This window comes from Musca domestica, unplaced genomic scaffold, assembly GCF_030504385.1.
Source record: "Musca domestica strain aabys unplaced genomic scaffold, Musca_domestica.polishedcontigs.V.1.1 24, whole genome shotgun sequence".
NCBI lineage: Eukaryota > Metazoa > Arthropoda > Insecta > Diptera > Muscidae > Musca > Musca domestica.
The window spans coordinates 5765677-5909261 of record NW_026712272.1 but is presented as its reverse complement, the minus strand read 5'-3'; the positions used below and the strand labels follow the sequence as shown (position 1 = coordinate 5909261).

Genomic DNA, 143585 nt, shown 5'->3' with positions numbered 1-143585 from the left:
GAAAACGAAAATCGAAAGAAAAAACAATAACAAATAAAAGACAACTTTGACAGAGAACAGCAATAGTTTGATACTGGAATATCAAACAACACAAACACACAGATATGTTTCTGTTAATTTGTTTTTTTTTTTTTTTTTCGCAAAACATTCTCCACCGGCCACATTAAAATGCCATTAATAAAAGTAGTGTTCCAGTCCACAAACTATTGTTTCTTTTTGGTTTTAATTTTGCAAATTAAAACAAATAATAAAAATTCTAAATAAATTTGCATAGCAATTTTTTTGAATGTTGTCAAACGGCTTAGATTTCTTGAAAATTCCAGATATCAACAAGTAGCGAAAACACACAAAAAAATTAGAAATTTATGGGCGTTGACTTTTGGACTTGTCGAAAACAAGAACTATAGCGATCTTTAAGTTATGGAAATTGTTAGAAATTCGAAATTTAAATAAGGAAGCACCAACTACCAATGAGTACCTGTTGTATTTCGACGTCTATTTGGGAGTAGATGTTGTATTTCGACATCTACTTAGGAGCATATGTTGTTATTAGACATCTTCTAAGGAATAGATGTTGATTTGTGGCATCTACCACAGAGTAGATGTTGTATTTCAACATCTACTGCCGAGTAGATGTTGTATTTCAACATCTACTGCCGAGTAGATGTTGTATTTCAACATCTACTGCCGAGTAGATGTTGTATTTCAACATCTACTACCGAGTAGATGTTGTATTTCAACATCTACTACCGAGTAGATGTTGTATTTCAACATCTACTACCGAGTAGATGTTGTATTTCAACATCTACAGTAGAGTAGATGTTGTAATTCGACATCTACCAATGAGTAGAAGTTGTTTTTCGACATCTACTAAGGAGTAGATGTTGTATTTCAACATCTACTGCCGAGTAGATGTCGTTATTCAACTTCTACTAAGGAGTAGATTTTCCATTTCAACATCTACTGCCAAGTAGAAGTCGTTATTCAACATCTACTAAGGAGTAGATTTTCTATTTCAACATCTACTAAGGAGTAGATTTTCTATTTCAACATCTACTAGGGAGTAGATGTTGTATTTCAACATCTACTGCTAAGTAGATGTCGTATTTCCACATCTACTATAGGGTAGATGTCGCTTTTCTACATCTACTAAAGAGAAGATGTCGCTTTTCTACATCTACCACGGAGTAGATGTCGTATTATGACATCTACTAGATAGTAGATGTCATATTTTAACATCTACTAGAGAGTAGATGTCGTATTACAACACAAACTACAGAGTATATATCGTATATCAGCATCCACTTAGAATAGATGGCGTAATTCGGCATCTACCAGAGAGCAGAAGTCGTATTTCCACATATTTCGACATCTACTATTGAGTAGATGTTGTATATCGACATCTACAAATGAGTAGGTGTGGTATATCGACTTCGAATTCTGTTGAGGAGGCTACCACTCTCTAAGCGTGGTCTCTCTGGGTAATTCTAAAAGGGCGCTGGCCGGTGCATCGTATCGCGACCACGGTGCAATGGTTGGAGACGTCAAGGCGAGAATTATGTAAAATCTCCTCGAATTTATGTCTCTTTGTTTGTCTTAAGTATTTACAATCTCCTCCTAAATACCTGAACTTCCTGTCTTAAATTTACTTGGCCATCTTGACTTGTCTAAGTCATTTATCTTCTAGTCTAATGTAGCAAATTCCACAGTTCACAATCGTTAAGAAAAACCCCATTCATTTGAGTAAAGGTTCATAACACAAATGACCTCACTGGTCATTTATGTACTGTGGAGTACATAAATTCTCTTTCATATTATTAATTTAGCTTAATTATCTACCAAATGATCAGGCAAAATTCAATGTGTGGCCGCCGGCGTGGAAGAGCTAATCCCTTTTTGAGAATAACCCCCCCCCCACCAAATGAATGCTTTGTTTTTGTTTTCATTGGCTCACAGAGTGCCTGCCTCCCTTTCTATCTATGCATGCAACTACTCAGTGGTTACTACTGTTACAAAATGTAAACAATAACAGAGACATCGATAGAGCGAGAGAGAGAGAGAGCGCACACCAGGTAGCAGTAGTAAAAACAAAACACGTACTCAAAAACACGTGCATGCGTGGAGACCATGTTAAGAAATTCTCGCCCCACACACACACACACAATGAGGGGGGAGGTTGCGAGTGTGAGAGAGAAATAACAGAGCACTAAATAATAGAAATGTGGTGTCCAACCACAACTGCTGTTTTACTCTTGAAACTCATTCAGGGTTAAGTAGTGGGGGCATTTTTTTTAATTGTTGTTTTTTTTTTGCTGCTGTTATTAATGTGACTGCTGTTGATTGTTTAGTTTCATTTTTTTTTTTGTTGAATTCTTGATATAGTATGTAAATTAATTATGTAAATTTTTGTGTTATATGAGATGTGTAGTATTGGTTGTGCTCTTTGTTGTTGTTGTTACTGTTTTTCTTCATACAGAAAGATAATTGTTATAGTTGTTAATTTAATATGGGTATTTGATGATGTTGATTTTTTGTTGTTGTTGTCTCTCTTTTGTGTTTTGGCTTGAATTATTTTTATTTGTTTTGTTTTTTGGTTAAACTTTTTATTAATTTTTATAGGGTACATGTGAGAGTGTGTGTGTAAACTGGTTCATTTGTTAACACAAAAATTTAACAACTCACACAAACGAAGAGGCTTGCTTGCAGTCAGTTCGCCCATGTGGGGGAAGAGTGAGGGAGAGAGAGAAAATAACAAAGTTATAATAAATAAAACCTGATTTTTTCGTGTTTTAGGTATTATTTTTATGTAAATTAATTTTGTTGCTGTTTTCTTGTCAGAGGGCAGGTTTTTCTATTCAAATTTTCTAATGTTTTTAATTTCGATCGACTCAAAGACTTTCGTTTTATTTTTTATGGGTTTCGAAAAAAAATATATATATTTTCTCGATCGAGAAATAAATATTTTTCTTAATTTCTATATTTTGGCCTTATTTGGTGTATAAAAAATTATCAAAAATGTTATTTATTATTTTGTATAACACCCATATAACAGTACCTCCCGATATTCGGTATTTTGATGATTTTAGCGACATTATTCACCGGAATTATTTCAAATTTGGTATTTGAAGTTCATAATGGATAATACAGCCTAAGACAGAAAATTGTCTGTGCAGGTCCACGTCTTCGTATAACCCCCATATAACGGTATAACGGTTTTGCTACATTCACCGATTTTTTTCAAGTTTCGTATTTGAATATTGTAATGGCTTATGATAAAAGTTGCCTATGCAGGTCCACGTCGCCGTATAGACCCTAATATAAGGGCTACGTTCGGTAGTTTCAAGATTTTAACAGAATTTTTAATGGATTTTATTTTTTTAAAAAATTGCCAAATTCGTTCCAAATGGTGGAGGGTATTCAAAGATCGGCCCGGCCGAACTTACAGCTTTTTTACTTGTTTTTGCGAAAATTTAAAATTTTTGAAATTTTCTCTCTCACCTTCTCTTTACTAATCTATCATTTTTTGTTTTAGTTTTTAGTTTTTATATTTTTATTATTTGCAGAGGTCTAAAATAATTCCAATATATTTTTATATAGATTTTTACAAGAAAAAATAATGAAAGTTTGGCACACAAAAAATTGAGTTTCTACATTTTTTGTTAAAAATTTGTCTATTTTTTTCAAAAAAAAAAAAAATCGTACTTATTTTTAAAAAAAAACTATTATTTGAAGATGTTTAAAATAATTCTCCTATATTTTTATATAGATTTATAACAAGGAATGTAATTATAGAAAGTCTGACACAAAAAAAATAAATAATTTTAGTTTCCATTTTTTTTTTTTTTGTTAAATTTGTTTCAGAATTTTTTTTAAATCATATTAATTTTTAAAAAATTCAAATTTTTTTCATTATATATTGCCAGTCTCTTTTGGATTTTTATAATTGTTTTAATTTTTTTTTAGAAATTTTCGGATTATATTTTATAAACTTCTTGGGTTTTTTTTTAATTAAAAACGGTTTTTAAATTTGCTTTTAATTTTTTTACATTTATTATTTATTATTATTATTTTTTTTTTTTAATTTGTCTATTTTTTTCAAAAAATAAAATAATCGTATTTATTTTTAAAAAAACTATTATTTGTAAAGGTTTAAAATAATTCTCCTATATTTTTATATAGATTTATAACAAGGAATGTAATTATAGAAAGTCTGACACCAAAAAAGAAATAATTTTAGTCTCAATTTTTTTTTTTTTTTTTTTTTTTTGTTAAATTTGTTTCAGAGTTTTTTTAAATCATATTAATTTAAAAAAATAGATTTTTTTTCATTATAAATTGCCTGTCTCTTTTGGATTTTCATATTTTTTTTAATTTTTTTTTTTTAAATTCTAATTGTATTTTATAAATTTCTTGTTTTTTTTTTTTTTAATTTAAATAGTTTTTTAATTTTCTTTTAATTTTTTATATATATTATTTATAAATTATTTAATTTTATTTTAATTTTCCACATATTTCCATTATTTTTACATACATTATTCTTAATTTAATTCCATATTTTTCTCACTCTATTGACAAAACATATGTTTCAATAATTATTATTATTATTTTGCTTCGTCGTCTTCTTCTACTTCGCTTCTATCAACTTTGTATTACTTTTTTAAGAATTTCGTTGCGAAATACTTGTTTGCGAAAAAATGTGATTTTGTTTTCTTCTTTTCTTTGTTGCTTTTGTTGTTGTTGTGGTTGTTGTTTTTATTATTATTCTTGTTTTGTAAACTTTTTATTAAGAATAAAGAACGAAAGGCCTTTGATTGGCTGGTTGGTTGGCTGGTGTGTATTTTTTTATTAATTAAACTTTGTTGTTGTCTGTTTTTTTATTATTATTATTATTGTTGTTGTTCAAATTATTTGAAATAATTTCCATTTAGTTAAATTATTCTTCATTATTCTTCTTCCGTTTATTGTATTATTTGTTGTTGTTTTTTTTTTTTTTTTGTTCTTTTCTCACACACAACGGTTATACTATGTATTTGGATTATTTTGTGTTTTTATTTTTGTGTATAAATCGCTTTTGTGTGACTAAAGCTTTCCGCGTTAACGCTTTGGACGTTCTTGACCGTTTGATAAAAACTTTTACAATAATCATACGTACCATGAGGACGTTTGACTATGGGGGCCACCAGCCATACAAATTTCAACGAAGAATACGAAACAAAACACACGCCACGAAGAAGAAGAGCTTGCGCTCTCATCTGGTGGATGGCTCTCTGTATTGGTCTCTCACAAAATGTTGGTCAGAAATGTTGCCAATTCAACGTTTTTTTTTTTTTTTTGATATTAACATAGACAGAGAAGGCGTTTTTGCAACATTCATAAAACGATCAGTAAAATCGAATTTTACAATTTAACTTTAAATTCTCTAGTTAATGTAAATAATAATAATATGTTAAAAAAATGTAAAATTTATCAAAAATAACAGATTAACCTACAATTAGATTGGTTTGAGAGTTGGATAAAAATTTGAAAATGCGTAAAATTAAATCATACCGTAAGGAACATTTTCTTTAAAAGACTGACAGGGAAGTTTAAAGGAGAGAAGGGATTTGAGGAAATTAGATAAATTACACCTTGGTACTAAACACATAGTTTTCACTCGTAGTATTTAAATTTCGAATGCAATTTTCTTAGAAACTATTAAACTTAGATAAATCCTTTATTACGAGATTTATAGTAAAAATTTGTGTAGAATATTTCCACTTTTGACAATTTGTGCTTAAAACGAAATTATATGTTCCTTCCATGCATCACCTCGAAAAAAGACATTTAAGCCTTTATTCGTAAGATATCGGCTAAAATGTTAGAAAGAGTATGTACAATTTTATGGAGAACAATTGCAGAAGATCAGGCCTATACCCACCGGGATTCCGTGATGCCATACAAAGAGAAGTTTCCAACACAAAAATCCTCTAAAAGACTAAATTCCAAAAATTATTTTAATAGACTCAAAGTTAAAAACGCTGACAGGTCTTTCTGAAACTAAGCAGATGGAATTCGTTATTGAAGAACATAAGATTTTCTTTAATAACCCAAAAAAGACTTTTTGGAAAATTCAAGAAATGTTTCTTCTGGTAGTAGGTCCCGATATGGACGTGGAACTTTAGGTCTTCTTTATATAAAATTAAAAAAGGAGATTTCATTGAATTGAAGAATTTGGCTGAGGCCATTAAAAAAAAATCATTTTCATTTTAACTTCTTTTTAAAGGTCAAGTGGCATTCTTAATGAAAACCCGAGGTTAGAAAACACTTTCTGTAACTTTCTGTAACTGAGGAGATGATATTCGTTATTGAAGAACTGAAGTTTTTCTTATATAACCCTTGAAACCCCTTTTAGAAGATTCAAGAAGTGTTTCTTCTAGTCATATGGAAGTAGAGTTTTGGATCTGCAAGTACAGTTATATGGGGGGACATCTACAGCCAATTTTTTGCCAGAGAAGGTGCCGCCTATTGCAAATACCAAGTTTGAGATAATTCTGTTGAAAAATATGCCGAATATTGAAACGTACCTTTATATGGAGGCTATACAAAACAATTCTGGTGAAAAGCTTGTATAGAGTAGTCATGTACAGAAGTTTTTGGAACCTTCTATGGCCCTATGGGGTAGGTAACTGTATTAATTGAAAATAAATAAAAAATGAACAAATAAATAAAAAAATGCCGAATATCTGGAGGTTCCTTGGATCAATACAAAAAACTTTTCGTTTTGAAATTTTGACCAAAACACCAAAAGTCTTGCAGACCTAAAACACATCTAAGTAAAATTTTATCAATCTACTTCGTTTCATTCGGAGGATAGAGTGCTTTCCACAGACCGACGGACATCGCTAAATCGACATAGAATTTTATGCTGATCAAGAATATATATACTTTGTGGGATCCAAAATGTATACTTCGAGGTGTTACAAACGGTGCTATGGGTGCAAAGATTCTCGAGAAACGTTGAGGGGTCCATATCTTGGGGAGAATTAAAAAAAAACTATATTTACTATGTATAACATTTATTGCCAACATTTATTGTTTAAGGCAGAAATTCATTTCTATGATATTGTGTCGAAACGAATATTCATTCATTCCTCCTTCCGATGACAAATTTAAAAAAAAAAAAATTAGGAAAAGGGTCGTATTTTTAGGGAATTTGAGTTGTATTGTTTTGTAAATTTGCCACCTGGTCGACCTTTGAATAGAATTATCAAAAAAATATATATAAATATAAAGAACAGCTTCGTAAAACAAAAGAAATACAGCCCAAAGGTTACGCCTGCCTCCTGTCACAATTTTTTAAAATTATATGCAACAAGTTCTTTTAATTTATTTTGTATTTTCCTATATTTTTTAAATTAATAAAATAGCGCGAAAAATTAATGAAATGCCTGGATTTTCTTTCGAAAATATCATCCAAACTGTTCAATTTTTCAATTCCATGGCAAAACTGGTTGAGATTTGTAATGCACGCCCTGCAAGGTACGTCTCTTAAAATAATTGATTATGAAAATATTTTTATTTTTGTTTTTCAAGACAATAAATACATACTCAAAAAAGGCAGAAGTCGGTCGCACTTAAAATAATTGTGAACAGCTGGTAGCTTTACCTTACCTTTTTTATTGTACCATGTAAAGTATAAAAAACGTTATATCTCCACGAAGTTGACTACATTACATCTCTTCACTAAAATCATTTATTTTTTAGATATTTCAAAATTAGATTAATTGTGTAAAATAGATAACACATGTGGCTCCTTTCAAAAACCTGCTATTAATAATTTCTAAATTATTTAGTTATGAAACAGAATATAATTAATTTTCGCGTTTTTTATTCCCGCAAAGTTGGCAACATTGCAACACCTCACAAAAAGCTTTTATTTTATTCTTGATTTGCCCCCCATTTAGCACAAAAGAATTTATCTCCCTCTCTCTCTCTCTGTTCATTCAACGACTCTCTGTTTATTTTTATTTAACTTCTTCAATTCTTACATTCTCCACATTCTCTTCAAAGTCACTGCTGTGGTGTTTGTTTATCAAAAAACACGCTATACACATCGCCAAGAAATGGAAGACAGTCAGAAGGGGGGAAAATAGCAAAGCTCAGCTGTTTTGGTACATGCGCCTAATACTCTTCCCTTTTCACCATCTCCCACACACATACACACACATTGGTTCTCATTGGGACAATTTTTGCTTGGGGCTTTTCATTATTTACAATCTCATGACTGTAATACAAATGTTTCACTATTTTGTTTTGTTAACGAAATTCGTTGTAAACACAGCAATAGATGGAATATAATTCACCACCACGCCGCTAAACCCACATATACACACACACATTCTCTTGCGCTGGCAAGAAGGGAAGAAAAGAAGACTATACAATATTCAACACATGTTTTGTTTTTTTTTCCTCTTCTTCTACTCTTCGGCCTTTTCTTCTTCTTCTACTTCAATGTCGTCATCATCATCATGGCCCAGCGTGTAGTGGTCACAAAAAAAAAAAAATAAATAAAAACACTTACACATAAACATTGCTGTTGTTGATGTTTTTGTTATTATTTTTTCTCTATATTATTAATAAAAAAAAAATATTCTTTCTTTGTTAAGTCTGTTTTGGTATGTCAGGCGAGCGGACGTCTGTCTGATTCTGCTGATTGTTTGGCTTGTTACAAATGTATGAAAAGGGGAGAGGGTGGATGGTTGGTTGGTTTGTGGAATCAAGGCAGAGGGGTGTAAACAAAGAAAAACTGGCAAAATTTTTGGGCTGTGAAGAGAGAGGGGGTGCTGCTGGGTGGATGAATGGCAGCAGGATGGGTGCATGGATTGAGTGCATATACCTATGTGTGTGTTTGGGTACATTTTGGTGGGCGTTAAATACATTACACCACCCTCTCCACCGCTCTCTCAATCACTCTCTTTGGGAAATTTATAAGTTGTTGAAATGTAAACAAAGCACAAATTTTCTTTCTTTATGTTTGTGTTGTTGTTGCTGCTATTGTTTTGATATTATTGCCAGTCAGGCCAGTCAGTCATTCAGTCAGTTGGTCGTTGAGGGTGGAATATCCATCCACACAACAATTTGATCACTTTCGTAGGCTTTTCCATACCCCCCAACCCCCGGGACATTTCTCGTTCTTGCTCCTGTTCTACAAGACATTTTCTCTGAGACATTTTCATTTATGGCTGTAATGACTAGAGTACAGTTCCGCTGGTTAATGGTTTGTTGTTGTTATTATTGTTTTTGTTGTTATAATTTAAATGATTTTTAAATAGGCCTTTGTGTGATATATTAAATATTAATAAAAGAAAAGGCCACACGCTGTCCTACAGGGGTCCAGAATGGCAAAATTTTTTTTAAGAATTCTTATTTTTTTGAAAAAAGTTAAAAAGTATCAGTCGGTATTGCCTACATCTGTCGGCCAATGTTCGATTATTTAAATATATTTTGACTTCTGTTACGATTATTCAAATTGCTGACCCTCTAGGATAGAAGTTCCGAAGAAATGGGCCATATTGCCCATTTCGTGTCGGACCTAATTAAAGATGATAAAAATATTGTGACGTGCCAGGTTTGGACTAAAACGACTATTTCCTGCACTTTACATGAGAGATATGTGATAATTTGTAGAAAATATCAAAATGTGGGTGATGTCTACCAGATATAGTCGACCGAAGTATTCCATTTTTATACCCTCCATCATAGATAGTTTTGATAGTATATTAATTTCATCATTCCGTTTGTAACTCATCGAAATAATAATTTTAGACATATCAAAGTTTATATATTCTTGGTCGGCGTAAAATTCTAAGACGATTTAGACCTGTCCGTCCGTCCGTCCGTCTGACCGTCTGTTGTAATCACGCTAGAGTCAAAACGAATAGAAATACAAAGCTAAAATTTTCCACAGATCAGTCTTTTGCCTGCAGGCATGTCAAGTTCGAAGATGGGCTATATCGATCCACGATATCGTAAACTCCCCACATAACGGTACCCCCCGATATTCGGTATTTTGATGATTGTAGCCAAATTTTTCAATGAAATTGTCTGAAAATCCACAAAAGGAGTTCGTTCTGAGTACTTTACCCCCTGGCAGAGATATGTCTATATAGGTCCACGATATCGTATACCCTCCATATAACGGTATCCCCTATATTTTCGATTTCAGGGACATTATTCACGGAAGTTGTTTCAAATTTCGTATTTAGAATTCGTAATGGGTACTACGACCTATGACCAAAAAAATTGTATGCAGGCCCGAGTCTTGGTATTCCCCATATATCAGTACCTCCCTATATTCAATATTTTGACGATTTTAGGGACATTATTCATCGGAGTTGTTTCAAATTTCGTATTTAGAAATCGTAATGGGTACTAAAACCTATGACCAAAAATTTTGTATGCAGGCCCGAGTCTTCGTATAGGCACCATATATCAGTACCTCCCTATATTCGATATTTTAATGATTTTGGCGACATTATTGACCGGAGTTGTTTGAAATTTCGTATTTAGTGTTCGTAATGGGAACAACAGTCTATGACCGAAAATTGCGTATGCAGGTCCACGTCATCGTATAGCCTCCATATAACCGTACCTCCCAATATTCGGTATTTTGACGATTTCAGGTACAATATTCATCAAAATTGTTTGAAATGAAGTTCCTAATAGGTACTACAGCCTGTGACAGAAAATTGTCTATGCTGGTCCAGGTCTTCGTATAGCCCCGATATAACCTCCATATATTCGGTATTTTGATGTTTTAGCTACATTATTCACCGGGCATTTTTTTTAAGTTTCGTATTTGAATATTGTAATGGCTTATGGCAAAAGTTACCTATGCAGGTCCACGTCGTCGTATAGACCCCAAATATAACAGCAATATTCGGCATTTTTATGATTTTAACAGAATTTTTTAATGATTTTATAGAACAATGTGGCTTGTTTGTTCGGGATACCGTAGTATTTTGTTGTTGCAAAATGGTAATTTTTATTTTTTTTTTTATAATTCGTTCCAAGTGGTGGAGGGTATTCAAAGTTCGAAAGTTCGCCGAACTTACTGATTTTTTACTTGTTATAATTAGGATAAGAATTTGAATACCATTTTCGAGTAATGCGGATAAGTTTTCAGGGAATTTGGATGACTTTGAATAATTATTTTGGAATTCTGGTAATAAATATAAGCGATAAACACTTAAGGAAATGCGGAAAATGTGGATAAGCGTTTTTCATAATTCTGAAAATATGGATAATCACTTCTGAGTGACTGGATAAAACGGATAAATCTTTTTTTAATCTTTTGGACAATGCGGATAAACATTTAAGGTAATATAAATAAGGTGTATAACTATTTTTTTTAATTCAAATGATAAGGATACGGATTTTGGAACGTTCGGATAACGTGGTTAAAACATTTTGTAATTTTGGATAATGCGGATAAACATTTTGCGAATAACATGTTGGGGCATTTGTAAAATTCTGATTATATTGTTATGCATTTGTGAGTGTTTGGATAGCGTGGATAATTTTCAAGAATCGTCGATAACATTTTTAGACTAATTGTATAATGCGGATAAATCCTAAAGCTCATTCGGATAGCATCGATAACACCTTCAGATAATTTCAATAACGAATCTAAACTTATTTTCTCACAATACACTATTATATGCTCCCATTTATCAGCTGCATCAAACGGTTACTTTCATCTTCTCCGCCCGATGCTCTATTTGGCATCGGGCAAAAAATCCGAACAACAAAATTTCAGTGCTCATTTGTTTCGACATTAGACGGGATATAAAAATGGACATTAAAAATGTTGCATTGCATCGCTCAGCAGCAGACAAGCTGTATGTCGTAAAAAATCAAATGTGTGTTGTTGTTAGTTTTTATGAGTTTTTCAGAGAGACACCTCAATAATTTTTACATTGTCCGGTAACCGGGTTGACAGATAGTTTCATTGAAAAGATCATAAAAAGTTGAAATGGTTTTTTGTGATGTAACGACACGACTGAACTGGTAGTTGAATATGGAACTGTTCTTGAATATGGAATTGTTCTTGAATTTGGAATAGTTAAATATGAAATTGTTCTGGCATGAAAACATTATCCGCATTATACGAATGTCAGGAGGCATTATCCACATTATCCTGGGAACATATAAGCATTATCGGCGATATTCAAAGACATATAAATTTTATCCACGTTATCCAAATGACATATAAGTATTATTCGTATTATCCGAAAACATAAAAGCATTATCCGCGTTATGCGAATGACATATAATTATTATCCACATAATTCAAAAGATGTAAATGCATTATCCGTGTTATCCAAATGGCATATAAGCATTATCCACGTTATCCAAAAGCATATAATCATTATTCAGTTTATCCAAATGATAAATAAACGTTATCCGCATTATCCAAATGGCATATAAGCATTATCCATGTTATCCATATCATATACAATCATTATTCACGTTATCTAAAAGATTTAAATGCATTATCCGCGATATCCAAATGATGTAGCAGCATTATCCAGGTTATCCAAATGATATATAAGCATTATCCACGTTATCCAAAATATGTAAGTACATTATCCGTGCTATACAAATGATATATAAGCATTATCCATGTTATCCAAAAGATGTAAATGCATTATCCACGTTATCCAAAATACATATAATCATTATCCGCGATATCCAAATGATATATAAGCATTATCCATGTTATCCAAAATATGTAAATGCATTATACACGTTATCCAAAATACATATAATCATTATCCGTGTTATCCAAATGATATATAAGCATTATCCACCTTATCCAAATAATATATAAGCATTATCCACGTTATCCAAAATATGTAAATACATTATCCGTGCTATACAAATGATATATAAGCATTATCCATGTTATCCAAAAAATGTAAATGCATTATCCACGTTATCCAAAATACATATAATCATTATCCGTGTTATCCAAATGATATATAAGCATTATCCACCTTATCCAAATAATATATAAGCATTATCCACGTTATCCAAAATATGTAAATACATTATCCGTGCTATCCAAATGATATATAAGCATTATCCGCGTTATCCAAATGATATATAAGCATTATCCACGTTATCCAAAATATGTAAGAACATTATCCGTGCTATACAAATGATATATAAGCATTATCCATGTTATCCAAAATATGTAAATGCATTATCCACGTTATCCAAAATACATATAATCATTATCCGTGTTATCCAAATGATATATAAGCATTATCCACCTTATCCAAATAATATATAAGCATTATCCACGTTATCCAAAATCCGTGCTATTCAAATGATATGTAAGCATTATCCATGTTATCCAAAAGATGTAAATGCATTATCCACGTTATCCAAAATACATATAATCATTATCCGTGTTATCCAAATTATATATAAGCATTATCCACCTTATCCAAATAATATATAAGCATTATCCACGTTATCCAAAATATGTAAGTACATTATCCGTGCTATACAAATGATATATAAGCATTATCCATGTTATCCAAAAGATGTAAATGCATTATCCACGTTATCCAAATTACATATAATCATTATCCGTGTTATCCAAATGATATATATATGCATTATCAACGTTATCCAAATGATGAATGAGCATTATCCACGATATCCAAAATATGAAAATGCATTATCCGAGCTATCCAAATGACATATAAGTATTATCCACGTTATCCAAAAGGCATATACACATTATCCACGTTATCCAATGATGGATAATCATTATTCGTGTTATCGAAATGTCTAATTATCATAATCCATTGACGTAAAACCATTATGCATCTTATTCAAGGGTTGAAAATAACCGTATCCGTCTTATCCGAATGATGAAAAAACCTTATCCACACTATGAACATTTAAAAAATAGATTATCCATGTTATCCGAAAGACATGAATTTTTTATCCCCCTTAAGTTTACATCATAAATGCTATATTTCGGTTAGGAAAATGTTCCAAAAATCATTTTCCCAACATTTAAAAATTAGATTATCCATGTTATCCGAACGACATGAATTTTTTATCCTACTTAAATTTAGATCATAAATGCTATATTTCGGTTATGAAAATTTTCCAAAAATCATTTTCCCCGTTCCCCAAATATCTCAACAATATAAAAAAAGTTCCATCCATGTTATCGACACAGTGCAAATGTCATGGCCAATTACACGAAAATATTGATGATTTTCTTGTTATTTTTATAATTGTCCTAAGTACCTATGCCCCCACCTCCCCTCCTCTCACAAAACTTCCGGTCTTGTGCGTATCCAAATTACCTGGAATTTTTTAATGAAAAACATGAGAACCCTTGTTCAAGTTCTCTCCCCAAAAAAAGACGAAACGAAACGAAATTGAAAAATATTTTGCGTCGCAATAACGACGACGGCTCTATTTTTATAATAACTTTTTCTAGGATACGCCACCGATTGTTTGGTTTCCCTGTAATCCTTAAAACACCCACGTTCCAGTGATGCGACGACGACGACGACGACTTTGGGCCACAGTTGTGTCGAGTTTCTAATGCTTCTTCATGTTTTCAGTTCAATGCCAGTCGGAAGGAAGAACAGAAATTTACCATTTTTCTTACTTTTTTTCTCCTCGCAGGAGTAAAAAAAGTTATTTGAGAGAGTGGGTGGCTTTTGATGATGGAGTCTCTGCAACCCCCCATTCTATACATTATCACACCCACATACAACGCATGTCCTTCATCATTGGCGTGTTTTATTTATTTTTTGATGTTGTTGCCGTTTTTGTTTTTGTTTTCGTTGTTGTTTATTTATGTTGTAGTATTTCATTCGAATTCCCTACTACCTCAAATCCACTCCTACAGGATGATTTTCTGCTTTTCAGTTTGTTTTTTTTTCCAATTTTTGTTTTTGTTCGAATTTTGTTTATATTCCACAATTTCACAACAGAGAACCGAAACGAAGGTTAGTTGGGGAAAGGAAAATCATCCAGCCACCTTGTTGTGTGGGGGTGTAGTAGTATTAGTAGTATTTCTTGTTACATTCATAAATATGGCCTTGGCGCCATATTAATTTCTTTGACGTGCCTCGGCATTCGATATGTATAACCATTATTGGTCTCCACCTCATCGCACCATCTGATACCATAATTTTTGACAATTTTACACACATTTTTTGAACTCCCATGGAGGATGAGACATAGTTTTGTTGTTGTTGTTTTTTCGTGGAATTCACCAATTGTCTGGCCGCCACTATAATGAATGTATTTGTCTAGTGTTCGACATAGTGGAGAGATGGATGGTGCGCAGGTAAGTGGCATCAGTTTTGGGAAACTGTGAGAGGATTCCATCTTGTTGGACATCTCGATGATTAGAAGGAAAAAAGGTCATTATCCACGTTATCCAAATGGCATATAAAGATTATCCGCGTTATCCAAATCACGTACATGCATTATCCACTTTATCCAAATGATGAATAAGTATAATCCACTTTATCCAAATGACGCACTATCATTATCCACGTTATCCAAATGACTTATACATTTTATCCACATTATCCCAATAACGAATAATCATTATCCACGTTATCCAAATTACATATAAGCATTATCCACCTTATCCGTTTTATGAATAAGCATTATCCACGTTATCCAAATGGTGAATAAGCATTATCCACGATATCCAAATGACGACTTATCATTATCCACGTTATCCAAAGTTCATTTATGCATTATCCACGTTATCCAACTGACATATATGCATTATCCACGGTATCCAAACGATGAATAACCATTATCCACGTTACCCAAATGAAAACTTATCATTATCCACGTTATCCAAATTACAAATACGCATTATCCACGTTATCCAAATTACATGTATGCATTATCCACGTTATTCTAATGATAATAATCATTATCCGCAATATCCAAATGATGAATAACCATTATCCATTTTATCCAAATGATATATAAGCATTATCCACGTTATCCCAAAAATGTAAATACATTATCCGCGTTATCCAAATTATATATAAGCATTATCCACATTATCCAATTTATGAATAAGCATTATCCACGTTATCCAAATGGAGAATAAGCATTATCCACGATATCCAAATGACAACTTATCATTATCCACGATATCCAAATGCATTATCCACGTTATCCACATTACATATACGTATTATGCACGTTATCCAAACGATGAATAACCATTATCCACGTTATCCAAGTGACGACTTATAATTATCCATGTTGTCCAAATTACATGTATGCATTATCCACGTTATCCTAATGATAAAAATCATTATCCACAATATCCAAATGATGAATAACCATTATCCACTTTATCCAAATTATAATAATCATTATCCGCAATATCCAAATGATATATAAGCATTATCCACTTTATCCAAATGATATATAAGCATTATCCACTCTATCCAAATGACATATAATCATTATCCGCGTTATCCAAATGACTTTAAACATTATCCTCGTTATTCAAATAACTTATAAACATTATCCACGTTATCCAATTTATTAATTAATATTATCCACGTTATTCGAATACCGATTTTTTATACACTTAATCATATGGCTAGAGAGGGTAATACGGCCAAAACGTGCCTCATCTAAATAACAGTTTTAGACCCTATGTCTCTTTAGACCAAATCCGTTTCAGGACATTTCGAGTCGATCTAGCGATGTCTTTTTGTCTGGCTGGCTGGTGCGCACTATATCTCTCGAAGGAAGTATCCGATTTGGTCCAACTTTGGTACATCGCAATAGTATTGGCAAACTTAGATCAAGTTCGGAAATGGGAATTTCGGTCCACTTCTTTTGTACCTCCCCACAAAAGATTGAACATTTAAAAAAAATATTTTACTGCCCAGAAAGAGAAAGAGTAATCCGTTTTTGCTCCAAATTTGCAAATCCCAATATTTGAATCAGTGCTAGGTCAGGTGCGAAAATGGACAATATCTGTCCACTCCATCAAGTACCACCGCCACAAAGGGTCAGCGTTTTTAATAATCATAACTTTTATAAAATATTATGTAACAGTTCGATTGACTTCAAATTACACACATCAGAATATTTTTTATTAACCCAAGGTCTGGTGTGAAGATGGTATATATCGGTCTACTGCTTCTGGTACCTCATCCACAAAGCCTCAAAAATTTGGCCCGTCGCAATATTTATATCATATTTATTTAGGTTCGGACAATATTAACCCAAGGTCTGGTGTGAAGGTGGAATATATAGGCGAACTCCGGCTGGTACCTCACCCACAAAGGCTCAAAAATTCATATTTATATATTTAAATAATCTCATATTAGCTGAGGGTATACATGTGTGGGCAAAATCGACTGATACTTTATAACTTTTTTTTTATTCGCAAGTTCATTAAAAAATATATTTTTTAAAAAAATCTTAAGTACCCTTAGAAAAATATTTATAAAAATCCTACAAATCTTCTACACCTTTTAAAGCTTTCCAATTTTTCCATCTCGCCATACCACCCTCTACCATTGACTATGTTGCTGTTTACTTTTACTTTGCATTACCAATGGCATTTGTTTTCATTACCATCCTCTAGTTATGCTGCTGTCGTGGCTACTACTTCGCAATTTTGTTACGGCATTGACGTAAGCAATGCTGCTCCTCCATCATCACCGAAGTGGGTTCCCCTCGCCCCTCTGTCTCTCCAACAACATTGTTTCAAAACAACATAAAAATATTGTGGAAATGTGTTTTCATGGAAATGCATAGCTGTTGAATGTCACCCGCGCTTTAACCTTGTAAATAAAACATTGTTTACATTTGATTTCCGGTTCCATAAAAGAAAATCACAGCTTGTGGACTCCTACCTCTCACTCCCTTCCACCACGAAGTATAGGTGGCGCAATTGCAGTGCCCTTTTGGCAAGCTGTTGATTGTGGATAATTTACAGGGAACAGAGTGTAGTAAAAAAAACAAGAGAAATGGGATTTGCGATTCAAGGGCAAGTGCCAAGATAAATGAATGGCATTTAAGTGGGAGCGAGTGAGAGAAACCAAAATAATTGTAAGGTGGGTGTAGGGATCATTTTATTTACCCTTCAAACTAAATTCTCAATGTCTCCCCTAATATTTTTGCGTTGTTCCCCAAAATTTTAAAGATTTTTTTTTCGTAATTTTCATGGGAAAATCTTTACCCGAAGATCCTTGAAATTAAGCTAATTTCATATACAAAATGCCAAGGCAAAACCACAACAGCCAATGGCAAATCAAAGAGCATCGTTTTACTCTCTCACTTTCTGATGTCATGCTTCTTAGCCTTTGAAGTTTGGTAATGAGTTGGAAATTTTTTACTTTTGTTTTTGTGGTACAAGACAGCTTGACAGCGTTTTGTGGAAAGTGATATTCTCATGAAGAGTACTCCACCCATTTTTCATGTGAATTTTGGAAATTATTATAAACTTTATTAAATTCAAAGAAAATATATTAAAGAAATTTGTTGAGTTTTTTTTGTTGTGGAAAAATATGTCATTGTATGGGATATTTGTTTATTTTCTATTTGAAAATATTAGATGTTGAAGCATTCTGCTGTTGTTTACCGTTTGTCAGCCTAAATGTATGCAGCACACACTGAAAATGACACGATTTTTGCTATATTTTTTTACCCTCCACCATTCTATGGAGGGTATATTAACTTTGTCATTCCGTTTGTAACTTCTCATAACTCGGACATTATTGACCGGAATTATTTCAAATTTCACATTTAAAGTTCGTAACGGGTACTACAATCTACGACAAAAATTTGTGCATGCAAGTCGGTACCTCCCAATAGTCGGTATTTTGACGTTTTCAGCAACACTATTCACCGAAATCGTTTCAAATTTCGTATTAGAAGATCTTAGTGGGTAATACAACCGATGACAAAAAATTTCGTGTGCAGGTCCACGTCTTCGTATAGTCCCCATATAACGGTTTTCCTTTAAGTGGTAGTTTTCGGATTTTTTTGAAATGGTGGAGGGTATTAGAAGTTCGGCCCGGCCGAGCTTAGCTGCTTTTTTACTTGCTTATGATTGGGAAATCCGAATAAGATTATATATAAATAAATCAAAAACCCCTGCAATTATGAATATCTCTAGGTAAAGAAACAGGCCAATACTCCACCAAAAAAGTTATTACATATTGTCTGATATTGAAGCAGACAGTTTTCATTCTCATACGTTTTTTCTGATCCATAGCAAAACATGTGTATGTTCGGAAAATTTTATATAGGAGAAGTTTGATCACAACAAGATGTAATTTATAAAACTTACCTCTTATTTTGGCAATGAACCTTATCTATTCAACATTTCGCCAGCAATAGGGGAAATTATCGAGATTCTGGAAATAAAATAAATTTAAAACCATAAGTAACTTTAAAGAAACATATAAAAGAAGTACAGGGTGAGATAAACTGAACTGAAACCGATTTCAGACTGCTGTCATTTCTAAGCCACTCGTCCGACGAGATGTTAAAATTACTCCAGTGACCGCTCATTATATTGTTTACAAGCGTACAAAAGCATTTTGGTGAGAAATTTTCAGAATAAGTAATTCATGATGGATTTCAAGCGTGCTAGTGTGATTTCTTTATATTTGGCAGGAAAACCACAAGTGGCTATAGTTAGAGCACCCCACCATTTAAATGTGAATAAATCTCTTGTTCTCGTTACCGTGATACTGGTAGCGTAGCCCGACGTCAAGGAAGTGGACGGAAGAAAACAGCAACATCAGCAGAAATGATTCGAAAAGTGAAGAAGCGACTGGATCGAAACCTGCGTCGCAGTGGCCGAAAAATGGCTCGTGAGCTGAACATATCACAATATGTCGGCATTCGGCAAATATTGAAAAATGAGCTCGGGGTAAAGTCATTGAAATTCCAAAAAGTTCAAGAACTTACCCCGCAACTGAAAAAATAGACTCAAAAGAGCTAAAAAGTTTCTTCGCTCGGCCGAAAGTGATGAACTGCCGAATTTGGTTTTCTCCGATGAGAAAACATTCGTTGTCCAGCAGTTTGTAAACAAACAAAATGCAACCATCTTGGCGGCAGACGTTGGACATTCTAACAGGATTCAACACCATCGCACTCAGTACGCGCCAACCAAGAATGGCTAAAAAAGTGAGGATCCTCGCTTCATTTCCAGCGCACAATGTCCACCAAAATCTCCGGATACCAATCCGTTGGACTATTGTGTCTGGAGTATTTTGGAAAGCAAGGTTGGCACTAAAAATAGCAAAGTGGCGATTCGCCAGAAATTGGCAAAAATACCGAAAAGCAACATTCGTGCAGCGTGTGACGATTTCATTGGCCGTTTTAAGGCCATAATTCGTGTCAAATGTGACCAATTTAAACAAATCTAAGCTTATTTTAAAAGTTTGATGCTATTTCCGACATTTTTGCTTTCATTCAACAAAGTTTAATAAATGTAAAAATTATGGCGTTTGACTTTTTTGCCGTTTTTATCTCACCCTGTATTTAAAAAAGATGAAAAGTACCAGAAGATTTCTTTCTTGACGTCCAGTGAGTGAGCCTTCCAAATATTTGTAACCATAATAATAATAATAATAATAAAAATAATAATAATAATAATAATAATAATAATAATAATAATAATAATAATAATAATAATAATAATAATAATAATAATAATAATAATAATAATAATAATAATAATAATAATAATAATAATAATAATAATAATAATAATAATAATAATAATAATAATAATAATAATAATAATAATAATAATAATAATAATAATAATAATAAAAATAATAATAATAATAACAATAATAATAATAATAACAAGTAAAAAAGCTTCATGGATATTCGAAATGTTAACCCTTTGTGGGGGAGGTACCAGAAGGAGTGGACCGATATACTCAATCTACACACCAGACATCGAGTTTATAAAAATATTACGATGTCTTTAATTTGAAGACTATCGGACTCTTACATCATATTTTATAAGAGTTAAAATTATTCAAAATATTCACCCTTTGTGGGGGAGGTACTTGATGGAGTGGGCAGATATTGTCCATTTTAGTACCTGGCAAAAATATTGGGATATCCAAAGTTTACACAAAATCGAATGATCCTTCCTCCTTCTATGAGTTAAATTATTTTCTTTGAAAATGTTGGCCTTTTTTTTGGGGGGGGGAGGTATCAGAAGTTTTAAGTATTTTTTATTGATACTAAAATGAGGTACATTTTAATAATTTTTATAAAACCCCTACCCAAAAGTTTTCATTCTTCATTTATTATATTTCTTTTTTTTTAAGTTTGTATTATCCTCTGCATTTGAAAAATTAAAAAAAAAGTCAGACGAAAAATGCCACTTAAATGAAAACCCTTATTTGGAGCCTATTCGAAGACGTGGTCCATCATAAGTAATTGTTTATCATTGTCTGTAGTACCGATTCCGAACTTCAAAGACGAAATTTGAAACAATTCCGATTAAAAATGTCGCTAACATCATAAAAATAACGAATATAGGAAATCATCGTTATATTGGGGCTATACGATAGCGTGGACCTGTACACGAACTTCAAATACGAAATTTGAGACAATTCCCGTCTATAATGTCTCTAGAATCATTAAAACACCAAATATTGGGAGTTACCCTTATATGGGGGCTGTACGAAGTCGTAAACGGACTCAAAACTTTTAGCCTTCTATCTTATTTCGTTTGAGGGACCATCAGATCGCCTATGGAGACTTGTTTGGAAATCATTTGGCTCTTATTGAAGTCGGTTCTTAAAATATAATCATCAATAAGGGTTTTTTCCAAATCGGCATTTTTAATAGCATTTTTTCCGAAAATTAGAAAAGCTGTGCATTTGGACTCCGATTTACGGAAAATCGAAGTATCTGAAATTATTTTGGATTATAAGACATATATATGTTTCGAGATTTTTTTTTTTTTCGAAAATTGGAGCATTTTGAGTTTCCGAAATTACTTTTCAAATTTAATGCATATATATTTAAGGCATATAAATTCATAAGATAAATCCTCGTCAGCTTTCATTTGTATCGGATCTCTCTACCGCTGTCATAAAATAATGTTATTGTTCCTCATAAGGGTTTTCTGTTCTTTATAACAGATTTTCCTACAAAACAATTTTTCTTTGATGACTTCAACTAAAACCACACCGAAATAAAAACATTTGAAAATTTACCTGTCCTTTTTTCCTTTCTTTGCCACTACACCACACAATTTGCGCTTTGAAAGCGAATCACAAGAGAGTTCCAAATAATAATGTTAGAATAATTTCAAAATTATGTTTTATCACGAAGTTGCGAAACGGATATAACGCATAAAATTTGCCAAGTTTATTTAACAACTTCCTTCTTTGCGATTAACAAAAACAAAGTCGGAAAATGTGGTACGAAACGAAAACAACGAGAAAATGAAGAAAAACTTAACTACCCGAAAACACGAAAACGATGAAGTAATACGCGCGCGATATGCTGTTTCTAACAAAGACGAACGAACGAGCGAGCGAGCGACTAAACGACCGACTTCCCTGAATTGCACCAGAAAACTGTGTCAAAGAGTCGCTTTCGCTGAGATAATAAAGCAACAAAAATGAGAAAAGGACAAGAAAAAAAAACGGGAATACTACTACCACACAAAGGAAGCAGGAATACGCAACAACAACAACAACAATAGATGTCAAGAAAAAGGAGCAAAAGGAAGAGAGTGTCAAACATGCAGGATAATAAAAAAGGAATAACGCGAATTCAATGGTGGAAAGCCTTCACTCACACACACACACACTTACACACTCTCTCACTCGAGAGCACAGGAGCAACAACAACCACCCCAAGTGTATGGTGTTTTCATCCTGGTACAGGTTTCACCCCAACAAAAGTAACTGCCACATGAAGGGGAGTTTCTCTTCAAATCCCGTCGAGCTTGTTGTAACACACCATACAACCGCGTGCTGCCTCTCCCTCTCTCTCTCTCTCTTTCTGGGAGAACAAGAACCCCTTTTTTTGCACAAACCTTAAATTCCTGCATTAGGAAAAGCAAATCATTTCAGACACAGATAACTGACGCCGCTTAGTCTTGGTATTCCACTCCTCTCCCCACCGGCTTTGGGGGAATGACAAAAACAACCCTTGTTTTGTTCGCGGAGTTAGGGTAACTTCTTGGCTAAATTTATGTTTTTTTTTTGCTTCTTCTGTTCTTCGGGATAGGATTGTTGCTCCTTAACCATCCATTGCCATTTGCAGGCCTAATGACTAAGCCTCCGCTTTTTTTTTTTTTTTGGTTTTACTTGTTTTTGCTTTGGTAGGAAGGAAGCTCTGTGTCTGTGCGTCTCGTAAAAAAGTACAGCAGCAACAGGATAAAAATGAGTTAAGTGCTTTGGGTGCTGGTTCACGAAAAAGGGAACCATTACTCTAAATGATAAGCGGAATTTGAAGGGGGGAAGAAGAAGGATGTTGTCAATAAGATTGCTTCTTGGAAAGTATCATCATCCGAATCACCACCAGCACCACCATCATTTCACATTTTTAACATAAAGGAAAGGGTTCAATTTTGGCGAAATGAGTAACAGGGATTTTCATCTGACTTTCCAAGAAATCTTCAAATTCAATTATTGTTTAATAATTTGCGATTTGAAGTTTTTCAATAATTGAAAAAGTTTTGGAAGGAATCGAACATCCTTAGGAGGGCATCAATGACTGGAAACTATTCTAGAGTTGTTCAAAACATAAAATATATCCCATACATGGACTTGGCCATCTTATGAGAAGACTATAATTTTTCTATGGAGAATATGTACGCGTCTGCTAAGGAAAAGACATCTACTAGGTCTTTTTAGGTAAAGATTTTAGTTTTTCTAACTAGATAACCCTAAATAAATACCAGGTATTCTTTGGCGAGAACCTCTGCATCATCTAAGAAGAGAAACTCAACATCAGTAGATGGCTAGGCGTCTTCCAAAGAGAAGATGTCCTTATCTTCTGTGGAGAAGAGTTTAAGTTCTTCTGTGGGGAGGACCTGAACGTGTTCTGTGGAGGTAGTTACATTAAAATATATAAGGAGAAGGACTCGATATATTTAATCTTTACAGGACCTGGTGGTCTTTTTCATAGAAGACCTGGACGTCTTCTCTATATAAGATCTGGAGATCATATCCCTAGAAAAGCTGATAGGCTTCTCCTCAGAAGATTTCATGGCCTTTGGGTGCTGGTTCACGAAAAAGGGAACCATTACTCTAAATGATAAGCGGAATTTGAAGGGGGGAAGAAGAAGGATGTTGTCAATAAGATTGCTTCTTGGAAAGTATCATCATCCGAATCACCACCAGCACCACCATCATTTCACATTTTTAACATAAAGGAAAGGGTTCAATTTTGGCGAAATGAGTAACAGGGATTTTCATCTGACTTTCCAAGAAATCTTCAAATTCAATTATTGTTTAATAATTTGCGATTTGAAGTTTTTCAATAATTGAAAAAGTTTTGGAAGGAATCGAACATCCTTAGGAGGGCATCAATGACTGGAAACTATTCTAGAGTTGTTCAAAACATAAAATATATCCCATACATGGTCTTGGCCATCTTATGAGAAGACTATAATTTTTCTATGGAGAATATGTACGCGTCTGCTAAGGAAAAGACATCTACTAGGTCTTTTTAGGTAAAGATTTTAGTTTTTCTAACTAGATAACCCTAAATAAATACCAGGTATTCTTTGGCGAGAACCTCTGCATCATCTAAGAAGAGAAACTCAACATCAGTAGATGGCTAGGCGTCTTCCAAAGAGAAGATGTCCTTATCTTCTGTGGAGAAGAGTTTAAGTTCTTCTGTGGGGAGGACCTGAACGTGTTCTGTGGAGGTAGTTACATTAAAATATATAAGGAGAAGGACTCGATATATTTAATCTTTACAGGACCTGGTGGTCTTTTTCATAGAAGACCTGGACGTCTTCTCTATATAAGATCTGGAGATCATATCCCTAGAAAAGCTGATAGGCTTCTCCTCAGAAGATTTCATGGCCTTTACCATAGGTCTATAAGTCATATCGACAGAAGACTTGGTAGCCATAACCTTAGAACTCGAAAAGGTTTTCTTCATATAATACCAGGTTCTCACACCTAGATCTAGCAGACCTTTTCAACATGAAAGGCCCGGTCTTTGCCTTGAGTTCTTGCCCCTAGAAAATCTGATCTTCTTCCAGGAACTAATTTTTTTTTTAAGAGACTTAGAGGTCTTCTCATGAGAAACCTAAAAAACCTCTTATTAGAGGACAAGACCCTCTGAGCTTTCTGAGCATCAGGTCGTCCATATAGACTTTCTGAGCATCAGGTCGTCCATATAGACTCCCTGAGTATCAGGTCGTCCATATAGACTCCCTGAGTATCAGGTCGTCCATGCAGACCCCCTGAGCATCAGGTCGTCCATATAGACTCCCTGAGGATCAGGACGTCCATATAGACTCTCTGAGCGTCAGGTCGTCCATATAGACTCCCTGAGCATCAGGTCGTCCATATAAACTCCCTGAGCATCAGCTCGTCTATGAAGACTCCCGGAGCATCAGCTCGTCTATGAAGACTCCCTGAGCATCAGCTCGTCTATGAAGACTCCCTGAGCATCAGCTCGTCTGTGGAGACTCCCTGAGCATCAGCTCGTATGTAGAGATTTTCTGAGCATCAGCTTGTCTATGAAGACTCCCTGAGCATCAGCTCGTCTATGAAGACTCCCTGAGCATCAGCTCGTCTATGAAGACACCCTGAGTATCAGCTCGTCTATGAAGACTCCCTGAGCATCAGCTCGTCTATGAAGACTGCCTGAGCATCAGCTCGTCTATGAAGACTCCCTGAGCATCAGCTCGTCCATGAAGACTCCCTGAGCATCAGCTCATCTATGAAGATTCCCTGAGCATCAGTTCATCTATGAAGACTCCCAGACCAGCAGCTCGTCCATGCAGACTCCCAGATTAGCAGCTCGTACATGCAGACTCCCAGACCAGAAGCTCGTCTATGAAGACTCCCTGAACTAAATCTTGTCTATGGAGACTCTCTGAGCATCCGGACGTCTATGGAGACTCCCTGACGTCTATGGCGACACCCTGAGCATCAGCTCGCCAATGGAGACTCCCTGAGCATCAGCTCGCCTATGAAGACTCCCTGAACTAAATCTTGTCTATGAAGACTCCCTGAGCATCATCTCGACTATGGAGACTCAGCTCGTCTACGGATACTCCCTGAGCATCAGCTGGACTATGGAGACTTCCTCATCGTCAGCTCGTCTATAAAGACTGCCAGAGCATACAGACTCCCTGATCGGCAGCTTATCTATAGAGACTCCCCGATTGTCAGCTCGTCTATGAAGACTCCCTGATCGTCAACTCGTCTTTCTGATGACAAGATTTGTGTTCCTAGGTTCATTCAGCCTTTTTTTAACTTACATAACGAATTAAATATGATTTCGATTTCTCTGTAAATTAATACCATAAGAAAAATAGTAATAAATCAAAGCATAAAATAAAATTTAAATAAATCACTATGAATTACAAAATCCCGACTTTGATTTCAAAATCAATAATGGGATAGCAAAGCATCGAGGAATGTATGGATATATGGCTCTCTATCGGGGGTAAGAAGTTCAAAAGACAAAGACCTAGTCTGGTGGGCCATAGAAGAAAACCCCATAAAAAGAAGTTCTTTTGTTTCCGAAAGGAAGGCGATAGTAAAATGGATGTTTAAGTAATAACCATAAGAATGGGAATAGGAATATAAAAGATCCTATTCAAAACTATGCCAATGGAACGAAACAATATGAATGAGAAAAGCAGACGAAGAAAGGGGGAATTCCCAATAAATCTGGGGAACAAGGACATATTCATAAATGTAAAGCCTGGGCATGTTAGGAGCGGTTATTTGTTGTAAGGATTCTTTGAAAGTTTTATTACAAGAAAGGAAATCTTCCTTGGAAACTATGCTAAAGCATCGTTAACTGTTGTCCTGTGCCTGGCGCAGAGCTTCGGTTTCGAACTATGTGTATCAGCACAAAGTAATTAAAAATACTCAATTTCAATAGCTTAACTGTCTGCAAGCCGTGTGGTGTGTAAAGACTGCTTAAGGATTTATGACAACTTGAAAGACAATGTCGGCTATTGAAAAATCACAGCTATAAACTGCAATCAGGACATTTGAATGGCATCACCTCACTTCACCACCAGCACCACCACTACCTGGTTGGGTTGTAAAAAGCATTTGGAATTATTAAAAAGAAATTCTTCATGCTTTTCATTGTGTACACAGTAAAAAGGACTCCCAAGAAAGGATACAATAAAGGGGATGATCTCAAAAAGAGGCCCCTTTCTTACAAATCATAAAACTTTATGCATTTTTAATTTTTATGAATTGTTATGGCCAAATAAAAATAATACACCCGGTGAGCCAAATTGAATTTCCTGCGCTCTCTCTCTGTCTCTCTCTCTCTACATTTAAAAGACTACAAAGGGGGAAAAAGATCCTCAGTGCAAAACAAATTTTCCCTCCTCCTTGTGATCGGTTTTCCTTCCGCTCAACCCAGCGAAAAACAATTCACAGCAATTGAAATGCAAAATAGTTGTGTAAATAAAAATTTAAATATTTTTAATTTACCACCCTGTCGGGCGGCAAAGCAATTTACATACCAGCTTCCCAAGGAGTTTAAAGTGTTTGCTTGCTGATTCTAAGGACAGCAACCTCAATTTGTGTTAGATGCCAAGGAGGGGGACCACAATTGTTAAATTTAAATTACTTTGCAAATTACAACTGCTCGGAAGTCATCTGGAAAGTTAAGTGTTTTCCAATAAATAGTTTTCAAGAGGTCCCAAGGGCTAGAGGCGTAGTTTGTTCGGGTTCCTGTAACTCGTATGGAAAATATGTAATTATTTCTAATGAATGGCAGAAAATCTTTTGGAAATCAAGTATCCTTGAAAATTGTTTCAAAATAAATTTTTGCAAAAAATGGAAGTTGGTAAAAGGAGGAAAACATTAAAAAAGAAAACATTCAGGAGAATCTTTCTATGAAGATGAATTTGGGGTCATCATTGGAAATATGATGATTAAGTCCTCAAGAAGAAGACCTCTAGTTATTCTATAGATCCGTAGAGATCTGACGATCTTGGAAACTGTATAGACCAGTAGACTAGCTAGCCAACAGGGAATCCTTATGGATTAGCTGGCGATCAGGAAGTCTTTATATCTGACGATCAAAGAGTCTCTATAGACGAGCTGACGATCAGAGAGTCTCTATAGACAACCTAACGATAATCTTTATAGAGGAGCTAACAATCATGTAGTCTCTATAGACGATCTGACAGATCAGTGAGTCTATATAGACGAGCTGACTATCAGGGAGTCTATACAGATGCTATGACGATAAAGGGGGCCCAATAGACGCGTTGGAGACTCCATAAACGAGTTGGAGACTCTATAGACGAGCTTAAGATAAGGAAGTCCTTCGAGACGATCTGACGATCAGGTAGTCTTCATAGACGAGCTGACGTTCAGGGAGTCTTCATAGACGAGCTGACGTTCAGGGAGTCTTCATAGACAAGCTGACGTTCAGGGAGTCTTCATAGACAAGCTGACGTTCAGGGAGTCTCTATAGACGAGCTGAAGGGCAGGGAGTCTCTATAAACGAGCTGAAGGGCAGGGAGTCTCTATAGACCAGCTGAAGGGCAGGGAGTCTCTATAGACGAGCTGATGGGCAGGGAGTCTTTATAGACGAGCTGAAGGGCAGGGAGTCTCTATAGACGAGCTGAAGGGCAGGGAGTCTCTATAGACGAGCTGAAGGGCAGGGAGTCTCTATAGACGAGCTGAAGGGCAGGGAGTCTTTATAGACGAGCTGAAGGGCAGGGAGTCTTTATAGACGAGCTGAAGGGCAGGGAGTCTTTATAGACGAGCTGAAGGGCAGGGAGTCTTTATAGACGAGCTGAAGGGCAGGGAGTCTTTATAGACGAGCTGAAGCCCAGGGAGCCTCCATAGACGAGCTGACGATCAGGGAGTCTCTTTAGACGAGCTGACGATCAAGGAGTCTCTTTGGACGAGCTGAAGGTCAGAGAGCCTTTATAGACGAGCTGAAGGTCAGGGAGCCTTTATAGACGAGCTGAAGGTCAGGGAGCCTTTATAGACGAGCTGATGGTCAGGGAGCGTCTATAGACAAGCTGAAGGTCAGGGAGTCTGTATAGACGAGCGCACGGGCCAGGGTGTCTCTACAGATGAGCTGGTGCCTAGGGAGTCTCTTTAGACAAGTTGACGATCAGGGAGTCTCTTTAGACGAGCTGAAGAGCAGGGAGTCTTTATAGAAGAACTAACGATCACGAGCTGAAGCCTAGGGAGCCTCTATAGACGAACTGAAGGCCAGGAGGTCTCTATAGACGGGCTGAAGGGCAGAGTGTCTCTATAGTCAAGTTGACGATCAGAGAGTCTCCTTAGACGAACTGATGTTCAAGGAGTCTTCATAGACGATCAGAAGGCCATGGAGTGCTGGGGATGCTCAGGGATTTTTCATAGACGAGCTGGCGATCAGGGAGTCTTCGTAGACAAGCTTATGCTCAGAGAGTCTCCATAGACAAGATGATGCTTTGGGAGTCTTCATAGACCAGGTGATACTCAGGGAGTCAGTATAGACGAGCTGAATGAAAAGATCTATGTATCTATAGACGAGACCTGACGGTTTTGTATGGAGAAGATCTATATTGGAAGGAGCTTCTATGAAAAAAAAACTTTTGGGCATATTATAGGGAAGACTTGGAAGACCTTACTGTATTTTTCGGAGGAAACATGAAGGAAATAACTGCAGACCTCTTTGTCTCTAATTAAAGAGATCTGGGTCTGGGTAAGCCTTGTCTTTCTTCGGTGGCTAGATAATGTATTGTATACATGGTCCTTCAGAAAATGTCAAGATTTGAATGCATCACAAAAATCATTTTATCCCAGTGGCATTTTGAAATTTCACATTACAAGAGTCGGAAATAGAAAACGCCCATTGCTGGTGTACAGCTAGCAATTAAAAACCCCGGGGGTCATTACCAAATCCAAAGCTTTTGTCTTTGTCAAAAATAGAGAAAAATAAAGGGCTTTTCTTCCTCAAAAAACTTAGAAGAAAACCTCTTCTATTGTTGAAAATGTAACCCTCATTAAAGTTCAAACTGACATGTAATACAATAGAAACTAGTTCCCAGATGGATGGATGGATGGAGGAATGTTGGCAAACTTGTTTTTGTATTCAAGCTTCCCATTCTACATTGCTTTACACGTGTGTTCCTCGGCCATATGACCAGAAGGATGTCAAAGAATTTCCCTCAAAGGATTTCATAATGCGATCCTCTTTTTGAATAGATGACCACCATTCTATTCCGACATTTTTCAAGTGGGATGGGAAGATGTACGTACAGCTTACAAGGAAACAGCCCTGAACAGGGAAACGAATGCCAATACAAGGATCTAAGAAGAAACGGCGAAACTAGTTTTTGTTTTTTTTTTGGTTTTAAGTTTAGAGGTGGTGGATGAGTCATCCTTCAAATTCATCTCCTAGGGGAAGATCTCTAGTTTCAATTGTTATTGTTGTTCAGCTCTGCATGCTGTTTCTTCTTGCCCGGCTTTTCTATGCCTTCCACCAATTACCACTAATTTAAGAATCGTTTTTCATTTTAATAATGTCAATTTCTCACTGTTCTCTCCTGTTCATCCGTTCGGTTCCTGCCAAACGATGTTCTCTTCATCATTTATGACAAGTCCTCATCATAAAGATGTGAACTCAGAGTCATGTGTCATTTTGCTGTTTTCCACTCCGTTTTACCATTAATCATTTGTAATTAGCCTTTGTTTTGATTTTTGCCCAGAGGCCAAATTTGATTCTCCTTTTTTCCAGAGGATTTTCCCTTGAAATGTTTAACATGCCTTGCTGTATATTACAAACGAGGTTATGATTTATGGAAGTTATCGACACCAATGTCAAATATTTGAGGGGGAAATCTTCTTGAGTTTAATCATTCTTCAAATTTAAAGTCAGAAAAAAAGGAAGGTAAAAAAGTGGCTCCATAGACCAGCTGAGGATCAAGGAAACAGGGGAAAACGAGCTGAAGGTCAGGTAGTCTCCATAGATGATCAGGGCGTCACCATAGACGACCTTATGCTCCGAAAGTCGACATAGAAGAGCTTAAGGCCAGGGAGTCTCTATAGTCTCTATAGACAAGCTGAAGTCCAGGGAGTCTCTATAGACGAGCTGAAGGCCAGAGAGTCTCTATAGACGAGCTGAAGGCAAGGGAGTCTCTATTGACGAGCTGAAGGCCAGGGAGTCTCTATAGACGAGCTGAAGGCCAGGGAGTCTCTATAGACGAGCTGAAGGCAAGGGAGTCTCGATAGACGAGCTGAAGTCCAGGGATTCTCTATAGACGAGCTGAAGGACAGGGAGTCTCTATAGACGAGCTGAAGGCCAGGGAGTCTCTATAGACGAGCTGAAGGCCAGGGAGTCTCTATAGACGAGCTGAAGGCCAGGGAGTCTCTATAGACGAGCTGAAGGCCAGGAAGTCTCTATAGACGAGCTGAAGGCCAGGGAGTCTCTATAGACGAGCTGAAGGCCAGGGAGTCTCTATAGACGAGCTGAAGGCCTGGGAGTCTCTATAGACGAGCTGAAGGCCAGGGAGTCTCTATAGACGAGCTGAAGGCCAGGGAGTCTCTATAAACGAAATGAAGGTCAGGGAGTCCCCATAGAATCTCTATAGATGAGCTGAAGGCCAGGAAGTCGCCATAGACGAGCTGATGCTTAGGAAGTCGCCATAGTCGAGCTGATGCTTAGGAAGTCTCCATGGACAAGCTGATGCTTAGGAAGTCTACACAGACAAGCTGATGCTCTGGGAGTGTCCATAGACGAGCTGATACTCAGGGAGTCGCCATAAAAGAGCTGAGGTTCAGGGAGTCGCCATAGAAGAGCTGAGGTTCAGGGACGTCCACATAGACGACCTTATGCTCAGAGAGTCGACATGGACGAGCTGATGCTCAAGAAGTCACCATAACCCAGCTGAGGCTCAGGGAGTCGTCATAGTCACCATAGACGAGGTGATGTTCAGGAAGTTCAGGCAGTCTCCCACAGGCGAGTAGGTTCTCAGTTGTTCTCCATAAGACAAGCTAGTCTTTTCCCTCATATTAAATGTGTTGTCATTTTAAGATCTTATTTTTCCAGCAAATCATCCACTCCTTAGTTAAGCTCCGACTAAAATAATAAAAATTTTTGTTTATTGTACGGCAGCCGATAGAATTCCAGGCTAAAATTTTATGGAAATTCCAACCAAACAAAATTATTCAGAAAAAAACTAATCCTTACAAAAAAGTAAATCATAAAACAAAAACAATGATATCAGGAGCGAAATCTTTAAAAACAATAAATAAAAGATTTAAATATCAAAGCCAAAGACAAAATGCAGAGATCAGAACAATAGGGGGATTTAATTACAAACACAGGCACACAAAAACAAAAAATACTTACACACACACATACATACATAAAAACATCAGACAGAACATGATGTAAAGTTATTTCACAAGCAGTTTTACAATTAAAAGCGTACACAACAATAACAGCAACATCAAATCGAAAACCTTGGAAGGAGGATATTCACAACTACAGGGAACAATGAAAAAAAAAAAAAAAGAACCAACCCAAAGGAATTTCCAACTTTTTTTCTTTCCAATTTCAATCGTAACTCGGCAAATGGGATGTGCCCAGAATGTGGGTACCCTAAGCGAACAAATAAATACTGCAAAGCAGTGTTCCAAAGTAATGCCAATGAATTGTTCCAAGGGAATGGGAGACAACAACAAGAAATCAACCCTCTTCGTTTGCTTGAGGAAAATGCATTTTCACCCCATTTCCAAAACCAAAGAAGGAACAACTAGATTTCTCAACTAAAAAATCCCCCTTGTTGGGCTTTGCTTAGCTGGTCTTCTTAACTGCCCTCCTTAGCATTGATATGACATGGTGTTTGATTCGGTTTTTATGGATTGTCTTTAATCTTCACAGGGGGTAGAAATATTAGATAGATGGGCGAGCATATGTGCGCGTGTGTGTGTGTGTGTGTTAAGGAGCAATATATGTAAAGGAATAAGTTCTATACAGAGAAGAACTTAAATGGCAATAGCCTTGAAATTAGGGAATCCTTTTAGAAATTTTTAAGAGCACCGGGTCCACAGTAATGAGCCTCTCCATAGACGATCTGATCTGAGACAACCAGGGAGTCTTCAAAGAACCTTTTTATAACATACTTTGAGACCATCTATTTTGAGAGACTACCTGAAGACCAATTAGTTCTAAGAATCGAGCTGAAGATCAGCGAGCTGCCATAGACGAGCTGATGCTAATGGAGTCGCCATAGACGAATTGAGGCTCAGGGAATTGTCATACTCACTCTGATGCTCAGGGAGTCTCCATAGTCAAGCTGATGCTTAGGAAATCTTCACAGTTTTCACAGATGAGCTGATGCTTAGGCAGTCGCCATAGACTAACTGATGGTCAGGCAGTCGCCTTAGACTAGCTGATGTTCAGGGAGTCTCAATAGTCAAGCTGATGCTTAGGAAATCTTCACAGTTTTCACAGATGAGCTGATGCTTAGGCAGTCGCCATAGACTAACTGATGGTCAGGCAGTCGCCTTAGACTAGCTGATGTTCAGGGAGTCTCAATAGTCAAGCTGATGCTTAGGGAATCTTCACAGTTTTCATAGACGAGCTGATGCTTGAGTCGCCATAGAAGAGCTAAGGGTCAGGGAGTTGCCATAGACGAGCTCATGCTCAAGGAATCATTATAGCCCAGCTGAAGGCCAGGCAGTCGGCATAGACGAGCAGAGGCTCAGGGAGTCACCATAGACGAGCTGATGCTCAGGCAATCGCCAGAGACCACCTGATGGTCAGGGAGTCGCCATAGATTAGCTGATGGTCAGGGAGTCGCCATAGTCTAGCTGATGGTCATGCAGTTGTTATAGACGAGCTGATGATCAGGGTGTCGCCATAGACGAGCTGATGCTCAGGTAGTCGTCATAGACCAGCTGATGCTCAAAGAGTCGCCATACTAACTGATGCTCAAAGAGTCAGGATGCTCAGGGAGTCGCCATGGACCAGCTGAAGGTCAGGGATTCGCCATAGACTAGCTGATGGGTCAGGGAGTTGCCATAGCTCAGGCTCAGGGAGTCGTTATAGCCTAGCTGATGTCCAGGGAGTCGTTATAGACTTGCTGATGGCCAGGGAGTCGTTATATACTCGCTGAAGGCCATGGAGTCGTTATAGACTCGCTGAAGGCCAGGGATTCGTTATAGACTAGATGAGGGTAAGGAGCAGTTATAGACTAACTGATAGTCAGCGAGTCGTTATATATTCGCTGATGGCCAGGAAGTTGTCCACCAGCGTGTCTATAAATACTCCCTGGCCTTCAGCGATTCTATAACGACTCCCTGGCCTTCAGCGAGTCTATAACGACTCCCTGGCCATCAGCAAGTCTATAACGACTCCCTGGACATCAGCTAGGCTATAACGGTCAGGGTGGAATAATAGACTCGCCGATGGCCAGGAAGGCATTATAGACTAGCTGATGGTCAGGAAGTTGTTATTGAATAACTGATGGACAGCGAGCCGTTTTTGACTGGTCCCTGACGTTCAAGTGTTTGGGGGTATCAGTAGAAACCCCGTCATTAGATCGTCCATTAAGAATTCCCACAATTTTTCTTTGGGTCCTTCCTTAAGACTCCTCCTTCGTATTCACATCATCCTTAAAGACTTCTGGTCTTTGGACTGCATTGAACCAAAACCCCTGTTTCAACTCTTACACGACATTGATTTCATTACTTTACACAACGGGCCCCCCTCCCAGTACCTGATCACAAAAGGAAGACATCATAGTTTCCCTTAATATGTCTAACCTCTTTACTTCTTACAATACCGTTGGGTGACACTGTCACATAAACAACAACGAAAACAAGAAAGATTTTCCCCTTTTTTAGTTTCTTTCAAAAGGAAAAACCAAAAAGAATCAAAGAATAAAGGACATACTTCTATGCTGTTGCTAACTGGCAACGATTCTCAAGTCGGTGCTTTGTAAAACTCCCCGAGTTACGCGTGATGCTTGAATTGATGCCAATCCACTTACGGTGGTAACAGTTGCAGTTATTGTAAGCAAAGAAGTTGTTGTAGATTTTCTTCTTCAACACAAGAGCATATTGGTGGTGGTGGTTGTAGCGAATTGTGTGTGGAACACGTGCTACAATGTCAATATTTTACATGGACTCTTGCAAAAATGTTATGGAGTACTGCAAGGAGTTGGTAATGGGACAAAAGGAATGTCATTGTGATGGGGAAAATGAGATATGGAAAATATCCGCATGGCAACAGCAGTAGTTGAAAATAGCAAAATGTTATCTAAATCAGCAGTTTGAACTGTACAACTGGGGTTTTAAAGGATACCGAATGAAAATTATCAACGATGGCAGAGCAAACTGACTGCTGCAGAACGAAGTGACAACTTTGCTTGACAAATGAGGATTCCTCAACGAATCAAGAATCATACCACCCCATAATCGTCTCCATTAACTGATCGATCGTCCGATTTCATAAGCCCAGAGGGTTGCACTCCAATTAACCACGTCGCTCGCTATATAGTCAATGAACTGGAATTTGAAGTCCAGAGGTCTCCACAAAGTCAACTGCTAACTGTCATAAGGAGGCGAAGATCTTTCCGGTGTTACAGCAGTATAAAATGCTATCAGTTCAATACCTGCTTGGGTGTTATAGACAGAGCCATCCGAGTCACCATCTGGTGGGGTGGACAACCTTCGCAACCATGCACCTAAGGAAAGACCTTCATGATCTAGAGATGGAGGTATAAGGGAGAGTCTCTAGATCAACAGGCCTATCAAGCAGAACTGAATAGAATTCACTCTAACGCGGTCTCAGGAAACGCGGTACTAGGAAATCATAACCTCCCATTGTAGCTGAGGAGCGAGAGCTGCCCCTACATGACACGCTGCAAATATTTCGCTGCCCAACCACATCTACTCGCTGCCCAGCCACACCTACACCCTGACTAGCAGCTAGTCTATTTAGGTTCCCTGTCCCTAAGACCGTATATTTAGAATTCCTGGTCCTTTTCCGGTCCATTCAGACTCCCTGGCCCTCAGCTCGTCTATTCAGACTTCCTGAACTTTAGCTGGTCCGTTTGGATTACCTGGCCCATCGGCTCGTCTATTCAGACTCCCTGATTCTCAGATCTTCTGATGTTGCTCCCTAACCCTAAGATCTTCTCTTGTGATTCCCTGTCCAGTTCTTCTATTGAAACACCGTCTCCCTCAGCTTGTTTATTGAGAGTCCTTGACCCTCAGTTTGTCTATTGAGAATCCCTTACCCTCAGTTCGTCCATTCAGACTTCCTGGCCTTCAGCTTGTCTATTCAGACTCCCTGGCCTTCAAATCGTCTATTAAGACTCACTGACCCTCAAATCGCTTATTGAGACTCCCCGACTCTAAAATCGCTTCAGACTCACTAACCCTCAAATTGTTTATTGAGATTTTCTGATCCTCAAATCGCCTATTGAAACTCCCTGACCCTAAAATCGTGTATTGAGACTCCTAGGCTCTCAAATCGCCTATTGAGACTCACTGGGCTTCAGCTAGTTCCTAAGACTCCCTGGTCCTCAGCTGATACATTCAGACTCCCTGAACCCAGTTCACCTATTCAGACTCCCTGAGACCCAGCTTGTCTATTCGAGCATCCTGACCCTCGCTTCGCCTTTTAAAACATCCCCATATTCTATTCTATTGAAACTTCATGACCTCAGCTCGTATATGGACCTCAGCTCTTTCATTCAGTCGTCTAAAGAGATACCTTGGTGTCTAACATATCCACCGGGACTCCCTAACCATAATATCGCGTAACTCCCTGATTTTCATTACCTCTTCGAAGACTTTGCATTTTCAGTCCGTCTACCGGGACTACTTAACTTTTAGTTCGATTATATTGGCTTCCTGGCATTCAGCACAGTTTCTGTATGAAGACCCCATTAGTCTCCAGATACTAAGTAACCTTCAGCTCGGCTAGACTCCATTCAATATTTTTATTAATTTAGTTATTCCTTCTGGAACTAAAACTCTTAACTTTCCTTTAAATGTTGCTGCACCTTTAAATTTGCTACAGTATTTCCATTTGAAATAGCATTCACAGCTGTCACCATGGCATGACATTGAAATTCTCAATGCAAATTCAACCTTGAATGTGTACACAATAACCTTAATTTTTTTCTGCTCTACAATTTACAAATCCTTTGCCAGCAGCATAAAAGCTCAAAAACAACCATCCAAACTCATGCTACGAGTTCGCGCCAAAAATGCAATAATTTCATTCCAAGCTTTTAGCATAACTTGCCAGTAAGCCTGTGGCCTACACATTGTTTATATGTGTTTGAGAGCCAACCAAAACTGGTTTATTCAACACATTTCAAGTTGCTCCAAAACTGCACAAGATCCAAGTAATGTGAGTGCATGAATATGCCTGCCAGAATGCATTGTGGCAACGATGCTTTGCATAAATTATGAAAACCAAACGAGGGGAATGAGAACACAAAACTGAACAATCAAAATATAGAACAAACACGTTTGTAAGTCGTGCGTTTTTCTTTGGTTTTGTTGGAGCTGCTTTGAAAATATTTGTTGCCACTGGTGTGGTGTGGTGGCGGCATTGGCTGCTAGTAATGGTGTTGGTGATATGATGGCAAAGCAATGGCGTTCAGTAAGACAACAGAATTTATTTTTCTCCCATTGTTTTTATTTTTGTTGTGTTGTCTCTTCCCACCATAACGCTACGCTTGCTGCTTCCTCTTCCAACACAATGGCAAATAATCATAACAACAAAATGCCAGATGTTCACGTTTTCAGTTTTCAATGGATAAATACCATCCATACCATAAGAAAGCAACAACAAAAATACACGATCAAGAGCAAGTTCAACAATAAGAACCCGAAAAAGAATAACAAAACTTATATACTTACTTTATGGCATATTATTTCAAAATTGTTTTGCAGGGAACACCAAATTTGTTTAATCCATTTTGTTATTAACCATTTATTATTGAAGATTATGATGATGACTAAGCACTGTTTTTGTTTCTATCGAATCAACAATTGGATTTAACACTCTTGGGAAATGGTCTGTCTTTTGTTTTATTTCTGAATTTTATTATTTCCACATTTTTGTTCTAAAATAATCATTTAATTTGCAAGCATTCTTTGTTTTTGGTATATTCTTCGGTAAAAAGGCACAAATATTTTCAATTTTTACACTTTTAACACTTGTTTTTAGTTTATTGTTTTTTGTTGTTTATAGAAGTCAATCATTGGGTGTCTTATAGACAACGAAGACAACAATTTTTGAACGGCGGCGGGTAATCTTGTGTAGACCAATCGACGGCGGCGACGAGTTGTGCTTTCTGTGCCCTCACAACACATACACATTAACAACACAGCTGTTTTTATAAATAACAAACAGGGATACCTAAGTCGATTAGGCTCTACGCGACATTGATAGAGTTACCATCTTAGTAAATACAAGAAGCTGCATCAACACTTGTAAACCATGAAAATATTAATATTCCTCAAAACATAAATCAATTTTTAATGTTATGGTATGTTTTTTCAACAACTTTAACTAATTTGAGTAATTTTTCATTCAACATTTTTCATTTTAAAAAAGCTTTGGCGGTTCATTGTACCACCAGCTGTAACAGTATTCTTCCACTATTAAGGTGGTGGGGATGACGCATTTTAGTAAAAAACAAGTTGAATATCATCTCACGGTTGCGCTTTCCATTCACAGTTACCTAATGATGCCATCAGCCCCTAATCTGCACCAAACTTTTTCTTGATTCATTTGTAGCTTTTGAAACGCTTCTAGCCGTTCTTCACTCCAAAATCGAATATTCTGGCAAATCACGGATAATAAAATTCAATTCATTCTGATAATAAAACTCAAAGATTTCGTTTGTAGGATCGTTCATGGTTATATTATAGTCCAAATTTAAGATATTTCACAGCAAAACAAAACACGAAACGTGTGCGAGTTTTTTATGCGAATTTTCCAAAAGATAAAAGCGAAAAATTCACTTTATTTATTGTGACCTAGTTTAAATTTGGTTAAAAATTTTAATTAGAAAGCCAGTCCATTGTACAATGTTGGGCCGTGGTAGAATTAAGAGAGTAAAGTCATTTCAAATTAACATTCCCAGTTCTACTTGAATAAAATATTTTTTTACAGTGGACGTGTGTTGTGGAAACATATATACAGTTTTAGTGTGAGTATGAAGGGTTTTCAATAATGTTTATATTTTCAAATTCTATTGAAATATAAATTCATATATGGTCTGTTCCAGAACCTGCAAGAATATTCAAATTTTGCAATTTTCTCCGATATCATAAAGGGAAATCGGTTATCGTAGTGAAAACCTTTACTTTCAGACCAGACAGCTTTTGGGAAATACAAAAAAAAACGTTATTATGTTAGGAAATCGATATCCGTGAATTTCCATCTATGTTTTGCGATTTTTGTCAAATAAACAAAAGAACTTATTGAATTTTATATTAGTAAACTTGTGCTTACAATACTCTGGCTCCAATGTTGCATTTTTGTGAATTTAAACAATCTGTCCTACCTTGTAATCATTTCTTCAGCGCAATTCGACATTTCAGTTCTATTTGTCGCCATGACTATTCTCATGTTGAGCGGTCTAAATCGATCTATAGACCCCTGATGTTTCACGTGTTAATGTTTTGATTGGAACAACTGTTGCGGTGTATTGCCTCTTCCTTCATTCGCATCTTTCCCAACTCTCTGTGTTGGTGTAAACGTGTATATAGTTGTTAATGTGTGTGTGTGCAGAGTACACTGTACCTTCCCATGATAAGTCGCCGCCGTGAAAAAGTCGCTTCGCTTCGTTGTCTGATTGAAACACGCGGTGGTGGGCAGTCAAACATTTTGTTTTCATTTGAAATTTAACTGGGTATATTTTGAATTAAAAGTTACTTAATAAACACAAAGAATGGGCAAATCCAAGAAGAAACATCCCAAGAAGCGTACTGCCGCATTTAAGGAAGGCGAACCGAGTGAATTGGCCGAGGCACCTCATTCCTTCATTATACATCGTGGTCTGTCCTGTCCATTCATTACCGACTTGACATTGGATTTTCGTCGAATTATGGAACCATTTACGGCCAGTGAATTGAAGGAGAAGAAAATCAATCGTATAAAAGATTTTGTTGCTGTTAGTAGTTTCTTTCATGTCTCGCATATGGGTATCTTCAATAAGGCGGCTACCCAGCTGTCGTTCAAGGTGGCTCGTTTACCCCGTGGTCCCACTCTAACATTTAAGGTACATCAATTTACGCTAGCCCGCGATGTGATATCACAGAATAAGAAGCAATTTATCGATGAGGGCATGTTCAAACACTCACCGTTGGTGGTGATGAATAACTTTACGGGTGATGGTAAACATTTGAAGCTGATGGCCCATACCTTCCAAAATATGTTTCCTGCTATTAATTTGGCGGAGGTGAGTTGAAATGAGTTTGTGTGTTTTCGAAAGGAATTACAGATTTTTTTTTCATTTATGGTCCAGGTTAATATTGCAACAATAAGGCGCTGTGTTTTATTCTCATATAATCCCGAAACAAACTTGGTCGAGATGAGACACTATTCCATACAAGTTGTACCTGTTGGCCTTAACAAAGGTGTCAAAAAACTGGTTATGGGGAAAATTCCCAATCTAGCGAAATGTGAAGATATTGCCGAGTTCATAATGCAGTAAGTTTTGACGATTCGAGATATTGGAATTTTCTATAATTGGACAGCGACTTTATGATGGATGTGTCAATACAAAGGCATATAAAATAGAGGCTATGTAAATATGTGGGTCTTTTTCTATTCAAAAAGTTCCCCCATGGACCATTTTGTGCGGATGTATTCTAAAGAGGGCAGGACAATTTCAAATATAAGCATAGCGAAATAGATTTATATCGGGACTTAATAGGTACATGACCCATGGACAGTAAACAAAAAATGTTTTTCTCATAGAAAAGGAAGCCCACTGTTTTTCTTCGAATATTCGGAGTAATGTACAATAGGCGAATATTTTCCAAGCTAAACAAATGTGAACAGACATGGTTTTTGGCCAAATATGGGTTCACGATTTAAGCATAGTTTGTTATTATTGATGGGATATGCGTAAAGCAGCTCTTTTGCTGTTGATCTTTTTTGAGAACGATATTTTAAAATAGTCATATGTAGTCTCTATGCACAAGCTCCCGCATTGACGTTTTTTGTAGGAATTTGATGTATTCGTTAAACTAAAAACCTTTTAATTAACATTGACTTTTTTTTATTTTTCAGGGATGGAAACGCCTCCGAGTCCGAAGCTGAAGACGATGAGAATACCCAAGTAGTTCTACCACAAACGCTCAAACGTAAAGGCAATCTGGAAAATAATAAATCAGCAATTAGACTCCAAGAGATTGGACCTCGTATGACAATGCAACTGATGAAAATCGAAGAAGGCCTGTTGACCGGTGAAGTTCTCTACCACGATCACATTGTTAAGACAGAAGAAGAAAAGGAAGAACTTAGAAAAATGGTGGAAAAGAAACAAAAACTAAAGGAACAACGTAAAAAGCAGCAAGCCGAAAATAGGGCACGGAAACTCAAAGAACAACAAAAGAAATCCAAAACCCCTGGTCAAGGCACTGAAGAGGTTGACTACGAAGAGGTGGCTGCGGCCAGTGATTTAGACGACGATGCCGTCTATTACAAAGAAGAAGTGGGCGAAGAACCCGATGAGGAACTTTTCAAATCCACAGAACCCGAATCGAGAAAAAGAACCAAATTGCCACCTAGTTTTAAAAACAAAAAACCCAAATTGGAAAACAACAAGGACGGTGGCAGTAAAAAAGACTTCAATAAAAACGGTTTCAAAAACGGCAAATCCTTTGGTGACAAGAAAAAGGGATGTTTCAAGGATAAGGGCGACAAAAAGAAAGGCGGTTTCAAGGATAAGAAATCGTTTAAATTTAATAAGAAAAAATAACACTGTAAATAATTTATTAGGGAACTTTTTACAATCAACTATTCGTTTCTTTTTTTAAGTTTATGTTAACTTAAAGTAAATAAAATATATTTTTAATAACTAACTTACATAGAGCCACACACTTATTTAACCAACTAACCAAACATTTTCTTAACCATGCCCTTGTAATTGGCATTGCTGGTCCTGCGGCACTCCACCACTTTGTGATACAGATTATTAAACTCCTTTTTCTCTTCATAATTCGGGATCTTCTCTATAGTCTTTTGGGCCAGATCAAATTCCGACAAATGATAATAGGCCATGGCACGACGGTAGACACTCTTTTCGGATGGCGAATTTTGTTTGTCCACAAAATTGGTTTGATAAATGACATCTTCATAACGTTTGGCATTCAGCAAACATGCCGCCAAATTAGTTTGTATTTGCACAAAAAGCTCATATAAATCTTTTCCAGCCATGCCATCACGTTTCTTGGTCAGACCCTCAAATTCCTTAAAGGAAATCAAACACTTGGCTGCCCTGGCAAAGTATTCATGGGCAAACACCGGATAAGTTTTGAACATTTTCACACCATTCTCTTTGTATTTCAAAGCTAGATGATACATTTCCGGCACACTTAACTTGTGTATGGGTTTGGATTCCTGAATTTCTTTAAGGCTCATTGTTATGCGTATCTCATTGCCGGCCTCTTTTGTTTTTATCGTACACAATGCCTTTTCACCGATGACCATTTGTTGTACAAGCATTTCCAAATAATAATCCACCGGACTTAAGGCACTACCCATTTCCATGCTTTGTGATTTATTTAATTTGTCCTCACTTAGATAAATCGATTCACGTCCATTGAGATTTTCCACCTTCTCCACACAAATAACTACCTTGGCCACGGCATGAGGCTTTTCCAATTTAGTAAAGTCATGAGCAAGAACTTTTTTGTGCAATCCTTTGCGTTCCAATTGCCATTCAGTGCCAATATACCATTCCATTTTGTGCACCATTGTGGAGGTTTTTGATTTTCAAATGAAGAGTTTTCTTCTGAGCGAGAATCTTCGAGATTCCTTGCTGTGGCGCTCGGAAACAAAAATAAAAGGCGTCCCACTGAAACAAATGAAAAGACAAAAAGGTAATGCCCGATAAAAACCAACAGAAAGCAAAATAACCGACAACTATGTTGTTTACGAATGAGGCATGAGAAAAATGCAAATGTAGTTATACATAAAAGCGATCCAAACTGAAGAAGACAACAAGGTCGGACCGGTGATAATTCGAAGAAACGCCGATATTTCTGCTAATCACTGTAAAATGATAGCATGATTTCTGCATAAAAGCGGAGATCTCATCAGAATTGAATTTGTTCTTTGAATTTTATTATTGGTCTCTTAAATATCGCTCTGTTCCAGAACTTGCAAAATTAGTTTTGCAATTTTTTTCGATATAATAAGGGGAAAATCAGTTATCGAAAAAATGCAAAACACATGGCAGAAGAATAATTCTCTTACCATGGCAAAGCTGGCAGATTCTTGCAGGTTCTGTATCAGACAATCTATGTTATATCGATTATATCATTTATGTATTGCATTTATTCTTTTCGTGACAATTTAATTATTATTAGTCATTGGAGTAGTTGCATTATAACTTTTTTGCCGGTGTAATTAAGACAATGTAGGGTCAATTCGCTTCGATCATTTCGGTTAAATATCATTTAACGTTAGGTGTGTAAGATAACTATTTTTATATCCTCCACTATATTGTGGAGGGTACATTAAGTTTGTCATTCCGTTTGTAACACCTCGAAATACACATTTTAAACCCCACAGAGTATATATATTATTGATCAGCATAAAATTCTATGTCGATTTAGCGATGTCCGTCCGTCTGTCAGTCTGTGGAAATCACTCTAGCTTCCGAAAAATTGAAGTAGATTGATAAATGTTTACTCAAATGTATCATATGTCTGCAGGACTTTTGGTATTGAAAATGGGCCATATAGGTCCAGGTTTTGGTATAGCCCCCATATAACGGTACCTCCCGATATTCGGTATTTTGATGATTTTAGCGAATTTATTCACCGGAATTGTTTCAAATTTGGTATTTGAAGTTCGTAATGGATAATACAGCCTAAGACAGAAAGGTGTTTGCTCAGATCAACGTCTTCGTATATTCCCGATATTCGGTATTTTGATGATTTTACCTACCTTATTACCAATTTTTTTAAGTTTCGCATTTGAATATTGTATTGGCTCATAACAAATGTTACCCATGCAGGTCCATGTCATCGTATAGACACTAATATAACAGCTAAATTCGGTATTTTTAAGATTTTATTGTTTTTGAAAATTGAAAATTCGTTCCAAATGGTGGAGGGTATTCAATGTTCGGCCCGGCCGAACTTACATTTATTTAATAAAAATAAGATAAGCAGAGTACATCGGCTGTCATTGTTTATGCTTCTTCTTATTGGGAGATAAATAAAGCTTTTAGACTAAGAATGATACAAACCTATTATTATTTGCCCTCAATTTAGGAAAACAGCTGCTTTTTGAATGAATTCGCCCAAACGGTCTTTCTATTGCGAATATTCCGACGCCATGGCCGGCCGGTTTATATTTCTTTTTTATTCCCCTGCACAACATGTCGCAGATAAAACGTGGAGCATTTATTGTCTTGGAAGGATGTGATCGCTGTGGAAAATCTACCCAATCACGGAAATTGGTAGAATACTTGGAGAGCTGTTCGATACCAGTCAAATATATGGCATTTCCGGAACGTACATCCGACATTGGACAGGTCATCAATGCGTATATAAAAAACAAGCAGGAATTGAATGATGAAACCATTCATCTACTCTTCACAGCCAATCGCTGGGAACATAAAAATCATATCTTGAATTTATTAAATTCTGGCACAACCCTGGTGGTAGATCGTTATGCATATAGCGGTTTGGCCTATAGTGTGGCCAAAGGAATGTCCAAGCAATGGTGCATGTCACCAGAAAGTGGACTACCGCGACCAGATGTGGTTTTCTATTTAAAAACGAACGTTGCCACTCTGCAGAATCGTGGGCAATTCGGTGAGGAGCGTTATGAAACGGAAGATTTTCAAACTAAAGTTGCCCGCTGCTTTGAAGATATCTATGAAATGGAAAAGAGCTATTGGCAATTAATAGATGCCAGTCAATCGCAGGATACCATACATGATTCGCTGCGTCAGAAAGTCCTTGAGGTTTTAAAAGAAGTGGAAAATACGGAAGTAAATGTATTAGATTGGCTGAAGGACTGATTATGGGTTATCGGTTGCCGGCCGTTGTACATTCCCGCCATCAATGGTGGCATGCATATGCTGATTAAAGTCAATTACAGAAAGCAAAATATTGTTGATACATATGTAGACTTTTAATTATTGGGTATTGGGGTACTATGGATAGAAATAAGGAATGGCTTTCATTGTTTTCCTCAGCTCTCCTTGTCCATAGGTTTGCAGGGGACGAATCCTTTGATCTATTAGTGTATCGAGGACCAATATTAATTTTACAGGGTTATGAATAAAATTTCAATAAAACCCAAAGAGAATTGTATGTGTCTTCCCCCATTGAGGTCATAATTTCTTCTCATTGACGGTCAGTAGAATATTTCCTCACTCAGTATTCTACTGACCACCAATGAGAAGATATTCGTCTTCTGTAGGATGACACATGAATTGTTGCTTCAGAAAGCCCTTGAGGTTTTAAAAGAAGTGGAAAATACTAAAGTAGATTCATTAGATTGGCTTAGGAATTGCCATCCGCTGTACATTCCCGCAAATTCAATTGCAGAAAGCAAAAAATTGTTACCAAGTGGCGTTTTTATTATTGGATAGGGGTAGTATGGATAGAGATGCCTATTATTGTTTCCTCAACTCTCCAAGTCTATAGGTTTGCAGAGGGGCGAATTCTTTGGTCTATGAGTGGATCAAGGGTCATTAATAAATTTACAGGATTATGAATATAATTTCAATAAAAGTCTAAAGAAAATTGCGTGTGTCTTCCCCATACAGGGTGAGATGAAAAAAACTGCAACCAACTTCAGACAGAATTTTCCTCAAAAAAGTGATTCGTAATGGAATTCAAGCGTGTTAGTGTGATTTCTGTATATTTGTCTGGAAAACCACAAGTGGCTATCGTTAGAGCACTCCAGCATTTAAATGTGAATAAATCGTTTGTGTCTCGTACCATCGCTCGTTACCGTGAAGAAAGTGGACGGAAAAAACAGCAACATCAGCCGAAATGATTCGAAAAGTAAAGAAGCGACTTAATCGAAACCAGTGGCGGAAAAATTGCTCGTGAGCAGAACATATCGCAATATTTCATTCGGCAAATATGGAAAAATGAGCTCGGGGTAAAGCCATTGGTTTTCTCCGTTGAGAAAACATTCCTTGTCCAGCAGTTTGTAAACAAACAAAAGACTGTGTATACTTGCCAAAGAAGTTAGCTGAAAATGTGCACCTTCGGTTGGCCACCAGAACTCAAGCGCCAGCCATGGTGATGGTGTGGGCCGCCATAAGTGCCGATGATCGTTCTCCGCTCGTATTAATCTACCGTGGCATCAGAATAAATGCCGAATATTATCGTGAAAATATTGTGGAGGGTGTATTATAGCCTTGGGCACGCAAACATTTTGGCCGCAGTCCTTGGACATTCCAACATGTCCTTGAACATTCCAATCCGTAGGACTATTGTGTCTGGAGTATTTTGGAAAGCAAAGTTGGCACTAAAAAATACCATCATCCGATCATACCGATCATCTCAAGCAAGCGCTTCGCCGGAACGGCCAAAATAACGCAGAGCAAAATTCGGGCATTCTAACATTTGATGCTATTTCAGATATTTTTTTCTTTCATTCAATGGAATTTAAAAAAAATGTAAAAACTATGGCCTTTGACTTTGTTACAGTTTTTTTATTTCACCCTGTCGAGGTCAAAAGTTCTTCTTATTGTACAGTGTTTTACTGACCGCCAATGAGAAGACAACGTTCTTCTGATCTATGGGGATGACATCCACATTATTCTTTTGGAAGGTAGGAAGATTCCAACGATTTTTTGCTAGCATATAATGGGAAGAAGTTATTTTCAGAAAGACCATAGTTCTAACAGCAAGCAAAGATCTGTCCCCTATTAGGGATGAATGCAAATTATAAAACATATGTTTTAAGAAATCGAGAAGAAAGTGTTCTTATAAAAAATGCAAAAAGATTTGAGCAAGGCTACCTAGTCGAAAATTGATAAACGAAGGTCGTAGGGTATCAGCGTTCTTTTCTCATGCAAGAAGATTACTAGCTTCAGTAAATTTTTTCACAAAAAAGTGGAAGAAGATGTACTCATTTTGCTTATTAAACACCCGCCACCTAAATGTTAAAATTAAGGCATTAGAGATATCCTTACATATTTGAACCGAGGCTATTTTAATAGAAGAAGGACATAAGGTATCAGTGCTCTTTTCTCGTGCAAGAAGAGCACAAGAAGATGTACTCATTTTGCTCATTAAATGCCCACCAACGAAATTTCCAAACTAAAAATAAAACTCTTTGAAAATTTTTTGTTAATAATCTTTATGTTTTTATTTCAAGGTTTTTAATTTGCTTCTTATAACCTTATCTTTGAATACTGATGTTTTAAATTTTCTTCTTCTAAATTACTTAAAATATATACTTAATTGTTGTTTGTTTATTTTTTATTTGTTTATTTAATAGCCTACATTTTGAATATAAGCCTGTGGTTCTTAGAAAATAGTGACGGTTTTCATTGCATTGCGTTTTGTTTAGGATTCAAACGTTGTTTACCTACAAATATGTATGTAAATATATTTATAAACGTTATTTATACAAAAATATACATAGTAGCATTTTGTTGTTTTTGTTTATTACAATCAATTTTTAAAACTGTGCTCTTGATGATATTTCAAATATCTTATAAAGTAAAATATGATCATTGTTGGGAAGGCAGTAAATGCACATAGCCGTATTACTATGTACCACGCAATGACATGCTGTGTGGCATATATTTCTATATTTATATTTGATTTGTTTTGATTAGATAAAAATAATATTGCGTATGAGGGAGAAAAAATTAAAAATTTTGTTTTTCACCAACTTAGGGGCTATAACAATGCAATGGCATCTGTCATTTTTATTAAGGAACTTGTCTGACCACGGCATAAATCCATGCAATCAATTATAAATTCTCAAATAGATTGTATGGAAAAGGAAATAAAACAAGTTTTTTTTATGAAAGACTTGTCGAGCTTCTGAGAGTAGACATCATTTAATAGAAGTCTAAAATATATTTTCTGGTTTTTTTTAAAATAATTAAAAGTTTTCTCAAAGATGACTTCCCAAAGAAAGGTCATATTTCATGGTCATTTTTTAGGAGACGATGTGCTCTGAAGTTAAAAAAAAAAAAAAACAAGTAAAAAAACATTAAGTTCGGCCGGGCCGAACTTTTAATGCCCTCCACCTTAGGGTAATGGAAACATTAGAACCAATTATGACCCAATCAACCAATTAATTCCCTCCACTTTAGGGTAATGGAAACATTAGAACCAATAATGACCAACAAATTCCAATTTTTAGACAAATCCGTGTAAAAATGTGACAAAAACCATCAAAATACCGAATATCGGGAGGTACCGTTATATGGGGGCTATACCAAAACGTGGACCTATATATGCAATACCAATTTTAGACAAATCCATGAACAATGTGGCAAAAATCATAAAAGCACCGAATATGTATCGGGAGGTGCCGTTATATGGGGGTTATACCTATACATGCAATGTTTTGCCACACGAACTAGACCTACAAACACCATTTTCAGACAAATCCGTGAAAAAATGTGGCAAAAATCATAAAAATACCGAATATCGGAAGGTACCGTTATATGGGGGCTATACAAAAAAGTGGACCGATATATCTCATTTTCAATATCAATCATCCTAGACACAATACAAATTGTTCTGCTAAATTTTGACGCTCTACGTCAGAAAATGTGGCCTGTATCGTGAATTCAACAGACAGACAGACGGACATCGTTAATTCGACTTAGAATTGTATGCTGACTAAGAATATATACACTTTATGGGGTCTACGATGAATACTTAGGGATGTTACAAACGGAATGACAAAGTTAATATACTCTACTTTCCAAGGTGGAAGGTATAAAGACGTCAGAAAACCAAATAGACCAAGTTTTTCATTTAACAGAACACAAAGACCCATTCTTGCTTATTATTGCTCTGTTCCAGAGCCTGCAAGAGTTTACTATTTTCGGAATTTTTTTTTGATACCATAAAGGAAAAATCGGTTATCGTGGTAAACACTTTTACATGGAACACAGCATATGAAAGACTCCACGGGTTTTCCAAAGAAGAAGACAAGATGGCATCCTTAAGGAAGGCTATTTTAAAATTTTAATTTTTTTAAGGAAAGGTTGTCTATGGATAGTAGCAAATTGCGGTTGGATATGTACAAATGAATTTTAAAATAACCAAAATCTGGCGGTAGAGTTATACGAGAGTAATGGCTTAACGTTGCTCAAGCCAAAAAGCCAGACTGCAACCTATTTGTTTGAAAAACAAACCAGGTTTTTCTATTTCTAGGAAGTAAAATATTTTCTTTGAAAATATTGACCTTTTGTGCAGCAGGTACCGGAAGTAATGGGCCGATACTGCCCATTACTTCCTCATCTCGATCAATAAGATTGGCCGTGTAGAACTTTTTCTATCTCCGTCATGCAAAAACTTTTCTTATGGCCAAATCGAGTATCCTCTATATTTGAATGTTCCGCTATATGGGGCCTTTGTGTATATTGTATATTTTTTGAAATATCAAACTATAACAGATTTGGTTGATAATTGAGGCAAAAGAGATTCAACTTAACGAACTTACCGCCGCATGGGGCCCATATAAAAAAGTGGAACTTTATTGAATATTTTTGCGAGGAAATAAACTACCAACTGACAACACAAAATGTTAACTTTCAATGGAGGTAGAAATCTACGAAACATCGAAAAACAGCAGGAACTGCTATATGGGGGCAATGCCAGAACGTGGACCGGAGATATATATTCTTCTCAATCCACAACATTCTAGGAGTAATAGCAGATTCTGTACAAATTTAAAAGCCTTATCTAGACCGAGGATGTAAAAATGTGAAAAAATTAAAACACTTCAAATCAAGCGGTGAGTCAAATTGCCTTGGTGAAGAGACACTTTTTCAGAGAGCGGGTTAAAAATGAAGAAAGCATCAATTTCAGGAAGTAGAATTAATAATTAAACTTAGAAGAAATTTTTGGACTGGAAGGAACATCTGGGATTCCTTAATAAATATTCGATAGTAAAATATCCCGCAAGGCACAAGTAGTGCGCTGGTGGATGGTGCTTTTCACGTTTTGGTCGTGCATAAATCCTGGACATACTAATTAGTTGGAATATGTTAGGTAAAGGTAATAGGATTAGTGATTACATGTCCTCTTTTTCTGACTCCAATTACATTGAAATTACTATTCCTGATAGGGAGCCTGGACTGGTGGTTTGGATTTTCCCATATATTTTCTATTAAATTTAGTCATCAAAATAATAAACACAAATAAAAATGTCATAATTTTTGTCTTTTGTATGAAAATAGTTTAGAGTTCGTTTTTTATTTGATTTTTCATTTTGCTTTTCCATATTTTTATATATATATATTTATGCATTTATATATATATATAAAGTAAAGTAGTTATTGTAAGACGTGACTAGAAATAAAATACAATACAAAGAATAAGTCATAAAAAATAATAATAATTAAATTTAAGACATAATCTCATAATTAAAAATAATAATAAATGAATAAAAAATAAACATTACAGACTTATTGTGTTGTGTGTTTAAATATAATTGGTGTGATTTTGTTTCATCATTATTATTATTATCATAAAAAAAATAAACTAAAAAATAAAATTATGAAAAAATAATTATTATTATTATTTTGTGTGTGTAAATGTGCAGGCTGTGTGATGATGATATTGTGGTAATAATATTAATCAATAAATATGTTTATGTAATAAATTATTTGTAATTGATTTGGGTTAATCTTTGATTAAAAATAATCATTGAGCATTATTTGATGTGATATTGTTTTTATTTGGGATGTAATTAATTGGTGTCATGATTTGATTTTTGTATTTTTCATTTGTTGGATGTAAGGATTTTTTTACTGAGACTCAACTACTTAATAAAGAAATTTAAAAATAATTCATTTTAAAAACAAAAGTAGTTGAGCTATGAAAATCATAGTTATAAAGGCAGGCTTTAATTGAGACAGCAGTGCTTAGATGTGGAAAGTCGTTCGTTTTGTTTGTGTGGAAGGTTGATTTATTTCATAAATAATTTCCCTTAAAATATATAATAAAATTAATTTTTTAGTTTCTTTTTAATTAATTTTATTACAATTTTATTACATTAATAAACAAAGTGGGAATTACGGTATCTTCTCTACCCCTTTATTACAAAGAGAGGGAGAGAGAGATCATAACCTGGACAATGAAAGTAAATCAACCGTACACTTAAATGCAAAATAATAAAGTCACCAGGCCACATATCAAATTAGGCATAAAAGAAATCTTGTCAATCATGAGTTTTAACATTTCATTGCATTAATAAACAAATTATTTGAGAAATTTATTTTAAAATATTATTATAGCCAATAGTGAAGAAACTATGTTGTCGCAAGAGATAAAACCTTTAATTAAAATAGAAAAAAGTGTTCCGAAAATGAAAAGAAAAGTAAACATCGAAATTGCAACATCCACAATTGGCATTGATTTTGATTTGAAATATTAGAAATCCAACAAATACTTTGGTTTTATGTGAGTTAAAGAAGAAAAAAATTTATAAAAAACTTAAAATTTAAAAAACAAAATTTGGATTTAGCTTTGTTTGTATAAAATTGTTAAAAAAAAATTAATCATAATTGAGCCATTTATGTTTACAATTGCTTGCGGATTTCTTGTTGTATACAATAAATTAAAAAATAGGCAACTTATTATCAAAAAAGGAAAACCTAACCTGAAAATATCATAATTTTACAATTTCTTTTTTTCTGTTTTTAATTAATTCAACCAAATAACTTCTAAAAGGCATTTCTTTAGCATTCAACTTTTTGCTTTTTTGTTGTTCTAATTTTATAAAATAGCATAATTGTTTTTTTTTGACAATATATTGGCATTTTCTTGTTTTTATTGTTTAAATTCTATAATACAATTATCATTATATAAAAAATAAATCACATAATACTTAGTATAAAGAGAAACCTAAAACTCATATATATAATTAATACCATAATTTTTTTTTTTTTTAATTTTTTAAAATCCATTACATTTTGTCTTTTGTTTACCATCATATTCAAGTTTTTGCAGCAATAACAATTCGTTTTACTTTTTTTATAATTCTATTCTAACTTAAACAACATTTGTTTTTTTGTTTCATTTTTTTAAAAATTCCATTATATTTGCGAGTTTTTCATTTTTTATGTTCATGTTTTTTTTTTTATTTAATGTCAGGGGGTTCCATAGGATCTACATAGTATTATAATAGTGGGATTTGTTGTTGTTGCATTTTCGCAAGAAATGATTTTTGCTTTTCTTTGCATTCATAAGCTTTATCCAGAATAGTTAATTTCTTTTATCTATCCAAACTTCTTATTTTATGTAGTATAAGTACGTATAACATCACGTATAACAGCCCGACACAATGGACATTGGCCACCGCCAACTCCACGCCATTGTTCGATGGCACAGTCATAGCACATGCACATGTGGCCACAACTATAGAGTACCGAATCAATTTGATTTTCATAGCAGATTGTACATTCAGCACCAGCTGAATCTGAGTTGTCCACGGTATCCTTGGACCATTTGTTGTTTGTGGCAGCAGCCACATTTAGTGAAGAGGCAGTGTTAGTCTAGAAATTAGAAGGAAAGAGAAGTACATAAATATCAGCCGAACAAGATCACGACCTTGCCAATTGAACAATTCTCAATTAGCAGCAGAATAAATGAATTGATTTAAATTTTTTCATTCAAATACTAACCTCAATAAATTGTCCATTATTGATATTTCCCACAAGTGTATTTACATTTGAATTACTGCTTGCCCCACTTGAACAAGTGGCTGAATTATTCGCACCACCACCACCATTATTTGTTGTGGCTGCTAACCTTGCCTGCGACGTCGCCAGACCATTCAAATCCAAAGCTGATGTGGCAGGGGGCAAATTCACAACCAGTACAGTACCACCACCATTGGTGGGTTGAATTTGTATCATTTCACCATTTGAGGGCATGCTAATCATACGTCCCGTCGTTGCACTGGGTGGCGAACAGGTGCCATTCAATATACCTGAGGTTTGACCACCGCCGGCCAAATTATTTGTCGATTGCATGGAGGCCAGTGTTGAGGTTGAAGCACTGATTGTGCCATGTGTTACATTTAGCTGGGAGGGATGAATAATTTTGCGATTTTCCGATATTTGACTATTCAGACTATTCATTGATTCCGATACGGGTATATTGACTATGCGTTGCGAGGAACCCGCTATTGCATTTGGTGGATAATTCACCATATTTGGCAGCTGTTGGCGGAACATACGCACCGACTGGGTTGAGCCATAGACATCGAGGAAGGCCCACAATTGCAGCGATTGATCGACATGCATCACCACCACAGCTGGGCCATTGTTTTTGCTAATGGTAACCTCACCATTGGGCGCAACAAAGAATGCAATCTCATCTCCCCGCTGTGGGGCAGCTGCAATATCCTTGCTCACCACCCAATATTCTGGACGATCCAAAAGGAAATCGGAATCATTGGGTAAATCGCCTGGTTGCAATGCGGCAGGATTGCACGATGTCAAACCCAAAGCCAAGGCACCCACATACATTTGTTCGGTCTTCAAGATCTGTACAATTATCTTTTCTCCTATTCTGATGGGACGGGCAGTGAAAACATATCCTTGACAGAAATCATTTTCTGTCCGTGAGGCAATAAAACGATCATGTGACAAACGTACATTACGGCCTTTGGTGATGTGGAAGGGTACAGGGATAAGGCGACCAGAGCCATTATAACGTAGCGGTGGCAAACCATTGGCCAAATCCGAGGCAATGGCCACCTGGTCACCGGTTATATTTAACGATTGCATTGAGGGCATAAGGCTACGTTCCAGTTCATGGTCATAGCCAGTTGTAGAGGGTAGAGATCTTCTTGATTGCTGATTGGGATGATGGGGATTTAGGCCGCTCATTTGGGAGCCAGCCGGCAAGGTACCTGTCATACCGGCCGCCAAAACAGACGGAGGTAAGCCCACACCGCCACTTTGTTGATACATATAAACACGGGCATCCAAAAACTCAATGCCCGTACAATTGCCATAGATATCGATGAGAGTCCACAAACAACCACGTGTATCAATGCCCGACAAGATGACACCCTTCTCCTCGTTATTAATACCATAGATAACATCACCGGCAGAATTGACATAGTAATAGAGGACATTATCCTTTTCACAGTATTGTTCATGTAAAGCTTTGGCCCAGAAGCCAGGACGATTCGTTAGATCAGGGCAGGCATATTTGGGCAATGTACCCTCCAATGTGGCCGGATCATTGCTGGTGAAACCAAAACGGATACCACCATTCCAATTATTTGAGATTTCACAGAACTTCACGCAAATCCTTTCGTTGATGCGCACTGGTCGGGCCGAAAATGTAATGGCCCGACAGAAACTTTCAAAACGACGTGCAATTGTGCCATCTCGTGATATTCTAATGTTATCACCATGTACATGATGAAACTGCAGTGGTGGCAAGTTGTTTGGTCCAGGGCAAGATGAGGGCGAGCGACGAACTGCAAAGAAAAGGAAACATATTAATATATAATATTATTTATAATTAATTATAATAATCTTTGGATTATTTTTAACTTGATTTTTTTTAATTTCCTTTGTGTTTAGCGGCGTTTGTGTCTGTGCGTGGGAAGACCTTGAGAGGGATGGGCAACGAGAGTGTTTTAGAAACACATTTATTTGTTTCATTTTATTTCTTTCCAATAATTTTGTAAAAACATTAATTTTTAACTTTATATTAGTAATTATTTATATTATATATTTATATTATATATTAGTAATTATTTCTGTCTTGCATAAAGTTTTTATTTATTTTAAAAAGAGTTCGTTAATTTCTTTCATTTAACGGCGATAATAGATATAAGCTGTCTCTGAGTTGTGAGGGTACGGCGTGAGAGTGACTTAGGAAAGTAAACATTTAAGTTACCTCCACTAGACTCTTTTTAAAAAAGAAAAACAATGCAAACATTTAGCAAAAGAGTTAAGTAATTTATTTTTATTAAATTCCCTCTGAATAACACATTCATATGTTTTAACGGCGTTAGTTGGTATCAATCGGCCGTGTGTTGTGTCATGGGAGAGAAGAGTACAGTAATGCATTGGGAGTATTTCAAACAAACTGGTAGTTACAAAATGCGTTCATTTACAAAGGATTATGAAAAAAATAATACATTTTAAATTTATTTTGCTATCATTCCTATATTTTAAATGATAAATAAATAATATCATATTTTAAAAACGTACTTTGGTATCAATTATCTGTGAGTTGTTTCGAGTGCGTAATACGGTAATTTGTGTAAACTGTCATTTCTCTCCCATAACAGATGATCTGAATAATAGAACGCAACCAACTTTTGTTTAATATTAATGGATATCTCAATATTAAAACGAAAAAATACAATAAATTATAAGATGTACCACAGCAGTGAATGAAAAACACCATATGGGGGCAGGCAACAATGAAACAAGTGCAAACTAAATGTGCCATGTATGTAACTAGGCTTCATCAAAGCTTGGTCTGCCTCCGCAACTTCATCAGACTCTTTGAGTTATATTTATGTGTATTTTATTTTTAGCTTTTTTATTTCAAGCTTACATTTATCAAGTTCAAAGGACAATCCCCGAAGACAACATAAGTTTGATACCTCTTATGGCGGCGCGTGCCAAAAACTTCAAGACAACAACAACGACTTGAATACAATACATTTGAGGGGCGACGATCGGTAATGCATATGCTGTATTGGATCCCCACCACAACAACAAGAAGAACTTTCCAGATGACAAACAACAATTTTTATACGCATTTATCAAGAAGAAAAAAAAACAAAAAAACCGACAATAAGGGCATGCGCCAGCTGCCTTTTCAATGTTGTGGTTGTAGACAGCGTTTTTTTTTTCTTTACATAAGGAACCAAAGACTAAACCTGCTTTTGGGACATGTAAGGGTTCGTAAAACAAGAAGATCTTTAAGATTGTGTCTAAAAAAGGGGAACAGCATTTAAAGAGAGAAAACAAAGACAACATAAAAATAGAAGCAGGTATAATTTGTAGTGCAACAGAGGGTTGTTTTTAAGAGTTCAAAAAGAAAATAAGGGATGATCGAATCGACAAACAAATCTAAAATGCAAGCAACAACATAAAAGCGTTACAAATTTCATGCATATTGCAAGTAAATTTAGGGGTTGTTTTCTTTTGGAAAACGACAGATGTTCTTTAGAAAGAAGAAAATAATTACGGACCCAGACATAATGGGCTGTTGCTAGGTAACAAAAGACAAGACAAAAAGTAGAGAAAAAAGTATCCCCGAAAAGACATTGCCCCGTTTAAAGATGATGTACTACAGATTTTTGAAGATATTCAGGTAATATGATATTTTATTTCTAAAAGAGAACAAAAAATCTCAAGAGTTCAATGATTTCTTTTCTTAAGATGTGTTTTCCCAAAGATGTGTTGAGAATGATGCTCCTGGAAGCAGAAATATGAATATTAGCTTTACTTCCGTTTCTTGGGAATAAAAGCAGCTCAGCCATTCTTGTAAAACAAAGACCTGCCTTTAGTTAATGTGTATGTATTTACAAGCTGCAGTTCGTCTGCCTGGCTGTCAAAAGCAAAAAGGAAGTCTCAAAAACACGTTTTACAGAGCAATAAGAGCAAAAACATGACGCTATGCTGGCATTCTATGAAGCAGACAACATGATCCAATTGAATTTACTTCCGTTCTAAAGAAAGAAAGAAAAGAAGACTACTACGGCCTTAAATGTAAGGCGTCTTTTGAAAGAAAAATACAGAGCCTTGTCAACACAAATTAACTACGTTTTGGAATAAATTATGTTTTTCTTCATGAAATGGCTAAGCTTTCATGTGTACAACCAGCAAACATTGAGTGGCGTTTTATAGGCCATCAATGTTGTTGTGGCCTTTAAAATATTCTTGTCATGGCCCCAAAGAAAATTCCATGGTTTTGTATCAATTACCAACAACAGCAACAGTAATATCTGATTGATACGACTGCTACCAAACGGGCTGGAAAGGAAATCACGTTCATCTTACATGTATTTTTTATGTGAAATGTTCGCCTCGCCTCGCCCGCCTTGCCTTGTCGCCCCGACCACAGACGACTTAATGCCAAACAATTTGTTCACTAAACACTGATTTATGTTTAAATCGAAAAGTTTTCATATTTTAACAGTTTTTTTTTGTTTTGTTAGAAGGAACAATTTTTTCTATTCATTTCATTTCTCCACATGTTTTTTTTCTTGACTTCTAGCAATGAATCAAGGAAGTCATTAGTATACATGGCGGCATTTTATATGGGAATATCTCCATCTATTGCCATTAGTGTATGACTAAATAATTGAATTTAAAATATGCTTACCTATTTTCTTATATTACTTTGAATATCAAAGGGAATTTTAATAGTATTTCGAAAAAAAAAAAAAAAAATAAAATAAAATAGAAAAATGTACGGTATTTCCATAATATTTAAAAATAGTATCATCTTAAAATGTTTCTTCTTGGAAAATATCGATACTTCATATCTCAATTACTAATCTCTGGCTGATTAGTAAATATAATCCTATTTGTGGTATTGCAAATTACACCAAAAATATTAAGCCTGTACACGTTATAAATCCTTCAGGGAAACCCAACAATATTTCCCTTACTTAAAATCCCAAAAATGACCACAAAGTCCCGAAGTAATTGCAAAATTTGTTAAGCTGTAATGGCTACCGTCTGTCACATACAAATCGTTGCCATAGAATACACAAAATTTTGTTGGCATCATAACAAGCAAACAAGTGCACACTTGTTCCATTACAAATCCCCGGCAATGACTTGGCAAGGATATAATCTGAACATGTGTTCATGATATTTCAAAATTACCATTGGGATTCGGCTAAAATAACATTGAATTATCATCGTCCTGCCCCCATCCTCTTTAAGAATATTGTCGAGGATTTCAAAGAATAAACTTCCCTTTGCCACTCACAAATGCTTGGTTGTGGGAGTTTACCAAGGGTTTAAGCATATGACATTTACACCATCCCCCTTGTTCGGCAAAAATGTGCATTGGAAATGTTATTTTGGCACTTGAACAAAAATATGTTGGAGTGGGAGTGACGGGTTTCTAGAAAAAGAACTAAAGGAAATTATTATCCGCAGGCAAAAATAGTAATAAATAATACCACATTTTCAATTGAAATCTTGTTGAATATTCGATTTCTTTTTGGGTTTGATAAAAACAAAATTTTCTTTTGGTTGTAATAATAACCAAAGCGATTTCAAGCTGCTGCTTTTCATCTCTTATAAAAATGGTGTTTTTTGTTTTAATTTTGATTACAATTTAATTTAATTAAATTTCACAATTTGGTCCGCCCTTTGGCAAAAAAAGAAAAATAGAACAGCCGAATGCTTTCTTGCACTCATACTGTGCTTTATAGGGAAGTTATGGGGTCATTCTTCTTATTTCTCGATGAAAATTCATATTTTAATAACAAATCTAAAAAACGGCAATTTTCCATTTAATTTGCAAAGTGTAAAAGAGAAAGCAGCTGACTTCCCTTTCAGCTCTCTCACACATCAAAAACCAAAACAAACATGATGTCTCTCTGAGAATACTCTTGGAAAAACAGATTCCTATTTTCCTATTTTGATAAAAAGAAGCAATTAATAGTGACTAAATCATGTCATAATTATTATTAATTTAGTAATTTCTTTTTAAAGTTTTTTGTTAATATAATTTTTCACATAATTTAACAATTAATTAAACTAATATAAATCAGAAGTTGTCTCACTGAAAAAAAAACCATTTCTCTCTCTTTTTCTTTGTCGATCTCCCTCCTATTATCCTTTATGCTGCATTTTTATCTGCCGCAATTCAAGAGGGTTACCTTACTGTCATAATTACACGGCCTACCAAAATGAAAAACGTTAGATTTTCTTTTGAAATAATCATTGCATGACTAGCATAAGCAAAATTTCTCTTTGTTTCTTTCTTGCTCATTAAATAGTTAACAACTTTCCATTCTAACTGGCTAGAGAAATTATTAGGAATCTATAATTTGTTGCTGTTGTAATTATCATGAAATGTTATAGGTATTTCAAGCAAAACGCTTCATGGATTTCTATTTGATTACAGGTGGTGGTGTTGGGTAAAAACCAACTCTTTTTTTAAAACGCTTGACTGCCTACAATGCTGATTAAATTAGCAATAATGCCTAATGTATATCTTCTCCCTGCCTCAGAATGGCTTAATACAAGAAATATTAATAATAACACACAAATGTAAAATACAATGCTTGGATGAACACACCACAAATACTGTTTAATGCAACTGATGAACTGAATAGTCTAGAAAATGTTTTAGATAAAAAGCAAAACGGAAGAAGAAACCTCTCATTAAAGGCGAATAAACTTTATGCCATTTACAAATTGTGAGTAAAAATAGTATCTCGCAACAGAAGTACAGATGATATTATTGGTCTGGCGTGGTGGCGGCGATTTGGTTGGGTGACACCATAGTATGTATCTACTTCAAAAATAAATAAAAAAGGGGGAAGAAAAATAAATAAAAATAAACTTGTCATCTGTATGCATGAATGATATGGCACATAGTTTCTGTTTTTGTTTTCCATAGATAGACGACATGCATATCCGATTCTTAGAAGGGGTCCATGCACACAAAACCACATTTCATGTGATGAATGCATGGCTGTTTTTAAAATAAAAGATTTAATTTTCTTCACAACTGAGCTAATCTTTAGAGTTACAAGAAAATAAGAATGCCTTCGTTTTCTTTTTGAAAAAAAAAAAAAAAAATAAAGAAATAAAATCGTTGATATTTATTTATATATTTATGTTTAAATTATAGTGTTTGGGTGTAACCTAAGGCACGCTACCATTTGAACATACGTTAGATGCCAATTTTGTGTAGGTTGACTGGTTAGCTGGCTGATTGTTAAGCTAAGTGACTGCTGTGGGTAGTAGGTCACGTGTCACAACGGGTGAGTGTCGCCTTTACTACTTAACTGGAGTGAAAATTATTCCATGTTATGACTCCTTTTGCGGCATATTCTAAATCAAAGCTGAATTCGTAACGTGAACGGCCTTTAAATCCATGTCGGCGGCGGCATGTGTCATCAATTAATTTGTTACATGTAATGTCAAAACCATTAACTTTTCAAACCAAAAACGGAAATGGGGAAGCGTCATTCAACAATTACACCTAACAATGTAATGACCAAAAAAATTAAACAAAACGGAAATAACATGGCATAATTTGAATATTAAAAGTGAAATGTGACCTTACAAAGGCCGTTTAGAAGAAAAACAATCAACTAACAATGTTTCTAGAGTTATGTAATTGATACAGCAATAACAACGAAATTAAAAAAAAATACTCTTTTTACACCTACTTCTTGCTTTGAAATAAAAGACAAAATTTACATATGAGTATTTTGGTTTGATCAATGAATGAGTATTCCAAAAAAAAAAAATGCGTGGTTCCACCTGCACAATCATTGTTTGGCAATTTATAATCTAATATGTGGAGCGGTATCGGCCCACATATTAAGGCATACGTAATCCAAAAGCAATTTTAAGCGTGGTAGGAAGGTTTTTATTTACAAAGTTGCGATGTGTAAGCTTGCTGGCCCACAAACAAACTGTTGTTTTCTTTTTTTTGTTAAGATAAAAATAATTAAAAGCTAATAATAGTAATTATCAGTTAATATGGGTATGGGGGTTTGAATCATTTGCTTCGACATTATGGAGGCTTAATTAGTGTTAACATAAAAATTGTTGTATTTTTTCTAAAGAATTTTTGTTAAAATTAGCAAAATGTTAATGAAAATCACCCACATTGGTGCTAAATTTTTGGTGATATTTTATATTTTTGCATTTTTATGGTCGAGATAAAGCTAATTTGAGGTTAAACCTTGAGATCACATAATTTTTGTATTTCTATATTGTATATTTTGCTTAAGTAGTGGCAACTCTTACCTGCCGCAGTTAAAACTAAATAATATTTACCGTTAAGTCTAATAAAGTTTGGTTAACTTTGGTATTTAAAAGAAAAAATACAATTTTCTAATGTAATAGTCTATTTTTTTGCTAATTCCTCAATAATTTTCTTAATAATTTTTTCATTTGTTTTGAATGTCCAAAAATCCAAAATCTCAATGACATCTTATTCATGTACGGGCAACCCTTTAACCTTCCGCTGTCAAACACATCAAACGTCACTTCTCCTCGGTCATTGTTCTCAATGGGTAAAATGGCCACTTGTGCGAGAGAGAACAGCTGATAACTCTATCATAAAACTTTAATATACACTTTTTTACATTTTAATAATTTACAAATTACTTTAACAGACCACAAACACTTACAGCCTGTTCCACGATATCGAAAGAACACGTTCGCGCAACTTTTACACGACAAACAGCTGATTTCCGTTCCACTAAAATCCATCAGAACGAAAATTTGCACGAAAATCAAAGCGAACGTAAACGTAAGCATTTCAGTGTAATTTTGCGTTCCACTATCTTTTTTCTTTCGTTCGCATGCGAACACAAATGTCAAAATCAGTCACTTGTGTCTTTGCTGTCGTATGATAACAATTAAGGAAAATTGTTTTAACATAAGCATTGCTTGATTGAAAATGGAAACAAAAATGTAAGTAAAAATAATAAATGCAATTTAAAATGTGAACAACAAATATATTTTTTTTATTTCCTAAATGCCAGCACGAAAAAATCAACTACACAGCTGCGGGCACTAGTTGAGTATATGTAGGAGAATCCTGAGTTCGCCAGAGGAGTGCCAATTTTTGGAAGCTGCATCATATCCATCATATCCAAAAGAGCCCGAAAAACTTCCTTCGACACACGAAAATTGGCCACAAACCTAGTAAAAATCATTGGTTATTATTTCAAAAATGTAAAAATACAATCATACTTACTGGTTGTTAGGTACTTCAAATAAATTCGAAGAATCTCTTAAATGCCTCCGTGGCACATTTTGAACCTCCTCCTCATCATCCATAAAAAATAGGGCTACAGAAATATTCATTTTTTTCTTTTTTAAGAACACAAATAATTTGAACACAATCACTAAAAATTTTGTTTTGTTTGTTTATTTACAATTTGTTTGAACTGTCAGTTGAGACACAGCCACTGCTGCTTTTTCGCGTTTAAATTAGACATTTGGCGCTTTTTTTTGCTTTATTTTGCGATTAATTTTGCCAAAAAATATTTAGCAACACTGAATCACGTAAGGCTATGCGAAAGAAAGAACGAAAGTTAGTGGAACGCATTCTTATACGAAAGTGAGTGAGTAGCCTTCGTTCGCACAAATTTTCTTTCGAGATCGTGGAACAGGCTGTTAATAAACCACGGCAGCTGCTGCCTATGGCGATAATGATGTGTGCCTACAACAATAAACCCTATTACAAACTTAAATTGTTCAAAAATTAAGTCTCACTCAATTACACAAATTTATCTTTCATTTCTATGTTAGGGGGGAGCATAAAGTATGCTTATGGTATAAAGTGGGGAGAGGTGAAGAGGAGAATGCTGAGTGGAGTTTAATGGAAATTGCTACACATAATGATGTGTCATACATTCAGATGTGGAAAGCGAAATAGACTTAATGACACTAATTATAAGAGGAAATGGAGTTTTTGATTTGGAGCCCAAGTGTTTTCTGTTTTTTTTTTTTTTTATCCATAAAAGAAAGTGTATTAGAATTTATGTTTTTGTGTTTTTTTTCATTTTCCATTAAAATGAAATGTTATGCATTGGGTCATTTAAAAGTGTGATTGGGGTGTGATCTCTCAAACATATGGAGATTTTTCTAGAGAAACAAATATAATGCTTTATTTATTAGCTTATTTGAAAGTTTTGAGGTGAACATGTTTAATAAATGTTTTATAGCAATAAAAATAAAAAATATGGCCCCTAAACTGTTCTCGTTTAAATGTGTAAAAGGAGCGCTTTTCATTTTGTTGGGTAGTTCAGTTGCCAATAACAGTGATTAACACAAAGAGGTGGCGAAAATAACAAGGGCTTACTCTCTCTCTCTCTCCCTCTTTCTCACATACTGATACAGATACCCACGAATTTTTAAGGAAACGAAGAAGAGTCATTAAAATGGAGCCAAAGTGCTTTGCCTGATTTATGTTTACAGAAAAGTGTTTATTTTAATATTGTAAATAAAAATATTACCTCATGTGACCCTTATACATGTCTTGTGGTGGCAAACTTAATTGTGGCAAACAAGCTTACAAAAGAAACAACAAAGACCCCCACCCTTGTGTTACTCTCCATTAAGTTAAGCTCGGCCATGATCTAAGTCGCAAAGTTCTCGTTTTTTATCTTCATTTTTTTTTTGCATTGTGTGGGTTATCAAATTACCCTTGTTTTGCTGTTGCTTTATTGTGTGGTTCTTATTGTGGATGACTATGGTATACTTAAAGTTTAATAAACTTTTGCAACACAGTCGATTGACCCATACATTGCTGGTAGTTGGGTTGGCCAACATGTCTAATGAATAAAAAATATGACAATAATTTTGTTGCTGTTGTTACAGTTCTGTTGCAAGCGACAAAAAAGTCATTGATGTGTAAACGTTACAAATGAGCTGCCTGGCGTTTTACCGCAAACGGAAGTAGTTGCCTTGTTTCTCTTTGGTTCTTTTCTTCGTCGTTTCCTTAAGAAGTTTTTTCTTGTCTGGTTACTGATATGAAGTTATATTAAATTGCCAATGTTTTACTCTCTTTAGTTGGTGTATTAAAGGAAGTTGTGGTTTTTTGCAAGACTTGTTTTTTTGTTCACGTAAGGCTTCTTTTGTGAGTGCTGAAATTGTTTTTGTTGTTGCATAGGAAATGCTTTTCAGAGAAGCATTTATTTAAGAGGCTTAACAGGTAGGTATTATGTGCATTTGGTTGCAAATTTCCTAAGGACTGTTAATGCTTTTTAATTCTGTCCGTCTACTTTTTATGCTATTGGAAAATAATAACTGCAACTAAAGAGAGGGATTAAGAATACTTCATTTTCACCCTTTCACATTGTTGTTATTTGCATAATAATACTTTAAATATGGCAAGGAAATATAATAAGTAATACTCAGTCCAATATTTGATTTGTTGTTCCTTCAAATGGCTTGTCAATATTGCCCCATAAACACTCTCCTGAGATTTGCCGCCAAATAACAGGAAATGCAGAACAAGGAGAGTTAGCCTCTTGACACGAAAGGTAAAAACAAGGGCGGCTCACATCATGGGTTACTAAGATAAATCATAAATATTTCTTCGAAAGATATAAAGAATGCAAACTTTATGGGAGAGAAATAAAGACGAAATACAAAAATATTGTTATTCCTCATCTCACTTTTTGATAAATTCCGCTCTTAAGCTTCTAGTACTTGTTAGAGAAGTATATAAGGGAAATGGTGCCAAATTAAGCAGGGTTCGCATGTTTGCAGTGAATAATAACTTATCTAAAGTGGCCTGGCCACACATTAAACTAGAGCGGTAAATGGCAAAATAGTCCCATTTTTTCGTTGCAAAAGTGATTTAATGATGATTTAGAAGATTTAAAGAAAGTTTTAAGGATTTCTAGTTTAAAATGAATTTAAAAAATTAATCAAATTAACAAGAAATTACATCAATTGTTGTCAATTGAAGATCTTACATTTTCCCAGCTTCTTTCCATCACGTAAATGAACATCTTCATTTTTTTTTGCACGATAAAAAAAAGAGCGTGAGAAAATTTCCTTTCCATCTTTCTGCACTTTATAAATGACAAAAACAACAATCTTTTTTCTTTCATTGCTTGTCCAACATTGCAGAAGCAGGCAAACTATTTTTTCCTTTACTTTTGCAATTTGCAATTGTTGTTGAGATCGCGTTTGTACATTTATCGTCATCGTTGTCATGGCGTATGTATGAATGGATGTTAAAGTCGTCGTCGTTGTCGTCATCATCGCATTGCCGCCAATGTTGTTAGGTTTTTTCATCGTTTACTTGGTTTCGTTATGCGCAAAAAAGTGGTATATTTCAATTTCAAACTAACAACTGATTCACGATATTGGGCTTCAAATGTTCACTGTAAAGTATGCATGGTTTTTTTTCTCCTTTATTTTGGGGTTTGAGCGTGGGAATTTTGTTCGGTTACAAGTCACTCACTCAAACTAAACGGTAAATCAGGTTTTTTGGAATATTAGTTGTTTTTTTGCTATGCTAAATTTACATGAAATCATTAAACTTCATATAAAAAAATAAACTCAAATGTGCGGCATTGGAAAAAAAGTTCAGAAAGAAGTTTATATATTGAAATATGTAGTAGGGGAAGTTATTGAATTGAAAAATGTCACAAATGATTTGGGAAATATTGAAATTGTTGAGATGGCGATAAAAGATTGTCAGTGTTGTGAAAAGTGTTTGGAGATCACATTGGGCGCCATTTGAAATCATTTGGGGAAACAGGGAAAATATACTTCGTAGTGATTTAATGTGAGAAAAAATTGTGTTGGGCAAAATTGCAACAAAAGTCATTCGAGTATTAGGAGGTTTTTAAGAGGAGGTTTTCTCCCAAAGCCTTTGGATTATTAAAATGGTATAGCTTTGACTTTTTATTTGGTAGTTTTTTTTTTAGAATACGGAGAATTTTGTTAAAAGGGTGATGCCAGATGTTGGGCGCCATTTGAAATCTATTTGGTTTTGATTAGTTTTTTTTTGTTATGTTTTCCGCAATCTGTTACATTTTCATGTTGTTTACATAATGCCTAGCTTCTTTTTTTCTTTTTATCTGTGTACATACTTATCTGTGTAACCACAAAAAAAAATACTTTTATCTATGATAATGTTCAAAACCCATAAATAACAATTGCAAAATATCGTGTAAAATGCCAAGATATTAAAATTTAAAAACTACAGTGTGGCTGTAGGCTTTACATCCACATAATAACAACAAATGTAACAAGTCATTTATTTTGTTTTGTGAGCCATTGAAATGTGGAATTCTTTACGAAAAATTAAGGGGTAGTAATTTTTGTTGTTGAAAACAGCTGCAATGTTAATGTTCGGATACCTGTTCGCTGGCAGAATGCAGGTGAGAAATACGCAGAGAAATACACAAAAGTTATTTACAAGTATAGACACAAAAAAGAGAAGAAAGGAAAAAACACCAGGCCTACTACTTCAAGGCATGATAATATGCGGGCAGGCGGCGGCGTACGGTGTCAGGTTTTCACAATTGATTCCTTGCAGGAATTCCAGTAATTTTTGTCGGAAATTTTAAAACAAAACGTGTGCGTAAAATAGCCTACAACATTGGCCATACACATTAATGGAGATCGTCAGGCAGGCAGAAAAGAAAATCAACATGTGTCTAGTTTTGGAATTTCTTAAGGATCATGACATCGTCTATGCACCAAAATTATAGCAAATAGCAGCTGTATGCATGATCGGTAAATTATAATACATGTTTTTCATGCCTTACACCAGCTGCCATTCTTAAGAATGTATCTTGCAAGATTAAGAAGACTTGCTTGTGATAAAGAAAAAATCCAGAAAATGAAAAGAAAACCATCCTATATCTTAAAATATCTAATCTCATGATTAGCAATGACCTTGGCTTGTCTTGGTTGTTAGTTAGCACACAAGCCAGCTTATGCTAGCCGGCTTAATTGCCAAAGTCCAAAAACATTACCTTTGCCGTTATACCTTTTTTAATTAGAGGTACAAAACAATACAGGTTTTTTCTATGAGGCTATGTAATACAATTATTAAAAAAAATCTAAGCAACTAATTTAATTCGTTTCGAAAGCGAAAAAGAAACCAGCCTCATACTCTGAAATCATGGGTCAAATGGTAAAATATGCAAATATGACAAGACGATCATTAGATCCCTTGATGAAAGAAAAGGTGGTAAAAATAATAGTGAAAGAATGTTTACCGCTTTATAACGAGAAATTTCATAATTTAAATTGTTGAATAACTCTTTTATTTTCTTCATATTTGTTGGATTGTGTTTTGCCTCAATTTACAAAGAAATATTACCAAGAAAATAAATGAAAGCAAGGCTTGCATGGTAAAATAAGCAAACATGAAAAGTCGATCATTAGATCTCTTGATGAGAGAAAAGAGGTGGTATAATGAAATAGAGAAAAAAAGGGTTGTCCGCTTTATGACAAGTAAATTATTCAATAGTTCCTTTTCCCTTTCATATTTTTTGTTTGGATTTTATTAGGCCTTAAATTGCAAAGAAATATTATCAAGAAAAAAAAAATGACTTGAAAATACAACAAACTTCGCTCAGAGAATAATAAGGAAAGGGATGATCGCACTCTACGATTCATCAAAATCGATTAAAGGGAAATAAATGTAAATAAAGGTCGATAATCACTATTGCTGCAAAAAGGTGCAATTTTCTCAGAGAAAAATAAGAAAAGGGTTGATCACATTCTACGATTCATAAAAATCGAGTAGAGGGAAAAAAAGGAATGTAAATAGAGGCCCATACTCACGATTGATCCTAAAAGGGGCAATATTTTAAAGGTACCTGACCACTACTCAAATTTCCTTGGAAATTTGCAAAAAAATTAAAAATGACAAAAAAAGCAGGTGTTTATGAATATTAACTAATATAAAAAACAAATTTAAAATAATTTATTATTAGGATACTATGAATACTCTTCTAATTACCTATTTATACAGATGTTTATATTTATTTATATATTTTTTTTTTGCATTTTTGCGTTCTTTAGAAATGTTTTTATTTCTTAACTTCTCCCATTTTCTTAGCCACAAAAACATAATACAATAGTTTTTTTTTTGCAACTGATAAGAAATTGTATAAATTTTTACGGCTGATAAATGTAATAATTAAAAAACCAACAACACATAGATTCCTACTAATAACTTGAGTATTGGTAATGCCTTCCAACACAAAAACATAATGCGGGGGTGGGAGAGAGAGAGAGCCCATATCGACATTTGTTTATTATGTGTGTATGTTTTCTTTACGCTGAGATTATGAATTGTTATCTTTATTTCTTTTCATAACCAAATCGAAAATTAACAAAAAGATATAAGGAGGACAAAGATGAAGCAGAAACTCAACTATGCAGTGCAAATAAGCAAACAAATTAAAAAATATAAAAAAACCTTTAAAACGCCACACGTACAAACCATCTCGACGAACGACAACCACAACAACAAATGGGTTAAAAGTAAACCGTGAGAAGTTAAAACAATTTATGACTAACAATATAACAAAAAAAGCTAACAACAACAACAACAACATGAAGGAAATAATGGAGAACTAAGTCAAACAGGCCACAACCACACGTAACAACGATTTGTGAACTTCTTCCCCCAGCGAGATTGGGGATTGATCAATGCAAAAACAAAATAAAAAACTAAACAAAACCACAACAAAGAGAAAGACTAAAGTTCAATGAGAGATGGGCCGCCGCAATAACATTTTGTAGAAATCCAATGTAATAGATAATAAAGAGAACTTGGGTAATTTTCATATTTCATGTTTCATAGAAAAATCACGTTGGGCGCCATTTTCGCAAGCAAATAAAAAACAATTGAGAAATGTGTTTGGCAATCCAACACAAATTCCAATGATTGTGAAATCGCAAAAATTAACTCATTGGAAATTAATATGGGCTATATTATTTTACTTAGGCAAACGTTGGGCGCCACTTGCAACTTGAGACGTTGGTAAAATTTCTCGAATAATAAATAATATATATCTATCTTTCAAATTATTAAGTTTTCTTATTTATAACATAAAAAACGTTTTATTAGGGAGGAATCCGTAGGGCGCCTTTTAAAGAAATTGAGATTTAAAGAGTTTTTCCGAGAAAAAATCTATAAAATATTCAAAATTTTAGCTCGAAAAATATGGAATAATGGAAGAAGAATTGAAAAAAATGTGTACTTTATGCAAAAAGAGGACCATTTCGGATGCCAATTGAAAAACGCCTTAAAAACATAACTTAGTTTTTCTACTCATTGGACGCCACTTCTAAAAACGACGAAATTTGCTACCCTCACCCCTCAAAAATATGAAGTATATAATATGACCTACTTGTTTATTTCAGAAATTATTCCAAAATGATTTTAGTTTAAATACGCTGGGCGCCACTTGATAAAAACAACGAAAACAAGCATGTTTTTAATAAATAGATAGTCAAAAATTATTCCAAAATGATTCTACGTTGGGCGCCACTTCATAAAAACTGCGAAAACAAGCACGTTTTTGACAAATAGAGGAAGCTTTTCGTTTCGAATAAATCTAAACTATTTAATTTCGCCGGCAAACAGCTCACTAACATGACGTTTGCTTTAACGCGTTGGGCGCCACTTCTAAAAAATGACAAAATTTGCAAGCCACACTCGAAAAATAGGAAGTTTATGCTAAGACCGACTTGTTTTTTTAAACGTTTATGATAAAATGTTTTTTTGAAGCGTTTTTGGTAGTCAAAAGATTCGACAGCAATAAAATACTAAACTTTATTTTATTCAATGGAGATTAGGCGGAATCTATATCTGAATGAAACGATATTTCTTGTTAATTTTAGATTAATTGGATCTCTAAAGCATTATTTATTGTTTCAATACAAAAATCCAGCCTGTCTGTTTTAAATAACAAATGGTAACAATGTGAACAATATAATTAAATCTGTAGATTTATAATACTCAGAGCTTCCATTGAAAAATTAGCATTTTTATTAAATCAAACGAAAAAAAAAAACTAATGGAAATAGAGCACGCGATTGTAATAAAATGTTTTCTGAAAAAAAAAAAGAAAAACAATACCCACAATTTGCAAATATAATTATATGGCATGGAAAAATTGGTATGAAAACTTAATGAATTTTTATTGTAAACCGTTAAAAACACAGAAATTTTAAACCGTTAATTTTGTTAAAGAGCTTTTTTCATTTTATTTTTAAATTCAAATCAATGGAAACCTTTGATTATCATGCAATAATCTACTCTTAACATGGAATGCAGGAGGCTTCTCTCTGAGTGTGTATGTGTGAATATATGTAAACATCTCTTGTATGGTATGAGAAGAAAAACAAAACAGAAAACTTGGCTCACATAATAATGGTAGATTTGAACCTTGATTTCATGACAAGAACAAGAGAAACAGCAACAACAACAATAGGTTGGCCGCCACACATAATGGGGGCGCTGGGAAAATATTTATCCCCTTCAACATAATCATCGTCATAGTGGCTTAATCTCTTTCATACTCTCAACTCAACTCTCATCAACAAAGGGAATCAACAACATAAATGCAAGGCAAGGCACAATGATCCATTGATTCAAGAGAGTGGCTCTCAATGTGTTTTCTTGCAATTACCGTTTGAAGGTGGGCAAATATTCATGGATGTGTGAGAGAGAGATACAACAGTACATCCTCTCAATGTGTCATACAACAGCAAATACTTTGAAATTATTACAGTTTTCTTAGGGGATCAACAATTGAGAGTAAGCGAGCTCTCTCCACGAAAATAGACAGAGCTTAATCTTACATGAGGCAAGGAAGCCTTACTATTGTAATAAACAAAACCAGTCCATTGTTTAATGGAGTTTATGCTATTTTTGTTGTTGTTATTTTGTGTTGCTGCCTTTATCTTGTGTCTAGTAGTCGAAGCTTACTACGTCTTAAACCTTTAAGCAGAAAAATAAGAAACGCCGCCATCCATACACGATTGCCTGTTGTTCCCATATCATCCATCCATGTCTTTTTTTTGTTGTTGTTAGAGTTATTATTTGTTGTTTTTGTATTTTTTTTTTCATTCAACAATTTCTCGTGGTCTTCCCTAATGAGATTTTCTTCTGTTTTATAATTTGATTCACCTCTTTTTCGAGTTTGATGTGCTTGCTTGCCTGTTCGCCAGCTTGCACCATTCATCGTAGGGGGGATCAACGTTGGGCTTGTTTGTTGGCAATGGTCGTGAGTAATTTTAATGATTTTTGAACGTATGTCTTTTTTCTCTTTACCTCCCCACCTCCCCCGAGACACATTGTTTTGATAATAATTGGGTGGCTGGCTCCCTCTCCACTCATTCTGTTTTGGTTTTATCTTAACCCATTTGGAAAAAGGGGGTAAGCCATGGCAATTCTAATAGATTTTAGAAGACGAACAAGAAATCAAGATAATATCAATGAATTAGGTAGGGTAAGACAAGGGAATTGTGCCCGTGTTATAAATTAAAAAAAATACAAAAACAAAATCAAGATCACCCACAATTGAGTGTTAGGAAAGTACGTCTTAACAAAGTCTATATAAGAGGCGAGGGGGCATCTATGTGTTTCAAAATAGCGGAAAATATTTAAATAACTGGTCCCTTGCTTGGGTTTCTAAATGAAGCGAAATCGAAATTAAGTAAAATTCTAACTGTTTAAATCCTTTGCCTATTTTCAGTGGAAACTGGCGCCCAACGTGGGGACATATGTGACATTATGTAGCCCATATTCAAGTACTTCTCTTCGGAAAGAGTTCTAACAAAGCTGGTTTTACGAAGCAAAATTCTCGAAATACGATTGGGCGCCACTTTTAGATTTCTTTACTCAATTATGAAAACAGATGAAAAGAAGTAATGACAAAAGGTAAGTAAAGTGAAGCCGAAATAGATTATATTCTCTTTTAGATACTATTGGGCGCCAATTTTTTTTACTCAAGCCTTGGCTTTTACATATTTGATGTCATTGGGTGCCACTATTTTATTTCTTCACTAAATTATGAAAAAGGATGAAGATTTTTGACTTAAGCCCTGGTTTTCACATATTTGATGCGCTTGGGCGCCACTTTCTGATTTCTTCACCTAATTATGAAAACAGATTAAGGTGAAGTTAAGCTGAAATAAATTATATCCTCTTTTTGACACTATTGAGCGCCACGTTTATATTTTTGACTCAAGTTGGGGGTTTTACATATTTGATACGCTTGGGCGCCACTTTCTGATTTCTTCACCCAATTATGAAAACAGATTGACAGAAGATAAGTATAGTGATGTTGAAATAAATTATATCCTCTTTTAACACTATCGGACGCCACATTTATATTTTTTGACTCAAGCCTTGGTTTTTTCATATTTGATACGATTGGGCGCCACTATTTCATTTCTGCACTCAATTTTGAAAAAAGGGAGGAAAATTATTAAAGAAGGTAAGAAAATAGAAACTGATATAAATAACGAAATTCTTTGACACGATTGGGCGCCATTTCTTAAATTTGTTGAATCAAGTCAATTTCGATTTGTAAGATACTTAGACATCTGTAATTTGTCAGCCAAAATTAAAACAGAATTTGAAAGCAAGGCACAACTTCTAAAATCTAGAGTTAAACAAGAAGCTAAACCAGCAAGTCATATCTCCTCTGGAAAAATTTCTTGGCTTACATTTTCGCGGTGGCACATTTGGGCGCCACTTTTGAAATTTTTTCCGCTCAAATATGAAAAAGAATTTTGTTATTTGAAATATTTGAAAAAAAATTATTTTTTCTTTAAAAAAATCAAATCGAAAATCAATGCGTCTTGAACGCCTTTTTGAAGTGAAGGAAAATAAAAAGATTTTATGTTTTTTGGCGCTTATAACGGAGAAAAGACAAAAAACGGAAAAATGAGCTGTCCCGGAAATCAATGCATCTTGGGCGCCATTTTGAAGTCGAGATAAATAAAATGATTTTGTTTTTTGCTCCTTATAATAAGGAAGAGACAAAAAAGGGCATTATTCTTAATAACTCCATTTCAGCTTAAAAGCTAAGGTTTTGGGTATTAATATTCATAGCTTTGAATTATCACATTGGGCGCCACTTTTCTCTTTGTTCCCGAATTCTTCGTGAAATCATATATTTATCACAAAATAATTTTTTTAATATACCTTTCAAAGACCTTTTTAATTCCTGCTGTCTCATTTGACACCACAAAACTGAATCTGTTCCCAAATTTAAAAAAAAAAAACTATCCATAAAAAAATCAAAGAAACACATTCAAATACTAACCTAATCCGAAGCGTTTTTTGATTTTCTTCAGCAAATGCATTTTCTTTTTACTATTCATTTTATCCTTTTCGAGCTGAAGATGATGCTGCTGCTGATGTTGGTGGACAGCATCCAGATGCTGTTGGGTTGGTATGTGCTGCTGGTGTAGCTGTTGCAAATGATGCTGGGAATGGTGATGAGGATGATGGGTATGATGTTCCATGACCATAACACCATGATGACCACCACCAGCACTGCTGCTGACGCTGACAGTGTTTTGTGTCATATAACCAGCTGGCATTTCGGTGAGACCCATTTTGTTGTTGTTAGTGTTGTAGAATAATTAAGATGAGACTTTAAGTTGAACTGGGTGATGTGTTGTTCTCCGGAAGAGATATTTTTTTTTTATTTGTTGTTAATTTTTGCAACACACTCTTTTTCTCTTACTAACAACAAATTATAGTTATAAAATAACTATTTTTTTTTAAAATTTTTAAATAATTTAAAACACAGTTTGTTAATACATTTTTAGTGTTTAATGGTGTTTGTTTGGTGTTCTTTGGATTGTTTTATTTAAAATATTTTTATCCAAAAATAAATTATTGAAATTTGGCGCGATTTTATTTTTTGGTAATCCTTAAAGGTGTGATTTTCTTTGCTTCTTCTTCTTTTCTTCTAGCTGTGGATTAAATCCGTTTGTTGTTGCTTTGGAAATGTTGAAATAAATATATTGTTTAACCCCTAACACACACAGTTTTTGAAAGAACAAAAAACAATCCCCTTTTGCGTTTGTTCGGAGCTTCTCCTTCCATTAAAAATTTTACCCGACCGAAAATTTTGTTGTTAAGATAGCTCGCGCAAAAAAGCCACGACCCGACGATCTTTACGCTATGATGTGAAAATTGTAACTGAACATAAAATTCTACACCCAGCGACCTCAAGCGAATCGCACAATTTGCTCGCAGCAACATAAGTCAGTCGAGCAGCAAGCAGGCAGGCAGGCAAGACTTGCACACACAACACACACTCACTCACTTACCCCAAGTGGGTGCAAATGTATGCGTTTGTACTTTAGGCCAGAAAACAATGAACATAACAAACGTAGGAAATTCACACACACACACACACCGGGCAGAGAGACGAAGGAGCAGTTGTTCCACCAAAAACATTTGTTGTTGTTTGGTTTGTTGTCGTCATCATCATAGGTAGTCGTCGCATTGTTGATGACAGACAGACAGACAGGACAGTTTTATACACACACACACAATGGGATAATACCAAAAACAACGACCATCGACCCTATTCCACAGTCAGGTCAGGCCAGGCAAGGCAGCCAGCCTGTCTATGTAGTTGTATTTATTTTTGACTTGCATTGACTGTCGCTGTGTGCATGTGTGTGTTTGCTTAGAAAAGCAGCTGTTTGAAGTTATTTTGTTTGACACTCCATTAAATGCGGCTCTCAGCGGGTCACACTCTCTCACCAAAGTAGGGTTACCAACTGGTTTATTTTAGTAAGCATTAATAATACAATTTTAAATTAGTTTTAGTTGTGAATTTAGCTGAGTAGAACTTGTAAGGATCTAGGCAAGCATTAAATTTGGTTAAAAAGTTAATAAAAAGGAACTAAAGAAGAACGAAACCCTACACCCATGCTACAATTACGAAGGTAAGCTCATATGATTATATTTTTTTAGTTGACGTCCCTTGATGTTTTGTAGTTCCTCCTTAGATATGGGCACATAATTTGTCCTTTTTAACCCCTTTATGACCTTTGTCAAGGAAGAATATAATCTAAAACTACAAACTAAATTATTAGCCTCAAAAGTCATATAAATACGACTTAATTATGGTGTGGTTAAATTTTGCTTCAAGGTATCATTTTGCTGCAGCTATGACAGGTATTATGATCGGCAGTATTGCGCCTTGTTTTGCTATTATATGTTTGTCATCCCACATTTTCAGTCGAATTGACGTTAAATTCACTACCGGATGTTGACGAAATTTTCAGCTGGTTACTCTTGGGTTATAATTTTCAAAGACTGGCTTAAGATAAAACCCCAACCAAGGACTACAAAAACAGCCTCGAGAAAATTTCCATAAGATTATCTCTATTTTTAGATGTTTAAGCCAAGAAATTATATAAACAAATAAAATTCGTCTTTCTAAGATATAGAACAATATTTTAAAGAGTCAAGGAAAGTCGACCATAAAAGATCACTCCGTCCCACTCGTCATACGCAAACATTTTTATTTTAAGATTTTTAAGCCCACCATAACATGAAGGATATATTACGGCCCGTTTTTCTATATTTTCTTTATAGTTCAGTATTGTTATCCCTCACTTTAGGAAAGTTAAAGGATAAAGTTCACATTATCGGTTTTTCATTATTACATCTTTCTGTTGGAATAAATTATTTTTTTTACAGAGATATGGCAAGCTTTTTGTAAAAGTATCTGGAAGTCACTGCATTTCTTCACAATAGCATCTTCAGTAATTAATTTCGTGAAATAGGTCTATAATTCAGTTCTTCAATATTAAATAAACGTTTTGCGCTATCCATTTGTTTATTTAAATAATTTTGCTGTTATTGCCATATCATCCATAAAAAATACAGAGTGAGATGAAAAACTGCAACCAACTTCAGACTGCTGTCATTTCTAAGCCACTCGTCCGACAGCTGTTAAAATTATTCCAGTGACAGCTCATTATATTGATTACAAGCGTGCAAAAGCATTTTGGTGAGAATTTTCCAGAAAAAAAGTCATTCGTGATGGAATTCAAGCGTGATAGTGTGATTTCTTTATATTCGGTTGGAAAACTACAAGTGTTATCGTTAAATGTTTAAATGTGAATAAATCTTTTGTGTCTCGTACCATCGCTCGTTACATTGATACTGATAGCGTAGCCCGACGTCAAGAAAGTGGACGGAAAAAAACAGCAACAACAGCAGAAATGGTTCGAAAAATAAAAAAGTGACTTAATCGAAACCCAAGTCGCAGTGGGCGAAAAATGGCTCGTGAGCTGAACATATCGCAATATTAAATTCGGCAAATATTGGAAAATAAGCTCGGGTTGAAGACATTGAAATTCCAAAAAGTCCAAGAACTTACACCGCAACAGAAAGAAAATAGACTCAAAAGAGCTAAAGAGTGGTCAAAGGAGAGAAAGTGATGAGCTGCCAAATTTGGTTTTCTCCGATGAGAAAACATTCGTTGTCCAGCAGTTTGTAAACAAACAAAATGATCGTCCGGCCATGGTGATGGTGTGAGCCGCCATAACAGCCGATTGTCGATCTCCGCTCCTATTAATCGACCGCGGCATCAGAATAAATGCCGAATATTATCGCGAAACTATTCTGGAGGGTATATTAAAGCCTTGGGCACGCAAACATTTTGGCCACAAATCTTGGAAATTCCAACAGGACTCAGCACGCGCCACCCAAGAATAAGGTTTCCAGCGCAAAATGGCCACCATAATCTCCGGATACCGATCCGCTGGACTATTAAAAATCTGAAAACTAGGCGCAACGTATAAAATTTAGTATCAAGCATGATGCTAAAATATCAAGTCATTTCGCCTCTGAAGCAATTTATTGGCTTACATTTTCTCGGTGGCACATTTGGGCGCCACTTTTGAAATTATTTCCTCTCAAATATGAAAAAAAATTTTTATTTATTTATTTATTTTTTTTAATGTTTGAAAACATTGTATTTTGCTTTAAAAACAGGATGAGCTGTGAAGAAGTTAATGTGTCTTGGGCACCATTTTAAAGTCAAGGTAAATACAAATATGTTATGTTTTTGGTCCTTATGATATAGAAGAGACAAAAAAACGGGAGAATGAATTATTCATAAGTTTTTGGGTATTACTAAACACATCTATGTATTTTCTCGTTGGGCTCCACGTTTCCCTTTCTTCCCAAATTCTTCATAAATTCGAATCTTGAACAAAAAAATATTTTAAAAATACCTTTCAAAGGTCTTTTTTATCCTTGTAGTCTTATTTGACACCACAAAAATGAGACAGTTCCCAAATTTAGAAAACCATCCATAAGAAATATCAAAAAAACACAACGCACCATTACGCTCAACACGCGCCACCCAAGAATGAGGTTTCCAGCACACAATGGCCACCAAAATCTCCGGATACCAATCCATTGGACTATTATGTCGGGAGTATTTTGAAGAGCATGGTTGGCACTAAAAAATACCAAAGTGTCAATCACCTCAAGCAAGCGCTTCGCCGGGAATGGGCCAAAATAGCGCAGAGCAACATTCGGGCAGCGTGTGACGGTTTCATTGGTCGTTTGAAGGCCATAATTCGTGCCAAAGACGACCAATTCGAACAAATCTAAACTTATTCTAACATTTGATGCTATTTCCGACATTTTTTAGTTTCAATAAAATTTAAAAAAAAAATGTTAAAATTATTGCGTTTGACTTTGTTGCCGTTTTTATACCCTCCACCTTGGAAAGGAGGGTATATTAACTTTGTCATTCCGTTTGTAACATCCTTAAATATTCGTTGTAGGCCCCATAAAGTATATATATTCATAATCAGCATAAAATTCTAAGTCTCTTTAACGATGTCCGTCTGTCTGTCTGTTGAAATCATGATACAGCCCATATTATTTGACGTAGAGCGCCAAAATTTAGCAGAGTAATTTGTATTGTGTCTAGGGCGGTACCTCCCGATATTCGGTATTTTGATGATTTATGGCACATTTTTTCACGGATTTGTCTGAAAATTGGTATTTGTAGGTGATAACGGGTCCCTATACGTGTGGCAAAATATTGCATGTATGGGTTCACGTTTTGGTATAGCCCCTATATAAAGGTACCTCCCGATATTCGATATTTTATTTTTTTTTTGCCACATTTTTTCACTGATTTGTTTAAAAATTGGTATTTGTGGGTCATAATGGGTCCTAGTTCGTATGGCGAAACATTGTATGTTTAGGTCCACGTTTTGATATAGTCCCCATATAACGGTACCTCCCAACATTCGGTATTTTGATGATTTTTGACACATTTTTTCAAGAATTTCTCTGAAAATTGGTAGTTGTAGATCATAATGGGTCCTGGTTTGTGTGGCGAGTCATTGTAATTATAGGTCCACGTTTTGGTATAGCCCCCATATAACGGTACCTCCCGATATTCGGTATGTTGATGATTTTTGCCACATTTTTTTAACGGATTTGTCTGAAAATTGGTATTTGTAGGTCATAATGGGTTCTAGCTCCTTTGGCGAAACATTGTATGTGTAGGTCCACGATTTGTTATAGCCCCAATATAACGGTACCTGCCGATATTCGGCATTTTAATGGTTTTTGCCAACTTTCTTCTAATGTTTACTTTACCCTAAGATGGAGGGTATTAAAAGTTTGGCCCGGCCGAACTTAATGTTTTTTTACTTGTTTTTATCTCAAGACATTACATTATCAATTATATCATGGACATATCTAAAATTTTATTTGACATTTTTCTCCTATACGAATCTATTCCATTCATACATCAAGAAATGATTTCCCATTCTGATTTTTGTTTCCCAACATAATTATGTTGGTTAGGGTAACCCTATTGCAGTTGTGAATGTTCTCTCTTTTACTCTTTGCATTTGCTCTTAACAAAAATAAAATGCACCGTAGATTAGTCGGTGTGAGTATGCATGTGTATGATGTTTGCTTCCCTTATGTTGTTGTTGCTATTTATGTTTATGCTGCTGGAACTGAAGCTGAAGGCTGCAGCAACAGCATTGAATCGAATTGAAGGTGTTTCACAGTTATGTTATTGTTGTTTTTGTAGGAATTTTTGCAGATGTCAGGTCACATTTTTAGATCAACATCTCCCTTCTTCGTTGAGACGATGATGATGATCATCGTAATGGGTCGCTGCTAGTAGTGGTGCATAAATGTTGCAAATAAAAGACAAGACGGCCAAGACATGGCAAAAAACTCATACACTGGACAGAAAAATGTATTATTTGTTTTACACTATCTGTGTATGAGGCAGCCTGGAGTCCGGACTGCCTGTGAATTTCCTCCTGCATGGAAATGCATACTGTTTTTCTTTGACCAAGTGCAAATGTGATTATATTTTTAGTTGTTGGTTTTTTTTTCTTAAAGGATGGATGGATTGTCTTGTAATTTCCTTGAACATATCATCATCTTTGGATATGGATGATGATTTTCTTTTTGCTGTTGTTAATGATTTCTTTCTGCTCGGTTGTTGGTGGTTGATGAACTTCTTGTGTCGTTTTCTATATCGTCACCGTCTTCGCTGTGAAAATTTTCTTCTCGGTAGGTACCTACCCAATTCTATTTTGAGAAACAGCAAATGTGCTGCAATGTTGTTGTTCTTGCTTTTGCATCATCTGTCGTTCACTGCAGTTATTCGGGTTCATCAAGTCAAATATAATAAACTTGGCTTTGGTCCCTCAAAATAGTTCCTGATTATTATTGAAGTTGTGGTATTCAGCCTCGATGGTCTTCTATTCTAACGAAGGAATTACATTTACTTTCTATAAGACTTTTAAAATATCTCTATTTTCTGAAAGAACTAAGAAATGTGTAATTTTCTCTGAAGCTAGTTTTATCATCGATTTTCTAAAATACCTTAAGAAACACTTCTATTCTAAGAGTGCACTTCTCTGAAACGAATATGTTTTCACGGATCCTGAAAACAATGTAAGGACTGTTTTCCAATTCAATAAATAGCATGTCCTCTATTTTTAAAAAAACTTGTATGAGATCCCAATTCTCTTGAAGACCTTACTGAGGTGTTATTTTGTGTAGAAGATCTTCAGTGGAAATAGAGATATTTAAAAGGCCTTCCATACTTGGAGAGACATATGTAAGCATCATTTAGAAAGTATTCTATTAGAGATTTTAAAAATCTTTCTTTCTGGAGAAGAACCAAAAAAAAAAAAAATCGAAAGAATACTCTTCTTCTAGTCTATAAGAAAACTGGTATTCTCTTCTATACAAACCTGTTTTAGGGTGATCAGAAGTCCTTCGAATTTTTTTATATTCTTTAGAAGATCTCCAAAATCATATCTATTCTGTGGAAAATCTTAAAAATTGCTCCTGTGTTATCTAAGACCTTTAAGAGCTCGTATATCCCATCGAAAACTATGTATATCAACTTCAGACTGTTGTCATTTCTAAGCCACTCGTCCGACAGTTGTTAAAATTATTCCACTGACAGCTCGTTATATTGTTTACAAGCGTACAAGAGCATTTTGGTGAGAATTTTGAGCGTCGCAGTGGCCGTAAAATGAAAAAACGTGAGCTAAACATATCGCAATATTCCATTCGGCGAATATTGAAAAATGAGCTCGGGGTAAAGCCATTGAAATTCCAAAAAGTCCAAGAACTTACATCGCAATAGAAAGAAAATAGACTCAAAAGAGCTAAAAAGTTGCTTCGCTTAGCCGAAAGTGGTGAACTGACGAATTTGGTTTTCGTTGTCCAGTAGTTTGTAAACAAACAAAATCATCGTGTTTACTTGTCAAAGAGGTCAGCTGAAAATGGTCACCTTCGGTTGGCCACCAGAACTCAAGCGCCCGCCATTGTGATAGTGTGGGCCGCCATAACAGCCGATGGTGGCTCTCTGCTCGTATTAATCGACGGTGGCATTGGAATAAATGCCGTGTATCAAAGCCTTGAGTACGCAAACATTTTGGCCGCAGACCTTGGACATTCCAACAGAACTCAGCACCATCGCACTCAGCATACCAGGAATGGTAACAAAATGAGGTTCCTCGCTTCATTTCAAGCGCACAATGGCCACCAAAATCTCCGGATACCAATCCGTTGGACTGTTGTGTCTGGAGTATTTTAAAAAGCAAGGTTGGCACTAAAAAATACCAAAGTGTCGATCACCTCAAGCATGCGCTTCGCCGGGAATAGGCCAAAATACCGCAGAGCAACATTCGAGCAGCGGCGTGATGGTTTCATAGGCCTTTTGAAGGCCATAATACGTGTCAAAGATGACCAATTCGAACAAATCTAATATTCTTGATCAGCGTGAAATTTTAGCGATGCCCATAACTTCGTCCGTATGTCTGTCTGTTGGAATCATGATATAGTCCACCCTATTTAATCGAGAGCTTTTAAATTTGGCACAAAGGTTTATGTTATATACAGGTTGATTGGTATTGAAAATGAGTCCATATTTAGGTATAGCTCCCATAGAACAGAACCTCCACATTTTAGGTATTTTGAAGGGTTCTGCCACAATTTCCAACCAAATCAGCTGAAACTTGATAATTGGGGTTATAGGTAGGTCAGTTCTGACCTTACAAAAAATTATCGATATGAAATGGATATGAACCATTAATTGGTATACCCCCCAAGTAACGGTCCCGATTTTCGGTATTTTGAAGGTTTCTCCCACAATTCTCAACCGAATCAGCTGGAACTTTACATTTACAAATTTTCATAGTGTTTTTTTGGTCTTAGTTAGTAGAGATTTGTGAAGATTTTTTTAACAACTTATCTGTAGAGATTTTTACTTCGGAGCAGTTGACATCCTTGCTGTTAACCTTAAACATTTATGGAAATTTGGTCGCATACGACTCATTGTTTTCGGTTCTCATTTTTTTTAGAAATGAATGTCATTAAGATAGGGTATAGCTTTTTCCAGTGGCAAGGACTTGGCCACGCAAACTGATAATATTTGAGACATCTACGTTTCAACGAAGTCCCACTAGAATACGGTCAATATATTGACTACAACTTTGAGAGAATTTGGACACATAACGGCCGGGGCTCTAGTCCAGGTAGCACTTGTATGTTCTCCCAATTTTTGTTACTCTCTAATTACATTGCTTCTCAATGGTTCTGATTTTGATTTTAGAGATAATTACGCTCATTGAAGGCACGCGTGCCTGCTTCTCTCTGACCCCGGTCTAGTCCATCCAAAGATTTCTGATAATCTTTGCGTTATCCGAGAATGGAAACTTGGTTGCGAAACACAACAGAGTGTTAATTTAGGACTGCCAAACATTGCCTCACCGATCCAGAGATTTATGGCGTTCAGACATTTTATCCATTAGAAAGTCCTATAGAATAGGAGACCATCAATAAAGTCACATGTGCCGTAAAAGTCCTTTGGATAATTTATCTTATACTCCACACAATACTTTCTGGCAGAATTAATGAGATCTTCTGTCTATAGAGGACTTTCCTGCGGTCTTCTACCAAAAAAAGCCTTTCATGTGGTATCTGTGTGACATCTTTCAACCTCTCCGTAGAAGACCTTTAAAATCCCTCCTAGATATGAAAATCCTTCTATGGAGTCTTTTTACATTGGTAAGCTTCCAGAGGTAAGCTTCCTTTGGAAATTCTGCATTAGTAGATTTCCAAAGTATTTTCATTCATTCCCCATACATTTACATAGCAGTAACACATCCCGGGACTTCTGTGCATCTTCTTCGACCATTATCCCTATTGGCAAATCCACTCAAAAAAACTGTTATCATCTTTATTAAAATTTTACTTCCGTTTTCCGTTTCCTTTCTGTCCTGTCTGTGCTTCCCTTGGTTAGCAATTTTTGGTAAATGCATATTCAAATATTTGCACATACTCACATTACAATACATCCATCATCATCATCATGACTATTGTACACAGTTGTTTTTGTTGTGGCAGTCAATATACATTTTTTCCTGGTCCCAAAAACAACATCTTTGTGTTCCGTTGGTTTTTAGTCCTTTCGTTGAACTGCTGCTATGCGTGCATGTGTGTGTTGGTTTTTGGCACACTTATCGTTGTCTTGGCATTGCACCTTTTCTTCACCGAGTCTTCATTGTTTTTGTATGCCTTGATCCCCACAAATCTTAAGGTCGGTGGATGTGTGTGTGTGTGCATTGTGAGTGAGTCAATGTATTGTTTTTCTTTAAGGACACTCTCCTGCTGTCATTTTTATTGTTTCCATGTATTTATGCATCGATAGAGAATCAAAGAGTAAACCAAAAAGAGATGCCAATTGCGTTGAAGAGAGCAAAACATGAATTTCTCAATATCTCTGTTGAAATGAATAAACACAAACATAGAAATGTTTCCTCGTCACTCTCTCACTATATCTCTCTTCTCTTTGTCTTTCACATCAAACATCTGCCCTGGTTAGGTTGAGAAAGAGCCAATTTTCTTGTGTTTTGCATAAAAATGTGTATTTCCCTTTAGGCAATTTGTTTGTTTTAATAACAGTTGCAACAGCTTTTGTAGTTTTTTTCCTTTTGAAAATTTATGATCATCGATTAATGCACCCCGCTCTGTAATCGATAAATGGCATGTGTTCATATTTTCTGTGCAATTTTAAATAGATTCTAGGACACGTTCTCTTTCGCCTTAAGTGCCATGCAATAAAAGTGACGACATATGCTACTAAAAGTAGAAGATCTTCTAAAAGTCTCCTATAGATAGTGAAAGGCAACCAGAAGTCCATCTTTATATACAGAGAACTCCTTGTAAATTTGAAATACTTCAAATTTATCCAGCGACATGACTTCGTAAAGGTCTTCCACTTTCGGATCTTCTACGAAAAGACCTTCGGATCTTCTACGAGAAGACCTGCTTCTGGTCTTCTATGAAGACTACCTTCTCGTCTTTTATGAAAATAGCTTCTCCTCTTCTATGAGAAGACCTTCTGACCGTTTGGTATTCTATGAGAAGACCTTCTCATCTTCTATAAGAAGTTCCTGATGTCTTCTATGAGAAGTCCTTCGGGTGACATGACCTTCCTGTCTTCTACGAAACGATCTTCCAGTTTTCTATGACAAGATCTTCCGGTTTTCTATGACAAGATCTTCCGGTCATCTCCAGGTATTCTATGAGAAAACCACCGGGTCTTTTATGAGAAGACCTCCTGGTCTTCTATGAGGAAACCTTGGTCTTCTATGAGAAGATTACCTGGCCTTCCATGAGAAGATCTTCTGCTCTTCAATGAGAAGACCTTCTGGTCTTCTATGAGAAAACCTTCTGGTCTTCTGTGAGAAGACCTTCTGCTCTTCTGTGAGAAGACCTTCTGCTCTTCTGTGAGAAGACCTTCTGCTCTTCTGTGAGAAGACCTTCTGCTCTTCTACGAGAAGACCTTCTGCTCTTCTACGAGAAGACCTTCTGCTCTTCTCACAGAAGACCTTCTGCTCTTCTGTGAGAAGACCTTCTGCTCTTCTGTGAGAAGACCTTCTGCTCTTCTGTGAGAAGACCTTCTGCTCTTCTGTGAGAAGACCTTCTGTGAGAAGACCTTCTGATCTTCTATGAGAAAACCTTCTGTTCTTCTGCGAGAAGACCTTCTGCTCTTCTGTGAGAAGACCTTCTGCTCTTCTGTGAGAAGACCTTCTGCTCTTCTGTGAGAAGACCTTCTGCTCTTCTGTGAAAAGACTTTCTGCTCTTCTGTGAGAAGACCTTCTGCTCTTCTGTGAGAAGACCTTTTGCTCTTCTGTGAGAAGACCTTCTGCTCTTCTGTGAGAAGACCTTCTGCTCTTCTGTGAGAAGACCTTCTGCTCTTCAATGAGAAGACCTTCTGCTCTTCTGTGAGAAGACCTTCTGCTCTTCTGTGAGAAGACCTTCTGTTCTTCTGTGAGAAGACCTTCTGCTCTTCTGTGAGAAGACCTTTTGCTCTTCTGTGAGAAGACCTTCCGCTCTTCTGTAAGAAGACCTTCTGCTCTTCTGTGAGAAGACCTTCTGCTCTTCTGTGAGAAGACCTTCTGCTCTTCTGTGAGAAGACCTTCTGCTCTTCTGTGAGAAGACCTTCTGCTCTTCTGTGAGAAGTCCTTCTGCTCCCCTGTGAGAAGACCTTCTGCTCTTCTGTGAGAAGACCTTCTGCTCTTCTGTGAGAAGACCTTCTGCTCTTCTGTGAGAAGTCCTTCTGCTCCCCTGTGAGAAGACCTTCTGCTCTTCTGTGAGAAGACCTTCTGCTCTTCTGTGAGAAGACCTTCTGCTCTTCTGTGAGAAGACCTTCTGCTCTTCTGTGAGAAGTCCTTCTGCTCCCCTGTGAGAAGACCTTCTGCTCTTCTGTGAGAAGACCTTCTGCTCTTCTGTGAGAAGACCTTCTGCTCTTCTGTGAGAAGACCTTCTGCTCTTCTGTGAGAAGACCTTCTGCTCTTCTGTGAGAAGACCTTCCGCTCTTCTGTGAGAAGACCTTCCGCTCTTGTGTGAGAAGACCTTCCGCTCTTCTGTGAGAAGACCTTCTGCTCTTCTGTGAGAAGACCTTCTGCTCTTCTGTGAGAAGACCTTTTGCCTTTCTGTAAGAAGACCTTCTGCTCTTCTGTGAAAAGACCTTCTGCTCTTCTGTGAAAAGACCTTCTGGTCTTCTATGAGAAGACCTCCTGGTCTTCTATGAGAAGACCTTCTGGTCTTCTATGAGAAGACCTTCTGGTCTTCTATGAGAAGACCTTCTGGTCTTCTATGAGAAGACCTTCTGGTCTTCTATGAGAAAACCTTCTGGTCTTCTATGAGAAGACCTTCTGGTCTTCTATGAGAAGACCTTCTGCTCTTCTATGAGAAGACCTTCTGGTCTTCTATTAGAAGACCTTCTGGTCTTCTATTAGAAGATCTTCTTCTATTAGAAAACCCTCTTTTATGAGCAGACCTTTTTCAATGAGAAGACCTTCCTCTATGAGTCGACCTATGGACTTCTATGATAATACCTTCTTCTGGTCTTCTATGAGAAGACCTTCTAGTCTTTCAGGAGAAGACATTCCGTTCTTCCAAGAGAATACCTTCTATGAGAAGAACTTCTGGTCTTCTATGAGAAGACCTTCTTCTGGTCTTCTATGGGAAGAACCTCTTCTGGTCTTCTATGAGAAGACCTTCTGGTCTTCTATGAGAAGATCTTCTGGTCTTCTATGAGAAGATCATCTGCTCTTCAATGAGAAGACCTTCTGGTCTTCTAAGACAAGACCTTCTGGTCTTCTATGAGAAGACCTTCTGGTCTTCTATGAGAAAACCTTCTGCTCTTCTATGAGAAGACCTTCTGCTCTTCTGTGAGAAGACCTTCTGCTCTTCTGTGAGAAGACTTTCTGCTCTTCTGTGAGAAGACCTTCTGCTCTTCTGTGAGAAGACCTTCTGCTCTTCTGTGAGAAGACCTTCTGCTCTTCTGTGAGAAGACCTTCTGCTCTTCTGTGAGAAGACCTTCTGCTCTTCTGTGAGAAAACCTTCGGCTCTTTTATGAGAAGACCTTTTGGTCTTCTGTGAGAAGACCTTCTTCTATTAGAAAACCTTCTTTTATGAGCAGACCTTCTTCAATGAGAAGACCTTCCTCTATGAGTCAACCTATGGTCTTCTATGAAAAGACCATCTAGTCTTCTATGAGAAGACCTTCCGGTCTTCTATGAGAAGTTCTTAGTCTGGTCTTCTATGAGAAGATTTTAGTCTAGTCTTCTATTAGATGGCCTTCTGAATAAAAATATCAAGAGGCCCCCACTGTGCATCGGCATGACATTATTCATAATTTAGCATTGGCTTTCTGGTAAGGGTCGGTGGTGGTGACGTTGTCTTACGTTTTCCTTCTTCTTCATCTCCGTTTTATTAATTGTAATAATGTCGGCTGCTGCCTGCCTCGGATCTTAAATGGAAATGATGCTGATGCATATGCATAAAGCGCATGAACGCAGACCAACAATAGACAGACAGCATCGACAGCAAGTTATTGTTGCCCGGCGTATAACAGCTGTCCCGGAGGCGGCTGGCACAGGATGCTGTATTTTGCGAGCATTGGCGCATTGACACAGGATATGAATTTGTTGAGTGCAAGACAAGACTTGCCATCATCTTTGATAAATTCCTATTTAATATTTTTGGTTTTCCTTCTGGTTTTTGTGAATTGTTGATCCCTAAAAAGGAAAGGACATGGTCTACAAGTTTTAGCGACCAACTTTACTTCATCTTTATCGTGGACAAACAAAGAAAAAGTTAGCAATTTTGCAGCAAGGTAGCTTTTGAGAGTAGTTCCCTTCCTTCTCGAAAAATATAAATTAAGCCATCTGCCAAGCAAAAAGAAAGAAGGACCTTTGACTGATGCCAGGACAACATTTGTTTAGTAATTATTTTCACATTATGTGCATTTAATTAACAATATATGATTGAGCAGGGCAGGGAAGGAGAGGGTCCAGAGGTCCTGCTGAACTTGAACCAGAAGCACGGCATATGTTTTAATCAGGAGCCTAGATTCCACATTTTGATTATCTCATAACTGATTGGCTGCGTCCGTCGTTCGTCCTCGTTGCCAAGACAGGCTCTTATTTTATTTTAAACAAATATTTGGTTTGTCTGCTAGACGTTTCTAAATTTAACACGATATTCATTTCCGCGCATGCGCACATATCCTTCTTCCTTTTTCTCCTCACAGATTTTGTTGTTGTTGTTCTTTGCATGGCAATCAGCTCAAACCAAATCAAATTAAACAACCAGCCATCCAACCATCTGCAGGTCATGAAATTCGATCGGTGGGCTGTTGTTGTTGCTGTTCTAACTGCATTAATGACAATGCATGGTGGTGGTGGTGGTGGAGGTGCCCAAGAAACAGATTTAACATTTTCCAAATGACAAACGAAAGGTGTTACGGGGACTGGCATGTGGAAATATTGATGCATATGATAACATTGTTTCCGAAAGGTAAAGGATTCATCTGTTTTCTTAACTTCCTCTCAGAACATAAAATCATTTATTGTTTTTGGAAGATGTAGCAATGTCCCATTTAAGAAATTGCAATAAATTAGGAGGAAATGTGGATTTAGGGTATTTTTTTTCAAAAATAGTCAAAAGAGAAAAAGCTGAAAATCTAGGAGGCATATTTTATGTAAAGTAGTTTCTCTGCCATAGCTAGGCTAGGATGGGACCCTACGAAAGATTATCTTACATGACCGACTTTTGGAAGGATTCATATAGACTATAAAAACCAGACTAACTGAGAATTTTCTATAGGTTTGTTGAAGGTCAAAAGTGAAAGACCCATTGAAGGTCTTGCATAAAAAAAGGTTCTATTAAATTTCAAATGTCTCCTGAGGTATTTTTATACACAGAAAGCCTCTAAACGTCCAATGGGTCCACAGAAGTCAATCGGGCTGCCATATATATATTGAAGACTGGAGAAAAAAAACCCTGAAAAATTTCTAAGGCAGCAGTTCTTCTATAGGCCTCCTATAGAGGGCAAAACCCCGGAAAATCTCCTATAGAGAGAAGACTGAGTAAAACTCTGAGAAGACCATCTTGTCTTGCCCAGGCTGCCATCTCCACCTAGAAGATTTCCTGGAAGCCATAGGACGCACTTATGATCCTCCATAGACTAAAAATCCCCAAAAGGATTTTTCGGACAGTTAACCTTCTACATGTCTTCTATAGAGGGCAGATACCCGGAAGATCTTCTATAGGCAGAAGATTGACTTAAACACTTTTGTAGAAAAAGCCAGAAAAAAACCCCTGGGGTCATATATAGAACCCCTGAGATTTTTTTCCTTAATAAGGTAGCAGATACATTTAAGGCCTAATGTAGACAGACGGGATCTGAGCGGTCTATAGAAGCCAATAATAACTGAGGGGTCACGTACTACCCTCAAAATATCCCTTGGCAAAAAAAAAATCCGTAGTGCCTTCTGAAGACATTTTATAGGAGTACTCGCTGAAAGAGTTCTTCTGTGGTCAGAGGATCCCCAGAGGGTTTTCTATAAGAGTACGTTGGTAGATTATTAGAGAGAAGGCTCTCTAAGTCATAAATCGACAGATGGTCCCTGAAAGACATCCAGAGAGGAAGACGGCATTCTGTAAACATAAGAACTCTAGAAGGCTTTCCATAGGAAAATACCTTCTATAAACTCATTAAAGGTCTCCTATAGACAAAGGACACCTGAATCGTCTATAGAAAGAAGAAACCCACAGATCCAAAGATAACACTTAGAAGATACGTAATTGCGTTTTTCGGAAGGTGTTCCATAAACGGCAGTAGACCCAGCTTAAGTCTTCCATATACAGAAGGTCTCCTCAGGGTCTGAGATTTACAGAAAACCCACTTAGGTTCTTCTATAGACATTAGAATCCCAGAGGGACATCTTTGGACAGGAAACTAAGTGAATAAGTTTTTATAGGCAAAATGCTCCATGAGGATATTTTATAGATATTTGTCATCATAAAGGTCTTCTATAGATGGAAGATTTGAAAAACCTCTTCTGTGGTCAGAAGATACCATAAAGTGTTTCTATAAGAAAAGGCATCCATCGTTTCTTATAATGAAAGATGGCTTTCTGGGGGTCTTCAATAGATAAATGTCCTCTGAAAGACATATAAATAGGGGAGACGGCTTTTCTATAAACAACATATTTCCAGAAAAACCTCCATAGATGGAGACTCATTAAAGGTCTTATATAGACAGGCGCGCCCTGACTGGTCTATAGAAGCTTCTCCTGTAGACGGAATACCAATTGTATATTTTTCTTCTATAGATAGAAAATTGATCTAATGTCTTCTACGATCAAAAGACTCACTTCAGATTTTCTATAGAAGGAAGGTCTTCTATAAACAGCAGATCTACGACAGGTCTTCCATAGACAAAAGTTTTTCTGTGAATCTTTAGTGATGTCTGAGGGTCTTCTGTAGACAGAAGACTAACTGAAGACGTTTATATGTAGAAGACTTCCTGAGGATATTTTATAAAAAGATACCATTCTTAAGGTTTTTCATAGATGGACGGTCTGAAAAAGGCCTTCTGTGATCAGAAAATGTCCAGAAAAATGTCTATAAGAGAAGGCATCCAAAAAGACCTCAATAGACAGAAGGTTTCTGAGGGTCTACAATTGGGAGATTTCCCCTTGACGGTTTCTATAGAGAGAACCCTATTAATAGTAAAGGAAGTTTGAAGGTTTTAATTAAGAATATGCCCATTGTATTTCTTTTACAATCGGAAGGCCTCACGAGGATCTTCTATAGACAGAATACTGCCTGAGGTCTTCTATAGACCGAAAACTCACTAAAGGTCTTCTATAGACAGAAAACTTGAAATATATTTTACGGACAGACTCTTTGAACCGCAATGTAAGACTTCTATAGAGCTCCCATAGACAGAATGCTCTTTAGGGTCTTTTATAGACCGAAAGTCCCCTAAGGAACTTCTATAGATAACAGAGATTTTCTATATGAGAAAATCTTCTGAGAATATGCAAATCCAGAAGGTTTTTCAATAGACGTAAGGCTTAAAAACTTCAAAAGACTATTTAAGGCAGACCGCCGAAATGTTTTCTATGAAAAGTAGGGCCACTGAAGGCCCTCTATAGAGATACGACTTTCAAAAGGTCGTCCCTAGGCAGACTTTCCCCCTCCTCAAAGTCTTCTATGGAAAATAGACAAAACAAACAACTTCTAGACGGCGTTCTATAGAGAGAGATTCCCTGAAGGACATCTATAGAGGAACAAAAAATCTCCTGAAGGTTTTTAATAGGCAACAGACCCCTAGAAGGACTTTAATCGTTAGCAAAATGTGCATAATCGATATAACCGTTGGGGACCCCAGGTCTTCAGAAATATGTTTCATGACATTTGGTGTCGATCCATCCGCGTCCTTCCGTCTGTATGTCTGACTGGTACATACGTGCTATATCTTAATATTATTATCAAACATAGATATATTTCGGAGATGGGTAATATCGGCCCACACTTTGTGGTACCACTCACACAAATGTTCAAAATTTTCAATTTACTTCATAGAACAAAAACGGATCATCCAATTTTGTTCAAACTTTGTAAATTTCACTATTTTTATAATTGGTAGGTCAGGTGCGAAAAATCGGCCCACTCCATCAAGTACCTCCCCCACAAAGGGTAAACATTTAGAACGATTAGATTGTCTTCGAATTTTGCACATCTCAATATTTCTACCAACCCAAGGTCTGATATGAAGATGAAATATATCGGACCACTTCTTCTGGTACCTCCCCACAAAAGATCAAAGTTGATTCATAGAAAGAGCATCATCCCATGTCATGCAAACTTTGCAAATGTGAAAATGTGTCCTTCTGAGGTTCTCCTGATGATATTTCGCCTACTGACGGACTTCTGAACGTGTGTCGTTGATTGCAGTCCTTCTGCGAGTTTGCTGCCTATTGAAGAAATTCAGCATTTTTTGTCTATGGAAAATCTACCGTAGATTTTTAGAATGTCTTTTGTCTATTTAAAGCCTTCAAGAAGGAATATTCTGAATAGAAGGCCTTATAGAAATCTTTTCCCTCAATATTCATAATTTTTTGTATATATAGAAGACCTTAAAGAGGTATCATCTTGTCTATAAAACTTGCTGTACAAATCTTCGCAGTTGTTTTGTCTACTGATCTTCTTCTGTGGATATTCTCTACAGAAAATCATATAGTGACATGACCTATTGGAGGTCTTTTTTTATAGAAGACATCTCGTGGATCATATATTCATAGAAAATCTTTTGGTGTTATTTAGTTTAAAAATAGATTTCAGTCTTCCTTCTATTGAAGACCTTCTGTTTTATAAAGACTCTCTATAGTTCTACTAGAGTTGAGAAAGCCTTCTATTTATAGAAAATAATCGGCGTATTTCCTACCATCAGAAAACCCTCAGCGGGCATTGTGTCTATAGAAGACCTACAAGAGTCTCCTGTCCTAAAGTGTATCTTTTGCCTTTTGAGTTTTATTTATAGAAGAACTTGTGGTTGTGACAGAATTTCAGGGGGTCTTATGTCTACAGAAGTCCCTTTGAGAAAATTCGCTCTATAAATAACCTTCAGAGTCTTATCTGTTCATAGAATACCCTTAGGAGGTTTTCTGTATTAAAATGACCTTCCGGGGTCAGTTGCCTTTTCAAGAAGTCTCAGGATTTTGTCTTTTTCGTATTTCTACAGAAAACCTCCTGGTTTTCTGTCTACGAAGACCGTCATGGGGTTCTTTTTATCAAAATCCTGTCTAAAGAAGACCTTTAAAAAATGTCTGTGGTGTTATGCTTATAAAAGACCTTCTGAAGTTATTTTTCCCCATAGAATACCTTTTGCAGGTATTCAGTGTATGGAGAGCCTAGGAAAGTTTTCCGTTTTATAGAAGACCTTATCAAGGTTTCCAGTCTACCGAAGACATCAGGATTATTTTTTATGTGGAAGAAGTTCCATTTGAAGGTCTTCGATTAATAGCAGAGGTCGACTGTCCGCAGAAATATGTATCATAATATATTTATATAAACGGACATTGGCAGAGGTATACATCTGTCTGCAAAACCAACTGATACCATTTTTCCACTTTGTCCGCTGTTGGTATTAAATCCCAAGCCCTATGATTCGTAGCTTAACACACCTTTACACTGCGCTTTGGTTACAAACATTAAGGATTTTTCCTAATATTGCATCAACATCAACGAGTCGTCGTATTTAGTTATCGCAAACGTTGGTTTTGTGGTCGGACCCAATCACTCTGTACCCAAGTCACTTATTACTTGGTAATGAGAAAAGTAAGTTATTTTGTTTTGTACTTTTTAAAGAATAACCCAATATTTTCTCCCCATTGGTAATGATGGGTTATTCGGCTCATACAGCTCCCAAGTTCTTGCTGGTGAAAAAAGACTTCCAAAACATCTTCAAACTACAAGAGAGCTTCTACCAAAAGAACTGCATTCTTTTCCAGGTTTGTTCATTGCTACGAATTAATTTCCATTTCGTAGCGGTGTTCTTTATGTTCCAATCGTGGTATGTCGTGCGGCGATTGTAAAATTCCAAAGGTACCACCATCACCAGGAAAGCCAGGATCATTATCGTCAAAACAAGCAATTCATAGTAAAATCGAAAAAGAACAACAAACACAACAACAGCAAAACCACGAAGCGGTGATAAATAATGGAATGGGATTCAAAAAGCGGTAAGCGTCTGACACGTCTGCCGCTTGCCACACGTCCAATCGTTTTAATTCGAAAACAACAACAACAGCAACAAGAATAGCAACAGCAGCGGCTGGCAGACGTCCATATCAATTGCGGTCGCTGATGGGTTACTGGTTTGGTTCCTTTTGCTTTTTGTTGTTGTTTTATTTACAACAAAAACAAATCCAATACTGTGTGATAACAGCAGTTGTTGGCCATCGAACGACCGACTGACTGACTGACTGTCAGAAATTTTAGTCATTTATTTTTGAATCGAAAGGCATCGAAAAATTCCCCCTTCTCCTCCCACCTGGATGGGCCGTGACACTTTTCGTCAATTCCCCCAATAAGAAAGTGAAGACGAGCAGACAGACACATTGCCATTTAAATTTACACCTGGAGTTCCACAAGTCTCCTGTTCGGTTTTTTGCAAATAATCAACTCCACAACAACAACAACAACAATTCAATACCCCTTTAAATAAAACAAATAGAGAAGGAAAAAAAGATGAATCCATAAAACAGATGGAAATACTGATGGGGGTAGGAATGAGTTGCAGAATGCAATGAATAGGGTTAACACCAGCAACAACAACAACATGAATAAATGAATGAAGAAGAATATGAGGATGTTGACAATAAAAGCAAGCAACAACTGGGACAATCTGCATGCTAAAAATTCAAAGAAGTCGGTGTGACTCGGCTGGTTGGCCGGCTGTCTGGCAAAATGTTTGTCTGACTGGTTTCTTTTGTCATTGAATGTCCTTTTATCCTTTGGCGTTTTGCGTGCAAGACTATTGTTGTTGGTATGTCTGTATGTTTCTTGTTGTCTGTGTTTTTCTGCTCCACAGCATATGCAGTTTTGCCAAAAGAAACTAAGAATAAACCACAACAACAAAGGACTTACAGGACACGAGATAGACGAAGTGTGACCAAGGTCTAGAAAGAGGATATTGAGGTATTTGTACTCTCAGCTTTATGACTTATATCATAAAATACGCTCAAAAAATATGCTTTAACGAAATGAGGGGTTTAAACCCCCTATCTCTTTGAAGGAAATTTGTTTTAGAACATTTGGAGGCGATCTAACGCAAATGGAGTAGCCGATTTAGTCTAAACTTGGAAAATCATAGTATTTTTTCCAAACTTAGATTGACGTTGCAGATTGGCAATATCAGACCACTTATTTTCCACTTATTATTTCTGGAAAATTCTCCCCAAAATGCTTTTGTACGCTCGTAAACAATATAATTAGCTGTCACTGGAATAATTTTAACAGCTGTCGGACGAGTGGCTTAGAAATGACGCTTATAGTACATAGAATTCCATTTTTTTTTTCATAAATCCCATTGTACCCAGATATACAAATTAGTCTGAGATTTATAGTGAAATTTTGTCTAAAATATTTCTTCTTTTGAGGACTTCCGCCTAAAACGAATCTATATGTTACTTTCAGACGTCAACTCGAAAAAAGTCGTAGGAAAACACCATTAAATAAGAGAATATGTTCGGGTTTTTATTAATTCACCCCTAATATAAGATTATATGTAACAAAAGCTCGAGGAAGACTTGGCCAAAAAATAGGAAAAATTTTTGAGTTTTTTTTTCTGAACATTGGTGGATTTTTTTTTTTTTTTTTTTTTTTTTTTGACATTGAATAGCGATTTCTTTTCTTTGGTAGCTGTTAGAAAAATTTTATTTTGAATATTTCTAGTTTTGATAAAATTATTCATAAATTATTGGAGATTTTGTTGTTGTTGGAGATTTTTGTACAAATTCACAAAGAGTATGGCTTTAACTCTCAAATACGTTTTTCAATATCCGGATTCATTGCCTTTAGGTAAGATTTAGACTCTTGACATCTTCTAGGACCTATAGTAGAATTTCAGGATAAACAACCTTGTAGGGTAATTAGATTTTGCACGATTTCGTTTAAACGGAATATTCATCCATATTTTAGAAAAAGGACCAAAAAGACCCATAGGTTGACTTGCTTTGGGGGTTAACGTTTTCTACAAAAATATTCTTTGTATTTTAATCTCCAATATTGCCCGGGCCACTATTTATTTTAAATGACCGGATTCTGAGGAATCTTTATCTGAAAATTGGCAAAAGTATTAAAGAGAGGGGACTGTCACCCTCTACTTAGGTTACTTTGCGAGGTAAACAAAACGCCGATACACGTATCTTCCTTTTTATACCCTCCACCATACTATGGAGGGTATATTAATTTTGTCATTCCGTTTGTAACTCCTCGAAATATTCATGTCAGACCCAACAAAGTATATATATTCTTGATCAGCGTAAAATTCTAAGACGATTTAGCCATGTCCGTCTGTCTGTCTGTGTGTCTGTCTGTCTGTCCGTCTGTCTGTCTGTCTGTTGTAATGTCTGTCTGTTGTTGTAATCTTTCGAACAAATTGAGATAGAAGGCTAAAATTTTGCACACATGTATTTTTTTCCCAGTAGGCAGGTTAAGTTCGTAAATGGGCCATGTAGGTCCAAGTTATCATATAGCCCCCATATAACGGTACCTCCCGATATTCGGTATTTTGATGATTTTAGCGACATTATTCACCGGAATTATTTCAAATTTGGCATTTAAAGTTTGTAATGGATGCTACAGCCTAAGACAGAAAATTATCTGTGCAGGTCCACGTCTTCCTGTAGCCCCCATATAACGGTACCCCCCGATATTCGGTATTTTGATAATTTTAGCGATATTGTTGACCGGAATCGTTTCAAATTTGGTATTTGAAGTTCGTAATGGATACTTCATCCAAAGTCAAAGAATGAACCATGTAGGTCCACGTCTTCATATAGCCCCCATATAACGGTACCCCCCCGATATTCGGTATTTTAATGGTTTTAGCGACGTTATTTACAGGGATTGTTTCAAATTTCGTATGTGAAGTTCGTAATGGATACTTCAGCCCATGCCAGAAAATTGTCTGTGCAGGTCCACGTCTTCGTATAGCCCCCATATAACGGTACCCCCCATGTTCGGTATTTTGACGATTTCAGCTACATTATAAACAGATTTTTCTTCAAGTTTCGCATTTAAATATTGTAATAACTTATGGCAAAAGTTGCCTATGCAGGCCCACGTCGTCGTATAAGCATTCGGTATTTTTAAGATTTTAACAGAATTTTTAACGGGTTTTATTTTTTGGAAATTGCCAAATTTGTACCAAATGGTGGAGGGTATTAAAAGTTCGGCCCGGCCGAACTTAGAGCTTTTTTACTTGTTAGCTCTACTTTTATAATCTGCCCGATTTTCCCGTTATTTTTGAAAATAAATGTTTTTGTCGCACAGTGTTTTTATGTATTGGGAGGGAGTGTTTTGAAAGAAATTTGAACAAAACTGCGTGTGGTAGGTCTTCAAAGAATCTACATTAAAGGAGGCCTTTCAAAATATATTTCATTGAAAATCCACGTTTATTTTAGGCCTTCATTAAAACCCATGTTTATGTTAGCCCTTGAAACAATATTCTTTAAAAAAAAATCCACGTTCCTAATGGGTATTTAAAAAATATACCCTCCCCCACAAAAGTTCAAATTTCTGCAAAACAGTCGGTTTTGCCGACAGATGTATGACCCCAGCCAGCTTTGAGTTATGATCCATCTAACTGTTGACCCTTGTTTATTTGCCATATTTGGACAATATCGTCTACTTCCTATACTTTATATGAGATGTGTGATAATCTTGGAAAAATGTGGAAATATGTGTGAGGTACCAGATATAGCGGACCAAAATATTCCACTTTATCTAATGCAGATGAAAATATTGGTATGAGCAAAATTTTAAGATAATAGAACATTTATATCCAACTTTATACGAAATCATAAATTGCGATAAGTTGTATAGAATCACCGATTTGTTTTGCAAGTTATAACAGATATAAAATATTTATTTTTATATATTGGAAATTGTGACACTTTGGAGGTATCAGAAGGGGTTGGCAGTTGTCTATCATATTCACAACAGATTTTACGTTAGCAAAAATGTTCAGATGTGTGAAAATTGAAAAGAGTTGGATGCTTATTTCGTGTTTTATGAGCGTTGTTTTTTTTCAAAATTTTGAACCCTTTGTGGGGGAAGTATCAGAAGGAGTGTGCCATTTTCACAGCATATTTTGTGCTAGTAAAAATAATGGCATGTGTGAAATTTTAAAAGAAGCGGATTTATATTTCGAATTTTATGATTGTTTTGCTTATTCAAAATTTTCACCCTCAACGATCTCTACCGTTTTTATAACAGATCTTATATTAATGGAAATATTGAGATGTACCAAGTCTGGATAGAATTTTATGAGCTTCACCTACCAGAACTTGTGTTGTTAAAACTATTGGGATGTGCGAAACATGAAAATAATTGGGCTCTTATTTCACATTTAATAAGAGTTATACTTATTAGAAATTTTGACTCTCTATGGGGGTTAATTGAACATTATGGAGTTGGCCGATGTCGTCCATTTTCGAACATGACCTAGTATTGACAATAATATTGGGATTTGCAGAGTTTGTACAAAATCGAATGTGGAAATATGTTCTCTCTCTTTATGAGACAAAATATTTTCATTTAACATTTTGTTGGGAAGGGACCACACGGAGTGGATTGATATTGCCCTTCTTCGAACCCCATCTAAGTTTGACAATAATATTACGAAGTACCAAGTTTGGGCCAAATCGAATACTCTCTTCGAGAGCTACCGTGCGCACCAGGCAGGCAGACAGGCGGACAGACACCCCTGAAACGAATTTGGTTCAAAGAGACCTAGAGTCTAAAACCTTTATTTCGATGAGGCACGTTATGGCCGTATAAAATGATACATACCCTCTCCAACTTTACTTTGGCAGCATTCCTCGATATCAGATCAGAGTAATCAAATGGAGATTGGAAGAGAGTTCCATTAGGCAAACAGTCAGCAGAGGGTCATCGCAGGAAGGAGTTCTTTCACCCTAGCATTTGATTAGCGAAATACTTTTGATTTTGACTAGTAAAGTTGTCTGGTTGGAGCCTGGACAATGGTATGTTGTTAACAAGTTAAATAAAACAGTAAATTCGGCTGGGCCGAACTTTGAATACCCTCCACCAATTGGAACAAATTTGGAAATTTTCAAAAAATAAAATCCTTAAAAAATTCTGTTAAAATTTTAAAAATACCGAACATAGTCTACGACGTGGACCTACATAGGCAATCTTTGTCATAATTTACCATATTTAAATTCGAAACTTAAAATAAACGGTGAAGCTAAGATCAAGAATAGATTCAAGAATAGACAATTTCCGGTAGCACCCAATACGGACTTCAAATACGACAACTCAAACAATTTCGGTGGGTATTGTACCTAAAATCGTCAAAATACCGAATATAAGGAGCTACTGATGTATGGGGCCTATACGAAGACCTGGACCTGTATAGACAATTTTCTGTCACTAACTGTAGTTCCCATTACAAACTATAAATACGTAATTTGAAACAATTCTAGTGAATAATGACGCTAAAATCATCAAAATACCGAATATATATATAGGAAGACCTGGACCTGTATGGACAATTTTCTGTCATAGGCTGTAGTATCCATTTCGAACTTCAAATACCAAATTTGAAACAATTCCGTTAAATAATGTCGCTAAAATCATCAAAATACCGAATATCGGGAGATACCGTTATATGGGGGCTATACGAAGACGTGGACCTGCACAGACAATTTTCTGTCATAGGCTGTGGTATCCACTACGAACATCAAATACCAAATTTGAAACAAATCCGGTTAATAATGTCGCTAAAATCCTCAAAATACCGAATATCGGGAGGTACCGTTATAGGGGGGGCTATACGAAGACGTGGACCTGCACAGATAATTTTCTGTCATAGGCTGTAGTATTTACTACGAACATCAAATACCAAATTTGAAACAATTCCGGTTAATATTGTCGCTAAAATCATCAAAATACCGAATATTGGGAGGTACCGTTATATGGGGGCTATATGGACCTACATGGCTCATTTTTTGACTTAGGATCTAATATCCATTACGGACTTTAAATACCAAATTTGAAACGATTCCGGTAAATAATGTCGCTAAAATCATCAAAATACCGAATATCGGGGGGTACCCCTATATGGGGGCTATACGAAGACGTGGACCTGCACAGATAATTTTCTGTCTTAGGCTGTAGTATCCTTTGCGAACTTCAAATGCCAAATTTGAAACAATTCCGTTAATGAATGGCGCTAAAATCATCAAAATACCGAATATCGGGAGGTACCATTATATGGGGGTCATACGAAAACGTGGACCAACTTGGCCCATTCACGAACTTAACCTACCTTCTGGCACAATACACATGTGTGCAAAATTGTAGACTTCTATCTCAATTCGTTCGAAAGATAGCGTGATTACGACAGACAGACGAACTTCGCTAAATCGACTTAGAATTTTACTCTGATCTGATCTTTGTTGGGTCTGACATGAGTATTTCGAGGAGTTACAAACGGAATGACAAAGTTAATATACCCTCCATAGTATGGTGGAGGGTATAAAAAAAAATAATTTCACATATGACCCTAAGACGATATGTAAACTAATCTTAAGAGGTAATCATTGGCAGTCTTCAACAATAATGAAAGATCATCAGCTGTCACGTCCTTCTTACAAAACAGCTGACTCATTTTGGATGCTCTTTTTCCTCGCTGTTAAAATATTTCCATATTGGTATTTTCAAATAACATTTGTCTTGACATTATTGTGAACCCATGATCAGCCGTTTCGCCATCCACCCAGGTCATGCAAATGCAAAATACCAAAAATTCGAATGGTTTCTATTAAGGAAATCTTGCACATGCATTACAAACTAAGGCACAGACAGATAAGAATCATTTGGAAGTAAAAAGACAAGATCCAAACGAAACATATGCTGCTGGGAGGTGGTGGCGGTAAACTAGCGTGTTATCCTCTCAAATTCCCTTATATCTTTTTACATAACTAAACGTAACTAAATGGAAATTGCGTCAGAGTAGTGAGTGGGCAAACACACACACACAGGATTTTTTTAAATGTACAAGGGAAAAATCAACATCCTTGCATATCCTTATACAGCAAGAAAAGTGCAGAAAGGAAGATCGATAAAATAAGAAACAGCCGGTTGGTCGTTGTCTTCGCTTGTCATACACAGGCACACACGCACACAATTACATTTTCCCTATGTCATGGCCTCATCGCCTTTGCTATTGTCTTGCAAGGATAACACAATGAAGGTATTGTGGTTTGACCAAAATCTTAAAACAACATACATCGAAGCCAGGTACTACAAAAGAAATAAGATGGAAATAAATGAGTCTGCAAGAAGAAGAGGTATTTCTCTTTTTTTTTTTTTTTTTGAGAGAAGACTACATTTCAGAAATATCTTCGATCGACGGAATAACATTGAGAGGCCTTCGGAAAATAGCGGACTTCAATTTATAGGAGAACTAGAAAAAGTGGACCTTAGTAGAATGCTCTTATGTGAAGAATGGAACAGTCTAAGAAATTTTTAGGAAAATATCCTTAAAGGATATTTCGGTAAACAAGTTGGAAAGACTCAGATCTGAAATATAAGGATGTGTTTATTATGGAAACATTCTGAATCAGGATTTGCAAACAGGAAGCCTATTACAACTGATTTTAATGAAAAAATTCACTTTTTTAAGTAACATTAGATAAAAAAATTTCCTTTAAGAATGTTTTTACAATTTCCAAATTTTTTTCATACCATAACGATTGGGCCCGTATATGTCATCCTTATAAAATAGTTTTCATGGTCGCTCCTGAGTACCAAATTTGTTTTACATCTAATATATGTATGATTTGTTTCTAAGTTTTTGAAATTTTGTGGGGGAGGTACCAAAAAGAGTGGAACGATATATTCCATTTTTGCGCTGGCTTAAACATAGATGAAAAGAAAAGTAAAGAACTTAAAAATTTTCAAAAAATTCCGAAAAATACCGCTTATATGATGACCTTCATTCAGAGGCTATACGAAGACGTGAGTCAGCATAAATATTTTTTTTGTCATAGGTAGTAGTACCCATTACGAACTTCAACTACGAAATTTGAAACAATTCCGGCGAATAATGTCGCTAAAATTATCAAAATATCCAATAAAGGGAGGTACCGTTATATGGGGTCTTTGCGAAGACATGGACATGCATACGAAATTTTTAGGCATTGGCTATAGAATCCAATACAAACTTCGTATACGAAATTTGAAACAATTCGGGTGAATGGTGTCGCTAATATCATCAAAATACCGAATATTTGGAGGTGCCACTGTATGGGGGCTATACGAAGACGTTGACCTGCACAGACAATTTTCATTCATAGGCTGTAATATTCATTACGATACCGTTATGTGGGGGCTATACGAAGACATGGATCCGCATAGATAATTTCTTCAACTTCGAAATTTGAAACAATTCCGGCAAATAATGTCGCTAAAATCATCCAAATACCCAATAAAGGGAGGTACCGTTATATGGGGGCTATACGAAGATGGGGACCTGCATACGAAATTTTTAGGCATAGAACCCATTACAAACTTCGAATATAATGTCTCTAAAATCGAAAAATGTCTCTAAAATCATCAAAATACCCAATAAAGGCAGGTACCGATATATGGGCCTATACGACGACGTGGACCTGCACACGAAATTTTTAGGCATAGGCTATAGTATCCATTACGAACATCGAATACGAAGTTTGAAACAATTCAGGTAAATGATGTCGCTAAAATTTTCAAAATACCGAATATCGGGAGGTACTATTATATGGGGGCCACACAAAAACGTGAACCGACATGGCCCATTTACGAACTTAACCTGCCTTCTGGCAAAATACACATGTGTGCAAAATTGTAGACTTCTATCTCAATTCGTTCGAAGGTAGCGTGATTATAACAGGCAGACGGACAGACAAACAGACGGACATCACTAAATCTTCTTTGAATTTTATGCTGCTCGAGAATATATATACTTTGTAGGGTCTATCATGAATATTTCGAAGAGTTACAAACGGATAGTCAAAGCTAATATGCACTCCATAGCATGGTGGAGGATATAACAAATTGGCCGCTGATTTCAAATTTTAAAGCTTAAAATCATTCAAAATATTGATTTCTTGTGAGGGAGGTACATGAATATAAATAACAATATCGGGCACTCCCTTCGATAAATATAAAATTTTATTTTTTTTTTTTTTTTGAAAAATTTTGGAGGTTTGTGGCTGGGGTTGGGTTACCGGAAAGAGTGGGCCTATGTAAAAATATTAGGAAGAGCTAAGTTTGATGAGTATCGGTTTCTCACTTTTTCGATATTTATTATTCAAAATGTTGAACTTTTTGAGAGGGAGGTACAAGAAGGTATTTGTCGATATTGTCAATTTCGGCATCTGACGAAAGTCTTATTTTAAGATTACGATATTTTAAAAATGTAGACTATATCGGGTATTCCCATCGTTAATAATAAAATTTTTTAATTTTCGGAATATCTTGATCGTTTGTAGTGGAGGTACCAGAAGCGGTAGAACGATCGAAGTACTTTTGTTAAAATTATTACGATACATGATGGTTGGAGCTAATTGCCTTACTATTATCGTGTCCATTGATAGAGAGACATGGCTAGATCGACGGCAAATGTCTTCGAGCGAATTTTATCCAAAGAGACCTAGGATCTGAAACCATTATTTTGATGAGGCAAATTTTGGCGAAATCAACTTATGTAGTCATAAGGGTGATGGTATAATTTAAGTCGAGCAATACAATTTTATTGAAACTATTCTAAAACACTGATCCACTTTCGGAGAAAGCAAGAAACATAGCATTATCCGGCTCTTCAGGTTATTTTTCCATCTTCCCAATATATCCTCCCATATTATAAAAAAGATCGGAATGAAGTAGTTTTTCCCCTCCCCTATAGAGCAAGAAAAATATTGCTTATGTCCTTTCTCCATTTTAAAGAAACGATTCGTAAATAACGTACATGGACATTAAGGATAAAACACATCGAACGGAGCCAGGCCAAATGCTGGATTACACCTAAGTAACCAACACTAATTACAAATCAAACAACCCTCCTTATGCTCAAGTGGAAATATATTTCAATTTCCAAATGATAGAATAAAGAAAGCACATGGCTGCCAAACAAACACAACGCAAGTAAAAATGTGTAGTCGAAAGAAAACCCAAACGAATGGTGCAGCATCTCCTAGAATATCCTAACTAACGGAGCAAAATGTATTTCCCCCAAAATCCAAGTAACAAAGTCTGGTGCGATAAGAAATCGAAGAACGTTGAAAGGAATGAATTCTTTAATTGTTTGCGTAGTTTCCAAGGAAAGCATTGTGATTTTGATTTTCCATTGGTACATGTGGTATTTCGAAAAAAATACGCATGGTTATGATCGAAGTATTTGTGTGTATGTGTGTGCATTTCATCCCTCTTTCGATATTGTATCCTTGCAATTGCATTGTTGTCCTCATCACATGTTGTTTGTGTGGGCCCGAACGGAACACATGCCGTTGGTGCAGGGAAGATGAGATGAGTTAGTTTCGGTCATTGTAAGGACATTTGGTTTGTGGCATTTTACCTGTGCCAAGGTGGCGAGTGGCAGCATTACATTTTACCTGTATCCTATTTTTGAGGGAAAAAATCGCCAGAGAATTTCTCAATGCTTATTGGGGGTTTCTATCAATTTAAAAATTTGAAGGTGGTGCACAGCAGCATCACTGGCTGACTATTACTCCATGGCATTCTGTGCCAAAACTGAAAAAAAAAACACCAAAACCTTGAGTAATTTTGTTATTGTCCAAAGGTTAGGTGTGTGTATGTAAGCGGAATAGTCAAGGTCCCGCTGTTTTGTGTAAAATCTATTTCTATAAATTAAATAATTTTTATAACCGATACATTTTTCCCTTTTGTGGAATTCTTTTTCTACCTCCCTGTCTATGTGTCTATTTAGTTTTAGATAGATGGAGGTTATCCTTTTTCCACAATGTTCCATTTCTATTCAATTTCCAAGATATAGACAAGAAATTGTAACAGGTATTTGAATTTTAGTAGACAATTCTAAAGAGACATTTTTTTTGGCCAAAATCGAAACAAGTGTTCTTTTGTATCCTTAAAGAAAGGGGCTACCACAGAGGTATTAATTAAAATACCCCCTAATTTCTATTATTGAAATAAAAAGGAAAGAAATGTGGGTTAGGCCGTTACATGGGGCCAATCTATAGACGATTTTGTACTTCAAGGATTGTCATCTAACAAATTTTCTAAAGTACCAAATTTGAAACAATTTCGTGGGTAAATGTGAATAGGATTATCAAAATACCGAATTAGGCGGGTATCGTTATATGTGCGCTATACGAAAACGTGAAACTAAATATTCAATGTTCTGCCTACAAATACCAATTTTAAGACATATCCGAAAAAAAAGTGGCAAAAACCATTATAAAACCGATTATCAGGAGGTACCGTTGTAGGGGGGCTATACAAAACCATGGACCGAAATATCTAACTTTCAACACAACATATCCTAGACAAAAATTCAATTTTCTGCCAAAGTTTGAAGCTCTACGTCAAATAATGTGGATAGTACCGGTATTTCAACTGACGAACAACCACTTAGAATTTATGCGGGGGTTCTACGACGAATATTTAAGGATGTTACAAACAGAACGACAAAGTTAATATACCCTCCTTTCCAATTTGGAGAAAAAATAAATGTTGTAAAAGTTACAAACATGGCTCTACGGAAATTCTGGATCTGATTTTTATTGGCGAAGACCCTTTTGATCATCACCGGTATCTAAGAATATTGGAGTGAATTGATAGTGAAAACCAAAACCACTAAATATTTCATATTTAATGTTATATTGAGAGGAGTTATTCTATGAATTGGTTGGCCGAACTCTACAAAATATCGAACGATTGTGAACTTACATTCACAATTTTTGGGAGGCGTTGAGCTACGTTGAGCATAGTTAACATGCTCAACAACCATATGTCTATCGTGCGGGCAGGCAGATAGCACGGTGTCTGCATCCTTGCAATTGGCCTTCCAAGCCACAGCCGAAGACATGTGCTACAGGCTTTTAAAGCAGCTTGAACCATAACTAAATTAGATGAACAACCAAAAATACATAACATTCCGAAAAATGCCTGAAATCTTCATTCGAATTGAGAGTACGGTTCATATAATTTAGTGTTTGTAGATCAATTTTGGCATACGTTTTCTTTTCAACATTTTGACCATTAACTCAAGAATAAATGCTTCAGTGTTGTCTTCCAAGGGGTCAATTGGATCGGGCTCGGCTGTATATACTAAATCCGGTAAATCGCACAATCTGGGCGGCCAATTGATAGGTCCCGAAAGTGAAAAAAAATATTCGCCGAACTCGAACAAATTTGGAGTATTCCCCAATTAACTAAACATCATATTACTCTCTATTACAGGGAGAGAGAGAGACTGACAGCTTTGCAATATTTGCTGACTGCTACCAATATCATGATTACGAAAGTGAAAAATGTGATTAATTATTTGATAAAATAACATAATCATCGACATATATCTCTTATGCCCACCATTCACGTCTTAAAATTTTTGAGTTTCACATTCATTTCCAAAAAGTTTTACTGCAATCCCCCTTCAATTTCCCAATTAGAACTGCGTTCAGCTGTGACACAAACAAATAAATCCCCTTTGTTTCTCCTATTTACTGCACCGATGTGGCAACATCATTTTCTTTGGCATCAAAAATTTTCTCACGTTACAATAACAAAGTGCAGCAACAACAAAAATAATAACAACACACATACACCTCCCACCCTCGACACACAAACAAGCAGCCAACCAAACCAACCAACAACTGCGGAAGGTAGGTGATGGCATGCACAATTATGCCGCAAATATACTATTGAATGAGTTGAGTGAGGCACAGTCAAGGAGACAAAAATTGCCAATAAGATTATTAACATTTTATAAAGTTTTCCAACTTGAAGGGAGTTTCTTAAATTGTTGATCGACAATTCTTTTGGACACAAAACTTACCTATTTTACTGCCTGATGCTCCCATATTACTTCGTTATAGGTTTTTTGAGGGTCAGCAGCCAGCAGAGCACCAGCTGAACAAGAAGGAAAAATACCAACCAGCACCAAATATTTCACTCTTTAAAACTTATTAACTAATTTGACACTTTTTACAGACGCAGCATTTTAATTCACTTCAGTTTTTTGCACTTTCCTGCGTTTGAATTATTTTATCGAATTTTTTATTTCATGAGAATATTTTATCATATTTTTTTTCTGTCGATAAAACAACAAAATTCACACAACAATTCATTCACACATGTAGGGATTTCTTTCAAAACACCATACACGATAGGAGTGAGAGACAGTTGGGAAAAGGTACAAGTTGTACAGTATTTGGTACAGGGGGAGGGAAGTTTTCTTCAACAAAGATAACATTGGGAGCGATGGCTAAAATTGTGTTATCGATAACAAAGAAATTGAAACTAACACAACCCGTCGTCTAGAGATGTCGTTTTTCTTGTTTATATCAGTTCACTTGACATTGCTTTTGTTAATGAGGGCAGGAAAAGGAATTTGTTCTTTTGACATTTGAATCTGGAATTTCGTTAATGCGGTGCATATACTAAAGTTGGGAAAACATAAAACGTTTTTCTGGCCGGCTAATAGTTTTGCAATTTCGAAAAAATTGCAAAAATTGTAGATTATTGCAGGATTTGGAACAGAGCACACGTATGTATGCAGGCAGATCAGTGATGGAAAACTATTTTCTCTACAGTTTAATGTTACCAGCATAATTACAGAAAATGCACTACTTTTTAGAAATCGATCAAACTAAAATATAGATTTCGACAATGAGATGTTGTAAAATGTGTAAATTTGAAAAAAAAAAAAAAAACTAAGGATAAGGATTAAAAGAGATAATAGAAAAGCTTGGATGTTCTGGAACAAATCAATTATTTAACGTAGAGCTTTGAAATATTGTGTCTAAAGTGGTTGGTATTGAAAATGAGGTACATCGGTCCACGCTTTTGTATAGTCCCCATATAACGGTACCTCCAGAAATTTGGTATTTTGATTATTTTGGCCATATTTTTTCCCAGAATGGTTTCAAATTTGATATTAAGGGTTTGAAACGAGTTCTACCTCTGGTAGCAAAACATTGTCGGTGTAGGTCCACGTTTTACCATAGCGGAATGGTTCGGATATTCGGGTTACTGACGATTTTTACCACATTTGCTAGCAGATTTGTATAAAATTTGGTATGTGTAGTATTTAAAGGGGTTCTACAACTGATGTACAAACAACGTCCATATTGCTACATTGTATCAATATAACCCACCGAAAATCAATCTACTGATGATACTAGCCACATTTTTTCACGGATTTTTTTTTCAAATTTGTATTTTAAGACTCGCAATTGTCTATTGTTGTTGTTCCCGTTTTGATATGGCCCCATATAAAGGTTCCACCCACTTTATTGGATTTTGAAAACTTTAACTGTATTATCCAACCGTGTCACCATTATTCGAAGTTTTTAATGGAACACTTTTAAATACAGATACTTTTGATTAAATATTGCTCTGTTCCCAAACTGCAAGAATGCAAAACTTTTTACTACGATAAACGATTTTTCTTTTATGATATCGAAAATATTGCAAAGCTGTAAGATTATTGCAGGTTGTAGAAAAAATTAAATTATATTTAAATGTTAAAAATAGTACTTGCAAGAATCTTTTAGTTTTGTATTTTTTTTTTTTTTTTTTGATTTCATAAAGGAAAAATCGGTTATCGTAATAAAAAGTATTACACTCTTGCAGTTCTGGAACAGAGCATTAGTGTTATATTACAGGTTCGGGAAAATAACAATAGTGTTTACCCAAAATCCAAAAAACAGCGATTAGTTTTATTTAAATACACATATTACAAGTACACCACAAATTTAAAATTGCCCGTCCTGAGATAGAGATACATAGGTCGACTATAGCCATTGATTGTGTAATTAATGTTTGCGATTCACATAACCGAGTTTTATACTTCAAAAAACTGTAAAAATAGCGCAGTATGAGTTAATATGCCCATTACGAATTGAAAAGTGTCGATATAAGACAAAATATTAACACAAGTAAAAAAATTCTTAATTTTCCACTAATTAATGCCTTCCATTTCATATGTTCCTATAAAAAGTCGATTAATCGATTAATCAAAAATCGACCTACAAGTCCCTATCACACGTTGACAACCGAGAGCATAATACAAAGTAAACGTCAAACAAGACCCAAGAGAGAGAAAATACTAAAAGGAATAATTTTTTTTTTATCAGAGGAGTTAAATATAACAACGGAATTGTTCGAAAAAAGTGAAAAAATCTATAAAATTCATAGGCAAAGAAGAACCAAGTAAATGTGCAAAGTACTGGGGATCCAAAAAAGATAGAAAATACTTGGTTTTGTTGATTGCTAAAAAATGGCGGATCCCTTGAGTTTATTGCGGCAGTACAACATAAACAAACGAGAAATCATTGAACGTGATGGACAGATTATATTTGGTGAATTCTCATGGCCAAAAAATGTTAAGACGAATTATTTGAAATATGGGTAAGATGATGGGATGTCGATCTAATGGTATGGATATGTTTTGACGTTGTTGTTTTTCTGTAGTTCGGGCAAAAAGGCCGGACCGCGAGAATACTATACGCTCGAGTGTCTGTTGTATTTGCTGAAAAATGTTTTGCTGCAGCATTCGGTGTATGTGCGTCAGTGTGCCGCCGAGGATATACCAGCTGTCAATCGTCCGGATCGTAAAGAACTGTTGGCCTATCTCAATGGCGAAACCAACACCTGCCCAAGCATTGATAAAAGTGCTCCCCTTGAAATACCCACTCAGGTGAAACGTCCGGCCGATGGAGATTCAGCTGGCGGGGAGGGTCTGGCCAAAAAGGCCCGCTTCGAAGAGACCCAAGTTCAAAAGGTACGTGAGCAATTGGCTGCACGTTGGGATGTTAACAAAAAGGAGGCCACCGTCAACATGGACAATATCAAGTCATTGTCGGAAACTATGTCGGTGGAGAAAATTGCCGCCATCAAAGCCAAACGTTTGGCCAATAAGAGAACAACCATTAAACGTTCAGACAATGAAGATGCCATGGCCACCGATTTGAGGGCAATCCTAGATTTTGATGTTGATTCAACCAAGGATATTATCAGCCGGGAACGACAATGGCGTACGCGTACTACAATTTTACAGAGTACTGGTAAAATTTTCGCCAAAAATATATTTGCCATACTGCAGGGCATCAAGGCAAGGGAAGAGGGTCGTAATCGACCCATACAACAGAATCCCATAAAAATGCCCGAACCGGCCAGAATTAATAAGCCACAACCGCAATTGACACAATATAATCGTTACGATCAGGAAAGATTTAATAGGCAAAAGGAGGGTAAGTTGGCGGAATGGTGTGGAGAGGGTTGGTTTGAATGTCTGGTCTAAATTTGTTTAATTTTTTTCTACAGAAACTGAGGGCTTTAAAATCGATACAATGGGTACCTATCACGGTATGTCATTGAAATCTGTGACAGAAGGATCTCAGGCTCAGCGCAAGGCCCAAATGACGCCACAAATTGGTGAGTATGGAAAATGAAAAATAATTTCTGACTAATCTGTGTCTTCTAAACCAAAGAAAAAAGTTATGATGTGGGATCGGAAACCAATCAAAGCGATTTATTAAAAGAATATTGTTTAGCAAACAATCAAATTTAGAAATCCTTCTTAAATTATAAACATTGTTATTCTAGGAATTGATTTCGTGTCGGAATTGAATTAATTCCTTTTTTTTTGTTCTATTTGTAAAACAGGTCGTCCCAAGGAGCTTTTGCCCACAGCCCAGGCCCGCCAAGTGGCACCCACACCCCAAAAACGTGTCTCGCGTACACCCATTATAATTATACCCTCGGCTAATACTAGTCTCATAACCATGTACAATGTCCGTGATATACTGCAAGATTTAAAATATGTTAGTACCGATGAAAAGAAACGAGCTGGCTGTAGCAGAGATAATGAAGTACTCTTGCAGGTGAGTATTGAAGACTTTCTAATACTCCTAATTATTTGTTAATTGTTATTTTCTCTTCCAGCGCAAGAAACAAAACATGACCGTACCATACCGTGTAATTGATAATCCACAGAAATTGACTGCCCAAGATTGGCAACGTGTCGTTGCGGTATTTGTTATGGGACCCGCTTGGCAATTTAAGGGTTGGCCATGGGATGGCAATCCGGTGGAAATTTTCTCCAAAAGTAAGAGTTTTGAAGGGACTCCCATTGGCGCAAAATTTTTATTTAATTTTTGTTATTTTGCAGTTTGCGCCTTCCATTTGCGTTTCAGTGAACTTAAGTTGGATGCCAATGTGGGAAAATGGTCTGTCACTTTACTGAATCTGTCACAGAACAAACGACATTTAGATCGTGCAGTATTAATGACATTCTGGGAAACATTGGACAAGTAAGTGATTTTTGAAAATATTAAAAAAGCAAATCTAAGCCAACTAATTTGTTGTCGTTTCCAGATACATGGCGAAATATAAACCTGACTTAAGATTTTGAACCCATGGCCTGTTTTGTTGTTCTTCTTTCATGTTGTTGTTATTAATCGAATATGATGCATTTGAAGGAAAAATAAAACACAATGAAAGATTCACACCCCCCCAACACACACACAAATAATCAACAACTCGACGTTTTTTTGGTAGTCAACATTGGTTTTTCAACTTTAATTTTTAGATTAAGTTGTTTCTTAAATTATTATTATTCAGAAACAAACCATAGTATAGTTTATAAAAATTAAAAAAAAAAAAAATTAAAACTCTCTCCCTCCTCCCAACCAATAAAACATTGATTGCATCCTAATTTGAATATAGCTATGTATGCGTTTAACATTTGTTAAGCAACTATTAGTAACTCTTTGTATAAAACAACCAACAAACAAAAACAACAGCATAAAATGATAACAAATAAAATGTTTTATAAAAGACAAATATTGAAAAAAGAAAACTTTTTCAGGGAATTTTCAATTCAATTCAAATTTATTGAGTCTTTGTTTTTTTAACACGAAAATGTACAATTTTGAAGTGATGAAAGAAATGATTAAAACTAAAGCGTAATTTTCGATATCGAAAAATTTCGATCGAAATGAATTTCTACAGGGTGAGATGAAAAAACTGCAACCAACTTAAGACTGCTGTCATTTCTAAGCCACTTGTCCGACAGTTGTTAAAATTATTCCAGTGACAGCTCATTATATTGTTTAAAAGCGTACAAAAGCATTTTGGTGAGAATTTTCCAGAAAAAAAAGTTATTCGTGATGGAATTCAAGCGTGATATCTTTATATTTGGCTGGAAACCACAAGTGGCTATGGTTAGAACATTCCAGCATTTATATGTGAATAAATCTTTTGTGTCCCGTACCATCGTTCGTTACCGTGATGCTGGTAGCGTAGCCCGATGTCAAGGAAGTGGACGGAAGAAAACAGCAACATCAGCAGATGTGGTTCGAAAAATAAAGAAGCGATTTGATCGAAACCCGCAACGCAGTGACCGAAAAATGGCTCGTGTGCTGAACATATCGCAATATTCCATTCGGAAAATATTGAAAAATGAGCTCGGGGTAAAGTCATTAAAATTGCAAAAAGTGCAAGAACTTACACTGCAACAGATCGAAAAAATAGACTCAAAAGAGCTAAAGAGTTGCTCTGCTGGGCCGAAAGTGGTGAACTGCCGAATTTGGTTTCCTCCGATGAGCAAACATTCGTTGTCCAGCAGTTTGTAAACAAACAAAGTGATCGTGTTTACTTGCCAGAGAGGTAGGCTGAAAATTTGCACCTTCGGTTGACCACCAGAACTCAAGCGCCGGCCATGTTGATTATGTGGGCCGCCATAACAGCCGATGGTCGCTCTCCGCGCTCGTATTAAACGACTGTGGCATCAGAATAAATGTCGAATATTATGGCGGAAATATTCTGGAGGGTATATTAAAGCCTTGGGCCACAAACCTTGGACATTCCAACAGGACTCAGCACCATCGCACTTAGCACGCGCCACACAAGAAAGGTTACAAAATGGAGTTCCTCGCTTCATTTCCAGCGCTCAATGGCCACCAAAATCTCCGGATACCAATTCGTTGGACTATTATGTCAGGAGTATTTTGGAAAGCAAGGTTGGCAATAAAAAATACCAAAGTATCGATCACCTCAAGCAAGCGCTTCGCCGGGAATGGGCCAAAATACCGCAATATTCGGGCACCGTGTGACGGTTTCATTGGGGGTTTGAAGGCCATAATTCGTGCCAGAGGTGACCAATTTAAACAAATCTAAATTTATTCTAAAATTTGATGCTATGTCCGACATTTGTTGCTTTCTTTCAATTAAAAAAATGTAAAAATGATGGCGTTTGACTTTGTTGCGGTTTTTTTTTATCTCACCCTGTAGAGCCTTTATCCAGAGGACAAATTCTTGCATTCGATATTGAAAAATTTCGATCGAAATAAATTTTTATCTGCTCATTTTATACTGAAAAAAAAAATGTAGGAACAAATGGTATTCCATTCCAACTTTTAAAATTTAGTAACTTCTACTGATATTTCCAATTAAAACAAGCTAAAATTGACAAATGAGATCGACATTTTATCGATATTGAATGGAAGCATTTCCCAAAGAGATGACTACCTGGATGTCATTCGATGCCCATTTTAGATTAAAAAATTACAATTTTGATAGAAACGAATGGAGTCTATTCATTCAATATTTTATCGTTTCTATCGAAATTTTTGGATCAAGTCAAGACGAATTATAGATATTGAAATACGTTACAATAGAGGTTGTACATTAAATGCGAGAATTTGGCCCTGACCTATATAAAACTCGCTAATCTTCCTTTCCGAGATGACTTCTAGTGGTCTTTATCTATAAAAGAATCAATGGAAGATTCCACAACACACATTTGTTACTCCTCTCTTTTTTCTTTATTTTGGAAAACATCACATTACACAGCATACAATATAATTAATAACAATTACAGTTAAATTAGAAACGAAAAGAAAAATGAAAATCTAAATCTTATACAAATTTATAGATAAACTGGTTTGGGGTGGATTAATTTTATTTATGGAATCATTGGTCCGCCTCCTATCTACTTCACACTGCTCCAATTTGTATTATGGGCAGAAATAGTTTAAAGGCATTTTCAATCTGCTGCCGTGCCTGTACCATTTCTGTGAATATCGTTGTTATATTCGTTTTGGCTTCATCTTGTTGTTCGTGCGTGCTCAAGTGGCTGGCAAAACGATTTGCCACCACCTGTAAGTGAATATTGAATAGTTTACACAACTGCACTACACCATCCACCTCATTGGCAGTGCTATGATGGTCTTGGATCAAAAGCAACTCGGCAATTTTGTGTAATTTCAAAATTTCCAAAGCACATGTTTCGGCCAGGGTGGTTACTGCTTTGGCAAAAATTGGTTGTACCTCGGCATTGTGGGATTCTTCGGTCTCGAACCAGGCAACTGCTGAGGACCACAAGCTAAAGAGAAGAGAAAAATTACTTTTTCTTATAGTTACTTCTAAAAATTCTATCATTCAAAACTTACTTCGTAATTTCATCAAAATTAATTTTAAGCTCCGTATCTTGTATGGCTTCTTTAAGTTTTTCACCCAAATCAGTGCCACTATAGTCTTCCGTCTCAGGTTCACCCTCTAAATCTTCCAATTCCATTAGCTCTTTTACTTCATTTAAAGTTTCCAATAGCTCTTCTCGAGCTTTACCACTAACCGATTCTTTGAGGGTTTGCAATTTCAATTGTGACTCTTTGGATAGGATTTCTAATGCTTCCATATGCACCAGACCACAATAATTTTCAAACAAAACTTCAAATCTTAGTTGAGCTTTCATTTTTTCAATATTCAACTCTCTCATGGATTGTTCAAGTTGTTCCGTTTCCTTTTTGGCTTCTTTGAGAATCTGAAATTTTAAACCAAAATTAATAAAAAAATTATTCTGCTTTAAACCACACAACACCTTACCTCTGTTAGATTACATTTCTCCTTTTCCAAGCCCAGTTTCTTTATCTTGTTCTTTAGCAACGGATCATTTTCTTGTAATATATTCATAGTCTTCTTACCAATACCCTCCAGAGTATCTAGACCGGTGTTCAACACCTTGCTACCCAAAGATGTTACATTACTCACGAGATTTAAACCAAAAACAGGCCCGGCTTTGGTGGGAGTCAAAGACCTCTCATCGTCATCGTCATTGTCTTTTTCATTTGTTTTGACGTCTGGCTCGTGCTGTTGTTGTGCCTTTAGTCTGGCCTCTTGTGAGGCATTGATTCGTGCCATTTCCTCGGGATCGGGCACACCAATTACTTTGTCCAAGCCATGGGTAACTGTGCTGGTCAATTCGGTGGCTGTGTTTAAGACCGTGGACATTACACCACCAAACAAGCTGCCCCAACCACCACCACCATTACTATTGGACGTTTTAGCAGGTTGCTGCTGTTCATTGCAATTACTATCCTGTCGCTGCTGTTGGTCTTTTTGGATATTATTATTTTCAGAAATTGTAGTTCTGTTGGGCAGGGAATTCGTATTTGTTGTTGTTTTGATTGTTTCCTCTATTGTAGGATTTTCTTCGGCATCCCCCCAATCATCCCAATTGTCATCGTCATCCAAATCCCAGCCATTTTCATTTGTTTCGTTAGTGTTTTCCATTTTTGTAGACATTGTCTTCTAAAAGTTTCGATTTTCGCAGAAAAAAATGGGAAAAACTCTTCTTTTCCAAGGGGATTTCGTTTATTTACGTGTCGAATTAGGGATAGGTAAGTCAACTTCCGATTAATCGACTTTGAGTACTCAAAGTTCTGAAACTCGAACTCGAATATGGACTTGGGTGAAAACCGAGTACTTGACTATTCACAGTTGATTGTTCGACTTATGCTATGTCCTCAGGGTCCGTTCATACGGCACGATTCATAGTAACATAATTCCTTTTTTTCAAAATTTCTGTTTGTTGATTTTTGTAGGAATTTGTACGAAAGTACATAAAATTAGCATTAATTATAATAGAAGAAACGACTGCGGATGCCTACTAACTCACAAATATCACAGTGTCATTGACAAAGTTGCTAACGGCGTAATTTTGATCAACGCACTGACAAATGCATGAAGACGGCGTTATAAAGCAATTATAAACAATCTGGTAACTCAGATATTTTAGCGGTTATGAAAAATGGCGCCAACAGGGGATTTTACGTCAGACATTTCATCGAGAGGAGCAATAATTAATTGAAAGGATTTTAGAAATAATAGCAGCAGCTTACAAATTATTTATTATATAACATTTAAGAGGATAAACCTAGTTGTGATGAAGATAATAAATTTTTCAGAAGAATACAACTGAAAAAAACTTAGCCCCAGCATCTTAGTATCGTCAAGTTTTTCGGCAATAAACAAGTTGTGATACCTGGCAATAATCCAAGAAAAAATGTGTTTTGAAGGTATTCAAATTAATATTACGAACATAAAAAACGACCCTAAAACAAAAAGTGATTTTTCGGGAGAAGCAGATGAAAAGTGTCATTTGTCAATTATTTTTCCTTTTCGGCAAGCTTTCTACAAAAAAAGAGCGTGATCTATGTGTGTTTTGTTTTTATACCATCGGCGGTCTAGACAAACCAGAATAATTTTGGCTCAACTAAAGAGTGATTTGTTAAGAGCTTGATAACTTTAAAAAAAAAAAAAACGCATAAAATTTGCAAAATCTCATCGGTTCTTTATTTGAAACGTTAGATTGGTCCATGACATTTACTTTTTGAAGATAATTTCATTTAAATGTTGACCGCGGCTGCGTCTTAGGTGGTCCATTCGGAAAGTCCAATTTTGGGCAACTTTTTCGAGCATTTCGGCCGGAATAGCCCGAATTTCTTCGGAAATGTTGTCTTCCAAAGCTGGAATAGTTGCTGGCTTATTTCTGTAGACTTTAGACTTGACGTAGCCCCACAATAAATAGTCTAAAGGCGTCAAATCGCATGATCTTGGTGGCCAACTTACCGGTCCATTTCTTGAGATGAATTGTTCTCCGAAGTTCTCCCTCAAAATGGCCATAGAATCGCGAGCTGTGTGGCATGTAGCGCCATCTTGTTGAAACCACGTGTCAACCAAGTTCAGTTCTTCCATTGTTGGCAACAAAAAGTTTGTTAGCATCGAACGATAGCGATCGTCATTCACCGTAACGTTGCGTCCAACAGCATCTTTGAAAAAATACGGTCCAATGATTCCACCAGCGTACAAACCACACCAAACAGTGCATTTTTCGGGATGCATGGGCAGTTCTTGAACGGCTTCTGGTTGCTCTTCACTCCAAATGCAGCAATTTTGCTTATTTACGTAGCCATTCAACCAGAAATGAGCCTCATCGCTGAACAAAATTTGTCGATAAAAAAGCGGATTTTCTGCCAACTTTCACTGAAAATTCGACGTTGTGGCATATGAGAAGTCTATTCATGATGAAATGTCAAAGCATACTGAGCATCTTTCTCTTTGACACCATGTCTGAAATCCCACGTGATCTGTCAAATACTAATGCATGAAAATCCTAACCTCAAAAAAATCACCCTTTATGTTCAAGATGTGCAGCCGTCGTATTGCACACGAATTGATTAAGATGTGAGGAACGCAGCGTCCGAAAATCAACAGTGCACAAACATAGTGTACTGTACCGGAACAGTATCACTATGTGTTCCGACTGCGGTACAGTACGATTCTCGTTGTGCTCCGGTACAGTATCACTAAAATATTTTTTAAGGGTTGTGCTCCGGTACGGTACATTATCTTACCACTCCGCCTCGGGACGGTACAGAACACTACGGTACAGTACCATACCGTTTATTTTCGAACGCTGGAGGAACGTCTGCCCAGTGTGTGATACAGGGCCGCATAAACGCTGCATCTTTTCAATTATTCCGCCAAACCTACCCAGCTCCACAGGATCTTTGCCTACACACCTTGAAAGTAGCTAACTTTCTAATTCTGGATATAGAAGCAGAACCTGACTAGCAGCCTAAAAACACTAACATATATTGTACTACCATGACAACAATATTGTATACATATCCATGATCAGCGTACAATTATATGCCAATATAGCCGCTGACGTAATCTGATATGCACTTCAAACATTTGGGGAAAGGTTGGTTCACTAACAAAAACAAATGGAATGGAATGGAATGGAAACTATCCATCTACGTCCTATGTGTAGCCCTCAATTATGAGTACGTTCTGATTTTCGGCATTTAGAAGGTTCTCATTGAGTAGTCTAACTACTTGCAAACATATTCCATGTAGATTCACGTTTTAATACAGCTCACATAAACAGCATCTCCTGATTCCCAGTATTTTGGCCTCAATTTTCAATCAATTAGATTGGAACGATTGGATACTTAAGGTTCTTTGTGGTTAGATTAACTCCTTTCTAAAAATAATCACCATAGACACCATATTTACGCCGAACAAGGCAAGATAGGCACACAGTTATTTTTGTTATTTTTAAAATCTCCATAGAATTCTGATAGATTTATGCATGCTTTTTAGTCTGTATGAACTTTACGAGACGAACGAAACATAGATTTGTTCTCTTTTCAGATTTGGATATGGCTTTCATATATTCTCCACGACTTCAGGTTTATTTGTTATAAACGTAAAATCCTAATTTTATCTGTGAAATGGTTATCCCAAGATAACCTGTCAAGTTATGAGTAAATCATACGTTTTGTCCGATTTCGTATTTTTATACCCTCCACCTGGGAAAGGAGGATATATTAACTTTGTCATTCCGTTTGCAACATCCCTAAATATTCGTCGTAGACCTCATAAAGTGTATATATTCATAATCAGGATAAAATTCCAAGTCGATTTAACGATGTCCGTCTGTCTGTCTGTCTTTTGAAATCACGATACAGCCCACATTCTTTGACGTAGAGCGTCAAAATTTAGCAGAATAATTTGTATTGTATCTAGGATGGTTGGTATTTAAAATGACATATATCGGTCCACGTTTTACCTCCACGTACCTCCCGATATTCGGTATTTTGATGATTTTTTCCACATTTTTCACGGATTTGTCTGAAAATTGGTATTGGTAGTTCATAATGGTTCGTGTGGCGAAACATTGTATGTCTAGGTCCAAGTTTTTGTATAGCCCCACATAGTGGTATTTCCCGATATAAGGTATTTTGATGATTTTTGGCACATTTTGCAATGTTTTTTACTTGTTGTTTCCTCAAAGTAATATTTGATATGAACTCAACAATGATATTTAGGTACGAGAGATAACATACAACCTGGACACACAACTCTACCGAATTCTATTGAAATCGGATTAAATATATATGTAAATGCCGAATGCTCTAGACCTGTTAAAATCTCCATCCTAATAATGATGAATCAACTAATTCTTTATACCCATTCTCAAGTTCAAATTTTATCCATACCTTTTAAACAAATTTCCATCAATAACAAATAGCACAAACAATTCTAGCTTTGTTTAGGGTTTTACGGTTTTTTTTTTTATCTAGTTTTATTGTTTTTGTTTAAATTTTGTTTAGCAATTGTGTTTTTATGTTTACCTTTTAATTTCAATTTAAAACATTCATATTTTCATTCGTTAAATATTATTTCAAATTATTTTTAGGTGATCTTGAATTTACTTGTTTTTTTGCTTGCTAGTTTAAGAAAAATTGTTCTGTTGTGAGTAAAAATTAAAAGTTGGATTTTTTTTCAAAAATTATGATTTTCTTTAAATAGATTTAATTTGCATTTGTTTTAATATTTCTTGTTGTTGCTGGTTTTGTTGGATTGAGTTTCTTCTTCAAGAATTAGAAAATTATATAGGTATTTTGAAAATTCTAATTAGTAGTTTCAAAAAATTGCAGCGATTTTAATTCATTTCTTCTTTATCGTTGGATTTGTGATGAATAATATTCTATTATTATTTTTTTTATTATTATTATTAGAAAACTAATTTCATAAATAAAAAGTGAGGGAAAAAGAAAAGTTTGTTGTTTTGTGGTTGTTTTTAAATAAAATATTTTTTTTCATATTTATATTTTTTATATATATTCTTGTAATATATGTATGCATTTCAAAAGACGAAAAAAAAAGATTTTTGTTTTGCTTATAGTTTTTGTTTTTGGGATTTTCCGTTTTTTTGTATTTCCTTTTCGTTTGTATTCTGATATTTTTGTTTTCTTTTTTTTGTGTTTTATTGGATCAACTATGTATTATTTAATTATTTTCTATATATAATATATTCAATGTATTTGTTTTTGTTTTCCTTTTTTTTTTTAAATTCTATTATCATCTCTCTCCTCGGTTTTTCTTGTTATTGGGGGTGTGTGTGAATTTAATTGCCCCACCAATCGGGACCAGATGATGAATTTCCTCCATAGTTGCCGCCATCGTTGCCGTAGCTGTTGTAGTAGGAATTGCCATTGCTGCGATAGGAGCCGCCACCACCACCGCCTCCTTGGTTACCCGAGGAGCGATTATTGCTGCCGCGATTACCGCCACCACCACCGCCGGATTGCTGACGGTAATCGCGAGAGCCAAAACCACCGCCATAACGACCGCCACCACCTCCACGACGCTTGTTGCCGCCATGTGAACGCTCCGAAGCCATCATATCTTCCAAGAAGCTTGGCAACTCCTGTTTCGTTTCAATCAACAACTCCACCAAATCTGCACAGATATTACGATTCTTTTCATTAAAGAACGAGGTGGCAACACCCAGATTACCCATACGCCCGGTACGGCCAATACGATGTACATATTCCTCTACATCTGAGGGCAAATCAAAGTTAATGACATGCTTTACGTGGGGAATGTCTAAGCCACGAGCAGCTACTGCAGTGGCCACAAGTATGGGACAATCACCAGAACGGAAACAACGCAAGGCTTCCTCACGCTCCTTCTGGGTACGATCGCCATGGATACTGGTGACAGGATGGTTACACTGATATAAAAATTCCTCCAAGGCGTCGGCGCCCTTTTTCGTTTCAACGAAAATAAGCGTCAACGAATCTTTCGAATATTCACTGCCTGCCCGAATGGTTTCCAACAAATCGAGCAGATACGAACGCTTGTCCTGCTCATGAACCCACAGAATGGTTTGGGTAATGTTCTCAGATGTGGAACCTACACGGCCCACAGCCAAGAAAATGTAATTACTTAAGAAATCAGATGCCAATTCTTGAATCTGTTTGGGGAAAGTGGCCGAGAACATAAGCGTTTGGCGCTGACCCCTGCCGGGCATATTCGAATCTTCAACAATACGTCTGATTTGGGGCTCGAAACCCATGTCCAACATACGATCGGCCTCATCCAATACCAAGAAACGAATGTTATCTAAACATACCTTGCCTCTGGTGATCATATCTTCCAAACGGCCGGGTGTGGCCACAATCAAGTGGCAGCCGCGATCCAATTCGCGCATTTGCTCAGAAGTATTATTGCCGCCATACAACACTGCGGGGCGCATCCGTGAACGATAGGCAAACTTTTTGGCCTCTTCGAAGATTTGTGTGGCCAATTCACGAGTTGGTGCCAGCACCAAACCCAATGGATACTGCTTGCGACGATTGTAGCCACGAGTGTTTTGGGGAGGTGGCGGTATACCATGCTCATACATCTGATTCAATATCGGCAATAGAAAGGCAGCCGTTTTGCCTGAACCGGTTTGGGCGCAAGCCATCAAATCGCGTCCGTTTATAATAATGGGGATCGCGTATTTTTGTACCGGTGTCGGTTTGTCATATCTAGCCATTTGCACATTATTGCGAATAATCTCTGTCAGCTGCACATCATCGAAGGATGTGATGTTGTTTGGGACATTTTTGCCCGTCGCTTCCACGGGTATATCCTCGTATTTGTCAAAATTGATGCCGGTATTACCGGTGCCGAAAAGCTCGGCTTCAAGGCGTTCATCGCGCGGACCCAGCTTGGTGTAATCAATATCGCCGCGGCGTTCTTCGTTCCAGCGACCACCATATCGGCGTTCGCCACCTCTGTTGTTGCTGCCACCACCGCTGGCATCGCCAGAGACGGAATCTGTGTCCTTGCGTTCGCCGCCATCATCAGGGCGACGTTCAGGCTCTTGCCAACGATTGTTGCGTGGCGGGTCATCACGTCGGTCACGACCACCGCGATAGCCGCCGCCGCCACCGTCCTCTCGACGTTCAAAGTTGCGATTATTTTGAGATCTGCCGCCGCCGCGATTCCAGTCGTCACCACCGCGTCTTGAATCAGTATCACCTGGAATGTGTTTGTTGTTAACATGATGTTTTTGTTACATAATATTAATGTATTATATTTACCGTTATAATTATCGTCGTATCTTCCACCACCGCGACGTCCGCTAAAGTTACTAAAGTCACCACTTTGACGATCACCACCACGTGAATTGAAGTTGCGACCACCGCCTCCTCTGCGAAATTCACCACCACGTTGTGAATCACGATCACCACCTCTATTACCGCCACGCGATTCGTAACGGGAATCACTTGAATTTGAAGTTTTTGGTGCAAAATTAGTGTCACCTCTTAATTGTGGTGGCACATAAACGTCGGTTTGGCTTGAAGAAAGAGAACTTTTAGTTGTTATGGGGCTGCTATTATTAGCTCTGCCGCCATTCAAGTCCAGACCAGCAACCTGATAATAAGAGAAAAAAAAATAACATTTTTGATCAGTAAAACAAACAAAATATGTATAACAATATGAGTGTAGAGGAAGACAAATAATTGATGGAAGATTATATCCGCTTGTGTTGGAATTTGTCATGTGTGCAAAGCCATTATGTTTTTGGCAGTCATTACGACCGTTTCTAAACAAACCTTAACCTTAAAATATTCCTATTAGTTGCAACCGCAAAGAGAAAGTTTTTTTATAGGGCCTCGAAATCGCTGAAGTAATGAATAGGCAAAAAAAAAATAAAAGAGATGAAAAACTGGCAAAATTTCTACGCAGCAAAAACAATAACTACCACCATTTTTTTACATCCGTAACACTTTTCAACTTTTTGTTATCATTTCTGAATGAAGCACGGAACTTAAGAAACAAAGCAATATAAAAGCAAAGCGGAACAAAGACAAGTACATTTTCTTATTTTCTATGACTCAAATTATGCCTTTTTTATAAAAACTCATTTTAAAATGAATCTTAAAGGTGTTAATCAATAAAACTCACACTTCCCGCCAAATTGGCGTAGTGAGAGGAAGTCTAGAGAGAATGTCAATGCTTGGAGAAATAACAAATACAAATATAGATGCCAACAAAACTCATAATCGTGGGAGGGAGATGTGGAGACAGAGAAGAACCTTCTCTCCCAAAACAAATTAAAAAAAAAGTCTGTTAAAGTAAAATTGCCTAATGACAAATAGCATTAGATTTTTTATTGAGAGTCATAGAGAGAAAGAGAGTGGGGAGGAGTATTGTCAAACCTAATGTTTGGCAGGTCGAGCATTGTTAAAGGCCCCGGCATTTTTCTCTTTCTACGAGTGTGTTTTTTTTCATTATAATTTCACAAAACTCAAGTTTATTTGGGTACCACCACCATCATAATCAAAAAAAAAAAAAAAAGTATGTCGTCATCATCATCAGCAGCCAGAGTTTATAGTGTGTATATTATTATCGTGTAAAGATCATCAGCATAGCAGTTTGTTGCCAAGCGAATAAAAAAAAAGTTGGTTGGCCTACACAGATGAGTTTAGTTTTTGTTTTTTTTTTTTTTTATTTTGTTTCTCGGAAACTTATCATTCCCCCAGAGGCTAGTGAGTGTTAGTAAAATGAATACACAAAAACGCGACTACTACAATTAGTTTTGTTTTCATTTCTAATCTAAAGTTCACATTGAAGTGCTGTTTTAACGAGTGGGTTGAGTTGTTAACAAGGCTACGCGTCATGATGAGCAAGCTTGACTTTGATTTGTTACAATATACTTAGATACATACTTTAAAATATTAAATAATAAAATCATAATAATCATAGACAATGGAAATTTTACTGTTTATTTTTCGTTTCTTTTTTTTCAGGAAGCTTAGATTGTTGACATAACCTAACCTTAAACTCAAAGTAAGGAGTGAGATGGTAAGAGACTCAATTTAATTTAATAAAATTAAGGTAGAATCCGAATTATCATTTTATTTTAACTTAATTTTTGTTTTAATTTTGCTTGTTTATTTCTGGCTTAATGGTTTTAAATATGAATTTTTTACCATCCATTTCCTTCCAAGTTTCCTATCTTATCTTTTTAATAGTACAATTCTGTGCTATATGACATACTTCACATATTTGCTGCCATAAAATTAAAAAAAAAATCTGTAAAATGTATGAATTAGTTTAAACCAGCTAATCTAAATATATAAGTATAGCAAAATTTCATTTTTATAAATCAAAACTAATTCCCATTCACTTGCCACATTTCAGAGAATTTGATTGGTTCATAATTTCCAATGCAAATATCTTGCATATATCATCATTAATAATTAAGTGTCGTTGCTGCGGTGACATGTGTAAATGAATCCGAATTGCCGCCAATTTATGTTTCTGGCAGCACAAGATATTGTAGTATTTTAAAAATAGACCAGTAGTGTGGATGGAGTGACGGAAAACAACTGCAGCAGATGGAACCATGGTGCATACATAAAATATCAACTAATGAGCATTTTTTCAATGTTTTCATAACTATATTCCTTTTTGTTGGAATGAATAAAAAAAAACATGCCCTTCATTTGCAACAACCATCGCGGCCGTCAATGCAAATCTTGAAATGTCATCTATACTTTATATGTTTTCTTTGCATTCTTTCCGACAAATGGAAATGTGGCATACGCAACGAACACGGTACCTTAAGGCACATGTGAATAAATTATCAAATGCAGCATTTTCTTACAATTTGAAAAAGAAATATGGAATAATGAAAGAAAGGCGCACCATGAAGGCTTGCATCACAGTCTAATTAAAGAAAAGAAGCCAAAAAAAGTTCAAAAAAAAAAAAAAAATAAGGGGAATTTGATTGATGTTTACAAAGTGAGAGAAGCGAGCCAGCTCCATTTTTATAAGACTTCGGTTAGGTAGTTTCTATTATGCAAGTTAGTGAAAGATAGGACTTTATTCATCTTGGAAATAGCAATGAAATGGCAACTAGTTGGTGTGTCTAGAAAGAGCCTGCTTTACATAATCTCAACTCTTTGAATACCAAAATAACACACCTATTAATCTTGACTCGTGATTTGTAATTTTGTATGGGAATGCCTTTGTGCCAGGTTGAACAACAAACAAAAACTAGCAATTCGTAGTGAATGAAAAAAACATTCATCTGTTTTGTTCAGAATAGTATTTTTTTAGAATTACAATTCCATTTTTTTGTATATTTTTTTTTTACTTACATAATATTTGTATGTGGAATTGTAAATTAATTTTAATGAAATCGTAAAGATAACAAATAGTTTTTTCATTCACTGTGAAATGCTGCAAAATATCAGCCGTTTTTTCTGTTGTCCAACCTGGCACAAAAGCGTTCCCGAACAAGGAATAATTCCAGGATCAGTAAAAACTCTCCGATGCAGAAAAAATTTTGCATTTTTATACAAAAAAATAAAAATAAAAAAAATAAAAATTACAAAAAAATAAGATTAATATAAAAAATAAAAATATAAAAAAATAAAATTAATATAAAAAAATAAAATAATATAAAAAAATAAAATAATAAAAAAATAAATTAATATAAAATATAAAAAATAATAATAATGTAAAAAAATAAAAATAATATAAAAAAATAAAAATAACATAAAAAAATATAAATAACATAAAAAATATAAATATTAAAAAAAACCTACAAATGAAAAAAATATAAAAATATTACAGTATGATGGAAAAAAATTACTGAAAACAAATTGCCTTGTATATATTGTATAAATACAAGAGGCAAGTTCAAAAGAGACCAATAAAAAATTGTCGCAAGGTCGTCTAATTTTCTTTTTAATAAGATTTTATGCGTGAAAAAGGGGAAATTCATTTTTTTTTCTTGGCTCTCCAAAATTATTTCTTTTTTGTTTCTTCTATAAATCTTTCTGCCTGAATCACCGAATTATGATAACAGTGGTGTCAAAATAAGAAACAATATTAAACAATTTTTTTCTCATCGTTTCTTTTAATCATTGTTTACTGCAAATTATCTACTCCACAGCATTCTAATGTGAATGTCCTTCCAAGCAAACGAACGCAATATTTTTTCAATGAAATTTGGCTTTCACTACACGGGCAGGCAAGCGGGCATACAAAACAACATTGAAATCAATGTCAAAAATGCAAGTGCACACAAAAGTAAATGTAATTCCGATTTCCGATAGAACCCACCAAAAATTGAGAGTCAAAAAGTACAGCGAAATTTGCCATTACCAACAAATAGAGACAAAAAAAGAATTACGTTTCGTATTTCTTTCATGTGACGAATAAATGTTAAGTAAACAAATAAACGCAGAAGTAAGTTACTCTGATAAAAGCAATCTTGGCCACTATGAATAATGCATTTTTTTGCTGTCGTTGTTTACCCAGACAAGCCATTTGTCAACAAACTTCCCTTATGTATACATGCACACTCACACTTACTCACTTTCAGAACGGGGGAAAAACGGAATTGTTACAAGTCAATGTGTTCAAGTAAGCATAACCTTTAAATTTTTGTAAACCATATTGAAAAAAAAAAAAAATAAAAACAACAACGACAACTATAATAGAAAATACACTCCGATTGAAGATCTACATCAAAAAAATGCACTCAACAAAAGCAAAGTGTATGTGTGCGTGTGTGTATGTACACTCAGCAAGGAAAACAAAGCAAACGGCGTGAGAGAGAGAGCGACATATACAGAAAATAACATGGACACAAAGAGAGAGGCAAATATTAGTATACTATTCTCCTCGGCATGAAATATATTACAACAATAACGTGGTTACCAACGACTCAAATATCTCCCTATCTCTCTCTCCCAGTGTGCCAGCCAGCAGCACAAGCCACATAACCTCTAATACCCGAGTAAAAGAAGAACGATGAAAGAACATGCAAAAATATATAAAAGAAATAAAACTCAAGAAAAAAGAATGTGAAAATACAGAAATCTAATTAAATTTGTTAGGTTTTTTTTTCTCATTTTCTTTTAATTTAAAAAAAGCCAACGCGAGATACTTCGACAGATAGCCACAACCGCATTGCTGCTGCATGTGCATGTGTAAAAAACCAAGAGAAATAATGTTATGAAATCAATAATTCTTTGTTTCACAATTTCACAAAAGAAATCTACTCATTTTTCTTATCGTCGAATAATTTCCTCCACAAGTTGAAAAAGTGAATACTGGCCATTTGTATATACATACAACAGCAAGCCAGTCAGAAAATTTGCAAACGAACACAAGGAGGCATCCATCCATCCACCATCTGAACAAAGCTTAGAAACAGAAATAATTATAAATTTATTACTCACTTGCTGCTCTAGACCTGTGCCATTTTGGTTAATAGCATTACTCATATTACTTTCCAATCAGTTTCTTATTTTTTCGGCTCTTTTCCGTTTAGGAAAATTTCGACGATTTCGCTGTTGTTTTTTGAATTAGTCCGTTTTCAAAATCGAAATAAAATAGTTTTTAATTTGTTTTTTTTTTTCTTGATTTAGCGCTCTATAGTTAGCATGAGGAGAAAAAGTTATGTATCAGTCACAAAAAAGCAAGTCACATACACACACACGTATAGAAAACTAAATCGATTTTATTTCAATTTACTGCTGGGCTTTTTCTGTAGCTAATTACGATCGTTGGTGTGACAAAATTTAATAATTTTGTTACACTTAAAGTTTTTCTTGGTTGGTTTTTTACAATAAATTGTCAATGTTTTTTTCTTTTCTATATATATTTCAATCGCAGAAATATACTATATAGATATATCTGCGTTTATATATTATCCGTCGTTTCTCCGACACACACTTCCTAAATAATTTCAACGCGTGAAAAATGTCGACGAAAATGATTTGACGAAGAATCGAGTGCAACGATTACCAAGTTACTGGGTATGAGAGGTAACCGTGTATGTTCATGGTTAATTGGTACTTTCGTTAAAGAGTGGCATGGCTTGTTGTATCAATATATCGTACAACAAAGGAATAATGCCTAACAAGGTTATGTTAAGTTGGACGTAGTGTTTTCAAATGAGAATGTTTTAGAATTGGATAGGCAAAGAAACACAAAGTATTGTCATCATGGTAGATGAATACAGGTATATGCATCAATGCTTGGGAACATTGATATGTCAAAAGTTTGTAAATGTTGTCAAAAATAAGTAGATTTGTATATGTTTTTCTTTACAACGCCAATAGGAAGTTGTTTTGATATACATTTTTTTTTAACAATTTTTACAAGTTTGAATAATTTTTCATTCATAATTTTCAATTCCAGTATTGGTTTGATAGTTAATTGTCCCCGCAGATGTGTCAATGCCGTATTGTTCTACCATGAACCTAATGCTAACATATGATTTTTTCATAATATTTTGTTGACAACATCCAACTTTCAAAAGTTAATAATGAAATTGAAATGAAAGCATAATTCGTGTTTTGCAGTAAAAAATTTTTACATTCTTGCAGTTTTGCATGGTAGAACTAAGAAAGTAAAAAATATAAGTAGTAGAAAAATAAGTAGATTTGTATATGTTTCCTTTCAATTCCAAAATTCGTTTGACAGTTCATTGGCCCAGCAGCTGTGTCGATGCGTCTACCTATATTCTTCTACCATGGGTAGAACTAAGAAGGTAAAGTCATGTAATCATATGTTTACAATTTTTTCAAAATTATACCTTTGACAACATCTCATTGTCAACATTTTCATTCGGAAATCCATTGTATACACACAAAATCAGAGATGGGAACTGTTTTTATGCATTGAAAATTGACAAGGTAAATTACAGATAATGCAGATTTGGGAATGCTAATTTGAAATGAGGTTACCTTTATTTTGTTGTACCATGCAGTTCTGGAACAGACCAATTATTTTACTTTTACCGATAAAATAACCTGATCAAATTTTTAATAAATTTTAAAATAAATACACAGGACACATGTACATTTAAAACAACAAAGAAATATTCCATTCGGTCAACGCAAAGGGTCACGTGGTTTTATTTTTAATTAAAAAAAATGTCAATCGTCTTGCGTTATGGTATAAATTTAAAACGATAGATGAGTTCAAATATAAACATTTTTGTTTTACCTATTTGACAAATGAGATTACCATGGTAAAATGAAGAAGATAAAGTCATTTCAAATAAGCATTCCCATCTCTGCAGCTTCTGTAATTTACCTTATCAAATTTCATTGCATAGGCAACAGGTTCCCATCTCTGATATGCGTATGTACAATGTATTTATAAATATATAGATTTTGAGAATGAGATGTCAAATGAAAAATTTGGAAAATAATCAATATATGATCGCATGACTTTATCTTCTTAATTTTGCCATAAATAGGACAATAATTGAGAAAATGTAAAATTTTATTTTTCTTTGTAAATATTTTTCGTAAACATATTCTTTGCTTAGAAAAGTTAACAAAAGCCTAAATGTCTTGAATCAGAGTTGTATTTTGGTATTGTTTTCGTTATGGTAAAAGAAAGTATTAAAAAAAACTGGTTAAAAACAAAAGGGAAGAAGGCCCCTTCATTGTCAAATGTATATTTTGTACTTCCTCCTTAGATGTGGGCGTACAAGTGTCAAGAAATTTACATTTATTTTCGGTCAAATAATTGGTCTCATACTAAAATGTCGTCTATTTATCACACGATGTGATATGTAACACAGTACTCACATTCATTTAAATACACAAAAATATATATATTTTTTTTCTTCTTTTTTTTAATTAACTTAAAGTACATAAATTAAATTACTAACAAAAATACAATTAGCGTAGTCATCAATTCGCAAAAACTTTCACACATCGCATTTTTGATTTAAAGCTGAATAACCTACTGGAATCTCTTTGAGTTCAGACTTTAAACATAAAAATTCACCACCAATGCACATAATTGTGGCTGTAGTGGCATTCAAGAGCCACCATGAAATATTCGAAGGAAAAGCACTGTTATACCACCAGCATATCAGTAAATGGAACAGATGAAATGTGCAGCTAAAATTAAAAGAAACAAATATTAACAATTTGATGGTGCACCGATGTTATTTTTTATTAGTGGGAGAAATTTAATTATTAATAAGAGGTAAGGTAAGAAAGTCTATTGTCTGCACCAATCTTCCCGTATCCCCAGCTTTTGTTGTTAATGAATCCTTTAACAACAAATCTGCTAGGAACAGTTACTTATTATTGGATATATACATACAAAAAGAAACCGATTAGGATTGGTGGCGATTAGGATTGGTGGTGGAATTGCGAATCTCTAACCTTCCGTACCATATCCCTTAACTAACAATTTCATTGCCACCACAATATTAGCGATCAAGTGTTTTATAGCATATCTATTTTGAAATTAGTTTTTAATGAATATCGTTTCACGCACCTAAAGTCCAAGCACAATTTAGCTCTTCGCACTATGCACCACAGCGCCAGTGAACCAACGAAGGCATTCGTAACGAAGGCGCATATAATTAGACGGCCGCCCAAATCTGAAACATGTATTTCCTAGAAAGACATACAAAGTATAAAGTATTTTATTATTTTCCTCTTCTGTTTTACACTTACATGATACTCGAAAATATTGTCCAGTCGATAATTTTCTCCTGCCAGCAGATTGGCTATGAACACCAATAACCCTAGCGAGAAATAAACACAGCATTGCACTGAGATAATTTGTGTTATCAGCAAGAAAGGATCCCACTGTGTACTACGAAATGATCCGCTTTTCATATTTGTTTTATCGTTTTCTTTTTATTTATATGGCATTTACATATGGAATTGTAAATGCATTAAAATTGATCGGAAAAAAAATCGGAACACAATTGCTTTGCTTGCCAAAATAACAAAACAGATGACGAATAGTTTTTTGTGTAAACAGAAGTTAGCACATTCACTTTGAATTGATAGCAGACATTCAGCTGTTTTTTATTTGTTGGCAATCATAATACAACGCGCTCCAAATCTAATATAGATCGGTAGGAGATTGGTTGGAGCCGTATATGGGGGCAATACTAATGTAATCAATTTCAAGTCATAAATACCAATTTTTTCATAGTTTTGTGGGTAAATGTGACAAGGATGACTAGGACCAATATAGACAATGTTTTGGCACCGCTTGTAGAACCCATTATGAAGTACAAATGCCAAATTTTATATAAATGTATTAGAAAATATGGCTTAAATCGTCAAAATACCGAATAACCAAAGGATCCGTTATATGTGCGTTATAGGAAAACGTGGACATAGATATTCAGAGTTCTGCCACCATTTTTAATACCATTTTTTTAGACAAATACGTGAAAAAATGTGGCAAAAATCATCCAAATATACGAAATCGTGGTCCTATATGTCGATGTTCCGCCACGAACTACAAATACCAATTTATAGACAATTTGGTGGAAATATGTGGCTAAAACTATCACAATACCGAATACTCAAAACGTGAACCGATATATCTAATTTTCAATACCAACCATCCTAGACACAATTCAAACTACTGTGCCCAATTTTGAAGCTCAAATAATGTGAGCTGTAACGTGAGGGAGAATTTTACGACTTAGAATTTTATCCTGATCATGAATATATATAGTTTATATATCAGTTATCGTAGTAAAAACTTTTACATTCTTGTAGTTCTGGACCCAATTCTTTTTGAAATGTGAATTGTGTTTTATAGGAGAAAGGAATGTCAAATAGCCCCTGGAACAGATTAAATATTTTATATGAGGTTATAGCGCATATGCTATTATTATACTATTCAAGATTTACTCACGGGGTTCAATAGTGATTGAAAAAGTTATGAAAATGATTTTTATTTAAAAAATGACATGGTCGAGTTCGTTGGAAAAGAAGAATACAGTTAGATGCATCAACGCTTGGGAACATTGATATGTCAAACAATTTTATATGTATTTTTTTTAAATATAAGTAGAGTTTTGTATGTTTTCTTATACGACGTCATTCGGGGGTTATTATAATTCGCGTTTTCAAAAAAATTTAAATAATTTCATTTTCAATTCCAAAATTGGTTTGACAGTTCATTGTGCCAACAGCTGTGTCGATGCGTCTACCTGTATGTGGCCATTACGCTTTATATTCTAAACTTATCTAAAAAATTGCCACTCACTACGAAGTAATAACATGTCCTGGTCACAACTGTCTTTTGTTTATGCATGCATTCATTGAATTTCTTAAATTACAGAAAATAAGGTATTTAAATAAAAATGGCTACAAATTCCTGGGCTAATGGCTTGGTAAAAACTTTAAAGGATCCCACAACCCATATTATATCGTCTAATTTAGCTGCTGTTATTCAAGACAAATATGCCAAAGCAAAACACCACTACTTGGTATTGCCATTCGAAGACATACCCTCAATATTTAATGTTAGTTGAAATTGGTATTGATTGCGTTGATTTACTTTAATTAGACATGAAAAAGTAATTTATTATCTTTTCTATAGCTCACCAGCCAACATATTTCTCTTCTGCAAGAAATGCATTTATTGGCTCTAAATGTAATTGAAGTGAAGGGCCAAACACAGGATAATTTTCTTATTGGTTTCCACAATCAACCCAGTATGCAGCGTTTACATTTACATGTAATATCAAAAGATTTTGTATCAGATTGTTTGAAAACAAAGAAACATTGGAATAGCTTTAATACGGCCTTATTTTTAAATTACGATGGTAAGTAGGAGCAACTATTTTCTATAAGACTTGTTACAACAGTTGCATATTTTCAGATTTAATAGTACAATTGAATGAAAATAACAAAGTAAAACGTTTGGATAGTGTCACAATTAAGGAACTCAGTAATGAAGATTTGAAATGCAATCAGTGTACATATGTAGCGAAGAATATGCCCAGTTTGAAACAACATTTGTTGGAACACTATGAAAAAAAAAAAAAAAAAACAATAAATAGAGAATAAGTAAAGCATTGTATATTGAGTAATGAAGCCCCAATTTGTTTCAATTCCTAATGTGTGTCTAAGACTTCATCGTTCCAAGCAATGTAGATTATCATTTGACTTCTCTTATCATTCATTTTTGTTTTGCATACCTCGGACAACGTTCTCCCGAGTTATCTTTAAAAATTAACACATTCACGTGATAATCATATCACATGCATTTTGTTAATTAAAGTTAGTCAGCTGCTTTTTCTAAAAAGTGTTTTTAATTTAAAATTTTTACCGCTTTGACAAATTTTTAATCCCAATTTTTGACCAATTACAATAACCATTTTTCCAATGTAGTTTTTACAGAGAACCTTTATTACATAAGACATCTATAATACATGAACTGAAGAAACAAAAAATTTGTTTTCATTCTGATTGTTTAACACAAAATTATGCACAGAAAAATAGTATTAAGTGAATTTCACTTGTTTTGCAAGCCTATAAGCCGCCTATTAAATTGGTAATATTGATTTGTGTGTGTTACTTATGAGTTTTTTTTCTCTTTCATATTTTATTATTATTAATAATGGTTATTTTTTAAAGACAACAACAACAATAATACATACTTTTTTCTTTATCTAAATATTAATTGAAACTAAAGAAAATACACACTTTTTGTAAAAAGAATGATTGGGGGTCTTTTCTTAAACTTAAAGCCAAACTTTTAGGGGGGAAGTATGTAGCTTTTATACGATGGAATTCTTTTTTTTTTAGTTAGTCATGTCTTCAAATTTCAAAGAATGACAGAAAAACAAATTAAAATTAAAATGAAAACAAAAATATACATAAGATTTTTTCTTCTTCTTTCTTTCAACACTAATAATTTGCCGGCGCTTTTGCTAATATTTGATTATAATCAGAACACATTTAGAATAATACAAATACAAGCTAGAGCAGTATGATGTTTGGGATTAGCATTGTTTTCTTCTATATATTCGGCATTTTGCATTGCGGCTCAACCTTGAAATTACTTCTTGTGGTGGTAGTTCTTGTGGATTTCAGGCTTGATGTTGTAGACATATTGCAAAATTTCTCGAATGACAGGCTCTTTGCGGGAGCCAATGGCACGGTCCATATCAGCCAATTTGACGCGGGTATCAGCATCGATTTTGGCAGCTACACCTTCGCGGGAACCCATGTGCTAGAGGAAGAGAAAGAAAATAAAAAGGAAGGGCTATTTAAAACAAGTTTCCATCTCTTTATTAATACAAATTTTGAATAAATTGTGACCATACGATTCTAAAGGGTTACATTCTTATTTTTACTAACATGACTAGATTCAATAAATTAAAATGTTCTAGGACTGAGATCAAGTTTAAATATCAATAAGCTTTTAGTATCTCTGTCACTTTGTCCCTAAAGGCCTTAAGGTTAATTTTGCGTTGTAGTATGCTACCGCAAAATTGTGCCCTACTCCTGCTAATTTTGTATTTAATGTTTTGAAAATTTAAAACAACAAATTTCAAAACCCTTAACTTGACAAAAGGTACAAGGCGAGCCGCTAGCTAGGCACTAGGAATATTAAACAATTTTGTCATGGAATTGAAAAACTAAACTTTGAAAAAAGAAAATTCCGGTTTTCCATTCATCTTTCGCCTATTCCATCCTTATGAGGAAAAATATTAAAGAAATGAGAATAACGTGTTGCATTCGTTTTTGAAAAATTCTGACTGAAAGCGGACAAGGCCTCAAAGGTAAATTTCATTAGTTTTACCAAGCTGTTATATCTCCTGATTGTACCATGTGTTTTCATATATGATAAAAAAGTTTAACGTTGATTTTTGGCACGGCATCATGTTAGAAGAATACAGGTAGATGCATCAACGCTTGGGAACATTGATGTCAAAATTTTTTAAAATCTTTTGTCAAAAATGAGTAGATTTTTATATGTTTTCTTATACGGCGCAAATCAGAGGTTGTTGTGATACGCATTTTTCAACATTTTGAGAAAATTCCAATTAATTTTTCATTAAACACAAATTTGCTCTGACTGTTCATTGTCCCAGCAGCACAACAATTTTCTACCATGGCTCGGCATTCTGTCTCTAATAGCATGTTTACATATCTGATTTTAGATCTGCTCGATTTTAGAGACACTAAAATGTACCCCAGTTGTTTAAATATATTTTGAGATGAAGTAAAATAATCATTTTTTATTTATTTTTTGTATTATTTGTTAACATTAAAAGTTCTTAAAAATTTGTTCTTATTTCCATTTAATTTTTTTTTTATTTTTTATACTTTGTGAGCCCTATTGTAACATTTTTGATTTTCTTCACCTAAATATTATGTTGCATATACTTAATACTGTGATTTCAAATAAATATGGGAAACCATTATCAACTCGTCTGAAAAGCATACATAACCTATGTGTAAACAAACTATCATTTATTTATGGAATTTAACATTCAGTATGGTGTGATAACACATAAACATGGGCATTCATTTATTTCTTTTCTGTACCATTAGCAAATCTAAACCGATTGTCCCTAAATCGACCCACATTTCCGTTATTGCTTAGGTTTGATTGTCTAATATCCTAAAATTACATTAGGCTTAATTCCATTTGTGGCAAACATATTTACTATATTAAGACATTAACAAAAAGTTAACATTCTCTATGGCATGATAACGCAGCTGTTCTTCATTTATGCTGAGAGAACTTTTTCAATACATTGCACAGTAAGCATCTTGGCAAAAAGTCGATCGATAAAAAAAAAAAAAACTTGGCTATAACTTTGGAAGTTCAATAAGGATTTTTACAAACCCGTTAGAAACAATGACCACCACGAGAACTGTCACAAATGCAAGCATAATAAGGCTACTGCAACACGAACACCAAAGAGTGATCGAAAGACGTGGTTGTCATTGCAATGGGACCAACTATCATGATCGACTAAAATCCTACTAGGTCAAAGATTCTAAAGCTAAGCTTCTATCTGTATTTTTGATTGGAATCAACCCAATAGACTTTCTCGCATGGAACTTAGATCAATGCCTGTAAACCCCGGTAGAGCTATGACAAAAGGCTTCCTTGATTTGTATATCAGGGGACGATCGAGGAAATCGAAAGACTTGTTTTTTCTAGAATGAATTAAAAATGCGTTTCTTCAGCTCACTGATATTGCGCAAAGAGTCGCCTTGTGGTCTAGTTTACAAATATGAGGTTGCCTTTGATCTATATTAACACTTAATGTCCTAAATAGATTCTTGTCTTGTGCGATTTTTACATTAGTGCAATAAGAACATATGATACTCGACTAAGGTACGTGGTAATAGGTGGGAGTGGAAAACAGAAGCGATTGCTAGATGCGTGGTCGATTTGTATGGTAACTCAATCAGTCAGAATTAAATTGCTTTAAAAGATGAGATCCCCATTTGAATATACATGAGGAAAAGTGAACGCCATCTCCTTTTTTAAAATTTAGTGATTTGCTAAGACGGAAAACGTCTTCACCACTGGAATAAGCCTTCAAACATAATTCACAAACAAAAGTTCCAAAATTGAAATTTTTTAAGTCGTATTTTTCCTACCAACCGCATTCCACTGCGAATTTGGTCATGGAAAACTCTTTTCCATGTCCTGATCGGCATGCCCCGAAACAGAGGAAATATTCTAAAATATAGTTCTGTGCCAACAGGTGTCAAGGCAAATGAGAGATATATTTTTCTCAATTTCGATTGACCCTATCTGTTTGGGACCCGATACAGTACTCAAAACCAACCTTGCAGATAAACTCCACAGTGCACGAAATCATTTCTCTAGTTAAAGAATACTTAAGGTCACCCTGTTTTGAGTGATGCTTTTATGGGAATCTTATTTCTTTATCGTGATTCACTGTTCTATTTTAAAAATGTAAACAGGGCCCACACTAGTTGGCCAATCTGTAAAACATGGATCAGATTTTTAGTCTTGCAGAATTTTTTGAATAAAAATTACTAAATTCCTTCGCTAATTTTTCGCTCTGAATTTTAATCAATTTCAATGTCGTACCCCTTAATTGCGGAGTTTATTCGTTTTTCTAATGTTCACTTACAGACACCTCCCCTTCATCTGCCATAAAACAAAACTTCTAAATTATTCCATTTCAAAAATTTAAAGAAAATCACGAGAAGTTATAAAACTCCAAATCAAAAAATCTCTACACCACCAACATTATTTTGTAACATTAAGTGTCACCTCCACCCCCCTTCAAAAAACATGTACCTTTTTCTCCCACCCACCCCTCTCCCGTCTAAATCTTAACATTGTTGGTTTTTCGTTATTACCTTGGCTTCGAATTCCTTGAACTGACGTTCCCTTTCTTGGCGATATTTCTCAATTTCTTCGGTAGCTTCATCCTTGGCTTGCTTCAATCTTCTTGCCTTGCCTGGAAAATTAAAAGAAAAAATATAAATTATCAAAACTACTCACTTTTATCGGTTATTTTCATAAGCTCGGTTATCATGTGACCCCACCATAGCTAATGCTGCTGACAGCAGCAGCAGTACACAATTACGTTTTTTCAACTACCACAACTTCACAAACACAATGACACTTGTTTTCTTCGGCCAATTGGAATTTCTCCATCAAATTGGTGTTTTTTCGCAGCTCTTTCGATTTGGCACAAAACTGTTCTTTTTACTTACGTTTTCTTGCTTCTGCAACTTTTTCGGCAGCCTTCTTTTCAGCGGCCAACAATTGTTGGATACCTTGGGTTTGGCTAGTCATATTTGTACGCACTTGTATCCACTACAAAAGTAAATTCGGGGGGAAAAAAAGTTCCAAAACTGCACTGTTCACAAGACAAGTAGATAAATACAAGTGACGATGGTCTTCGTGGAATGTGAAAAAACGAAAAATGTCATATGACATTGCTTTGGAATGTGGATGGTGTGGAATGGATTGCAAGATGAGATGTGTTCAGTGAATTTGACATATGAAACGAAATAGAGTTGTATTTTTGTTTGCGTAGCTGTGTTCAGTTGTAACAGTGGAAGGTAATCTTTGACGGAGCCATTATAAATATATTTTTTTTATTAAAAAAACAAAATGAACTGTAATAAATATTTTCAGAGTGTATAATAACAATGTGCTATAACATGTGCACAAAACGTTGTTGTTTTTACTATTTTAATCTGGCGTTTGCACAAGACAATTTGAAATCAGAGTTGTATACATACACACTGCTTCTATCATTTTATTCATTGTCAAACATTTTTCAATGACAATACAATGGGAGTGCACAATATTTTGTAAAAATTATTACAAAATTTTGTTTGATAACCCAAAAGTCAGTAAATCAGAGAGAGAGAGAGAGAGAGAGAGAGTGACAGTAAACAGAGCAATTTTGAGAATTAAGATACTAAGAAAATCATCTGGTAGCATCAACTGTTTACAAAACAGATGTATTGTGGTCGATTCCAAAGTGTTTCAAAATTTAAGGCAAACTTTTACTTACGTACGCACACCTTTAGCCTTGTGTGCATGGCAAAACAATAGAGGTAGTCTCGTTTGTTAAATCAAAAATGACAATCATTTTCCAAAGAACTCGACCTTGCCATTTTTCAAGTAAAAATTAAGATCCGTTCTAGAACTGCAAGAGTGTAAAAATTTTTACTACGATCACCGATTTTTCCTTTTTAATATCGGAAAAATGTAAATACTAGAAGATTCCATGGTAAAATTAATAAGGTCAAGTCATTTAAAATAAGAACTCCCATCTTTGCATTTTCTGCATTTTACCTTGTCAAATTTCACTGCATAGAAAGCATCTCTGATTTGTGTATGTACAATGGATTTATAAATATACATTTTGACAATGAAATTTTTGAAAAAAATTGTAAACATATGTTTACATGACTTTACCTTCTTAATTCTACCAAGCTTAACTTATGGGGCTTTCATGTTCGTTATCTGGTTTAGATTATACTATTCCTTGATGGAGGCTATAAAAAGTTTGAAAATGACCAAATATTTGATTAAAAAGATATGTTAATTTCTTATGGGTCGTACGCCCATATTTAAGGAAGAACTACAAAATATTAATGTGAACCTGAAGGGCATAAACAAAAAAAGTAAAAGTATGATTTCCAGCGACTGTCTGTGTCATTGTACCGCGCGTAGTATTTTTTATTTAACATCTTCTTAAAAAAAGGAAGGTTAATATTTTTTTCTATTGCGGTTTAGTGCTGTCATTTCGTCCGATAGCATCGATGAAGAACACTATCAATCGATATTTCCTTTTAACAAAAAGAATCGATACCGTTGACATTACCATCGATTGTTTGCCAGCTCTATTCAGTTGGTTTTATTCGGACGGTAGTGTCGATTTGTGCTGTCGGTATGTTATTAGGACTTAAAATATAGTAATTTTTAATAAAAATGATGAAATTTATGATATGATATATCTCGCCAACTTTTATATTTGACAGTGTATGAACGAACTAATTAATTTCTCGACATAATCCAGCCGTTTAACGATCCAAATAGAAAATCTCCAAGGTAAATAGTAGGCCTGGTGGAAAACAAAATTTACCTTTAAAAAATGGATCAAGCTAAGAAAAATAAAAAAGAAGCCAGAGATGAGAAGCTAAAAGACCAGAAAATCGAGGAGCAGGTGGGTTGCATGTAAAGGCTTGAATATTTATTAGAATTTTGGAAATTCACATCCATGTAAATGGAAATATTCAACATTTTAAAAAATTTGGGTCAGAATGTTGCGCTGAGCAATGGTTCTAATTTGTTTCCCAATTTTCTTTAGATTCTCAAAACATTGGAAGAGGCCAAGACACCAGAAGATAAATTTCAACTATTGCTTAGCAAATATGTGGAAAGTGAGCGCCTTTTGAGGCGATCCAAGCAGGATACGAAGGCCTTAGAAAAACAGCTGGAGACTGTGGTCAGAGAAAAAGAGAATCTTCAAAGGGAATACAATAAAAATGTTTTAATGAGGTATTTATGAATGAAGGTAATAGTTTTTGAAATTATTTTTGAAATCAATGTAAAACCTTTCCACAGGGACAAGTTGGAGGAAGTGTGCCGGGAACAACAGAAACTTATTAAATCCGTTAAAAATGAAAGTATGCAAAAGATACGCGAGGAGGAAGAACGTCGCAAGGAAAGCCAATCGAAATTCCAATCTTCCCTGAACGAAATCAACCTATCCCTTAACAAAAACAATGAAGAAAATAATAAATTACGTGATCACAATATTGAGATGACCAAAAAGTAAGTATAGTAGTAATAAGATTCTATTTAAGAACGCATACAACACTACGCAGTCATCATTTTTTTTTTGCTTTGACTAGCCGCAAAAATTGAGGTTATTTTCCTTTTTTTTTTTGTATTTCAAAATTCAATTCTCTCAATATCGAATTTTGTTGGTATCTAAGGCAACAGTGGTGATCGCCAAAAGGTGTGTTGTTTTGTTTGGTTTTCTATCAGAGTAGAGAACATGAATTCATTTAGATCTCCTAGTGAACCGCCGCATCGCATCTAACCATGTGTATTGTGTTCACATTTCAAATATTGCACCGCTCTCTGGTGTCTTTTTGTTTTTCGTTACAATGAGAAATACATTTTTTGTTCTAATTCGAAATGTTAATGGGGGGATGGGATGTTTTTATTTTTTATATGGCAACTATTTTTAGATATATTCGAAGTTGTTGGTATGCTTTGGGATCACAGAGAGGAGGCAGCATAAGAGAAACATATGTATTGAGAATATTTTGAATTTTAATGAGAAGGGAATGAAATAAAAATCTAAACATTTCAAAATCAAAATGTTGACGTTGGTTTATTTTAAATGCGGGAAGCTCCCTTGAACAAAATATAGTAGGGAAGTAGGGCAGTGTAATGGAAAGACTGGAGGACTGGGGCTTAATTCTTCCTTAAGGAAAATTTACAAAGAAACCAACTTTCATTAGAGGAAATAATTTCAAATGAACAAAATTATGAAACGAAAAACTTTCAGATCTTCGAAAATTGATTAAAAAAAATAAAAATACCAATTAAATTTTGTAAATAATATTGTATTTTGGTGTAAATGTCCAACAAGCAAAGGAAAAGCAGAATCCAAGGGGTTTTAACACAAAAAGTCTGTTCGAAAGTCAAGTATAACAGTTTTGCAAAACTGTTATACACATGAAAATTGCACAAAACTCACAATTTTTTCCCAAGCAATGATAATTGCCTTAATTTTCAAACCAAAATAGCATAATAACAGTTGACAAAACTGTTATATTAATGAAAGCTGTACAAATTTCGCATTTTTTTTCGCAAGGGAGGATGATGGCCTTATTTGATTCTAAAAATATTGATGAAATGGACGGATAATAAGCAAATATTGTATCTAATTCAAACAAAGATCTTGTATAACAGTTTTCTGAAACCTCTATGTCATTTATGTTATCTTTGTGTTATCTAAGAATTTGAAATTGGTAGTTGTGTAATTGAATTTGTAAAGTAGGAGGAAATAATTAAAGTCTTCTATTAAATGAAGAGTCTCCTAAGCTTTTCTTCAATTTTCGAAGTCATGGGGCAAAAAATCCATAGGATCTCAATTAAAATCTAAAAATTCGTAGCTTAATATGGTGTATATGTGCAAGACCCAAAGAAACAATTTTTGAATCAAAAACCAGTTTTAATAGCAAACTGTTATACTCGCGGAAATTCAACCAAATTGTCCAATTTTTTTGCAAGAAATGAAAACTGCATCCATTTACAACTAAAAATGGTATTATAACATTTAGTAGAACTGTTATACTAAGGATAGTTGCAGAACTTCGAATTTTTTTTACAAGCAATGAAGATTTTCGGCTCTATGGACATCTATTAAAGATATATATGGCTTTTGTTAAGTCCTTGAGGTTTCCTCTTGACTTCAAAAGACTTCAAGGGGTCTCACGGGCTAAGCAAGTCTACATTTAATTGAGGAAGAGCTCCATAACTTCTGTTAAGCTTAGAGAGATTACCGGTATACCAAAAATAAGATTTTTCCTTATTTATATATTCTTCTTTTTCTTTTTTATTTGCAGACTCAAATTTTTGGCTGAACAATACCAGGCTCGTGAACAACAATTGGAGAAGCTAAATGAACAGGTGCAAATTGAGGGACAACTTCATAGGGCCAAATTGAATAAGGTACAGGTGGAGTCGGCCATGGAAAAGGAAATTCTCATCAAGTAAGATAAAGAACTTTATAACATCCTTGGAAAACGTTTCTAATATCTCCTGTCTTTTTCGCTTTTTCCAAGGGAAAAACAAATTGTATTGGAAAAATTGCTGAGTACCCAACAAATGTTGAAGGAAATCAGTGATCGTGAAAAGGATTTAAAGGAACAATTGAATTTGTACACTGCCAAATATGATGACTTCCAATCTTCATTGCAGAAATCCAATGATATTTTTGTGACATATAAAACTGAAATGGAAAAGGTGAGATAATTGTGAAACGGGCCTGTGGAATTTTTAACCTTTTGTATTTTAATTTCCTTTCCAGATGTCTAAGAACTCTCGCAAATTGGAAAAGGAATGCCTTGAATGGAAACGTAAATGGGAGAAGAGTAATGCCACCCTCATCGAATTGGCCACAGAGAAAAAAGATCGCGATGATCACGCTATGCGTTGCAACAAACAGGTTGAACAATTGCAAAAATTGCTTAGAGCTTTACAAAACGAACGCAGTCATTTGTACAAAGTAATTAAGGAAAATAATGTTGAAGTGCCTCCATTGCCCGCCTTGCCAGCTGAACCCGAACCAATGCAAACCAAACCCATTACCAGTGTGGCGGATAAGGATAAAATGGAAATTATGTCGAAAAATTGTGCTGAACTCAAACAGACATTGGCCAATTTACAAAATCAAATGAAAGTGCTAAATCTAAAAGGAGCCGAGGCCGAGGAGCAATGCAAACAATTGCAGGTGCAAGAGGAATCGATCAAGAAGAAGCAAAAGAAAAAGCCCAAATCGAAAAAGAATCAACAAAATAATGTAAATGCCGGCAACAATAAAGAATCATCACCAGCCAATTCTGAGGATACGATTAGTGTAAGGGAAGAGGAGCAAGAAACCCCGACCGCTCAAGAGAATGGCAACATCAATGGCAATGAAAATGTTTCAGCAACCGAACAACAAACCGCAGAGACACCTGCTGAATCAAAAGAAGTTGTTGAAAGCCCCGTTGAAGCTACAGCCGTTCCCGCAGTTGAACTTAAAGAAGAAACCCCTGCCAATGCTCCAGTTGAAGTTGTCAATTAAGACTAGGTACTCACTACATCATACTTTCATATTTAAAGGAAACCCATTTGTAACTTTTATACTTAGCCTTCATAGTTCATACAGCAGATAGTGAGCGCTATTTATTTGCTCACCAATCATTATTGAAATAATGGACTTATCTCATATCCCAATCTAGTTCTTCATTGTTTCAAGAACAATCTATATAATCTTTGACAAATTGTTCGACATTTTCATTTGTGTTTTTTTTTCTTTCATCATCTATTTTATTGTTTTTGTATTTTAAATTATTTATTAAATTCAAATCAACTAAATGAAATATTATTAAGCAAAATAATAAATATGAACATTTTTTTTTGTTAAAATTAAAAAAAAAAAGTTTAAAACTGTTCGTTTCTTTGTTTAAAAGGTTGGAAGGCCTAACTTCATTTATGGTAGACCAAGCTGTCGTCATCAATAGATGATCCAAAGAATGGTATTGGATCAAAAAGTCTTTTGGCCTAGATGGTTTCAACAGTTAATAGAATGCCTAAGGTATTCTATAGGAAACAAAGGATGTCAATTATGGTCCGTAGTAG

General features: G+C 35.5%; 12 protein-coding genes and 2 long non-coding RNA genes across 17 annotated transcripts in view; 6 read left to right on the top strand and 8 right to left on the bottom strand.

The window, feature by feature from the left end:
* LOC101888470 (protein CREBRF homolog) overlaps positions 1–38472 on the bottom strand; it is an 85336-nt gene extending 46864 nt beyond the window's left edge. The window contains exons 1-2 of the mRNA XM_005180344.4: positions 38133–38472; positions 19373–19439 (exon numbers count right to left, since the gene is read on the bottom strand). The gene's annotated coding sequence lies outside the window, so the exon portion shown is untranslated. The remainder of the gene's footprint in view (positions 1–19372; positions 19440–38132) is intronic.
* A 1582-nt stretch (positions 38473–40054) lies between these two features.
* On the top strand, positions 40055–42245 carry LOC101889055 (protein Peter pan). The gene is made up of 3 exons (XM_005180347.4): positions 40055–40684; positions 40751–40935; positions 41521–42245. The coding sequence occupies exons 1-3, from the start codon at positions 40175–40177 to the stop codon at positions 42209–42211; spliced, it is 1386 nt and encodes a 461-aa protein (XP_005180404.1). The 5' UTR covers positions 40055–40174; the 3' UTR covers positions 42212–42245.
* On the bottom strand, positions 42169–43337 carry LOC101888877 (uncharacterized). The gene has a single exon (XM_005180346.4). The coding sequence runs from the start codon at positions 43207–43209 to the stop codon at positions 42346–42348; it is 864 nt and encodes a 287-aa protein (XP_005180403.1). The 5' UTR covers positions 43210–43337; the 3' UTR covers positions 42169–42345.
* A 1440-nt stretch (positions 43338–44777) lies between these two features.
* On the top strand, positions 44778–45958 carry LOC101889231 (thymidylate kinase). Its single transcript, XM_005180348.4, has one exon. It carries the CDS (start codon positions 44843–44845, stop codon positions 45488–45490), a length of 648 nt encoding a protein of 215 aa, XP_005180405.1. The 5' UTR covers positions 44778–44842; the 3' UTR covers positions 45491–45958.
* Positions 45959–50842: 4884 nt separating this feature from the next.
* LOC101889574 (protein neuralized) lies at positions 50843–106881 on the bottom strand. Of its 2 annotated transcripts, none has more exons than XM_005180349.4 (3): positions 106582–106881; positions 53315–55128; positions 50843–53185 (listed from the first exon to the last, which is right to left on the bottom strand). In XM_005180349.4, exons 1-3 carry the CDS (start codon positions 106604–106606, stop codon positions 52928–52930), a joined length of 2097 nt encoding a protein of 698 aa, XP_005180406.1. In that variant the 5' UTR covers positions 106607–106881; the 3' UTR covers positions 50843–52927. The 2 variants fall into 2 exon arrangements, with proteins under 2 accessions (XP_005180406.1, XP_011291210.1); XM_011292908.3 differs by lacking the exon at positions 106582–106881 and adding an exon at positions 73660–74575.
* LOC131802752 (uncharacterized) lies at positions 62323–63322 on the bottom strand. Its single transcript, XR_009342366.1, has 2 exons — positions 62586–63322; positions 62323–62530 (listed from the first exon to the last, which is right to left on the bottom strand). It is a non-coding gene; the product is annotated as an uncharacterized LOC131802752 (long non-coding RNA).
* A 1930-nt stretch (positions 106882–108811) lies between the features above and the next one.
* On the top strand, positions 108812–111567 carry LOC101889748 (parafibromin). Its single transcript, XM_005180351.4, has 7 exons — positions 108812–109157; positions 109221–109999; positions 110073–110183; positions 110415–110632; positions 110694–110856; positions 110920–111061; positions 111126–111567. The coding sequence occupies exons 1-7, from the start codon at positions 109027–109029 to the stop codon at positions 111160–111162; spliced, it is 1581 nt and encodes a 526-aa protein (XP_005180408.1). The 5' UTR covers positions 108812–109026; the 3' UTR covers positions 111163–111567.
* Positions 111568–113552: 1985 nt separating this feature from the next.
* Positions 113553–115638, bottom strand: LOC101890027 (protein FAM114A2). The gene is made up of 3 exons (XM_005180352.4): positions 114636–115638; positions 114203–114573; positions 113553–114135 (listed from the first exon to the last, which is right to left on the bottom strand). The coding sequence occupies exons 1-3, from the start codon at positions 115332–115334 to the stop codon at positions 113748–113750; spliced, it is 1458 nt and encodes a 485-aa protein (XP_005180409.3). The 5' UTR covers positions 115335–115638; the 3' UTR covers positions 113553–113747.
* Positions 115639–119146: 3508 nt separating this feature from the next.
* Positions 119147–127677, bottom strand: LOC101890187 (ATP-dependent RNA helicase bel). Of its 2 annotated transcripts, XM_011292910.3 has the most exons (4): positions 127437–127677; positions 127142–127334; positions 121979–122312; positions 119147–121916 (listed from the first exon to the last, which is right to left on the bottom strand). In XM_011292910.3, exons 2-4 carry the CDS (start codon positions 127184–127186, stop codon positions 120010–120012), a joined length of 2286 nt encoding a protein of 761 aa, XP_011291212.1. In that variant the 5' UTR covers positions 127187–127334; positions 127437–127677; the 3' UTR covers positions 119147–120009. The 2 variants fall into 2 exon arrangements, with proteins under 2 accessions (XP_011291212.1, XP_005180410.1); XM_005180353.4 differs by having other exon boundaries at positions 127142–127677.
* Positions 125593–126790, top strand: LOC131802747 (uncharacterized). The gene is made up of 3 exons (XR_009342359.1): positions 125593–126143; positions 126216–126320; positions 126398–126790. It is a non-coding gene; the product is annotated as an uncharacterized LOC131802747 (long non-coding RNA).
* A 1682-nt stretch (positions 127678–129359) lies between the features above and the next one.
* Positions 129360–130713, bottom strand: LOC101890361 (protein SYS1 homolog). Its single transcript, XM_005180354.4, has 3 exons — positions 130394–130713; positions 130212–130333; positions 129360–129826 (listed from the first exon to the last, which is right to left on the bottom strand). The coding sequence occupies exons 1-3, from the start codon at positions 130556–130558 to the stop codon at positions 129631–129633; spliced, it is 483 nt and encodes a 160-aa protein (XP_005180411.1). The 5' UTR covers positions 130559–130713; the 3' UTR covers positions 129360–129630.
* Positions 130714–131954: 1241 nt separating this feature from the next.
* On the top strand, positions 131955–133567 carry LOC101891634 (aprataxin-like protein). Its single transcript, XM_011292911.3, has 3 exons — positions 131955–132213; positions 132291–132516; positions 132573–133567. The coding sequence occupies exons 1-3, from the start codon at positions 132052–132054 to the stop codon at positions 132758–132760; spliced, it is 576 nt and encodes a 191-aa protein (XP_011291213.2). The 5' UTR covers positions 131955–132051; the 3' UTR covers positions 132761–133567.
* LOC101890532 (V-type proton ATPase subunit G) lies at positions 133082–137618 on the bottom strand. The gene is made up of 3 exons (XM_005180355.4): positions 137417–137618; positions 137057–137157; positions 133082–133928 (listed from the first exon to the last, which is right to left on the bottom strand). The coding sequence occupies exons 1-3, from the start codon at positions 137496–137498 to the stop codon at positions 133755–133757; spliced, it is 357 nt and encodes a 118-aa protein (XP_005180412.1). The 5' UTR covers positions 137499–137618; the 3' UTR covers positions 133082–133754.
* A 1352-nt stretch (positions 137619–138970) lies between these two features.
* LOC101890704 (alpha-taxilin) lies at positions 138971–143150 on the top strand. Of its 2 annotated transcripts, none has more exons than XM_005180356.4 (7): positions 138971–139110; positions 139202–139386; positions 139531–139721; positions 139788–139997; positions 141806–141952; positions 142025–142205; positions 142270–143150. In XM_005180356.4, exons 2-7 carry the CDS (start codon positions 139315–139317, stop codon positions 143026–143028), a joined length of 1560 nt encoding a protein of 519 aa, XP_005180413.1. In that variant the 5' UTR covers positions 138971–139110; positions 139202–139314; the 3' UTR covers positions 143029–143150. The 2 variants fall into 2 exon arrangements, with proteins under 2 accessions (XP_005180413.1, XP_019891230.1); XM_020035671.2 differs by having other exon boundaries at positions 139019–139110; positions 139240–139386.
* The last annotated feature ends 435 nt before the right edge of the window (positions 143151–143585 follow it).

What these genes read in the sequence shown, in the direction of transcription:
- LOC101889055 (XM_005180347.4), top strand. Translation starts at nt 40,175, where the DNA reads ATGGGCAAATCCAAGAAGAAACATCCCAAGAAGCGTACTGCCGCATTT. An exon ending in CTGCTATTAATTTGGCGGAG is followed by an intron (nt 40,685 to 40,750) that starts GTGAGTTGAAAT and finishes TTTATGGTCCAG; the next exon opens with GTTAATATTGCAACAATAAG. An exon ending in ATTGCCGAGTTCATAATGCA is followed by an intron (nt 40,936 to 41,520) that starts GTAAGTTTTGAC and finishes TTTATTTTTCAG; the next exon opens with GGATGGAAACGCCTCCGAGT.
- LOC101888877 (XM_005180346.4), bottom strand. Translation starts at nt 43,209, where the DNA reads ATGGTGCACAAAATGGAATGGTATATTGGCACTGAATGGCAATTGGAA.
- LOC101889231 (XM_005180348.4), top strand. Translation starts at nt 44,843, where the DNA reads ATGTCGCAGATAAAACGTGGAGCATTTATTGTCTTGGAAGGATGTGAT.
- LOC101889574 (XM_011292908.3), bottom strand. Translation starts at nt 73,954, where the DNA reads ATGGGTCTCACCGAAATGCCAGCTGGTTATATGACACAAAACACTGTC. An exon ending in CAAAAAACGCTTCGGATTAG is followed by an intron (nt 55,129 to 73,659) that starts GTTAGTATTTGA and finishes TTTTCTTTGCAG; the next exon opens with TTCGTCGCTCGCCCTCATCT. An exon ending in ATAATGGACAATTTATTGAG is followed by an intron (nt 53,186 to 53,314) that starts GTTAGTATTTGA and finishes TCTAATTTCTAG; the next exon opens with ACTAACACTGCCTCTTCACT.
- LOC101889748 (XM_005180351.4), top strand. Translation starts at nt 109,027, where the DNA reads ATGGCGGATCCCTTGAGTTTATTGCGGCAGTACAACATAAACAAACGA. An exon ending in GGTGGAAATTTTCTCCAAAA is followed by an intron (nt 110,857 to 110,919) that starts GTAAGAGTTTTG and finishes GTTATTTTGCAG; the next exon opens with TTTGCGCCTTCCATTTGCGT. An exon ending in TTCTGGGAAACATTGGACAA is followed by an intron (nt 111,062 to 111,125) that starts GTAAGTGATTTT and finishes TGTCGTTTCCAG; the next exon opens with ATACATGGCGAAATATAAAC.
- LOC101890027 (XM_005180352.4), bottom strand. Translation starts at nt 115,334, where the DNA reads ATGTCTACAAAAATGGAAAACACTAACGAAACAAATGAAAATGGCTGG. An exon ending in AGAAATGTAATCTAACAGAG is followed by an intron (nt 114,574 to 114,635) that starts GTAAGGTGTTGT and finishes TTAAAATTTCAG; the next exon opens with ATTCTCAAAGAAGCCAAAAA. An exon ending in AATTTTGATGAAATTACGAA is followed by an intron (nt 114,136 to 114,202) that starts GTAAGTTTTGAA and finishes TCTTCTCTTTAG; the next exon opens with CTTGTGGTCCTCAGCAGTTG.
- LOC101890187 (XM_005180353.4), bottom strand. Translation starts at nt 127,186, where the DNA reads ATGAGTAATGCTATTAACCAAAATGGCACAGGTCTAGAGCAGCAA. An exon ending in GCACAGGTCTAGAGCAGCAA is followed by an intron (nt 122,313 to 127,141) that starts GTGAGTAATAAA and finishes TCTTATTATCAG; the next exon opens with GTTGCTGGTCTGGACTTGAA. An exon ending in ATACGACGATAATTATAACG is followed by an intron (nt 121,917 to 121,978) that starts GTAAATATAATA and finishes AACACATTCCAG; the next exon opens with GTGATACTGATTCAAGACGC.
- LOC101890361 (XM_005180354.4), bottom strand. Translation starts at nt 130,558, where the DNA reads ATGAAAAGCGGATCATTTCGTAGTACACAGTGGGATCCTTTCTTGCTG. An exon ending in ACAATATTTTCGAGTATCAT is followed by an intron (nt 130,334 to 130,393) that starts GTAAGTGTAAAA and finishes ATGTCTTTCTAG; the next exon opens with GAAATACATGTTTCAGATTT. An exon ending in AAATTGTGCTTGGACTTTAG is followed by an intron (nt 129,827 to 130,211) that starts GTGCGTGAAACG and finishes TTTTAATTTTAG; the next exon opens with CTGCACATTTCATCTGTTCC.
- LOC101891634 (XM_011292911.3), top strand. Translation starts at nt 132,052, where the DNA reads ATGGCTACAAATTCCTGGGCTAATGGCTTGGTAAAAACTTTAAAGGAT. An exon ending in ACATACCCTCAATATTTAAT is followed by an intron (nt 132,214 to 132,290) that starts GTTAGTTGAAAT and finishes TCTTTTCTATAG; the next exon opens with CTCACCAGCCAACATATTTC. An exon ending in CTTATTTTTAAATTACGATG is followed by an intron (nt 132,517 to 132,572) that starts GTAAGTAGGAGC and finishes GCATATTTTCAG; the next exon opens with ATTTAATAGTACAATTGAAT.
- LOC101890532 (XM_005180355.4), bottom strand. Translation starts at nt 137,498, where the DNA reads ATGACTAGCCAAACCCAAGGTATCCAACAATTGTTGGCCGCTGAAAAG. An exon ending in AGTTGCAGAAGCAAGAAAAC is followed by an intron (nt 137,158 to 137,416) that starts GTAAGTAAAAAG and finishes TTAATTTTCCAG; the next exon opens with GCAAGGCAAGAAGATTGAAG. An exon ending in TCAAGGAATTCGAAGCCAAG is followed by an intron (nt 133,929 to 137,056) that starts GTAATAACGAAA and finishes CTCTTCCTCTAG; the next exon opens with CACATGGGTTCCCGCGAAGG.
- LOC101890704 (XM_005180356.4), top strand. Translation starts at nt 139,315, where the DNA reads ATGGATCAAGCTAAGAAAAATAAAAAAGAAGCCAGAGATGAGAAGCTA. An exon ending in AATATTGAGATGACCAAAAA is followed by an intron (nt 139,998 to 141,805) that starts GTAAGTATAGTA and finishes TTTTATTTGCAG; the next exon opens with ACTCAAATTTTTGGCTGAAC. An exon ending in GAAAAGGAAATTCTCATCAA is followed by an intron (nt 141,953 to 142,024) that starts GTAAGATAAAGA and finishes GCTTTTTCCAAG; the next exon opens with GGAAAAACAAATTGTATTGG.